Raw genomic sequence first — 144,179 nt, forward strand, 5'->3', positions numbered from 1 at the left:
TTTAGTGTTCCAGTGAACAACCCTAGGCCAGATAATTACACCAAGTGTGCTATAACAGTACAGAGCGTTTTGCCAGAGAGGAAAATGCCGGCAACCACAGTGGTGGTAGCAGTGGCCATAGCCACCATACCTGCAACAAAGAGAGTACAGGAAAAAGGTGCCAGAGGCAGCCAGCAAGTGATTCTACTCAACATCAGCAAGAACTGAAAAGGAGCAGATATCTTCATCCTGCAGATTGCAGACCAGAAACGACCCACGAACCAACACTCCAGAGGTGTGAGTAGAATCTTGACATCCCCCCTTCTTCTTAGGGAGCAGAAGAGGGATGGCCACCCATCCCCCACCCCACTACTGGAGATCTCCAGCTTTGATAGTGAAAAAGGCCTGGCTGAGCTGCTAGCACCAATTCAGACCTTGGGAATAAACAGGAGCATCAGTTAGCCGGTTACAGGAATCAGCCCAAACCTACCAGGCTCAACTCCACCCAGGAAAAAGTCAACCAGCCTAGGCAGAGGAAAAAGTGCACCCAGGAGTGGCTTTCTACTGAGTAAACAGAGGGGGCCACCCCCTAAAACAGCCTAGAAAATCAATTGAAATTCAGCAAACATAAATCCTGAGAATGGCTCCAGGCTGGACTCTGTGACACAGTAAAATATTTCTCAACTTATATTCTGGTTTTGAAGATAATTATTTGTAAGCATTTACTTTTATTCATGGCAGCTAGGCAAAACTTACTATATCACAAGTTTTACTATCTCTCAATATCTCCACATTCATCCTTCAAATCCTCCTTAACAAACTTTGAAGTAATGCCTGCTGGTATGTAAACTTTGGATAATTGATATGATAGTGGTAAAGGCTTCTTCATATGAGTACATGTCTTCAATAGGCAGTCGTGAATTTTGAGAGATCATTTAAAGAGGTTCTTCTACTGCACTATAATCACCCTGATTGAAACCTAATATATAATGTCCAAATTTATGATTTCTACTCATATGAACACTGGTATTACAAAGAATGAAAAGTTCACATGAAACGAGTGTACCAATCGAGCGTAGATGATGGGAAGGCAAGGGTAAATAGATATAAGCAGTGGGACATTTTTATATGTGAGTTAAAAAGGGTAAGAATTCCACCCAGGGTTCAATTCTAACTGAACCACAGCACAATTCTCAGGAAGTCTAAAAGGGAAAAGTTAGGGCATGCTGTGGTATCTCCGCTTATGAAATGTGTTCTTTCTGGGAGCCATCATGTGGGGTGGTTTTCAACAAATTGAGTAATGTTGACAGAGAAATTATGGTTATGGGAGTAGGAGATGGGAAGGGAAGAGATGGGGAAAAAAGGAGGTGGCAACAATGTGTGATAAGAAATATACTCATTATCTTGCCGATGTAATTGTAACCCCTATGTACGGTATTTTCACAAAAAATATTGGTATGTAAATAATAGAATAAGTAGATCCCCATCCACACTGGAAGCAAGGGACAACAACAGTAGACATACCTGCTTGATGTAAGCTTTCTTTCTTCAGAGGGTAAGGTTACTTGCTCTCCTTTGTGAGACTCATTCATATTGTCACATTTAATGATAGGTTCAGTTTATTTCAATCTTGTAGCATGTACTAGTTTATTTTCTTCATTTCTGTCTGCAATCTAAATAACATACATGGTTCTCCGATTCTCTAAAATTCAGTGGTTTGGCTTTTGACAAATTAATTTTCCTATAAACTTTGCTGTATTTATTATAACTCCAAGCAACTACATGCGTAAGTGAAGATATTTTCTACCTATGGAACTGCAGTAGAAATCTCAAAATAGGATCCTCAGTATTTTCTCACTTACCTAGTACTTTTACTTTACATCTTTCATCAGGACTTGTTAAGTCATATTCCCTAGCTGTTAATCAAGTTGCAAGACCATGGTATATTTCAGTTAATGACATAATACTGGTAAAGGAATCTTCATAGGTCTACTGGGCTACAGTGGATTATTGATAGTTTTGTGGAATAATTTTCAGTTAATTAATGCTCTTATCCATAATCTAGAAATAGTATACAAAGTTCAGTCATCAGAATATAAAATGCTCAAATGTTTGTTTTTTTTTTCTTTATGAGACATTGGTTGCATACAATCAAGCTGATCATTCTGTCCATTTGGCTGTGTGTCCTCAAAATATTCACAAATTAGTTCCATGGAATCAAACCAATAAGCATATATTAATTTTGATGGAATGAAAGTCTAATGAGGAAGTTACAGGTAAGCTTCATTTGTAGCACAAGTCCTTTAAAATGTCGGCCTTTTACTATGCTGGATGTACTATCCCTCTGATGGTGTAGTCAAGGACATGGCATTGTCCTTTCCCCTAGAATGACTGAGTTTAGTAAATAGAGCTCCTTCAGTTTTGCATTTTATCATGCATAAATCTCTCTTCAATGATGACAACTTTTTGGTTATGTTTATACACCAAATAATTTGCTCAATCCTTTCTTCCTTGCAAGTGCAAGTCCTTACAATTGTTTCCATCCTGTTTCATGAATTATTGCAATTGAACTGAAGTGAACAAAACATGTAAAAAAAGTGGCATAATTTTATTTTCTCCTTGAGGCTTTACAATCATTTGTTGTGTGTGTGTATTATTTTTTTCTAATACGCTGTTTAATGGAAATAGATTAGCGTCTTCCATATACTCTCTTATATCTTGCTCAAAGTACAATATGCTATCCTAGGACCTGAACTCAAATCTCATCTTGCACTTAAATGAGTATATGTTTCTCTCCTGGACATTATGGTTGAGAACATGTTAGCCCCAAAATTTGGGGACAAAATCAAGTACTGTCACAACAATACAGAATTGTCACAACAGAAATCCAGTTTTCATCTGGAAATCATTTACTTATTTGAAAGGAAATACAAAATATACAATGACTAAAAATCAAACTGCTTCCTTTGTAAACACAAGCAATAATTTGAATTGAATGTGACTATATAATTGCAGAAAAAAATCATACATAAGGTGATAATCTCTTCTTATTAATCAGAACGTTTTAAATGGAATCACTAAACAGCCAAAGGACAATCTTTCACAAAAGAGTTTTAGTGTAATTAGTAAACTACTATTTACAGATTCTGGTATCTATAGCAACCCCTATGATTAACCATGTTAGTTATTAGTTATATGTGTTAAGTACTTTTTCACAGAAACTATATAAATATTGTTTTGTCCTATTCCTTTGGAAAAGATGCTCCAGTCAAGAATATTCTGTATTTTGAAACACTTCTATGTAAAACTAAGTTTTAATACATAAATAGATGATGAGTAAGATCAGAAAAGTTTTATATTTCTTATCCAAGAATCTGAACAATTCTCTGAACGGGTACACTTCTTATTTTCAGGGAGTCAGACAATTGGTCTTCATAATTTCTTTAAGGCCATTTCCTCTCTGGAGAGGAAATGAGATTACTCAATAGACACTTGAAGTAATGCCCAATTTCTCTAGCCATAAAGGAATTCTAACTCAAAACAATATTAATATTTCACCCTATCCCAGTTTGAATGGCTATAATAAATAGTCTAATAATGACAGATGCTTGGGCTGGAGATGTGGCTCCAAAGGAACCCTAACATACTGTTGGTGAGATGGTAAACTTGTTCAAACATTCTGAAAAGCAGTATAAGGTTCCTCAAAATATTATGCATAGAGCTCTCCTATGATTCAGCAATCCTACTTTTGGGCACTTAACAACTTGATCACTAACAAGGCCTTTGTGAAGCTACCAGCACAACTATATTTTTTCAGTATTATTCACAATAACTAAGAAATACAACCAACCCCAATGACCTTCAATAGATGAGTTAGATGAGTGGATCAAAAAATATGGCAAATCTATACATTTGTATGTACATATGTATAGAGATAGCAATTCTATGTTTACAACAGACAGGAGGCCACCGTCCCTTTGGTTAAGAAATGGAAAGACTTGTAAAAATCATATTAAGTTGTGGAACCCAGTCCCTAAGAAATTTAGGTCCCATGGTTTCCCTTATTTGCAATAATAATATACATATAATATAATCTTATTTGATGAGATGAAAAGCTCAAAACTGATGCACATATGATCATATAAAATAATGCTAATGACATGAACTCCAAAATATGAAGACACAAGAGCTCTCTTTATAGTTATTGTTTTAAATGTGCTCGGTGATTTTATTTTATTGTTGTCTCCTTTGTTTGATCTTTTCCCTATGGCGTATCTCCTCTTGACACTGTACTAAATTTTGGTACCATACATCCTATATATATAGTTGTTTGATCTGGGGAAAGGAAGGGGTGTAATAAATGCCTGAATTAAGGAACAGGATGACATTGCAACTAGTATAACCACAAGACTGTATATTAGAAACGAACTTTACTTTTTCAGAAGGGGTATGCAGAGTAATGAAGAAGTTGAGGTGGAAAGGGATAGTGGGACATCAACAATTGAAACTGTAAAATTGACCAAAAGTACTGTACCCCTACCTTATTCATGTAACTGGAATCCATCTGTACAGAACCTTTACAGTAAAACTTAAAAAAAACTCATATGCTGAATATTTTCAGATTGTGATTTCTTAAAATCCCTCTTGGACCTAGAAGTGCATAAAATTATATCATCTGGTGAAATTTCTGAAATTCCAAATTTTTAGCAAATATTCCACAGCCTGTTTCAGATCTTGGAAAGTTTCCCCATCTAACACGCTTGCCCACCCCTTCAAAGAAATGTTGTACAAAGCAAAATTGATGAAAACTTTGTACTCATAAGTATGAATCCCACTTTCAACTATATATATCTCTAAGTTACTTGCTTTCATTTTCTTTTCCCTTGAATGAATTACACCAATATTAGTGTTGATACACTCTCCCTTCTCTTGGATGGACATTGCAATGTGATAAAAGAAAAGAATCTAATTTTGATTTTGGTTTTGGTTTGGGGCTTGCGTCTATTCTTTTTGCCTTAGGATGCTTCCAATTTAAATTTCCCTTGTATGCTTCTTATTTCCTGACGTGTGTCTTCTCATTTCAAATCAGAATGCGTTTGACAAAATTTTCAAGAGGCAATGGAGGCATTTTGGATATCAATAAATATGAAGTCAACATTAAGATTTGATTAAAGTTTACTTGCTTTTTACTTTTCTGCCTAAATCAATCGAATTCCATACTTGAGAACAGAAAAAAAAGTTGGTAGTTCTTTAACACACTGTGTTCGTTTTAGCATTGAAGAATTAGTACAATCTAACGTACAGAAGAATATTGTATATATAGACTCTTACATCATGCTCATACTTTCAATATTTTTTCAGTAAATGCTATAAAGAACTTAAAGAGATTAAGTAATTCACAGCGCAAAATTGTAATATGTGATAAAGCTACCTCTACCACATACAGATTAATCAGATATTTTGAAGATACAATCCGTTTTATGGTTATCATTCGTAAGGGACAAAACAAATAAGTCTGAACACAGAAGACATGAAGAGGATTTTGAAATTTACTATACTAGTCAAACTAACAACAGTTAAAACTGCCGTGAGAAACTTTCAGGTGATACTTCTAAGGCATAGTTACTTCTCCTAACATTATTAACTTCCCAAATACAACCATCATATAATTTGGTCGAACATTGCGAGATCATTCATCTAACGTATTTTTAGATATTTTGATATCATTTCTTTCCTGTATTTTGGGATGATTAAAACTTGAAGACCCGAACCTTTGTGTAAGTCTGTTTGGATCAAAATCAATTGACTAACAGAACCCAAATATTGTTTGATTGATTCATTGTAGTATGAGGTGATGAATGCGTGAATGTAGTAATAGGCATGATTTCAAACATAAACATCGATATTAAAAGTTCAAATACTCCTTCCCAAAGTACTTGCTAAAAATACTCCTTCCCCATGTACTTGCTATGTTTAATTTCCAGTGATAGTCATCAGGGTCATTATGTTGTGATTTCCACAAAGTATTTCCTTGAAGAAGGGATATATATATATATATATATTGCTTCTGTAATAGTAACAGTATATGCTAACAAACAAAAGGCATGAACTATTAAGAAGAAAGGAGTCAAGGAAAGAAGCTACCTTTCTGTCTTTTTCAGAGAGTGATGCACAACCTAAATATACGATATCCTTTTGTTTAAAATCAATGTAATAATTATTTTTCAAAGTTGGTCTTTTTGAGAATGTTGGAATAATTGTTTTGGTTATTTTTTTCTACCTTGAGTCAAAGATAATCTACCTTGAGTCAAAGATAAATTACAATCTTCTAATATACATTTAGGCGAAATGCTAAGAACTCTATTACCTGCATATTTTCAAAATATTCATTTGCCATAAGCAATTGCTATCCAAATTTTATGATAGCATACATTGCCATAAAATATTTAGGAATGAATTTTACAACTGGGTTAGTTAATTACTACTTGCTTTTTCCATAAAGTCTTTCATTGTTCATGAATCTGCTGTCATGTACATCTTTCTTTCTGAAATTACTTATTTTTGGATTGTATTGCACTGAAAACCTCCTTTTGGGAATTGGACTGGTTCTTAAGTATATTTTCTTTTTCTAAATCTTATTTTCTTATAAAGATCCTGTACACAGGAATTACAGATACATGAGTAAGGCAAAACTACATTATTAGCTAATCATTGTTTCCTCTTCCTTTATGGTTGTCTCACAGTCCCTCCCTTCTCCAACTCCCACTCTTTCCTGCATTCGAAGAGGTCAAATTCTTCTCCAATATACTCTCCTGTGGTACCATTGTTGCAATAGGTCATCCTACATCCTTTTTTCAGTGCTTTGTTATTTCCCCTTCTCCTTTCTAGATTAGACAAATGTATGTGCTAGATACAGCTTACAAAAATTCTTTAAAGTGCCAAAGGGGGATATATCATATGGTGAAAAACAAATAAGGGAAACAAAAAAAGCACATTATAAATTAAAAACAATAACAACAGAGAACTGTTGAGTCGATATCTTGGATTCATTTCACTAATCAACATCTTATATAGAAATATGTTCATAATCTTTGATCTTTTCAGCTAATATGAGATGATTATCCTATATGGGTACTAATTACTGCAAATAAGGAAACCATGGAACCTAAATTTATTTGGGACTACCTTACTTAATATAAATTTTTCCCCAGTTCTTTCAATTTCCTAACAAATGGGCATGTCGTTCTTTCTGTAGGAAGCATAGAATGCATATACATGCATACATACATACACACATACACACACAGATACACACACACAACATATGTTTTTGCTATCATATCTTAGTCATGGTGAAGAGTAATGCAACAAATATAGATGTGCTGGTAGCTGTCATATGGCCTTGTTTGTTTTCAACTGGATAAATGAGCCTAAGTGGGATGGCTGACGCATAGGGGATCTCTATGTGTAGTCTTTTGACAAATGTGCATACTGCTTTCCAGAGTGGTTGAATCTGTTTACACTGTCACTAATGATGGCCACATTCTCTTCCGTAACTGTTATTAATTTTATTGGTCAAGACATTCTAATGTGGTGAGGTGGAATCTCAATATTATTTTGATTTGCCATTTTTTTTTATGCCATCAAAGTTCAGTATTTCTTCCTGTATCTATTGGACATTCTTACTTCATGTTCAGAGTAGTTCCTTTTTTATTTTTTTTTTGAGGATTTTTTTTGGAGGAATTAATCTTTTGAGGTCTAAGTATAATGTAGATATGAGGCCGTTGTCTGGTTTGTAGCTACTACTAAAGATGTTCTCCTAAATTTTGGATTATCTATTGATCTTGCTAGCTATGTCCTTGGCCATGCAGAAGCTCTAGAGTTAGGTGCAATGTCATTAGTCCAAGTTCTCTTTTATTTGTTGTGTTTCTGGGCCTATATTAAGAATATTTTAGACTGTGCCAAGGAGCTGGTGTTTTCAAGGGTTCTGCTTTACCTTGGACGTCATTGTCCCATTTGTAGTTGATTCAGGTGCAAGGTGATAGATAAGGATCCAATTTTAGTTTTCTACCATGTTTATACAATTTTCCATCAATATTTACTGAAGAGAATGTCTATCTTCCATTTGATGGTTTTGGCTCCCTTATCGAAGATTAGCTGGCTATCGTTCTCTGGTTTCATTTCTGTTTCTTCGGTTCCATTCTATTGGTCTTCACATCTGTTCTTGTGGCAGTATTATGCTCCTTTGTTTCTACAGAATTGTCATAGAGTTTGGAGTCTGGTATTATGATTCCTCCAGTGCTGTTTTTTCTGTTAAAGATTATTTTTGAGACTTGGGATCTTTTCTTCTTCTATATGCATTTTTGGATGGATTCTATTCCATTTAAGAATGAGGTTGGAATGAATAGGCATTGAAGTTGTAGATAGTCTTTGGCATAATTGTCATTTTCACGATGTTAATCTTCCAAATCCAGGAGCATGGGAAGTGTTACCACTTCCTTAGTTCTCCTTTAATTTCCTTTTCAGGTTTTGAAACTTTTCATCATAAGGACCCTTCATCTCTTTCATTCCTAGATATTTGACTTTTTCTGTGGCTATTACAAGCACAGTTGTTTCCTGATTTCAGCTCTGCTGTTTTCATTATTGGCATTAAAGAAAGCCATTGATTTTTGAGGGAAAATTTGCTACTTTACCAAAGATTCTACATAGCTAGAGTAACTTGGGAGTGGAGTCAGTGTGTGCTTTAAATACAAGATCCTTTCATCTGCAGAGAGGTATAATTTTACTTCATCTTCCCTTTATATTTGCATCTTGTCAAATTGTTCTAGCAAGCCTTCTAATGCGATGTAGAAGAGGAATGGAGAAAGTGGACATATCTTTCTTCTTCCAGAGTTTAGAGGAAATAGCATTAACTTTACACCATTAAGTGTAATGCTTACTTTAGGTTTGTATGACTAACAGGTTCTCATCAGAAATCAGGTTCTCAAATCTTACTGAAATATGTGAGCATTGGTATAATTCTTTTTGTATGTTGAATAGAAGAATATATATATATATATATATATATATATATATATATATATATATATATATATATATATATATGACTACACACACACACACACACACACACACTTGGGTATTGTCCCTGCATTCTTCAGCTCAAGGAGAATCTAATGATTGAGCCACAGCACTAACTGGTTTTTGAGTGGATTATTGGAGATAACAGTCTGGCCTTCATCTGTGATTTTCAGATCTCGGCCTCCTGAGTACGTAGAATTTTTACAAGCTTGAGAAACCAGCTCCCAGTAGGAATAGATTTTCTAAGGAGGAAAAAGCTAAAAAATACAGTATTAAAAACTTTATCTGTAGAATTCCATTTAATCTCATAGAGTTTTATTCAAAATACAAGATGTGCACATTTTGTGATGTGGTTATAGGTAGTATGCCAAAATGTATTTATCCAATGGGGAATGGTAAGTAATGATAAAATGATCATACTCGTGTTGGTGTGTGAATTGTATCCTTAATTATGAACTTTTGGGTAAATGTAAGTGAATGGATTTCAGATAAAGAAGGATTTCTCTTTTTAGTATTTGAAAAAATTGTATAGAGCTTTCCAAGATGTTTGAACCTTGTTTACATTCATACATCAGGCTACTATCATTCCCACCTTGTGATATGATTTCTTTTCTTAATATGTCCCACTGAAACTGGAGTAAGTAGCAATCTAATTGGAGTTCTAATTTACATTATTTTTGGATGGAAATGGTTTGAAATTTTCAGACTCATTTGATGTTTGTGCAAGGAATTTCATTTGTTTCCTTATTAACAATCTTGTAGGTTAAGCATGATGCATTTGCTACATGTCCAATCCAATATCGAACTGTGATTATTAGCTAAATTGAACGTTTTTCCATAGGATATATTTGAATATTTCATAATCACATTCAAGGATAACAAAATGTATCAACAGAGAGCCAAATAGGCCTTTAAAGAAACTATATCTATATCAATTATGTAAAATTGAAAAGATACTTCAAATAGGAAAATGAATTTGTACTCACTAAAAAATCCACTGTGAGGGTAGAATAACTATCACACATTATATGCAAAGAACTGCATTAGAATTTTGGTTTGTACAAATATTTTACAAAATTCAAAGAGAGTTATCATGACAATTTAGATTTATCACTATACCAAATTGTCCTATAACCGTAATACAATCCCATATTTCCTTGCTATTTCTTTTATTTATAAAAATTCATGCAGATGCTAGGAAGAAATCTTTGGTGCACACTGGAGTTTTTGACATTTCTCTTTGACCATATATCTTCATGCATTTATTGGCAATTCAATGCAAACATAAAGTGGATCCAAAAAGGAAAAGTTGAAGTAAAACTCTCCCTCTTTGCAAATGACATAATCATGTATTTAAAGAATCCCATGGACTCCACTCCCAAATTACACCAGCCAATTTGAAACCTTGGCAAAGTAGTAGGTAATAAAATTAACCTTCAAAAATTAATGGCTTTTCTGTATTCCAACAATGAAAAGAGTAGAGTTGAAACCAGGAAAGCAACAATTTTGTAACAGCCCCACAAAAATCAAAATATATAAGTGTTATCTTAACTAACGAAGTGAAGGACCTCTATGATGAAAACTTTAAAAACCTGAAAAAGGAAATCAAAGCAAAATTTAGGAAGTGGAAAAAACTGCCATGTTCCTGGATTGGAAAGATCAGTGTCAAAATGGCAATACTTCCAAAAGCTATCTACAAATCCAATGAGATAACTATCAATATTTCAACCTCATTCCATAATGGCATAGAAGAAACAATCCAAAATTTTGTATGGAACAATAAGATACCCCGCATAGCATAAACGATCCTTATCAGAAAGAACAGTGCTAGAGGAATACCAATACTAAATTTCAAACTCCACTGCAAAGCCATAAATTCACACACCATGGTAATGGCACAAGAACAGGCTTGAATACAAATTGAATAGAATTCAAAACCCAGAAATGAACCCACAGACCTATGCCATCTAATCCTCGATAAGGGATCTAAAAATAGAGTGGAAGAAAGGCAGCCTCTTCAGTAAATGGTGCTGGCAAATTTGGTTAATCATCCACAGAAAACTAAAGCTAGATCCTTATATATCACCTTGCACCAGAATCAAATCTATATTGATCAAAGACCTCAGAGTCGAAGCAGACACACTGAAAACCTTACCACAAATAATAGGAGAATCCCTAGGTCTCCTTGGCACAAGCTAAAATTTTATAATAGAGACCCAAAAACTCAAAAAAATACAAATAAAGGTTCGACAAAAGAGATGGCATGAATCTGTGGGGCTTCTCTATGTCAAAAGACATAGGTAGCAAGATCAATATAAAGCCCGCAGATTGGGAGAAGACTTTTACTATCCATAAAACATATAAGGGTCTCCTATCTAAATTATACTTGGAATGCAAAAAATTAAATCCCCCAACCAATCTTCAAAGAAAACACTGCTCAATAGATAAATGAGCTAAACACTTAAAGAGAAAAATCTATGATGAGGAAATAAGAATGGCCAGTAGACACAAGAAGAAAAGCTTAACCTTTATAGCCATACAAGAAATGAAGATCCAAACAACATTGAGATTCAATCTCACTCAATTTTGAATTGTTATAATCAATAACTCTAATAATAACAGATGAGGAACGTGATGTGACCAGAAGGTTACCCTACTGTATTGTTGGTGGGAGTGAAAAGTTGTTCAACCGCTTTGGAAAACAGTATGGAGTTTCCTGAATAGAGTCCACATAGAGCTCCCAAATGATCCACAATCCCACATTTGGTCATTTCTGCAAATGATCACAAACAAGGCCATGTACATATTAGAAGCACAACTATGTTTATTGAAGCTTTATTTACCATAGCTAAGATATTGAGGCAACACAGATTCCCCTCAGTAATGAATGGATCAGGAAAATGGGGTATATACATAAACAATGGAATTCTATGCCTCCATCATAAAGAATGCCATTGTACCATTTGTTATAGAATAGAGACTTGGAAAAATTTATTGAGTAAGCCAGTCCCAAAGAAACATAGGCCCCATGGTTTCCCTTATTTGCAATAAGTAGTACATGTGTAGGACAAGCAGAAAAGGCCAAAATCTTTGTACATATGATCATATAAGATGATGTTAAGTGAAATGAACACCAAGATATGGACACAAAATATCTTTTTTCTTTCTTTCTATTGATCCTAATGTATTTATAATGTACCATGTAATTACTTTTTGTTCATTTGTATGTTCCTTGCCCATGATAGAACCCTTGTTCTCAATGTATTTGATGTGGGTGTCATGAATCTTGCATATAAACTACTATAATTCGGGGAGGGAAAGGGAAAAATCAAAACGCTTAAATAAGGATACAATTGACCAATTGTAACAATGAAATATACAAAATACAATGTTGAAAAGAAACTTTACCACATTGCATGGGGAAGGGATGAGTTGGAGAGATAGGGAGGAAAGGCATGGTAGGAAAAAATTAAGGAGGGTAAAAATGCTCGATAGGAAATGGAATCATTATCTTGCTCATGTAACTGTCACCTCTCTTTACAGTATCTTTGAAACACAGAAACGCACACTCTCTCTCACACATAGACACACATACACACACTTGAAAAGTGTGGGAAATCAATTCACAGTATTTGACTACTGAGAGCATTTCTCTTCCACAGAATTATCATCCAACAATGCATATAAGAGAAAATGAGATATTGCCTCCTGGTGTCAGGCTGACAGAGGCATTTCTATTTTCATATAGGAAAATAGGGTTGAATTTCCTCAGTTTCTTAAAAAGAGGTGAGAATTATTGGTTACATCAAAGTAACTGTGACCCACCCAGAAAAGACTACACAGAAGTATCGATTGCTGTAGAAATCCTAAGTATGCGATATTTTCCATTGTGCGAAGGAATGGATACTGAACTTATTTGGTAAATCCAGTTAACTTTAGAAGACAGGTAACAGTTCCTTGCTCTCATTTCCTTCTTCCATATCTATTTGGCTCTTGGATGTCACTGGGACATTTTCCTCTGAATGGCTTGTTTTCTTTCTACAAATGACATTGCAAGATGTACTTACAAAAGTTTCTCCAAGTGGGCACTTTTGTTCAATGGATAGAAGAATAAAAATACTTTACTTCACCACTTCAGAAAATAGCACTTTTTATTCTGGCGATCTTCAAATTTACTTCTATTCCCATGACATTTGTGTAAGTTCTGTGTTTAAATGTCTTCTGGTCTCCTTCATGTTCAACTAGACACTGTTCTACTGTAATTTACTAATTACTGAACATATTGTGGTACACATTTTCTCTAAGAAACAGTTATCTGAATAATTCTTCCTACTGATCTTATAATCCTAGCAGGAATAAAGATAGATAAAGAAGAATGGCCAATCCTCTTTCAGATGAGTGTATTTTTAACAGGTGTTTGACATTTTAAAAGGGTGTATGGAATTGATTAATTCAGACATCTATAATTTAGGAAGCCTTTTCCAAATTCGCTTAAAAGTTGTCGCCACATATTTTCACTTACTGGTTTGCCTATGATGGAGAAAACAAATACCTGAAAATTATAGGTTGTGTTGCACTCAAAAGTTATATATTTCTATTGCTTACTACAAGTGATTCTAATCTGTGAAATAGACAGAGAAATCAATGTATTTCAGTGCATGTGGGTCTAGCTACAAAAAGATTTAGAGATAATTATTCCTACCTATTTGCTTTACATTTCACTAAAGAAGTAATTTCATATATGTCATCTGATTTTGAAATATTTAGTCATGATTTTTCTCTGTATTTTTCTCCCACCGGACTTGCAGATATTTACTTACCTCTGAATAGAAGAACATACACATATTTTTCGAAATTATTTGCCTGGTCGAGTTCACCTTATTTTCTTCTTCTTTTGAATCACAGAAGTTATATTCACAGAAGCAACAGAACAGGATAGATAACATTGCTCTTTATGAACTCTGAAATTTTAGACATGATGATAAATATAACTTTGACATTATGAGATGCAAGAAAACAAGTAAATTTGGGGCTTTTTCTTCATTGAATTGTAAAAATGCAGGTAAATCATGAACCCTGCATGTTGTACACTCTCAGAACATAACTCAGGGTAACAATGCCATTAATTGTTTACCTGGAATGAATATTTTAATAAAGAAAAAAGTAAAAACTACCTATAGGGAAGTAAGGTACATCAGAAGGTAATTTCCATAAAACTTCATCATATTTTGAATCTTCATTTTCCTAATAGTGATTCCTAAGGTATTTTACAGATCTTAAAGGAATAACGACAAAAGTTTCTATTTTCCACTGTATATTTCATTTCTCCAGTACATTATTTTTTTCATTTTCAGAGAAATCTGGGGGTCCTGAGAGTTTATTGCAGTGTCCCAATGATAAAAATCAGAGTCTCAGATTGTGCAGATTCCCATACCATCTGCGGAAATGTAGAAAGTTAATGTTTCAGTAGAATATATTGGTACCACATAACGTTATCAGTTCATGAATACATTTGGGTATGTCTTTTAAGGTAAATGTTGGAAAATGTTGTGAATGACATGAGCGAGTATGCAGGAAGTAATGTTATGTAGAGACTTTTCTATTTCTTCTGAAAACTGCAGAATTTTGTGGAAACTATGATAGTTGAAGTTAAACTTGTGTGTTTCTAAAGCAGAGCATGGGAAAGATGTTTTGTGTTGGACAATAAACTGTTTTTGCCAGATTTCAATAATATTGGAGGTGGTTTCCTTTCACTCACCATTGCTTAGTGGAAAACATGTAAATTCCTGACATTCTTGCAGGTTAAATTTTAATATGTTAAGACAACCACTCTATTATCCTACAATCTGAATTCAGCTTCAATCCTTTAGATTTCAGGCCGTGGATATAAACTTATAACATGGAGAGATTCATTATTTCTCTTTCTGTATCTAGGGTATTGATTGCAAAATTGCTCTTACTTGGATGAAAAACCTCACAATATTTGAAGGTTGACACAATTGTAGGTAGAAAATTAGATTTTTCCTAATTTAACACTGCTACAGTAAGTTCTAGAGACCTAGGAGAAACAGTTTCTGCTCTTGTGTTTTGTAAACAAGTCACCTGTGATGACCCTCTATTTGGGATGTTTTCAATATCCTTTTATATCAAACTTTGTATACATTCATCATATACATATATATAAGTAAACATTATTTGCATAAACAGAGGCAGAAATTCTGAGTATATTTATGTTTCCAAAGTATAATAAAAAATTCATGGAGCCTCGCATTTTTTCCTCATATGAAATCATATCAATGCAGGAGTTTGATATCTGAATATCATTTTTTCACATAAGCCTGGACACCAGGTTCATAGAGACTGTGATATGAACTATCAAGTGAGACAAGAAGAATTACTCTGGCTAATTAACCAACCTACCAAGTCACCCACCAACCCAATAATCAACCAAATAACCCACTGCAAGGACCAGTCAACCAACTAAACTTTTCTGTGTGAAGTAAGATCTGCACCAGAGGTCATCACAAACAGAATCTTTCCTGTGACCCATCACAGGATGTTTGTGACCCAAAGCCTTGTTCCATTCCTGTGACTTCCAGGTATCTCTTCCCTCTCTACACCCACCTCCAGCTTTCTCCATCAGGTCTCACCCAGAGTATCCTAGTCGTGGCGTAGAGCTTCTTGCTGTCACTTACTGTCTTCCTATGACAGATATGACTGAACCATCGCCTATGCCTTTCCAAGATGGTAATCAAGTGGGTGTCCATGGCCACCTTCGGGTTGATGGAGGTAAAGGTTTAGAAGGAACAAGAGGATGTGGAGGAGGGGGGCAGCTGCCCCCTGTCTCTTACCCCCCCACAGACGCCCCAACTCCTATCTGGAGATCTGGGGATAAAGCAAAGGAAGCCCTGAAAACACTCTGAGGAAAATAACCGAATAATGCTGATCACTCACAGCTTCTTTTTCCCTTCCCTGTCTTCGTCATTTGTGTTAATTTATTCACGCCCACCTTGTGGAACAGAAAGTTTGTGGGGTTGGATCAAGCATTGGCTGGCTGTGAACTGGCAAAGGAGAACAGCCTAGAATCGAACATGTGATCCTTTAGCACTTAAATTTCACCACATATATAGGGCTGGATTACAGCCATTTCCCAGGCAAGGTGCCCTCAAACTCCACCCTACTCCCCCGGACACACACAAACACATCATCTGATTTCAGTCACTGGACGTCCACATGGCCACTGAAACCCAGGAAGGAAACCAATAAGTTCAGACAATCCAGGTGTGAAACAAAGAGCTTCCTCCACACTGTGCCAAGATCACAAATCCTCCCTCCTTCCTTAATTTCCTTCTTCCTTACTTCCAGCTTACTCTTCTTTTTACCTTTTTCTCCGTGCCTTTCTTTATTCTTTCTTCCTCACTCTCGTTTTTCATTCCCTCCTTCCTTTCCACTTGTCTCCCTCCCTTAATACCTTCGCTTTCTTTCTCTTCCTTTTTCCTTCCTTCCATTTTTCTTTCCTTCCTTCCTTCCTTCCTTTTTTCCTTCCTTCTTTCCTCCCTCCTTTCATTTTCTTCTTCCTTCCTGACTTCCCTCCTCCTACCCTGCCTTCTTCTCGGCATTCCTACCTTCTTTCCTTCCTCCCTCACTTCATTCCCTCCTTCTTCCATGCTTCCTTCCCTTCCTTCTTTTTTCCCTTCCTTGCGTCCTTCATTCTTTAATACTTCACATCTCCCTTCTTTCCCACAGTATAAACCCAATGATAGACAAAAAAAAATGTAAGAAAGAGAAACATTTAAAACATTTCTTTGTAATATTGAAAGTTCTAGTCTTTGTCAGAAGTGCTGCAAATTCTTACTGCTTCATGATGAGGTGCCATTTTTCGATGGAATTGTACAGACAGCTGTCCCAAATTACAAATTTCAGAATCAATATTCAAAAATTCTCCTTAAAAATTCTCAAACACATATTATACATGTGTTTCTTATGATGGAGAAGGTGTGAGATATTTCCTTTCCTATATATACCTAAATACTTATAATTGTGGTATGTACTATCAAGAGTCTTCCATGAATGACTTAATGACAGCAGATATTTATCAATGTAAAAAGGAATCTGGGAATATTGAGACACCAACAAGGAATCTGGAATTCTGTTTCTTCTCAGAACACAAACGTTATATGGCCATTTGTCCTGCAATGAAAGTGACAGGACTTACAGAGTATTTCCAAGTAAGATAGAAAGGTATCTACTTTTTTCTGATGTTATGGGGAGTCAAGAATCTTAAGTACTGTATCCAATCACAATTGTGCCTAACTGGAGGACAGTCAAGCAAACAAAATTTGGGATTGAAGGGCATGGGAGCTAAAAGCAGATCTCTCAGGGATAACTTGGATAGAGCCAAGATTTGGATGAAGAAAGTAACCTGAAGAAAGGATTTTTCCTAATTTCTAAGCATACATGGACCCCTCAAAGTAGTTACCTTTCCATGTGAATAATATGTTCCATTTCATTTATGACTGCTGTACAACATAATAAAAACATAAGTATAATGAAAATGTAACCTCATGCAAATTTCCCATCAATTTCTGTTGTACAAAGAGAAGACTGTGACTTCTTCCCAATGCCAGGGGCAGAGAGAAAGAACATACTTACAGGTGTCCATAACCTATCACCCAACTTTTATTAGTTTTGGGGGACAATGTTCACTTTAGGAAGATATCATAGTTTTATACAGAGAATGTGACATTTATCAGAAAATTATACAGGCATCATTTGAGAATTTTCCTGTATATTGCTAAAATGTTCAAAGAAGATTTATCTGTCACTTTGGATGTAATTGAAGGCTAGATTATGAGACCATATCCGATGAATCTAACTTTGTTTTTACCTTTTATATCATAAGTCCCTTATATTTAGATGACCCACCACCACAATTTTATGGATGATTTGATATTTCTGGTCCACAGCATTGCTATTGCTTGATGGAATAGCCTTTGAAGCATATTTTAGGAAGATGTACCTTGCCAAAATATTTATTAGTAGTTAGATTTTCTATGTATTCAATAGAGTTGAAGTATTTCAATACAGCAGAGGAGGTTTCACATGTGAGAAGCTTGCTCACATTTATGAAAATCTGAAGGTGTGAACATAGGAGGGTTTCCGATTTGGGGCATATTTCATCACCAGGACTTTCCTGGTTTGCAATTTCACATGAGTACTGGAATTTCTACAGAAATATTTGAGCAATTTGTTTTTTCCCTTCCGCTTCCAAAATTATAACAACATCAAATACAGAGAAAACAGGGGTTTTACACTGGGGGGAGGGACATACAAAACAACAACTGAATATCTTATAAATAAGTTAGAAACAATAGCAAGAAAGGAAAAACACATTGAGTCCTTATTTTTCTGCTCACTTCATTTAATGTCAACTTACCTGACCATTTCTGCTTGTCCCAGACATATATTAGTTATTGCAAATAAGGGAAACCATGGAGCCTATGTTTCTGTGGGCCATGCTTACAGGGATACATATAGACCTATTGAAACATTTAGATGTACAAGACGTTATGTCGAAAAATGAACTTTACAACATTGGAACGGGAATGGGGGTGGGCCAAGTTGAATGGGCAGGGGGAAGGGGAGGTTGAGGCAGGGGAAATGGGAAGGGATGGTAAGGGAGACAAAGGGAGAGGCAGCAATGCTTGATAAGTAATGTACTCATTACCTTGCCCATGTAATTGTAACACCTCTGTATGGTATTTTCACAATAAAAAATAATCAATAGGTAGTTAAAAAAATGTTTAACAAAAATGATTTCAGTATTAATTTGTAATTTGTCAATATTGGCTTGGAAGCTGGTGACTTAAGGAATCCTATGACTTTTCTATATGCTTAGGAATTGTAAAGAGAACAGAACCATTTCCACATGTCTGCATATGTAGTACAAACCCATCAATATATGTATCTATGTGGAAATTTATGAGAATTAAAAAGTGTATGTACCAATACTCTTCTTTTTAACGGAATCTTATTGTCAAGTTGATAGACAGAGGGATTAGAATTATATATGTATCACTGAGTGAGTACATTTCAGGTCATATGTTATTACCCACTGATCATTTCTCCCATACTTTTCTTTTGCCTCAAATCTCCATCCACTCCCACCAGTTGTAAATTTTATTTCCAACGTGTTGTTTTGTCATTGTTGTTTTATCTCGGTTTGCTCTTTGGCCTTTGTCTCAGATTTTGATGTTCCTCTTCCCATTTCTGATTCTCATTAACTTACATATAGTACACAGTGTACCAAAATCAAATACCATGACTACATGATAAGAAATGCACTTACCTTGCTCATGTAACTGTAACCCTTCTGAACAGTACTATCACAATAAAAAAAACTTACAAAAATGGGAAAATAAAGAAAAGCACAAATGAAAAGAAGTAGCTTCGCATAGTACATTTGAAAAAATAAGCAACAAAGATAAGCCTATGGTTTCTGTAGCTTGGAGTTCATTTTGCTTAGCCAATCCTCTATAGTCATATGTATATTGCTATTAAGTTATTGTGATACTCTTCTGAGACTAAAGTGGACATATACAAATTTTTGCAAATAAGAGAAGCCATGGATTCTTTGTTTCTTTTGTTCTGGCCCCTTCAATTCATGATTGTTTCAAAGTCTTTCCATGTACTTAACATTGGGATTATGTCCTTCTTTATTATAGAAACACAGGAATCAATTGTGAATATATAACATATTTTCTTGATACATTATTCATGCATCTGGGGTGGATCCTTGTTTTCCCTATTGTAAATAATGCTGCAATGAACATGACTTTGCCATTGTAAAGGGGTGCTGTGAAATCTCAATGGTGACATGATTTGCATTGATGTTATTGCCAGAGCTGTTGAGAATTTCTACATATGTCTTTTGGGCATTCTCAATTCCTCATCAATGAAATCTCTCTCTAAATATTTACCCTACTTTATCATATGGTGGCTTTATTGTTTGGAAGTTTTTTGGGGGAATTCAACTTTTTGAATTTTCATTATATTTCAGATAAGAATGTTTTCTGTTTCATGGCTAGTAAAGAACTACTCCCAGTCATTTGGATTTCTATTTACCTACTTAAGTAGGCCCTTGTCAAGAAGAAGCCCTGCAGGTTCAAGCATTGCCATTTGTACAACCTTTTTTTTACTTGATGCATTTAGGCATTTATATTAAGAAAGTTTCAAAGTATTCTAAGGTGGCCTAGGATTTCTCATATTCCTTCCCGTCAGAATATTTTCCTGTAACTTCAGATCTTTGATTCATTTGGAATTGTTGCTGACAGAAGGTGATATATAAGTATGAAACATTATTTTTAAGCTATTTAACCAATTTTGCCAGAATTGGTTGTAGAATATAGCTTACTACTTTTTCAGCATTTTCCCTGCTTAAGTTTGAACTTGCCAAATGAAGTTACATTTTCTTGTTACTAATGACACTTACATTCTAGGTACCAGGGTATATATCCTGTTTCAGTCTAATAAAAGATTGTAATAGTTTAACAGCTATGCACATATAAACACACAAGATTAGCTTAAGCAAAATAAACTGCAAATAATGGAAACAAGAGCTCCTACAATTTGGTACTTTTTTTTAAATACTGTAAAAAACTATCCCTCTTTTTCTTGTATTTTTAATGTTATTTTCCATATGGTTTGTTCCTTTCTGCAGTTCTATTTGATTTTGGTAGGCACATTAATCTAAATAGGTAATGGAAGGGGAACAACAAAATCTTGAGATAGAGGGCACAGAATTAACCAATGCTACAATATTCCTAATAGGGCAACATGTTGGAAGAGACATTTACAATTCGGGAAAGGGAGATTTGAGGCAAAATAATTCTGAGAAAAATGAGGGATATGGAAAAATATGACAAGAAAAGGCTTCATTGCCTTATATACATAATAATCACTTTATACATCACATTGACAATAAGATTTAACTAAAACAGAAGGGTGTTGTTACATACACGTCTCTTAATTTGCTTAAGTTTACTCATTGATATATATATATATATAGTATTATATATATATATATATATATATATATATATATAATTCCTTATACAGACATGTGTTGATAGTTTGAGTCTCTTTACTTGCCTACTGAAGTAGAAAAGGCACAAGTTTCCCTGAGTCTACAGGTTCCAAACTATCCTTCAGAAATTAATGTGGAATTCATTCTTGCTAGCTATTTCTACAGAAAACCAATATATATTTCAAATTACACAATAGGTGCACAAATGTGACCATAATCAGAAATTCTCTGATTTCAACACCAATAATTATAAGCCATATTCTCAAAATTTTAACAGCTTCACCTGTCCTCAAATAATTCAACTCCACTGATTTCATAGAAATCCTCCCAACAATTTTTTGGTCAAGGTGGATTTTCCTAAAATATACATCAAAGAGTAGTCCATTTTGCATCAGGAATATTGTGGACGACAGTGCCAAATTAACTATAAATATGTGGGGGCCATATATACATGTGGCAAGTTAAGAATGAAGACAAAGTCATTGAATATAATGTCATAAAAGTGCCTTGTTTTGTACTCGATAGTCACAGCCCACTTTTCTTCGAACATTGTAAATATATATTTTGAAATTACTAAAGATGCATATCCTCTTGCCCTATAAATACCCCATTCTATGCACAAACATGTGCTATATTCACCAAACGCATTTTGTGTACTTGTTTTTTTCCTTGCCACAGGCTTTGGAAAGAACTCACAGTGTCCTTCAGGTGAGATTATACATGGAAATTATTGAGATCGATGAGCATTTTGTATAGTAAAACGTACACTTCAGAATTTTGGTTGAAAAATCCCGTCTAAATTTTCATGCCATTCTATATGGAATTGATTTAAGATTAATATGAGGGATAATGTGTCATTAAACTTTTGTTAATGATGTATTGGGCTTTACAATTATTACCTTAAATGAAATGGAAGTAGATATTCACAGGAAAACTTGAGGAAAGTGAAAAATTAAGTACGACTTTTTCTCTTTAGGGAAGCATGCAAATGTGGAAAGTTACATGGTGAGTTGCAATAAATATAAACACCTGGGTTTAAATCTGGGTTCAAGGAAATCAATTTGTACTCTAATGAAATTTGAAAGTTTGAATAGGTATTAGAAATCAACACGAATTTATTTCATTGATTGAGCTTCACAATGTATTTATAAATTTAAAATGTAGGTAAAGTAATGAGAAATGGTTTCAACTCATGTTTTGTTCACTGACCATTAAGTAGTAAGAGAAAACAATATTATTTTTCTTTCTGTGAAAAAGACACAAAAATATATTTCTGTATTCTGCCTATAAAGAACAAGGAATTTGAGTAGTGGTTGGAGAGAAATGCAAACACTAATAACAGCAGTTATTCTCAAAAGTTTCATGCTTCTTTTCACTTTTAGTTACATTCAAACTTTGTCACTGTAAACACAAAAAGAATACATGAGGCCACACCATTATGACCAACTTATATATAAACAATTTTATACTAAGTTGAATAAGCTTGTTTTTGTTCAGTACTGACCACAAAGGAAATACTTGAAAAATCAATGTATCTAGAATCCAGTGTCTCACTTACAATATGATGAGGGCCAATATTGGCAAGCAACACAAATGACATGATTCCAAATGGAATAAATGCTTATGAAGAGTACCTGGCACGCCCAATTACTGTTCATTTTTCCTGTCTTTGCTCCATACCATATCAGTAAGAGAGAATTCTTATTTTAATATTCCATAAATTCAAAAATGCAATCTATTCTGGGACTACATAAGGACAAGTATATTCCACCAGTTACAATCCTTTAAGCAATCTCATAAATACTCTTAGTCAGAGATACAATAACTTTTGAAGTCATACATTTATTTTGATTTTCCTATCTTCAAAATATTGAATGTTTTCATATTTCATAAGGAATGTGAAATTAGAAATCCATATATGTATAGGTGGTTTAACATTCACTCTAAATTCATTTATTTAATATAGAGCTACTTAAGCAATTTCAGAATGAAGACATAGTATGAATCCACATGTGAATACATTGATTAATTACCAGTTAAACATACTCCCATTCACAATTTCAGAATTGATGAGATGAATGAATCCTGAAACCATGAAAATGGGAATAAAAATTTTTGTGTGACATATCACTGTCATCTACTCCTTATCTGATTGAAATTGATTACAATAGAACAGAAAAAATACATAAAAGAAAAAATATAAACAGAGAACAAGAATGAAGCGAACATTCAGATACAGTAATTTTTTTTTGAAGTTGTTTGGGTGATGATATTTGTTATCAGTCCCAGTGAAATTTACTCTTGAAATTTGTCACGAATCATAGAGTCAACAGATCGTGCAGAAATTCAAAACTTACACTATAGTGAGGAAAAATTATGGATTTGGAGACCAGAAAGTTTATTCATTTATCCTATTCTTAACTTTCGATTTTGACACAATAGGGTGTCCTACTAAAACCACCGGTGATTATAGAGCAGGCATGTGAATCCAGAGCACCTTGTGCCCCAGAAGGTTCACTGGCATGAACAGACACAAAGATTCCAAGATACACATTAACAGTACTAGGAGTCCTCACTATCAATGCCACAGGTGCAGTAGCAGGATCGCCAGTACTGACAGACACAAAGACCCGAGGATACACATTCACAATGCCAGGCGCCCCTTGTACAGATGAGGCACATGCCTGAACTGAACGGAGGGCTCCAGAGTTAAATTCCCAGTTCTGTACTTCAAGTTAAAGGCCCAAAGTTCAAGGCCCAGGCCCTGATTTCAATCCTCTGACACAGATTTCAAGGACGTGGGTCCCAGTTAAACTAGGAGCCCATGAGTTCATGTCCTAGGCTTTGAGTTCAAGGCCCAGGTTGTGAGTTCATGCCCAGGTTTGAGTTTCAAGGCCCAGGTTGTGAGTTTAGGTTCCAGGCCCAGTTTTATGCCCAGATATGTGTTGAAGTCCCAGGTAAACAGTTCAATGTCCAACCATCCAGTTTGAGACCTACGTTTTGAGTTCAAAGTCCAAGACTTTAGTTCAAGTCACAGGCCCCAACTTAGAGGTCCATGTTCTCAATTCAAATGACACACTGAGAGTTCATGGCTCAGTCTCTGAGTTTAATTCCTAGGTTTTAAGTTCAATGTCCAGGCCAAAATTTCAGTCTATGAGTTCAAGTAATAAGTCCAGCTAAGAGTTTATGGCCATGCCAGTAGTTCAAATCCCAAGCCAACAGTTCAAGTTGCAGGCCAGGAATTCAAATCCCAGGCTGAGAATTCAAGTACCAGACCATGAGTATAAATGCCAGGCTGAGAATCCAAGTCACAGGTGCTGAATCCAAGTCCCAGTCCTTGAATTGAAGGTCCATTGTCACTGTTTAAATCACAGGTCATAAGATCTGGGTCAAGGTCCTGAGTTTACTCCCCAGGACATAAACTCAAGTGCCAAGACTGGGTCAAGGCCCACGCTGTGAATTTAAGTTCTAGGACCCATGTTGAAGTCCCAGGTTCCCTCTTCTTCTTATAGTTCAACAATGTGGGATCAAGGCCCAAGCTGTGAGTTGAAGGCCAAGTCTTTGAGTGTAAAACCCAGACCCAGAGTTTCAGGCCCAGTCTATGAGTTCAAGTTCCAGATTCCAATTCAAGTTTGAGGTACCCAGTTCAAGGCCCAGATTACAAATTAAATGCAAAGCATTGAATTCAAGAGCCAGGCACAGACATCAAATCCTAGGCTTTCAGTTTAAGTAGAAGAACAGGAGACTAAGGCCCAGACCATGAGTTGAACGGCCAGGCCCCAAATTGAAGCAACACTATCCCCTTCATGCTGAGTTAAAGGTCCAGGACCCCAGTTCAAAAACCAGGATATAAAACCAAATCACAGACTGTCAGTTAAAGGCATTGAATTCATGGCCCAGGTTGGATGTTCAAGGCCCAGACCTAGGATTAAAGCACAGACTGTGAGATAAAGGGCCAGACTGTCACTTTAAGATCCAGGTTGTGAGTTTAAGGCCTAGGCCCAGAGTTTCAGCCCCAAATATGATTTCTATTCCTAGGCCCCAAATTCAAGGCTCAGGCACCCATTCAAAGCCTGGGTTGTGAGTTCAAAGCCCAGGCAGGATTTCAAATCCCAGGGTGCAAGTTCAAGGTCCATGCAGCATTTCAAGGACCACCACATGAGTTCAAGCCCCTGGCTGTTTGTTCAAGTTCCAGGCTCTGAAGTTAAGGATAGGCCATGAGGTGAAGTTCCAGATCCTGATTTTGCAACCCAGGTCATGTTCATGTACCAAGCTTTGTTAACATCCTGTGCCAAATGTGCAGATTGAACACTCTGAGTTCAAGGCCTGAACACTGAGTACAAGGTCCAGGCAAAGCCTTATTCAAGACCCAGATTGTGTGTTCAGGGCTCAGCAAGGGTGTTCCAGTCCCAAGCCTAAGTTCAACTACCAAACTCCAAGTTCAAGGTTCAGGACCAATTCAATTAGTACACTGGGTTAACATCCTTGGCCTCATGTTTTATTTGCATACTGCAAGTTCAAGTCTCTGACACTGTGTACACTGTCAAGGTCCAAGTCCTATTTTGTGTGTTCAAGGCCCAACATGCAAGTTCCAGTCCCAATCCTGAGTTCAATTCTCAAGGTCCAAGGCCAAATTCCAGGCCCCATGTTCAATGCCTAGGACACAAGTTAAATGCCATGGGTGTGACTTTAAGTCTCATACCCTGATTGCAAGTCCCAGGCTGACAATTCAAGTCCCATGGCCCGAGTTCATTGCTCATGGTTCAAACTCAAGTCCCAGGCACTGAGTTGAAGATGAAGTCCCTGAGTTCCAGGACTAGATCAGAATTTCAAGGCTCAGTCTGGGATTCCCGCCGAGTTTCTGAATTCAAGTCTCCATCTCTGAGTTAAAGGACCAGGTCAAAAGCTGAAGGCTAAGGGTCTGAGTTCAAGGCTTAAGCTGGTTATTCAAGTCCTGGATGCCAAGTTCAATGCTCTGGCCCTGAGTTTAGGTTCCATGCTGAAAGTTCAAGTCCTTTGCCCAAATTCAAAGCCAGGCAGAAAGCTGAATACCTAGGCCCCAACTCCAAAGCCTAGGCTGTGAATTCAATTCCCAAGTTTTGAATTCAAGTCTTAGGCCCCGAGCTCAAGATTTAGGCTAAAAGTTTAAGTAACAGGTCCTGAGTTTAAAGTTCTGGCCACAATCCAAGTCCCAGTTCCTGATTTCAAGGATCATGCATGTGTTCAAGTTTCAGGCTGGGAGTTTAAATCCCAGGTTCCCACTTCCACAAGAAGTTCAAGATGCAGGGCCCCATTCAAATAACACATTTTGTGATGAAGGCTCAAGCTGTGAGCTAAAGGTTCAGTGTGTGAATTCAATGTGCAGGCCTATAGTTTCAGGTCCACAAATAAGTTCAAATCCCAGGGCCCAGTTCAAGGCCCAGGATCCCCGTTCAAATGGGTGTTTTGAATGCCAGACCATGGCCTTGAATTTATTCCCAGGCCACGAGTTCAAGTCCAAGACCATGAGTAAAAATATCTGGTCCCAAATTAAAATTGTAGGCTCAGAGTTCAAGGTCCAGGGGCCCAGTTCAAATTCCAGGCCCTGTGTTCAGGTCCAATGCTGTAAGTTCAAGGCTGAGCCAAAGTTTCAAGCCCAAATATGAATTCAAGTCCTAGTATCCAGTTCGAGTCCTAGGCACCGTTTTCAACGTCCAGTGTTCCAGTTCAACTCCCAGACACTGACTTTAAGGCCCAAGCCAAGATTAAGTCTGTTCCAGTAATTTCAACTTCCAGGCGTTAAAGTCAAGGCCCAGGCACTACTGTCAATGCCCATCCTGAGTTCAAGGGCCAGGCCATTGTTCAAGACCCAGGCAGCAAGTTCTACTCCCAGGCCCTTAGTACAGGTCCCAAGACAAGAGTGCAAGTCCAAGGACTGCAATTCAAAGAGTAGTCCACAAGTTAAATGCCCAGACCTCATATTCAAGACCTATTTGTTAGTTCTGCCTAGACAGCAATATACTTTCTGTGGCTCATAAGCCACAATAAATCAATCTTTAACTGTCACTATTTACTTCCCTTCTTCATTTCTTTATTTTCCTACTGATAGCTAGGAAAATAATGCTATCTTTAGTAAACAAACAGGCAGCATCAATGAACATTAGGAAAATTCTCATGTTCATAAACGGTGCATGCTGAAAAATGATCATAATACATCACAAAAATAAATCTTACTGCTGCCAATTTACTAAAGCAAATTGTCTCGGGTTAAGTTTGAGTACTGTTTATACATAAAACATTCATGTTCATTCTCTGACTCCATCATTACACAAAGTTATCCATATTGTTGTAAGGGTAGAGTTTGTCTCAGAATGACAGTGTTTATTTTTATGTACAGGAATGCCAATTAGCAATATGTTATTAAAAAGTAGTTTCATAGAAAATTTTAGAATATATTTGACTTATGGCAAAAATATTCATCTTCTTTACTTCATGTGCTTCATCTTTCTGTTTGTCTCTTTAATTCATACCTTAGATACATATTCATGTAAAGTACTAGTAAAATGGGCTAAGATTTCTCAAAACAACTACTTGCAAATATAAAATAAACAGAGCAAGAAAAAGACCATATCCCAGAATGGATGTCTCATATATATAGATATGTGTATATATATATATATTTATATATGAATAAATACATACATATATACAAATATTAACGTTAGTATATAACACAAAAAACCAAAGCATTTACTCTATAAAGAAATATTACTGAATGTTTGGATTTATGTACACACATATAGTTTTATGTATTTGTGTTCCACATAATAGGAAGAATTTGCATATTTCAAAAGAATATAACTTCGTTGTAGAATTTTCAATTAAAGCCTTGGTAGACAGATCTATCCTGAAAACAAGAAATCAAATAGCCTTTCCTGAAACCATGATTTAAGAGAATATACGAGTTGATATTAGACTGCATTATTCCCAAAATGCTACGTTGAACAAACTGTATTAAAGAATGATCATCTTTTTTTTCTATTCTCAAGGATGGAATTCTATTGATTTAGCAGAAAATTGAAAAGCGATTTAACTGAAGTGAATTATAACGTTTACCTCATGTTTATTGATATTCAGAATGACTACTTCTTAAAAATTCTGTCAAATATATTCTGCTTTGAAATAAGAAGACAAGCATCATGAAATTAGAAGCATACAAATGAAAGTGTCCTAAAGAAAAAGAAGAAAAAAGAAACTACATAATAACAATAAAAACACACACTTTTATTATAGAGCAATGTCCAGCCAAAAGAAGTATAGTTTATCAATTTAATTATAAGTAGTAATTCATTAAGTAAGAAGAAAATGATGTAACTTACAGTTAGTGTTAAAACAGGGATTTGCCCCATTTGTTAGGAAATGGAAAAAATTGGAAAATTTATATTAAGTGAAGTAAGCCTGGCCCAAAGAAACATAGGTCCCATGGTTTCCCTTATTTGCAATATCTAGTATATGTATGAGTCAAGCGGAAAAGGGCAGATAATGTGATGCTAGGAAAATGAATCCTAAGATATGTATTTTAATGTTTTTTTCTGTTCATGCATTTGTTTCTAACGCATTTATTAGATTATCTCTTTGTAGCTTTATATGTCCCTCCCCCACAGGATAACCCCTGCTTTCACTATATTTGATATCAGTATAACTTGTAGAGGAGATGGGGAAAAACAAGTCCTTTAAGGATACAGGTGGACCTGTTGCAACAATGAGAAGTACAAGTTGTCATGTCGAAAACGATCTTTACAATGTTGGTGCAGGGAGGGAAATCGGGAGGATTGGGTGGGGGTTGGGGGGAGGCTGGGAAGGGATGTGAAGGTTAAACAAAGGAGGAGGCTGCAATCCTTGCTAAGAAATGTACGCATTAACCTGCCCATGTAATTGTAACCCCTCTGTTCAGTGTGTTCACAAAAAATAAAAATAAAAATAAAAAAAAAAAACAGGGATTTGTACTTGGCTAAATGTAATTCTCAGCAACGTAATTTTATGTATCATATTTTTGTTGGTTTGTGCGGGTGGAGGTATAACTTGACAACAGTTGTAACAGGATGTGGAAATTTTTTCTAAAATTTATGAATCGCACCATGTCAACACCTAATATATATTTTCATGTTTCTAGTTTGAATAGTTTTTGACAAACACATTCTTAAAATATTCAGCATGTCTTCTCTCTTTGAAGTTCCTTCAGCAATATGAGTAAATACTAAAATCTAAAACCTCACTCTACATTAACCAATTTACTCAGTGATCTGTGATAAAATGATTCTGTAAAAACCATGGCAGTAGTCCATTCTTGTCTAAAAGTTTTCTTGAATGTTCTAGTTCAAATGTCAGTGGGAATTCCTGTGTTTGGGACATATAAATCCATTTGAACTTTCTTAAAATGTAAAATTTTGTAAAGATTTATTTGGTGCCCTGATACAAAGACATTAAGACAATCCTTAACATACACCCATTCATAAATTTAACATAGAACTTAATAATAGGGGTCCATCATTGGATCCCCCATCTAATTTCAAGAAAAGGGGGGTATATAGAGCTCTACCAAGACAATCACAATTTTGTGCATAAAAGGTCCAATTTGAGACATGGCCTATTTCCAGCATATGACCTTAGGTCTCCAAAATGATCACAGATGTCCCACATGCACCCTACCTGATAAGTTCCCCTACCAACAGCCAATGAGTGAGAAGGTGGAAAGCCCCCAGAGCCCTGAGACCCCAAGTGTTGCATTGCCAGCCTATTCTTTGTGGTTTAGCTCGCTGCCCTATCTAATGAGACTGTTACAAGGCTGTTATAAAACGCTGACTAAATGTCTGCTAAAATTGGTAAAGAATAACCAATTGTACTATCCAATAAGAATGTGACAAAACTTACTAACCTTTAGCTACCCAATTGTTTGCCAATGATGTAACTGATAAATTGGGGCCCCCTGCCCTTGCTTTACTTGTGATAAATACCCTGCCATCCCATAAGTTGGGGCTCTCAACTCTGACCCGCTGCATCCGTGAAGGTTGGGAGACGAGGCTCGAGCTTGCAATAAACGATTCCACTGTGCTTACAAAACAAAAACAAAAACCGATTTATTTGGTGATAAAAAATAATTCCTGAATTGGAGCATACTATTCACTGGTAACAATACAATATTTATATATTTTCGTGCAAAAGACCTTAATATACTTTCTGTAATCAGGAAATAACTGGCACATATATTCATGAGGATTGCTATCCATCAAAAATTCTGAAAATAGCACTTGTCTGAGGCTGGAGGTTATCTCAGTTGTAGAGTGCTTGCCTTACATGTATGAGGTCATGGGTTCAATTGCGCAGCACAAAATAAGCAGAAGAAGTCAGAAGTGGTTTTGTGGCTGAAGTGATAGAGCACTAGTCTTGAAATACAGATTTGAAGGACGGTGCTCAGACCCAGAGTTCATGTCCCATAACCCCCTCCACCCAAATAAAATAAAAAAAACTCTTGCACAACACAATGTGAAGCTATCTATATTCTGTGATGAAAAAACTAAGGATTGATTCAAGAATTGTATCAACTTACAAAAAATTATGAAGTGATATGATTTAAAAAATCATCATTTACTTACTTTCTTTCTTTCTTTCTTTCTTTCTTTCTTACTTTCTTTCTTTCTTTCTTTCCTTCTTTTCTTCTTTCCTTTTTTCCTTCTTTCTTTCCTTCTTTTTTTAAATTTTATTTTATTTTATTTGAGAACATACTGTACAGAGGGGCTACAATTACATGGGCAGGATAATGCATACATTTCTTACCAAGGATTGCAGCCTCCTCCTTTGTTTACCCTTCACCTCTCTTCCCAGCCACCCCCCTCCACCCCACCCAATTATACCCCCCCCACAACGACATTGTAAAGTTGGTTTTGACATGACATTTTGTACTTCTCATTGTTGCAACAGGTCCACCTGAATCCTTAAACGACTTGTTTGTCCCCATCTCCTCCACATGTTATACTGTCATCAAATATAGTGAAAGCGGGGGTTACACTGTGGGGGAGGGACATACAAAGCAACAAAGAAATAATCTTATAAATGTGTTAGAAACACATGCATGAATGAAACGAAAACATTAAAATACATATTTAAGTGTTCATTTTCCTAACATCACATTATCTGACCTTTTCCGCTTGAAAGAAAGAAAGAAGGGAAGGAAGGAAGGAAGAAAGGAAGGAAGGAAGGAAGGAAGGAAGGAAGGAAGGAAGGAAAATCATATGATCCAGGACAGCTTTTGTCCATTTCACCCCCTTGGCAACAGTGATCAGTTCAGGAATGAGGTCGGAACATAAGGTGGTGCAATCAGAGTGAATGGGAACCTGTGCATGAAACAAGGAGACTCAGAGATGCTGGTGATCATCTCAACACCATATTTTGTTTTGGAATGCTGACTGCGCCAGAAGAATGACAAAACAGAGAGAGACTGGGTCTACATACAGCCTTTGAATCAAATGCTCTCTGAATTTTTTTTGGTAATATAAAGTAATTTCCCATTTTAAAAAAATCATCATTTAATTACAAAAGGCATGCCATGCATAATTCTGCCCTATATTTAAACTGAGAATCGCTTTGTTTCCTTTAAGAATTGTGCAATGTTTGTAAAGTAATAACAGTCAGTCACAATGTGTAGTGATAATAGGGAAAGCTATAGAATTATGTAGAATTAATTATATTTTCATAAAATTTATGAATGTTAAATTTCAATATTGCACAACAGCACAATGTGAGAAGTTTCTAAAGACTGAATCCTGTTTAAAATTAGTTTTCACATATCTGTATCTTCAGACCTGTACTGAAAAGATCATAAATATTTTTTAAATCCTGTAAATGTTAGAGAACTTAGTGGTTATCCTAAATGAGTGATGAAAGAATTTTAGGCAGGAAACATAAAAAATGTTTTATTTTATATATTATTTCAAGGTGCCATATTGTACATATTTATGCTTGGGTTAATCCTATTAAAAGCATGGGAATATCTCTGCTTCTCTAAATAATGAAGGAAAAATTTTGTTGTTGCAAATGAGGAGGCATAAGTTGAAACAAGATTGCGCCAGATCAAATAAAATACTTCAGAAACATGTATAAGATAAATTATAGGGGAGAGTTCCGGGAAGATGGCGGAGGAGAAGCTGGAATCTGAACAAGCTCTCGCATAGAAAGTAGTTTTAGAGTTCCAGTGAACAGTCCTAAGCCAGAGAATCACACCAAGTGTGCCATCACAGGACAGAGAGTTAGACAAGAGAGGGGAAGCCAAGGAAACGCATCAGCTGCCGCTCCGGCGGCGGGGTCACGGCGGCGACCACCTCTGCGGGGTCATACCTGAGACACAGAGAGTCGGGGACGAAGGAGCCAGACACAGCGGACGAGCGGATTCTACTCAACACCGACAAGAACCGACAAGGAGCGAACATTTTCATCCTGCTGTTTGCAGACCAGAGACGACCCAGGATCCAAGACTCGGCGTGAGTACAAGCCCGACATCCTCGCTCCTCAGGGAGCAGAGGAGGGAAGGCCACCCCTCCCCCCCCAGCACCGGTGATCTCCATCTTGGATACCGACAAAGCTCGGAGGAGCTGCTAGCTCCAACTCAGGCCTTGGAATAAAATGAGTCATTTAGCAGGTCACAAGAACTTAACGGCGAAGTGACCATCCAGGGAAAAGTCACCCAGCTCAGGCGCCAGCCATCGGAGTGCCTTGCCTCACTGGGTAACCAGAGCCAGAGGCTGCCCCTCCCGCTAGCAGCCACCACAATCAATTGAAAAACAGAAACCCTGAGAATGGCTCCAGGCTGGGCGCTGTGAGCTTTATCACAAAATAGCCCCAGGGAAAAGCTACTGTTTGTTGAAAGGCCTCAACTCTACCCAGAACCTAGCCTCATCACCACATCCCCCTCTTTTGTGACTCTCAAAGCAGACCACCCTCCCAGAAAACTAACCTGGGTGGGGGATCTCAAAATCTTGGGTAAAGCAGAGCATTTTTCTGCCTCTTCCAACCAACCGACTTAAGAAACCAATCAAGCCACAGGACCTCAAGCTGACCAGAGACTCCAACAAGAGACTGGTTGCAGACAAAAGGGAGATACAGGATTCTTCCCACTCCTCCCCCCCCCCAAAAAAAAATCAAAAGACTTTTTATTCTTTTTTTTTTTCTTCTTCTTCTTCTTTTCTTTTTTTTGCTTGTTTTTTGTTTTTTGTTACCTTATGTATATATATATATATATGTATAAATTTTTTTCCCTTCTAAAACTTTTATTAATCTTTAATTTTTGCCTCTTCTGAAAAAATAATTGTTTTCCAGTAACTTTTTTTTTTCTCATCTTATAATTTTTATTTTAGGAATAGGTGAATGAGATTTTTCTTTCTTTTCTTGTCTTCTTTCTCTTTTGCTTTCTTTCTTAATTATCTTTTTGTTTTTTATCTAGCTCTACTGAACTTCTGATCTTTTCTTCTCCCTTCCCCATCCTTAAAGCTTTTCACATCTCCTCTATTTCCCTCCCCTTCTCTGAACATATTCACATTCCTCTCTAAATAGACGGTCTTTTAACCTCTATAATAACATTAATTTTTACGTTTCTATTCTTTTTCTGGTCTCTCTTTATTCCCCTTTCCATCTCTTCTTTTTCTCTCTCTCTGTACTTGCATCCTACCCAACCCATTTCCTGCACTGTGATTAGGACATAGTTAACTCTCCCTGTGCCTCCCCACACCAATCTATTTCTATTTTTTACCCACATCTCTCCCTAATCCTAATAATTTCTGGTTTTCCAAATTCTTTTCTGCGGTTCGAAGTCCTTTAACATATAGTCGTTTGATGTTGAATAGATGTATCTGTTGAACTAGATTGTATCTGTAGACTACTGACTGTACAAATGCAAACTTTGGTTGATGGTTGCCTTAGATAGTGTTCTAGCACAAAACTGGTGCAATCTTTATCTCAAATGGGCTGAGTAAGCCAGAAAAACACAAGAAAAATGGCAAATTCGGGTATCTCAATTCCCAACCTTGATAATCAGGGATTAGAACAGATAAAGAATAATCCAGAGGAGAGTTCCCAAATAGCTCTACAAACACTAATAGCAAACATGATAAATGAGAAGTTTGACAATGTACAAAAGGACTCTGTATGAGCGTGATAGGGAGAGAGAGGAGGCATCCCAGAAGTTTACACAGGAATATCATAAGCGTGAGGAAGCTTTTCAAAAACTGATACAGGATTTGCGTGAACAACTTGAGAATACTCAAAGAGAAAGAGAAGAATGGCGTGAGCAGGCAGAGAACACTCAAAGAGAACTGCAGGAATCCCACAGAAGGGAGGAAACTAATGAAAGAGTAATTCACGAATTAAGAGACCAGGTAGAGAATACACAAAATCACTAAAGACATTCATGGAATCCATTAACAAAGAGCTGAAGGAAGTCAGGGAGACCACAAAGGGAATGCCGAATGGAACCCAACAGAAGGAATGGGAGTCCAAAGAAACCATAACCAATCAACTAAGTGATTTGAGAACAAATACTGAACACCAAATTAAGGAAGTAAAGAAATTCATACAAGACCTAAAACAGAGCTTCAACAAAGAACTTGAAGCCATGAAAGCTGACCAATTAGAAGGAAAAGAGATAAAAAACAAAGTAGAGAGTCTTGACAGCAGGTTAGACCATGCAGAAAATCGAATCTCAGGGATTGAAGACAGCCTAGATATTATAGAGAAAGAACATACAACCATCCAAGACAAGTCCAAGAAATATGATAGGTCTATCCAACACCTGGAAGACACCATCAGAAGGCCCAATCTAAGGATAATGGGTGTAGAGGAGCACCTAGAAACAGAAGTTAATGGTCTAGGAAATTTGTTTAACAGGATCCTATCAGAGAACTTCCCAAACATACAAAAAGATAGGCCTATTCAGATACAAGAAGCTTTTAGAACCCCAAATAGACCAGACCAGAATAGGACATCCCATGGTCACATTATAATCCACACAGGATCAACCCAGACCAAGGAAAAGATCCTTAAAGCTGTCAAGGAGAAAAGGTTAATCACCTATAAAGGGAAACCAATTAGAATTACCTCAGATTTCTCAGCAGAGACAATCAAAGCAAGAAGAGCCTGGAATGACATATGCCATGCCCTAAAAACAAACAACTATCAACCAAGAATACTGTACCCAGCTAAACTCTCCTTCATAACTGAAGGCCAAATAAAAACCTTCCATAGCAAAGAAAAATTGAAACAATACATCTCCACCAAACCAGCCCTACAAAAGATTCTTAAAGATGTCCTACACATAGAAAACCAACAAGAACGCAACAAAGGCCAAGAAACTGCACCCAAACTGAGAATCCAAGAACCTTAGGAAGAACCCAGTTTTCACAGCCCCAAAGAAGGTGGATAACATGGCAGGAACTCCCAAATACCTCTCAGTCCTATCTCTTAACGTTAACGGACTGAACTCTCCAATTAAGCGACATAGACTGTCTAGTTGGATTAAAAAACAAGACCCTTCTATCTGCTGCCTGCAGGAGTCACATCTTGCCCGTAAAAACAAACATATTTTCAAGATCAAAGGCTGGAACAAAATCTACCAAGCAAACGGCCCTCATAAACAGGCGGGAGTTACAATCCTAATATCAGATAAAATAGACTTCAAATTAAAATTCGTGAGAAGAGATAAAGAAGGTCGCTACATACTAATTAAAGGATCTCTCCTTCAGGAGGATATTACAATTCTAAATATCTATTCGCCAAACAATGGAGCACCCAAATTTATCAAAGAAACACTACTTTCCCTCAAATCCCAGATAGATCCAAAGACATTAATTGTTGGGGATTTTAACACACCACTCTCCCCACTAGATAGATCAACTCAGCAAAAACTCAACAGAGAAACCTCAGATCTAAACAGCTGCATAGATCAACTAGACTTAACAGACATTTACCGAAGATTTCACCCAGCAGCATCAGAATACACGTTCTTCTCAGCAGCACATGGAACGTTTTCTAAAATAGACCACATTTTAGGCCACAAAGCAAACTTGTCTAAATTCAGAAACATTGAAGTTATACCTTGCATTCTCTCTGACCACAAGGGAATAAAATTAGAACTCAACACCAAAAGCCACCAAAGAAAGTCCGGTATCACATGGAGGCTGAACAACACACTGCTGAATCATGAGTGGGTCATGGAAGAGATTAGAAAGGAAATTCAAATGTTCATGCTATTCAACAAAAATGAACACACAAATTACCAGCTCCTCTGGGACACAGCAAAGTCAGTACTCAGAGGCAAGTTTATAGCTCTGAGCTCCTACATCAACAAATTGGAGAGATCGGAAACTAACAATTTAATGACACATCTAAACCTCCTTGAAAAAGAGCAGCAAGATGAACCCCAATCCAGTAGACAGAAAGAAATAATCAAAATTAAATCAGAATTAAATGAATTAGAATCCAAAAAAACTATAGAAAGAATCAACAAAACAAAGAGTTGGGTCTTCGAAAAACTTAACAAAATTGACAGACCCTTAGCAAACCTTATCAGAAAAAGGAGAGAACACACCCAAATTAATAAACTCAGAGATGAGAATGGAAACATCACCACGGAAACAACCAAGATTCAGAACATTATAAGGGAATAATTCTCAAAACTTTATGCTAATAAGTTTGAGAACTTGACAGAAATGGACCTTTTCCTAGCAAATATTGACATGCCAAAACTAAACCAAGATGAGTTAAACCAGCTTAACAGGCCCATATCAAGCATTGAAATAGAAACAGCAATAAGAGACTTCCCAGCTAAGAAAAGTCCAGGACCAGATGGTTTTACAGCGGAATTTTACAAGGCCTTCAAAGCAGAGCTCACACCAATACTCCTCCAACTCTTCAATGAAATTGAAAGAGAAAGCTCACTACCGAACACATTCTATGAAGCCATCATAACCCTCATCCCAAAACCAGGCAGGGACTCATTAAAGAAAGAGAACTATAGACCCATTTCTTTGATGAACATTGATGCAAAACTTCTCAACAAAATTTTGGCCAATCGATTTCAACAATTCATCCAAAAAATCATACACTATGATCAAAAAGGATTCATTTCAGGGATGCAAAGCTGGTTCAATATACGCAAATCAATTAATATTATTCATCACATCAACAGGGGCAAGAATAAGAACCACATGGTTATCTCAGAAAAAGCAGAAAAAGCATTTGACAAGATCCAACACCCCTTTATGATGAAGGTTCTGGAAAAATTAGGAATCCATGGAACATTCCTCAATACAATAAAGGCTGTAAATGACAAACCTACAGCCAGCATTATACTCAATGGTGAAAAACTAAAGCCATTTCCTCTTAACTCAGGAACAAGACAAGGATGCCCACTCTCTCCACTTCTCTTCAATCTAGTATTAGAATGCCTAAGCTACAGCAATAAGACAAGATGCAGACATAAAGGGGATCCAAATAGGGAAAGAAGAAATAAAACTCTCCCTCTTTGCAGATGACATGATCTTGTATTTAAAGAATCCCATAGACTCCACTCCCAAATTACTCAAGCTGATTCAAAACTTTGGCAAAGTAGCAGGTTATAAAATTAACCCCCAAAAATCAATGGCTTTTCTATATGCCAACAATGAGAAAAGTGTGGCTGAAATTAGGAAAGCAACTCCATTTGTAATAGCCCCACAAAAAATAAAATACCTAGGAATTAACTTAACTAAAGAAGTGAAGGACCTCTATGATGAAAACTTTAAAATCTTGAAAAAGGAAATCAACACAGAACTTAAAAAATGGCAAACCTCCCATGCTCCTGGATTGGCAAGATTAACATCGTGAAAATGGCAATACTTCCCAGGGCTATCTACAAATTCAACGCGATACCTATCAAAATTCCACCCTCATTCTTCAAGGAAATAGAGGAGGCAATCCAAAAATTCATATGGAACAATAAAAGACCCGAATAGCAAAAACGCTCCTCAACGGAAAGAACACTGCTGGAGGAATATCAATACCAAATTTCAAACTCTACTATAAAGCCATAGTAATCAAAACAGCTTGGTATTGGCATAAGAACAGACCTCAGGACCAATGGAATAGAATGGAAAACCCAGAAATGAACCTACAGACCTATAGCAATCTAATCTTCGATAAGGAAGCTAAAACAATAGAATGGAAGAAAGACAGCCTCTTCAGTAAATGGTGCTGGCAAAATTGGTTAACTACATGTAGAAAACTAAAGCTAGATCCTTATATATCACCCTGCACCAGAATCAACTCCAAATGGATCAAAGACCTTGAACTCAAAGCAGACACTCTGAAAACATTACAGGATGGAATAGGAGAAACCCTAGGTCTCCTTGGCTCAGGTCGAAATTTTCTGAATAGAAACCCGGAAGCACAACAAATCAAAGAAAGGTTGGACAAATGGGATTGCTTAAGATTGCAGAGCTTCTGCAGGGCAAATGACATAGCTGGCAAGATCAATAGAAAGCCCACCGATTGGGAGAAGATCTTTACTAGCCATACAATGGACAAGGGTCTCATATCTAAAATATACTTGGAACTCAAAAAATTAAACCACCCAACAACAAATCCTCAAAGAAACAACTGCCCAATCAATAAGTGGGCGAAAGACTTAAAGAGAAGCTTCTCTGAAGAAGAAAGAAGGATGGCCAATAGACACATGAAGAAATGTTCAACATCCCTAGCCATAAAAGAAATGCAAATCAAAACAACATTGAGATATCACCTCACTCCAGTTAGAACAGCAAAAATCAAGAACTCTAACAACAAGAGATGCTGGAGGGGATGTGGACAGAAAGGAACCTTACTTCATTGTTGGTGGGAATGTAAACTTGTTCAACCACTTTGGAAAGCAGTATGGAGGTTCCTCAAAAGACTTCACATAGATCTCCCCTATGATCCAGCAATCCCACTTTTTGGCATTTACCCAAATGTTTACAAACAAGACCCCACTAAAGGTACCAGCACAACTATGTTTATTGCAGCATTATTTACCGTAGCTAAGACATGGAACCAATCCAGATGCCCCTCAGTAGATGAATGGATCAAGAAAATGTGGTATATATACACAATGGAATTCTATGCCTCCATCAAAAAGAATGACATTTCCCCATTTGTTAGGAAATGGAAAGGTTTGGAAAAAATTATATTAAGTGAAGTAAGCCAGGCCCAAAGAAGCATAGGTCCCATGGTTTCCCTTATTTGCAATATCTAGTATAGGTATGAGTCAAGCGGAAAAGGTCAGATAATGTGATGTTAGGAAAATGAACCCTTAAATATGTATTTTAATGTTTTCGTTTCTTTCATGCATGTGTCTCTAACGCATTTATAAGATTATTTCTTTGTTGCTTTGTATGTCCCTCCCCCACAGTGTAACCCCCGCTTTCACTATATTTGATGTCAGTATAACATGTGGAGGAGATGGGGACAAACAAGTCGTTTAAGGATTCAGGTGGACCTGTTGCAACAATGAGAAGTACAAAATGTCATGTCAAAACCAGCTTTACAATGTCGGTGTGGGGGGGGAGGGGGTATAATTGGGTGGGGCGAGGGGGGTAAAGTTGGGTGGGGGGAGGGGGGAGGCGGGGAAGGGAAGTGAAGGGTAAACAAAGGATGAGGCTGCAATGCTTGGTAAGAAATGTATGCATTATCCTGCCCATGTAATTGTAGCCCCTCTGTACAGTATGTTCTCAAATAAAATAAAATACAATAAAAAAATATAAATTATAGGAACAAACTAACAAGAACATAGCAAGTGATGAGTACACACACATTAACATAGTTCGACACAAAGAAACAAATCAATACTTTGTGGGAAAAAAATGGAAAATATTCATTTGGCCACTATATTTTCACATGTTCTCTTTACACAAATATCTAGAATATTGTATACTTCCCTCCTAAAAGAAGTATAATTTGAGCTGACAATTACTTTCAAAATGAGGGTAAAATATTTGAATTATGATTAGGTCACATTAAACCGTTTTGTTTAAATTTATAATCAGGAAATCATATTTCCTTAGCAAACTGCCTTTGGGGATTTTTTTTCCAGGAAATTCAAAGACAAAATGGAGAGTATTTCAGATTCAGCAGATGGAGTGCTATCTCAAATTGGCTAATTATTAGAAGTTTGAATAAATTTTCATAAGTAAATCACCCTTCATCTGAAAAGAAACAGAGCTTGTGATTTTATAGCCAGACATACAGTGTTGTTCTTGTTAGGTAGCTGTGCATCTGACATTAAAGTTAGAATGTGTGAGTATAATTACTATTTTAACTGCATACAATGTAGATCCTATGGAATGTCATCTGAATAGTGTGTATGTTCTCCCAGAGCACCTAAACTGGAGGACATCCACTTAATCACTATACCCTTCCAGAAAATTAATTAAATGAATAAATAACTCAATTCAAAACATAGTAAGTGTAATGTAAAATGTCACCCATTTTCCAAGTTAGTTTACACAAGATTATTTAGGGAGTTGTTTCTCAAAAGGTGTTTATTCATGAAATATGTTCCCTTTTTCAGAATTGCCAATGACTTTTGGTTATTGATGGTGAAGTTTTTTTTCTCATAAATTATTGATTGTGAGTCCTTAGTATCAACCCTGATTGATTATTCTTCATTACTATTTCCACTTTATTTTCCACATGATTTTCAGGAAATATGCTTGCCTTCTGGATTCCTCTTTCCAGAGTCGCTACAAGTTAGGTAGAACTGATTATTGCAGAATATATTCAAATACTTTCCTGTTTCCTTCAAATCAAAGGCATTGCACTGTCTCCCCTATGTCCATGTTTAGAAACTATGTTGATGTGAAAAAATAGAAAGGTTATCTCAGAAATGAAATATCAGAATAACTACTAAATTCATTTGATGTCCTCTTTTAGATGGAAAGATTTCTCAATATTTATTTAATATACATTTTGAACTTAAATGTTAGGAATGTTTCTGGAATTAATTCTGTACTACTACTTAGTGCATAACATATGGAGGATAAAGAGCCCAATTGTCAGAACTATTCAGATGAATTTAATAAAAAAAAATTTCCTTTATTTTTTTATTTTCAAAATACTGTACAGAGGGGTTACCATTACATGGGCAAGATAATGATTACATTTCTTATCAAGCATTGTAGCCTCCTGCTTTTTTTCCCCTTCCCATCCCTTTGCATCCCCCCCACTCCCCTCCACCCAATTCTCCTCCCCCTCAACTAATGTTGTAAAGTTTGTTTTCTACATAATGACTTGTACATCTCATTGTTATAATGGATCCACCTGTATCCCTATTTAAAAGATTTGTTTTCCCCTAAATTTTTAATAAAATTTTATTTTAAAAATGTATGTATTCTTTAGTGAAATTTGTAGTGCATTTCTACTTTGTTGATCACAGGTTCAATTATGAGGAAAAATTCCCAGGAAGATACTGAAAATGTATAGTCATATAGTTTCTGTGCCTGGATAATATCATTTTTTGAAACTATACTTTGATACTTATCTGTGTGCTATTATTAACTGTTAGGAAACAATTTTAAAAGTTCCTAGCAATGACAAAGTATTAAATTTGAAGACTTAATGGACTATTGGCCAGAAATTTAGAGAGCAGTTCTACAATTATGTGATAAGAACAACATTGCAATTCATTGTGCAGTGTTCTGGTATTTCCATCAAAACTAGAGAATATGACAAGAGAATGAACTTGTAGAAAGACAACTGATATTCAGAAAATCTCTGAATATGAGTAATGTTTAGAACTGAGAGTAAAAGGGAAAATCCTGAGGAAGGAGTTTCAAAGCCAGCATGGACAGAATGTCAGTGAGAATTTTGTCTCCAAATAACCACTAGAAAACCAAAAATGGCAGTCTCTTTCAAGTGGCAGAGCATAAGCTTTGAGCTGCAGTGTTCAGTGAACAAGCCCAAGCCCAGAGTACTTTGTACTTCACCGCAAACAACAAAAGGAAGAAATATTCACAATATTTCTGTGTAACATTGAAGGTCTACAAATTTAATGCTTGGCAGAATTGCTTCAAAAAATCTAACTGCCTTATGATGAGATGGCATTTTTTGAAAGAATTTTACAAAGCTTTGCAAAATTACGAAGTTCAGAATCATTCCATTCAAAATTTTCCTTCAAAAAGAATCACACATTTTACAAAGGGGGTTTCCATATAAGTAGAATGTGTGATATTAATAGCCATTTCCTACATATACCTTAATTCTTACTAGCGTGCTATGTACTCTCAACAATTTTCCATGAACGACTTACTGACAGCAGATATGAACCAATGTACAATGGAATATTTGATAATAATGAGACACCAACAAGGGATTTGGAATTATGTCCCTCCATAGAATGCAAAAGTTATATGACTGTTTTGTCCTGCAATGACAGGGACAAGAGTTACAGAAAAATTTCAAGGCAAATAGAAAAGAATCAGCTTTTTTTTCTGATTTTTGGGGAGTGAAGTATCTTGACTATTTTAAATAATGAATAACTGTGGCTAATGCCAGAACAGTCAATGAAATAAAAAGTGCAATTACAGGGCATAGAAGACAAAAGCACATCTTTCAGGGATACATTGGACATAGCGAAGTGCTCATTACTTAGCATTCCCAGGTAATTGGTTGAAGAAAGACAACTGAGGAATGTACTGTTTCCTAAATTCGCAATGTAAGTGGAACCATCACAATGTTTATGTTTTTCTTGGAATAATACGTTCCATTTCACTAGTTATTGCTGTCGAATATAATAAAAATATAATAAAAGTATACTTATATTTGGTCCCTTATAAAATTTTCAGATCAACTTCTGTGTTCCAAACACAAGAATGGGTAGGGGAAGTTTATGGGTTTGTTAAACCAACTAATTTTGCAATGTTTTTCACAAGTCACAATATTCTAAATCTTCTCAATATTTTTCATGTGTTATGTAATTTGCAGAATTCTGTGACTTCTTTCCATTGCTTTTAGCAGGGAGAAAAAGATTCTTGCAAGGGGTACATACAATATCAACCAAATTTTTTTGTTTTTGGGAGGGGCAATGTGTACTTTTTGAAGATACCATATTTTGTACAGAGAATCTGTGTTTTATCAGAAAAGAATATGTGTGTAATTTGAGAATTTTCTGATATATTCCTAATCTTTTGAAGAAAGATTAATCTGTAACTTTGGCTTATAATTCAAGACCAGTTCATAAATCCATATACAATGAACGTTTGTTTTCAACTTTTGTGTAATTTGCCCCTCATATTTATGGGCCCACCACAACCATGTTTTTGTTCATTTGGCATTCCCGGTCCACTGCATTCCTACAGATAAATGGAATAGCCTTTGAAACATATTTTAGGAAGATCTCTCTGGCCAAAATATATTTATTAGTCGTTAGGATTCCTATGTAATCAAAAAAGTTGAAATATTTGACTGCAGATGAGGAAATTTCACATGTGAGAATCTTGCTCAAATTTATGATAAATATGAAATTGTAAAGGTATCTGATCTGAGCATACTTGAGCCTCAGGATTTCTCCAGGTTTGAAATTTCAAATGAGAATTGGGATTCATACAGAAATATTTGAACAAAAATGATTGCAACATTCATTTGTCAACTTTGCCTTGCAACCTGGTGACAGGGAAACCTGTATCTTTTCTATGTTTTAGGAAAGTCAAGAGAACAAAACTATTTCCACAAGTGTGTGTATGTTCTACAAACCCATCGACTTGTTTCTATGTGTAAATTTATAAAAATTGTGGTATATATAACAATAATCTTTTGTAAATAGGATCTTGTCAAGGTGATGTACAGAGGGAATAGTTTACATATGTAAGACAGTGAATAAGTACTTTTCTCATTATATGTTCTTACTTTATTTTTCCCACACTGTTCTTCAGCATAAAATCTCTATTTTTTCCCACTAGATTGTAATGTGTATTTCCAAATATTATTTTTTGGGTATTTTTCTTAATTTGTTTCTCTTTCCTTTGTCTCATATATTGACATTCCCTTTCCCATGCCTAGTTCTGATTAACTTAAAAGTAATACACAGTTTACCAAAACCAAATACAATGACTGCATTGTATAAAACATAGGAAAGTAAAGGGAAAAAATGCAACTAAAACGAAACAGCTGCACAGATTCCCTTTTAAAAAATCAGGAAAGAAAAACCTACTTATTTTGTATCTAGAATTCATTTTGCTTAGCCTAAGCTTCTATATTCTTATGTATATTATTATTAAGCTATTGTGATCCTCATTTAGGACCAAAATGGACATATACCAGATTTTACAAATAAGAGAAACCATGGACGATACGTTTGTTTGGGTCTCCAATTCTTCAATTCACCGGTTTTTTTTTGTTGTTATTTTGTTTAACTCTTTCCATTTCGTTACAAATGGGACTGTGCCATTCTTTCTAGTGATAAATCGAATTCCATTGTGTATATATGCCACATTTTCTCGATCCATTTATCGACACTCAGGCATCTGGGGTGATTACTTATTTTCCCTATCGTAAATAATGTTGCAATTAACGTGACTTTTACATTCTAATGGATTGCGTTGCAATCTCGATGTTGACTTGATTTGCATTGTTGAGCAGTTCTTCTTAGTTCCTTTAGTCATTCTCAATTCCCCATCACTGAAATCTCTTTTTAAATATTTAGACTTCTTGCCATAGAGGGTCATTATCGATTGTATTTTTTTAGGGGACAGGGAGCTTTGCCTGGTTGAATTTTCATTATATTTCAGCTCTAAGACCATTTTCTATTTCTTGGCTTCTGAAGATCTTCTCCCAGTCTTCTGGCTTTATATACCTTTCTAGATGTCCTTGGTCATGAAGCAGCTCTGCAAGTTCAATCAATTCTGTCTGGCTTTTCTTTGACTTAATGTATTTATGCCTCTGTAATCAGAAAGTTGCAACCTCTTCTAATGAGCCCTAGTATTTCTGTATTCCTTTCATTCACAATATTTTCCATTACCTCGACATCTTTGATTCATTTGGAACTTGATCTGATGGAGGGTGATATAACTTTTAAGTTTTTATAGTCCTTTAAACAGTATTACAAAAACTTATTATCGATTATTTCTTTTTAATTTTTCTGCATTTTTCCTGCTTCCTATTGAAGGGCCATAATTTTTTCTTCAGAAGTGACAATTAAAATATAGGTGCCCTGGTTTCTCTTTTTGTATTCATTGTTATATGTCCTGTTTTATCCCAGAAGAGTACTGAAAGAGCTTAATTGCTATGACATATGAACAAGAAAATTAGGGTAAGCAAAGTGAACACCAACACACTGAAACAAGAGGTTTATCATTGTTATTTTTTTAATATACGATGAAAAACTATTTCTTTTTTCTTACTTTGTATTCTTTTCTGTAAGGATACTTCCTTGTCATTATATTTGATTTTGGTAGCCTGCAGAATGCATAAACTTTAATCTGAATACAACAAAGAAGGGGCACAACAACATGATGAGATGGAGGAAAGTGCCACAACATTCCTCACAAGATAATATCTTGGAAATGTCATTAACTTCTGGGTCCAAGGACATGTGAAGCAGAATAAAATGTAAGAAAAATGAGAGATAGGGTAACATAAGACAAGAATGTGATTCACTGGCTTGTGTACATCAATATTATAACTTTGTACATCAACTTGACAAGTTGAAATGAAGAGTAGGTATTGATACACTTATTTTAAATTTCCTAAGTTTACACATGGATATGTATACAGATTGGTTTGCAGTCTATATACAGACATGTGTTGATAGATCTGTTCTCTTCTCATTCTGAACAGTCTAGAAAAGGCACAAGTTACCCTGCGTCTACAGGTTCCAAGCCATACCTCAAAAATTAATATTGAATTCATTCCTCATCATTATTTCTTCAGGAAAACCAAGAAACATTTTAAATTACACACTAGACACACATATGCCCATAAACAGAAACTCTTCCATTTCACCACCAATAATAAAAATATTAAATTTCCTCACTGTACCCATGTAATTCAACTGTATTGATACTATATTGCATAGGAATCCAACCAACAAGTGTTCATAAGGTGGATCTTCCTAAACTATGATTCAGACTATTGCATTTTCATCAAGAATGTTGTATCAGCGAAATGAACCCTAAAATATGTATTCAAATGTTTTTTTCTTTCATGTGATTATTTCTAACACATTTATGAGATGATTTCTTTTTGCTTTGTTTGTAGGTCCCTCCACCATGATATAATCCTTGCTTACACTGTATTTGATGTAGGTATAATTTGTGGAAGCAAAGGGAAAACTCTGTTTAAATAGGGATACTGGTGGACCCAGTGCAACAATGAGATGTACAAGTCGTTTTGTTGAAAACGAACTTTACAACTTTTGTGGGGGGGAGGAGGTTTGAGTGGAGAGAATGAGGGGGGATGGGAAGGGATGGGAAGGGCACAAAAGGAAGAGGCTACAATGCTTGATAAGAAATGTGCTCATTATCTTGCCCATGTGTTTGTAACCCCTCTGTACAGTACTTTCACAATAAAAAGGTTATAGCCCAAAGTGCCAAATCAACTATAAATGTGTGAGGGCAAATATATATGGAGCAAATTACAAACAATTTGAAAATTAAGATAGTCATCAAATATGGTTCCATGAAAGTGTTCTTGTTATACTCGACAGTTACAGTCCATTCTTGAAATATATTAGAAATATATTGACACATTTCCAGAAGATAAATATCCTCTTGCCTGAAAAATATTTTTCTTCACAAAATCATACCATCTTCACAAATTGCATTTTCCCTCCTCAAAAGAATACATTTTGAATGATATTTTGTGTACACACAAGAACCTTGTTTTTCCTTGCCACAGGTTTTGGAAAGAACTTAGAATAATTGCTCAGATAAAATTACACATGGAAATTACTTACATGGATGAGACAGTATATAGTAAGAAATTTTCAGTCTTTCAGTACAAAGTAGAAAATCGTAAGTTTGTATAAGAAGTCTGATATCATTAAGGTTTTGATATGTATTTATGCTCTACAATTGTAACAATATATGTAATGGAAGATGATACCCATAAGGAAATTTAAGGACAGTGAAAAATGAAGTATGGTATGATAACAATGATTCCTGCAAGAAATTAGAGAAAAATATTATTTACTTTCTTTGGAAAAGACCCGAGTGTATATTTCTGTATTCTGCATATGAACATGAACTTCATTAGTCGTTCAATAGATATTCAAAAATTAATAAGAGCACATCAATTATTTTCAAAAAATTTCATGCTTGCTGTTCCACTTCCATTTCCCTTCAAACTTATTCTTTGTATACAAACCATTTCACAAATTATGCTTGGAAACTCCCTGACTCAACACATTCAAAGTTAGTTGAACATTTGAAGTGTAACCCTAGTCAATCCATTACTACAATTATTATGGTCAGTCCAGTTCTTCAAATCTTTCCCAATATTCCCCATTCAGGCTCAGCTATGCCTTGGCAACGGTTCTGAAATTTTTCTCTTTTAAAATATTCATGAATGTATCATGATCCAGGAAAATAAGAAGAAAGTGTTCACCTGGTTGAATAGAATAGAAAAGCCACAGTGGATTTTCTATATAATGTTATTGTGATGAATTTAAATAAACATGATATTTCTATCTCCATTTCAATATTTGTGAAGGCATGCATAAAAACGGCACATAAGATGTATCCTTTAAAAAGATATATGCTGTATGATAGGCAAGTAAAATATGATGAAAATACCTTCAGTTACAATTACAAGAAATGTAACAAAATAAAATGCTTTCCCATTATTTTGTAGAGAAAAAAATTCCCTTAAAAGTGACATTCACATTGTGAATTGGCATGTAGTAAATATATTCATCAGTCCAGAAAAATAACTAACCTTTAAGAAACATACATATGTCAATTGTCAGTGTGAAGAGTGAAATATTGGACTTTGAAATGGATATAGAAAATTTCCATTAATGAGGTTAATATTATACTTTCTCAAATATAGATGGTTATGAGAATTCCATGCCAGAAGCACACCAAGTTTTGGAATGCATGGCTGGGTTTGAGCCCAGGGTCAGATGTTTAACTATCAATAGCCCAATTATGAGTTCACTTCTCATTACCAAAGAAGACATATAAAGAAAATATTCCTGGACGACCTGTGATTAATGTTTATCATGATTGAGTAAAATCTAGAATTGAAGGTAGAAAAAATATCCTCAGTTTTCAAGCGAAAAATTGTAACACAATTTCGTTTGCACACACACACATACACACACAAATACACACATACACAAATATTTGCATCTCCAAATGGACAGGACAGGAAACAGAAATATGAGATCACACACACAAATCTACTCACATATATATAATGACAAAATAGGGTTGGATAAACCTTAAAAGACAAATGAGGAAATAACATTGTCTACATATTCACACATTCTCCCATCAATTCACAGGTTCTCAAGTATCATCCAAATTTAGAAGCCAGAAAAATTATGATTCATAAATAGGCATATTATCATAAGGGAACAGAATAGTAATACTTGGAATCATATTAAATGGTAATAACAAAAGTTGAGGAAATATCACTGCATGAAACACTACTCTGAATTGCAAAGAGAAAATGCAAGTTAGTACAAATAGGAAGTGAATAAAATATAACTGGCTCCTATCTGGATGAAAGTATTTTCGAGATTTTGGAAATACCAGCGAGTAAACCAAAATACCAGTGATGAATATTGCATTACAGTACTTTACTTGGTTCTTGCTGGTCGTTGGGCTTGAATTCTGGGCTTGTTCACAGTCCCTGAGCTCTTTAAAGTTCTAATGCTCTACCAGTTGATCTACAATGCCACTTGCAGTTATGAGGTAATGAGAGTGTGACAAAGGTTCCTGTTGGACTGACTTGAAAACTATTCCTCAGATCTCAGCCTCCTACATGTTCCTAAACGACTTGTACCAGGCTTCTTTTCTCTGTTATCCAGAGTGTTGATGATTTTTCTGTTTCATTGTTCCCGACATTCATGCACACTGCAGGTCCAAATGTGATATTCCTTAGGGATAATGCTCTATGGTATTTCATTCTGAGGGGATGAATTCCAGAAATGATTCTGAAAATACTCCTTGACTTTATTAATCCACAATAAGAGCCTCACTGTTCAAACACGAGAAATGCTAGAATTAATAACATTATCACCTGGCCCTCAAATGTGGTTTTTGACCCCAAAAATCATTTCCCATGGCATATTCTTAATTCTATTGATCAAATATTGAATTGATCCATTCAGTGTGAAAGCAGTATGAGTTTTAGTCCTCTCTCTAATATTCATGAGTTAGAACATTTTCATCTGATGCAAGGGTGAACATATCTATTCCCATTAGTCTGCCTCACTTAGCACTTTCTTCACCTGCCAAATCATCCTGCACATAACATTGTAATGTCTGACATACAGCAAGCATTTGAATACAAATTCCTAGTATGGTTATTACTTTTGCACAGGAAGCATATATGACGCCCGACTGTGATGAGAGGCTCATATAAATACAATTTAGTCTTAAGTTAAACACGCATTTGTTTTAAACAGGGATGATCAGAGAACATTTTTTTTTATATTATCAGTACATCTAGAATCCATTGTCTCACTTATAAAAAGGATAATATCTCTTATTGGCAAGCAACACAAATTACATCATTCTAGATGTAATAAATGCTTAGGAACCATTCCATGCAAGCCCGATTACTGTTTATTTGTTACTTTATTTGGCACCTTACCAGTTCAGGAAGAGGTGGTTGCTCTGATAATCTATAAAATCAACAGTACAATATATTTTGTGACCCTGGAAGGACAAGTTTATTCTAACAATTACAGCTTTTAAACAATCTCATAAATACTCAATTAGCTACAATACCTTTTTTAGTTACACATCTAATTTTGATTATCCTATCTATACTATATCCAATGTGTTTTCATACTTTATTCGGGAATGGTAAATGTGATCACCATATATGTATTGATGATTAAAAATAGCTCTAAATACATTTTATTAATACATATGTTTGCAAAGTGCAAATTATAAGTCATCTCAAGAATCTCCTCAAATAATTCAGGAAGACAATTCAAACTAGGTAGTTATTTTTACAATAATAATCAATTTCAAAATGTAGACATGATACACACATGCAATTGTATACATTCATCAATTACCAGTTGAAGTTATTTCCACTTACAATTTCATAATTGATGAGATGAGTGAATCCTGAAACCATGAAAAGAGGGAGAAAGTATTGGTTTAAAAAAAAATGCTATGGATCTATTCCCTGATTGAAATTGATTGTAAGTGAATAAGAAGATTTTTCAGATAAGGTAATTCTGATCTTCAGTAGTTTGATTGATTAAATTTCTTTTGTTTGTTTGTTTGTTTGTTTTATTGTGATAATATTTTACAGAGGAGTTACAATCACATGGGCAAGATAATGAGTACATTTCTTATCAAGCATTGTATCCTCCTCCTTTGTTTCCCCTTCCCATCCCTTCTCATCCTCTCCCTATCCCCCCAGCCAATTCTGCCCCTCCCCTCCCCCCCCCCGGAACGAAAGTTGAAAAGTTCGTTTTCGACATAAGGACTTGTAGGTCTCATTGTTGCAATTGGTCCAACTGTATCCCTATTTAAACGATTTGTTTTTCCCCTTCCACTCCAAAAATTATACTGACATCAAATACAGTAAAAGCAGGGGTTATACTGTGGGGGAGGGACATACAAAGGAACAAATAATTAATCTTATAAATGTGTTAGAAACAATCTCGTGAAAGAAAAGAAAAAAAAACATTTGAATACATATTTTAGGGTTGGTCTTAGTGAAACTATACTTCGGTTTTACCATCAAGTCACCAGGTCAGAGAGTAATCCAAAACTTCGTTTGTAGTGAGCAAAATATATGTTTATGCAGAACAGAAAGTGTGTTCTTCATTCATCCTATTTCTTTAACTTCAATTATTACAGAAAGTTATATATCATAAGAAAACCGCATTTTCTTTACTTGTTGTTGCCAGAGGTTTTGATTGTGCCCCAAACAAAACTTGGGATATGATCTTCTAATGATACTGTAAATTGCCTTTAACTTATCAATATAAAGAACAATAACAAGATTGACAGCATTATGAACCTTACAAGAAACATTTAGGTGGAATATAAACATTGAAAAGAACAAATTATTTTAGAAATATGTTAGAAGCAATAGCAAGAAAGAAAAAAAATGTGTTTGACATGGCTTTTGATCATGTAGGACTGCATATCTCCATATATGTATTGATATGAGCATACGAGACAAACCAAGTTGAACAAAGAATTTTAATTTCACACTTAAAGGAACAAATCATTCTAAGCACCACATAAGTTGAGATTCAATCAAGGAAAATTCAGAAAAATAAAATAAACTCTTTACCTTTATCCCAGACTTCCTCTGAGGAAACATACTGCCATGTATTTTCAGAACTCTTTTTTTTTGGGGGGGAGGTGGTTCTGGTCGTGGGCCTGAACTGTGGCCTGGGCGCTGTCCCTCAGCTCTTCAGTTCAAGGCTAGCGCTCTAATACTTGAGCTACAGCGCCACTTACGGCTTATTTTTCTGCTTTCGTGGTGCTGAGGAATTGAACCCATGCATGCAAGCCCAGCACTCTATCACTGAACCTCCTTCCCAGCTCAGTACTATTGCTTTGTTTCTGGTTCAAAGTTATGTTGTCTACAAGCAAAGAGAAATCTACCATCAGAGTAGATTCTGGAGCAACTGGCCTACATTGATTTGGACTGTGTTTTAGATATCAGTTTTGCCTACATCATCTCCAACAGAAGTTTTGTCTATACAAGTTGTAATCTGAGTTAATCTCACAGAACCAGGTGGCAAGTATTGAAGGGTCGAGTAGAAAATTTAGAAGCAATATGAGAATGATTCTGTGTAACAAAAGTTCAAATGTGAAAAAAAATATTCAAATTTTCTCTTTTTGGATTTCTTTGTGCACGATGCCTTCCGTGGGGCTTGACACCACGATATGAGAGCTATACTAGTTTATGCTTTGGCAGAGGGCTAGATTTCTGCAATTTTAGCCATGGCACCTCTTCTCTCTGTTGTCATTTGATAGTCAAGATAAGATTCTCAATGACTTCCCTTCCTGGGCTGGCATCAAAAAATAATACAGAGATCTCAATCTCTCAGATTGATATGATTGCAATAGAAGGAATCAATGCCAGGCTTCATGAAATTTTATTACGAACTTTAGGAACATACATTTACTCAATTTTGGCCTTTATTTACTCAAATATGGGTTACTTATGCACAATTTATAAACCCATAGAAAGTGTGATTGAAATTATATTTGAAAATATCCAAAATGGAGGCTGATCAAATGTCTTCTTTACAAACTCAACGCAGAAGCTGTGTTTCCCTTGCAGCTATGGAAATTACTGTAGTAGTATTACATTCAGAAAAAAAAAAACTATTCTGTCAAACTTCAAATATTGTGAAATTTTTGATCAAAATATAAGAAAAATTTTGTACTCAATACTATAAATATAGATAAGAGACACAATACATCTCCCATGTTAACAGTTGTTGAACACGGTCTGAAAATTAAAGTATCCAAAATGAATTATAGGCCATATGATAACACAGTGTGTGTCTTAACAAAATGATTTAGTGTTGAAGAATGACATTACTTTTCATTTTGGCAATTAGGCAATGGGAAAGAAAAGGAAACCACCTCTAAAATTTGTGAAACATGGCGTACAGAGTTTGACATAATTGCCCACACAAAATATTTTGCTTATGTTCTGCTTTGAATGGAGATCTAGAAATACAACTGGAGAAGTACAGAAGTTGGACTTCCATTGTCTTACTTTCCATTGCATACTGCGGAGATTTCAGAAGGAATACAAATATCTCTCCATGACATTTCTGCCACACACTTACTCTCACATGTTTCACAAATATTTCCAACAATTTATCTTAAAAACAATCAAATTTATCCATGAACTAAAAAATTATGGAATATCTACATGTTCCAATGAAACATTATCTTTCTACATTCCACCAGATGGTATGGGAAACTGCATGATCTGATTTTGTGATTTTTATCATAGGGACACTGCAATAACCACTCTGGATCCACAGATTCCTGTGGAAATAAAAAATACCTCAGAAAAAATCAGTATGTTGGGAGAAATACAAATCTCCATTGTTATTTCTCTTATGAATTATACCATAACTCAGAAATCAATATTTGGAGATGTAGATTCAAAACATGACGAAGAGTAATACTCTGGAATTTAATTTCTCATGTACTCAACTGTCGGATCCTATTATGTAGTACATATTTTTACTATTATGAATAATATTCACTTTAGTTAAATAAATATTGCTTTGAGTCAGATAGAACTGTTAGCTTGTGTTATCTTCTGAGAGCACACATCCATTGAGGGGTACTGATTTATTTGCATTCTTACATTTCAATGTAGTAAATACCCATAATTTACACACTGTTTTATCTTTCAATCTACCATATGAAAAGTTCAAGTTATAATTACCAGCAGGTCTAAAACTTGAGACAATATCAAGACAAATGCCACTATCATCTTCTCTCTATTCCTGTGAATAAAATTTCTGTGATTCCCTAAAATAAAATAATTTCCCAAAGTAAATGGGCACACATGTTTCCCTTCCTCTACTGTGACAGGCTGGTAAATATCAGCAAGTTCTGCAGATAGAAAAATGCTCTGAGGGAAAACATAACTAAATACTTCAAAATCACATCTCTTATGTATGGTGATTTCCCAGTTATATGACAAACAACCTGGTAGAATGGATTCATCTCTAATACTTTTTGAGGCTAAACACATCTGAAATGGAAAACATTGGTATCTCTACTTCACAGATTAGGGTCACTTATAATAGTAGAAATGCTTTTGAACTCAACAAATTGCATATTCTCCAGGCATAAATTTCTCCATCATACCAAACAATTAGAGGATGATGCATCATGACAATTTTTGAGCAATTTTGGAAGTTTTTTTTAATAATTATGGGAGTCTGAATTAACAAATTTCAAATCCTTTTTACAAATATTCAATACAGATTGAAAATATATAATGATCTTAAGGAGAATTTCCCACATATATGTCTTGCTGTGTCTTCATATGATAAGATGAGTAGGGATTATTATTCAGGAAACTGCTTTGTAGAGAAGTTGTGCATTGCAGAGGAAAGGAATCATTGAGATTTTTGAGAATCAAAGTTCAAGATTGGGGCTGTGGTTCAATAGTTATTAAATTTTAGTAGTCCAATGCCTAATGGCCATGAGGAAGAACCAGAAGATATTAAGCATATGATTGCTTTGACCAAATTAAAAGTATCTTGTACATGTCCTTGTTGCAGTAGGTCCACCTGTATCCCTATTTAAACAATTGGTTTTTTCCCTTCACTTCCACTAATTATACCAACATCACATACAGTGAAAACAGGGGATATGCCATTGAGGAGTAACATACAAAGCAAAAAGAACTCATCTTATGAATATATTAGAAACAAAAACAAGAAAAGAACAGTGGAGTCCTTATATCGGTGTCATTTCAACTAACCCTAACTTATCTGAACATTTCTACTTCTCTCAAACATATACCAGTTATTGCAAATAAGGCAAACCATGGGACCTATGTTTCTTTGGGCCTGGCTTACTTCACTTAATATAAGTGTTTCCAAGTCTTTCCATTTCCTAACAGGTGGGGCAATTTAATTCTTTCTGATGGAGACATAGAATTCCATTGTGTATATATACCACATTTTCTTGATCCGTTCATTTACTGAGGGGCATCTGGGTTGGTTCCATATCTTAGCTATGATAAATAATGCTGAAATAAACATAGTTGTGCAGGTAGATTTAGTATGGTCTTGTTTGTGATCATTTGGGTAAATGCCCAAAATTAGGATTTCTGGGTCATAGGGAAGGTCTATGTGGAGTCTTTTGAGGAACCTACATACTACTTTCCAAAGTGGTTGAACAAGTTTACATTCCCACCAACAATGCATAAGGTTCCTTTTTGTTCACACCCCCTCACGCATCTGTTGTTATCAGAGTTCTTTATTGTAGCCATTCTAAATGGAGTGAGGTGGTATCTCAATTTTTTTTTGTGGTTGTTGATTTGCATTTCTTTTATGGCTAGGGAGGTTCAACATTTCTTCCTATGCCTATTGTGCAACCTTCTTTCCTCTTCAGAGAAGTTTCTCTTTAATACTTTTTTAATTGGTAGATGTTTCTTTGAAGATTTGTTGTTGTATGCTTTAGCATTTTGAGTTCCAGGTGGAATTTAGATATGAGAACTTGTCCATTTTATGGCTAGTGAAGATCTTCTCCCAATCTGTGGGCATTCTATTGATCTTGCTAGCTATGTCCTTTGCCATGCAGAAGCTCTGCAAGTTTTTATTTGACCTTTTGTTATAGAGGAGAGTTTACTTGGGTACAGTATTCTTGGTTGATAGTTGTTTATGTTTAAGGCATGGCATATGTCATTCCAGGCTCTTCTTGCTTTAATTATCTCTGCTGAAAAATCTGAGGTGATTCCAATTGGTTTCCTTTTATAGTTGATTGATCTTTTCTCCTAGACACATTAAGAAGGATCTTTTCCTTGGTCTGAATTGATCTTGTGCATATTATACTGTGATGGTGGGAGGTCCAGTTTTGGTCTGCTCTAATTGTGGTTCTAAATGCTTCTTGTATCTGAATGGGCCTACCCTTTTGCATTTTGGGGAAGTTCTCTGCTAGGATCCTTTTAAATAAATTTCCTAGATCACTAACCTGTCTCTAGGAGCTCCTCTACAACCATTATCCACAAACTAGGCCTTCTGAGAGTGGCTTCCAAATATTGAATGGATCTATCATTTTTCTTGGATTTGTCTTGGATAGTTGTATATTTTTTCTCTACAATAGCTATGCTGTCTTCAGTCCCCGAGGGTTGATTTACTGCATGATCTAACCTACTGTCAAGGCTATGTTTTTTATTTATTTATTTATTTTCCTTCTAATTGGTGAGCTTTGATGGCTTCAAATTCTTTGTTGGATCTTTGATTTAGATCTTGTGTGAAATTCTTTACTTCCTTAATTTTGTGTTCAGTATTTATTCTGAAATCAGTTGATTCCTTCTGTTGTGCTCCATTCCGCATTCCCGTTTGGTCTCCCTGAATTTTTTCACCATCTGTTTACCCGTCCATGATTGCCTCTATTAATCTCATCTCACTCACCCAATTCCTGTAATACTCTTGTATTAGATTTCTCATGTTCACAAAATCCCTGTATTTTTCTTTAACTGTCATCAGCCTGCTCATTTCCTGTGTTTCTCTTAGACTGTTCTCAGCCTACTCATGCATTTCCTATATTTCTCTTTGACTGTTCTCAACCTGATCATGCCATTCCTGTATTAATCTTTGAGTAGCTTCCTCACAAGCATGAGATTCCTGTACTAATTTTGGGCTGTCTCCTCTCGCTCCCTATTACACTCACACTGAGTCCTTTGCAGGTTTTCAATCTTTTCATACAACATGTTTACCAATCGTGTTTGTAGAACTTTTTGGAAACTCTCCTCTGGATTATTTATAAACTGGTCGGTCACCTGATTATCAAGAATAGTAGTTGATATAAACAACTTGCAAGTTTTCTTGTGTTTCTCCAGCTTTCTCTGCCCATTTGGTAGGAAAATAACACCAATTTTGTATTAGAGCATTAGTTTAAAGCAAGCTTCAACCAGATTCCTGTAGTTGCACAGTAAAAAATGGCCGCAGATAAAATCTAGTTCAATAGACACAATCTATTCAATGTCAAACAACTATAGATTAATGGGCGAAGAAGAGGAAAGAAGGATTTAGCAAGCCAGAAATTATTAGCTTAAAGGAGAAGGGTGGAGAAAAATAGGATTAGAGGGATGTGGAGAGGTAAAAGGAGAATGAATTTAACCAACTCCTAATGCCAGAGAGAGAAATGGATTGGACATTATGATCAGAGAAAGATTTTTTTTATTTGAATTTTAATTTTTTGTAAACATATTGTACAGAGGGGTTACAATTACATGGGCAAGATAATGAGTGCATTTCTTATCAAGCATTGCAGTCTCCTCCTTTGTTTACCCTTCACATCCATTCCCAGCCTCTCTTCCCACACCCCACAACCAAACCTCACCCCCCTGCACCAAAGTTGTAAAGTTCGTTTTCGACTTGACAACTTGTACTTCTCATTGTTGCAACAGGTCCACCTGTATCCTTAAACGACTTGTTTTTCCCCACGTCCTCCACAAATTATACCGACATAAAATATAGTGAAAACACGGGTTATACTGTGGGGGAAGTATATCCAAAGCCACAAAGAATTAATATTATAAATGCGTTAGAAACAAAGAATGAAAGAAAAAAACATTAAAATACATATCTTAGGGTTCATTTCCCTAACATCACATTATCTGACCTTTTCTGCTTGACTCATACCTATACTAGATATTGCAAATAAGGGAAACCATGGGACCTATGTTACTTTGGACTTGGCTTACTTCACTTAATATAATTTTTCCAAGTCTTTCCATGTCCTAACAAATAGGGCAATGAAATTCTTTCTGATGGAGGCATAGAATTCCCTGGTGTATATATACCACATTTTCCTGATCGATTCCTCTACTGAGGGGCATCTGGGTTGGTTCCATATCTTAGCTATGGTAAATAATGCTGTAATAAACACAGTTGTGTTGGTAGCTTTAGTGTGGTCTTGTTTGTAAACATTTGGGTAACTGCCCAAAAGTGGGATTGCTGGGTCATAGGGGAGCTCTATGTGAAGTCTTTTGACGAACCTCCATACTGCTTTCCAAAGTGGTTGAACAGGTTTACACTCCCACCAACAATGAAGTACGGTTCCCTTCTGTCCACATTCCCTCCAGCATCGGTTGTTGTAAGAGATCTTGATTTTTGCCATTCTACCTGGAGTGAGGTGGTATCTCAATGTTGTTTTGATTTGCATTTCTTTTATGGCTAGGGAGGTTGAACATTTCTTCATGTGTTTATTGGCCATCCTTTTTCTTCTTCAGAGAAGTTTCTCTTTAAGTCTTTAGCCCACTTGTTTATTGGGCAGTGGTTTCTTTGAGGATTTGTTGTTGAGGGATTTAATTTTTGAGTTATTTTATATTTTAGATAAGACCCTTGTCCGTTGTATGGCTAGTGAAGAACTTCTCCCAATCCGTGCGCTTTCTATTGATCTTGCTAGCTATGTCCTTTGCCATGCAGAAGCTCTGCAACTTCCATTTGTCCAACCTTTCTTTGATTTTTTTGTGTTTCCATGTCTCTATTAAGAAAATTTTGGCCTGAGCCATGGAGACCTAGGGTGATAGGAATAAGATTTTTAAAAAAGAAAAAAAAATGGAAAAACAAAAATTTAAATTTAAAAAGTGATACTTGTAAGATAATTTAAGTCTAAAGTAATTATATTAAGGGAAGAAAACGATAGGATTAGAGGCGGGGAGGGACACTAAGGAGACATGAAAAACTAAATAATAAAATTTCTTAAAAGTAGTTATTAATTATATTAATTATTATTAATTATATGTATAAAAAGATAGATAATATTCTAAAGTAGCGAAGCCTAAGAGCTTGTGAATAAAGTAATAAATTTCTGCATTAAATATGAAAACAATGGAGGATAAGCTCTAATGTTCGAAGATGGGTGTATATCTCGAGATGAGCAAAAGAGTAATTAAGTAATCCAAAAAAGAAAGATAAAAACATGAATAGAATGTAAAGAAAGACCCAAATGTTAAAAAAATAAAAATAAAAAAGAAGTATGCAAACACTCATATATAACCTAAAATACAACTTTTGAAGGAAAAAACAGATTAATAGAAAACACTTCTTAAATTAAATTTTAAAAAGGTACAAAAGAGTTCTTTGATATATTTTTTTGCAAGGAGTGGATAGGAAGAATGTGTATCTCCCCTACGTCCATACCCAGTCTCTTGGTAGTGTCTCTGGTCTGCTTGTGGTGTTTGGTTTTCCTGTGGCTTGATGGGTTTCTTAAGTCTGTTTGTTTGAGCAGGTAGAAAAATGCTCTGATTTACCCAGGATTTTGTGATCCTCTTCCCAGGCTACTTCAGTGGTAGGGAGATCTGCATTGAGTTTCACAAAAGAGGAAGATGGCTGTTTCCTCTAGTTTGGAAATGCTGTGAAGAGGCTAGGTTCTGAGTAGAGTTGAGGCCTTTCAGGAAACAGCTTTTTCCTGAGGGGCTATTTCCTGAGACACTCACAGAGCCCATCCTGGTGTAAATCTCAGGGTTTATGTTTACTGAGTTTCAATTGTTTGTCTATGCTTCTGTAGTGAGGGGCAGTCTCTGGCTTTGAATACCCAGTGAATAAAGTCACTCCTCCAGGGGCAAAGCTGTATATTCCTGGGCAGAGTGACTTTCCCCTGTGTGGTGCTGAGCCTGGCAGGTCAAGTTTGGTTCTTGTGACCTGACTCTTTTGTTTTCTTCTAAGGCCTGAGTTGGAGCTAGATGCTCAGCTAGGCTTTTGTCAATATTAATGATGGAGTTCTCCGTGGTGGGGGAGGGGCGACTTTCCCTCCTCTGCTTCCTAAGGAGTGAGGATGTCAGGGTTCTATTCACTCCAGATTCATGGTTCCTGGGACATCTCTGATCTGTGAACGGCAGGATGAAAATATCTGCTAATCGTCAGTTCTTGCTGGTTTTGAGTAGAATCTACAACCCTGCTGTGTCTTGCACCTTTGTCCTGAACTCTCTCTGTTGTAGGTATGGAGGCTTCAGCTGCCACCACTGCCACCACTACCTCCATAGCTGGGGCTACGAGCAAGTGGTCCTATCTGTATCCTTGCCTGGATTTTCCCTCTCTGGCCAAACTCTGAACTGTGATGGCACAACCTGGTGTGATTCTTTAGCCTAGGACTGCTCACTGGAACACTACATCTTCTTTCTATGCAAGAGCTTGTTTAGCCTCCAGCTTCTCTTCTGCCATCTTCCTGTCCCTCCTAGACATTTGTTTCTTGGAGGATTTGTTCTTATAGTATTGACATTTTCAAGTTTCAAATATATTTTATATATGAGGCCGTTGTCCATTGTATAGCTAGTGAAGATCTCCCAATCTGTGGGTTCTCTTTTGATCTTGCTAACTATGTATAGTTTGCCATGCAAAAGCTCTGCAGCTTCATGCAATTCCTTTTGTCCATCTATTCTTTTATTTGTGGTATTTCTGTGTCAAGGAGACCTAGGGTTTCTCCAATTGCTTGCTGTGATGTTTTCAGGGTGTCTGCTTTGACTTTGAGGTCTTTGATCCACTTGGAGGTGATTCTGATGATTAACCAATTTTGGCAGCACCATTTATTGAAGAAGCTGTCTTTCATTCTACTCTTTTAGCTCCCTTATCAAAGATTAGCTGCTATTGGTCTTTGGTTTCATTTCTTGGATTTCTTATCCATTGGTACCTAAGTCTGTTCTTGTGCAAGTACCAAGATATTTTGTTTACTATAGGTTTGTATTAGAGTTTAAAATTTGGTATTGATGTTCCTCCAGCTCAGTTCTTTCTCTTAAGGATTGTTTTTGCTATTCAGGGTATTTTATTGTTCATATAAATTTTTGGATTGCTTCTTCTACTTCATTGAATAATGAAGTTGAATATTGATGATTTGCAATGAATTTATAGATAGCCATGGGAAGTATTGTCCCTTTCACTGTTGATCCTTCAAATCCAAGAACATGGGAGGTTTTCCACTTCCTAAGTTCACCTTTGATATGCTTTTCAATTAATTTAAGTTTTCATCGTACAGATCCTTCACTTCTTTGGTTAAGTTAACACTTAATTATATTACTTTTTGTAACGGTTTTACAAAAGGAGTAGCTTTACTGATTTCAGCAGATCTCTTCTCATTGTTGGCATACAGAAAAGCCATTGCTTTCTGAGGGTTAATTTTATGCACTGCTACTTTGCCAACATTTCAGATCAGCTTAAATAACTTGTGAGTAGAGTCCGAGAGATTCTTAAATATGAGATCATGTCATTCACAAAGAGGGAGAGTTTTACTTCATCTGTCTCTGTTGGGTTCACTTTTATATGTGCATCATCTTAATGATGTAGCAAGGCATTCTAATACTAACTTTAAGAGAGGTGAAAACAGTTGACAACTTTGACTCAATCCTGGTTTTAGAGGAAATGGCTTTAGTTTACACCATCTAGGTAAATGCTTGCTGTAGGTTTGTCTTCTATAGCCTTCATTATATTGACGAATGTTGCATGGGCTCCTAATATTTCCAAAACCTTCATCAAAAAGTGGTGTTGGACCTTGTCAAATATTAATTCTGCATCTATTGAGAAAATCATTTGGTTCTTATCCTTGCTCTTCAAAAGTGATAATTTGTAATAATTGATTTGCATATATTGAAGAGAATCCTGTTGTTGATTGTTTCTGTGATTTTTTTGGACTCTAATTCACTCAATTTTGATGTAATTTTAATTGTTTCCATCTACTGGATTGCAGTTTAGTTTGCTGTTGTTTTTCAAGTAGGTTCAGATCTCTCATTAAATTGTTGGTTTCACATCTCTCCAAATTGCTGATGAAGGAACTTGGAGCTATAAACTTGCCTCTGAGTAATGCCTTTCCTGTGTCACAGAGGAACTGGTAATTTGTGTGTTCATTTTTGTTGAATAACATGAACATTTGCATTTACTCTCCAATCTTTTACGTGGGCCACTAGTCATTCAGCCATGTGCTCTTCAGCCTCCATGTGTTAAAAGAGACTTTCTTTGCTGGGTTTTGGTATTGAATTCTAATTTTATTCCCCTAGGTATGAGAGAATGCAGGGTATAATTTCAATGGCTCTGTATATGGACAAGTATGCTTTGTGACCTAAATTGTGCTCTATTTTGGAAAATGGTTCATGTTCTGCTGAGAAGACTGTGTATTCTGATATTACTGGGTGAAATATTCTGTTAAATCTAGTCTGTTAAATGCAGTTGGTCTATGCAGTTGTTTAGATCTGTGGTTTCTCTGTTCAATTTTTGCATAGTTGAACTATCTAGAGGGGATAATGGTGTGTTAAAGTCCACAACAATTAATGTCTTTGGATCTAAGTGAGATTTGAGGAAAAGTAGGGTTTCTTGAATAAATTTGGGTTCTCTGTTGTTTGGCGAATAGATGTTTAGAATTTTAATATACTCCTGAAGGAGAAATCCCATAACCTGTATGTAGGGACCTTTTTTATCTCTTCTCATTAATTTTATTCTGAAGAATTTTTTATCTGATATTGGGATTGCAACTCCTACTGGTATATGGATACTGTTTACTCACTAGATTTTATTACAGGTTTTCAATTTAAGAATATCTTTGTTTTTATGGGCAAGTTGTGATTTTGAAAGCAGCAGATAGAAGGATCTAGCTTTTAATCCATCTAGAAAGGCTATGTCAGTTAATTGGAGAGTTTAGTCCATTACTATTGAGCGTTAGAACTGATAGATCTTTGGTAGTTCCTATCATGTAGCTCATATTCTTGGGGGATGTGACAGCTGGGTTCTTCCTATGGTTCTTTGATTCTCAGTTTGGGTGTGGTTTCTTGGCCTATATAATGCTCTTGTTGGTTTTCTATGTGTAGGACATCTTAATTATATTTTGTAGGGCTAGTGATGTTCCATATATTGTTTGAGTTTTTCTTTGCTATGGAAGGTTGCTTTTTTTTATTCCATTATAAAGGAGAGTTTAGGTGGGTACCGTATTCTTGCTTGATAGTTTGTCTTTAGAGCATGCCATATATCATTCCAGGCTCTTTTTGCTTTGCTGGACTCTGTTGAGAAATCTTCGGTTATTCTAATTGTTTTTCCTTTTTCAATGATTGATATTTCTCCCTGAAAGCTTTAAGGATTGTTTGCTTTCTCTGAATTGATTCTATGTGTATTATATTGTGTTGGTGGTAGATCCTGTTCTTGTCTGATCTATTTGGGGTTCTAAATGGCCTAGGTTTTTGCATGTTAGGTTAGTTCTCTGCCAGGATTCTGTTAAATATATTTCATAGAACATTAATTACTGTCTCTATGTGCTCTTGTACACGCATTTTCCTCAGATTAGGCTTTCTGAAGGTGTTTTCAAAACATGCAATAGACCTATCATATGTCTTGGATATGTCTTGTATAATTGTATGTTCTTTCTCTCTGTTACCTAGGCTGTCTTTAATCCTAAAGATTCAGTATTCTGCATGGTTATCTTACAGTCAAGACTTTTTATTTTGCGTTTTATTTCCTTTCCTTCTAATTAGTCTGCTTTTATTACTTCAAATTCTTTGTTGGAGCTTTGTTTTCAATTTTGAATGGATTTCATTAATTCCTTAATTTGGATTTCATGAATGACTCCATTGAAATTTATCTATCCTCATCCAGCTTGCACAATTCCTGTATTCCTCTTTGATTAGCTTCCTCATGATCAGGCAATTCCTTTCGTTCTGTTTGGCAATTCTCTGCCTGTTCAGGCAATTCCTGTATTATTCTTTGATTAGCTCCCTCAAGGTGAGGAGATTCCTGTATTAATTTTTATTAGCTTGATTATGCTCACGAAGTTACTGTGTCAATCTTTGGTTAGCCTCTTCTTGCTCCCTATCATGCTGACACAGAGTCCTTTGCAGGCATTCTATCTTATTATTCACCAATCTTATTATTCACGTTTCCCAATGTTTCTAGAACTTCTGAGCAATTCTCTGGATTATTCAGTAACTGTTCTGTCACCAGATATCATGAGTGGGAGTTGAGACACCTAGACTTGCCATTTTTCTTGTGTTTCTCTGGCTTGTTCTGCCCACTTGTTATGAACCAATTTAGTGCTAGGACTATTTTAAGGCAAGCATCAACCACAGCCCTTTAGTTGTACAGATTGATTGATGCAGTCAAAATGGCTGCATATACAATCTATTTCAACACATACAATCTAATTCAATATCAAACTACTATGGATTATTGGACTAAGAACATCAAAAAGGTATTCAGCAGACCAGAAATTAATAGGTTTAGGGTGAATCATGGGGAAAAAGAATTAGAGCAGTAAAAATAAAAAATATGTATTTAAAATTAACAAAGAAAAAATGTTACTTTTCAGAAAGAGCTAATATAAACAAATGCTCTGATTGTGAATGCCTGGGAAACAGAAAGAGCATTGGACAGCAAAACATTACAGCTAAACACACAGTTGAAAGATCTATCACAAAACTAAACTGAAGTGAAAAACAAGAAAGAAAACTAGTAAAGTCTTAACAGACTATTGGGATCCTATGGGAAAGGTAATGCAGAAGTAGCATGTCCCAGTACAAAATGTGAAGGTATGAAAATACTCTGAAAAGAAGCATTGAGAATTTCAAGGTGAAGCTGAAAAGCAAAGGTTCTGTGAAAAGGAGCAGCAGTTGGATAGCTAAAGGAACTCTCCTGTGACTCTGGAAGCACACTTGCAACTTGAGTAGTTTGAAAAGGAGATTAGGATCATGAAAGGGAGCTTTCATAAGAGAAAGGAGGAGGATCAATAGGGAGAAGTCTCCAATGTTCCAGACTGAGCTTAAGGATACTAAGCAAGTGTTAAAGGAGCTAGAGTCCCCTGATGTTCAGGGAAACCATTGAGCTAATTACATAGGTCGGTAGACCAAACAAAAACTAGTAGATAACATTGAAAGAAGCGAAAGCATTGGTAACAGGTTATAAAGGTGGAGACATACGTGTTGTTGCAGAATTTCATTGTAATAGCGTCATAGAATGGTTACAGTGTCTGGCAGTGTGATATCACAATGGTCATGATGTCACAGTGGATTTCTTATGTCACTTGTCCCACCGGAAATATGAGGTCCAGAACAGAATATGAGCTCAGAAAGATCCTAAGATATCAAATTAACAGCATATCAGAGATGATTTGAAGACAGGACAGGTTTGTGATGTCTCAGTGGGTTAGTGATGTCCCAGTAGAAATGTGATGTCAGAAGGGATTCTGATGTCACAATGTTTATGAGATCACAATGAGTTTCACAGATCAACAAACATGCCACATTTGAAAAAGAATGGAATTGCAGAATAGGCATTCACAATGTGTCTATGACCTTACAATGACATTGTGATATCCTAATTCTGATGTCATTGTGTTTTTGTGATGTCACATTGAACTGATGGTGTCATAATGACAATGGGATTTTACACTGGTGATGATGTCAAAAGGGATTTGTGACATTATAATACTATGTCATCTCAATTGTCTTTTGTTAAGGAGGACATGGGTACACGTGGTTTTTCAAAATTGCTAAGAGGTTATAGTAGGATTGAGATGTCACAATGTGATCATGATGTCAGAACAGAAATGCAATTTCACAATAGTTTTGTCACAGTGATGATGAGGTTACAATGGGTTTGTAATGCAACTAAAAGTTTGTGATACCACAATGACATGTCCAGTTCATTTTCATCAGTGTCCAGTGCAGCTGATGGGCCCCTCTGTTGTACGATCTTCCCAGTTTTCCTATGATTTGGTGTATTCCTTCTAGTTTCCCTCAGAATTGCACATATATGCCAGATATTTGGTCAGCAGAATTAGGTCATTATGTAACAATATAACAAGACGAGTGGAGGTCATTGGCTCTAGGGACCTGTTTATTTGTCATATCTCCATACATTTTGTATTTTACATTCACATATCAGGGACATTACACCATTTGTTTCTTTACTCTTTGCTTACCTCCATCAAAATAACTTTTTCTAAATTCCATGTATTTTCCTATAAATTCCATTATTTTCTCCTTTCTGATGAATGTATAATATTCTATTGTATACAAGCGAAATAATTTTGGGTCCATTCACCTGCACTGGGCCTTCTAGGGTTCTTTTTATATTTTGGCTATTGTGAACCGTGCGCCAATGAATGTGGAGATGTATGTGTCCCTGAATACTGCTTCTTATTGCTCAGGGTAGATTCTGAGGCATGGTATGACTGGGTTATAGGGGAAGTTTATATTTAGCTTTCAGAGGTATCTCCAGACTGTTTTCAAAGTGTTTGTATTAGAGTACATTCAGAAGAGCAGTGCAGTAGGGTTCCTCTTTCACTGCTTCCATTCCAGCATTTGTCATTGGCTGAATTTAGGCTGTGAACCATTCTGATAGGGTAAGGTGATATCTCAGGTTTGTTCTTATTTGCATTTCCTTTACAGACAAGAAAGATGAACGTTTACTCATGTATTTCTTTGTTATTTTTATCTCTTCTAGAAGTCTGTCTTGAGTTCCCTTGGTCATTTAGAAATTGGTTTGTTAGGTTTTGGAAGGATCATGTTCTTGAGTTCCCTGTACATACTGGATATATCATGGGTAAATTGTTTTCCCAATTAGTTGTCTGTCTTTCCAGTTTGAGTTGTATGTCTTTAGCCGTGAAGAAACTTTTTAAAGTTATCCCATTTGTGGAATCTCTTTTCAATTTGTTTTGACCCTGTGACTCTGTTCAGGAAATTCCTGCCTGTGCCTACAACTTGGTGTCTGTCCTTCTCCGTCCTGAAGTAATTTCAGAAATTCGCACGTGTTGTTAAGGTCTTCAATTCATTTTGAGTTGATGTAGGGTCCATTTTTAGCTTTCTGCATGCGGATGCCAAGTTTCTCCAGCACCAGTAGTTGATGAACCTACGGTTCTTCACTGCATGTCTTTGGCTTCTTTGTCTAATATCAATTGACTGTAAGAATGTGGTTTTATTTAGGGATCTTCTAATCCATTCCAATGGACTTGGGGCCTGTTTTTTGCCAGTACCAAGTTGCTCCCTTTATAACATGGCTCTATAGTATAGTTTGAGAATCCTATCATCATTTCTCCAGTGATGTTGGGGTTTCTGCATAGAATGGTTTTGGCTATGAATTTTTGGACTGTTTTCTCGAGTTTAATATATTACCTCATTGGGATTTTAATGGGAATTGCATTGAATTTGTATATTAATTTATGAAGAATGGTCATTTTCCTCATATTAAATCTGCCTATCTAAGAACATGGAAGATCTTTCCATTTCCTGGAGTCCTCTATGAGTTCTTTCTTTAAGTTTTTATAGTTTTCATTAAATAGTTCCTTTACATCTCTGGTTAGGTTTATTCCTAAATATTTTATTTTTTTGAGGTTATTGTGAATGGGGATCTTTCCTTGATTTCCCTTCCTGCTTGTATGTTCTTAGAGTACAGAAAGGCAAAGGATCTTGTGGGTTAATTTTGTATCCTGCTACATTGCCAAAGTGGTTACAAGTTCTAAAAGTTTGAGACTGGAGTTTTGGGGATCAATGAGGAATATTATCATGTCATCTGCAAAAAGGGATAGTTTCAATTCCTCCTTTTCTATGCAGAACTTTTAGTGTCTTTTGCTTGCTTTACTACTGTAAGGATTCCAGAACTGTAATAAAGAGAAGTGGGGAGAGTGAGCATCCTCGCCTTCTTCCTGATGTTAGGAGAATTGTTTGTTGTTTTTCCCCATTAAATATAATTTAAAAAATGGCTATTGGTCTGTCATATATAGATTTTACTGTTTCAAAGAATGTTTCAACTATACCTATGCTTTCAAGATATTTTAACATGAATTGCGGCGAACGCCTTCTCGACCAGCGAGGAAGAACGACCACCACACCAGGAGTCTTCTCAGATCACACTTTATTGGAGAGCCTTCTTACTTGTAGGAGAGCTTTAGCGCGAGAGAGAGCACACAAAAAAATGGCCGTTTATATAGGGAATAGGGACACATGTCGTTCTACTATTGGTTGTCTGCCTTTCACCGTCACCAAGTGCCACGGGATTGGCTGGGGACTCTACGTGGCTCGCGCATGCGCAAAACCCAGGACCCACCGTCCCGCCAAGCACTGCCTAATATGGAGTTGTTTACCTCAAAGCTGCAAGGAAGTGGGCAGCGCCTTGTAATGGCGTTCGCCCCGGCTCCCCGCAATGAATGAATATTGTATTTTATCCAAGGCCTTTTCTATGTCAATGGAAATAATTATGCCATTCTTGAGCTTGGATCTGTTGGTGTGATGGAATACATTTATCGATTTACATATGTTCAACCATACCATCATTTCTGGGATAAAGTCTACTTGATCATGATATATGATTTTTTTTATGTTTCTGAATTCTGTTGGCTAATGTTTTTGAGGAGATTTACATCTATGTTCATCAAGGAGATTTTTCTGTAGTTCTCTATTTTGTTGGATCTTTGCCTGGTTTTGGGATGAATGTGATATTGGCTTCATAGAATTCCTTCTGGTTTTTTTTGTTGTTGTTGTTTGTTTTTTTGTTTGTTTTCTGAAGAGTTTGAGGTGTGTGGGTATTAGTTCCTGTTTAATGGTTTTATCATATTCCTTTGATCCTTGGCTTTTACTTGTTTGAAGACTGCTGATTGTTTCCTCTATCTCATTGTAAGTTATTGGATTATTTTAATTGATGTATTTCTTCTTTGTTCATTATGGGCATTTGTATTACTGTAAAATTTCATCCATTTCTGCTCAGATTTTTCTCCTTACTGAGTTTAGATTCTGGAAATAATTCTTTAGAATTTAATGTCAGTTATTTGTTATACTTTTTCTCATGGAATCTCTGATCTTATTGATTTTGATTTCCTCTCTTCTTTTAATCTTGCCAGCGTTTTTTCAGGTGAACAGCTTTTTGTTTTTGCTAAGTTTATTTATAGTTTTCTTAGTCTCTATTTCAGTAATTTCAGCTCTTATTTTGATTTTTCTCACTCCATTTAGTAACTTTAGGTTCAATTTGTTCATCCTTTGATAAAATTTTTATTTGCAACATGACATTATTTACTTGCTCTGTCTCTACTTTTTCGATGTATGTACTGAGAGGAAGATTTTGCCCCTAAACTCTTCTTTTGCCATACCCCACAGATTTCTTAGAGAGTTGTATTCATTTTCATTGAATTTTAGAAACCTTTACTTTTTTCTTTAATTTCTCCTGTTACACAGGTGTTGCTCAGAAGTAAGTGTTCAATTTCCATGTATTTCATTTATTCTATGGTGTGCTTTGATATTGAGAACTAGCTGATTGCACTGTAGCCAAAGAGATTACAGAGGAAGATGTCCATCCACATTTACTTGCTTACAGCCTTTCTATGGACTATAATATAGTCTATTTTGGAGAAAATTCCATGGGCTGCTGAGAAGAATGTGTGCTGGATTGTTGTAGGGTGGAAAACATCATTGATGCCAATTAATTCTGCTTGCATTATGGCATCATTGAATTCAGAGGTTTCTTTGTCAATCCTGTCATTGGTAGATCTGTCCTTTGGTGAGTGGAGAATTAACATGTCCCAGCATTATTGTATTTGGATCTATTTTATTCTGTAAGTCTGAGAGTATTTAACAAATATACTTGGGTGCATCAAGGTTTAAGGAGTATAAGTCGATGTAGTTACTATCTTCTTCTTGAATTGTTCTCTGAATTAATATGTAGTGTACTTCTTTGTCTTTATTATGTTGGTTCTCAGAGTACTGCATCTAATTTTTTATGCATCTCCTTTTTGAAAGTCCTGTATATCTTTTGATAATTCATTTTTTTTCAAATTTCTGATCTGTGTCTTGCTTTAATAATTGAACATTATCTCTAAAATCTCTTGGATGTACTATTTGTCTTCCATTTCTGTTTTGCTTTCACTTGGGCTCTTTTCTGGATGTCTGTTTGTATTTGGGTTTAACTTTCTATCTTGGCTCTTGATGAATTTTGTAATTTTTTCTGTGAGTTTTGCATGAGGTTTCATGGCATTATTGGAGCACAATTGCAAACTCTGACTGCTTGTGTCAATAGCTGTCTGACTTTGCTTTGTTCTTCGTTGATTTCTGGACCAATGGAGGAAGCTCACTCTCAGCCTTGAGTTGGCTGAGTCTTTACCTGGTCTCAGTTCTGTTAGGAGAGAGGCCAACCTACAGATTATAATCTGATGCACATAGCACTCTCAGTTGTCTTCTGGCGATCACAGGCAGTTCCCATCTTCAACCAAGAACTAAGCATCCTACACTGTTCCTGCTCCCTCCTATGGGTGCTCTTGGCTCCATTTGCTGTAGTCCTCTAGGAAGTCCTGAGTGTATAATGTTCTAGTACCCTAAGTTGTCCAATCCCCGCCCATGATATATAGGCCAGGTACTGCTGAGATTTGTGCTTCTCGTTCTATCTCCCTGGATACACAGTTTTTTTGCCATCACAGGAATGGTTCCTAGGGGTGGATTTTCCCTTCTTTCCACCCTCTTCTGAGGCATGTATTCAGCTTTTCACTTCAATCATGACTGGTGGGTTGTGTGGCTCTAGAACCCTTTCCAAGTCCTGTCCCTGGCTCCTGGTCCCCAGACTACGACACACTATTTGGGCTCAGTGGGGCCTGTTATGCTGGATTTCCTGCTTTGAGTGTGTACTTTGGATTTCTTCTGGTGACTGTTGTTGCCCATAGGTGCTGTTTCTGGCTTGAGCTTTTATGCTTCGTCCCCAGGGCACCCTTGGTCAAGCTTGGAGGGCTGGTTGTACTACACAAGCTAATGGGAAGCTTGCACATTTCCCAGTTTTAATAGGGCTTGTAGTCTAGATCGTAGGCAGTGTGATGTGGATCACGTTTGGGGGTTACCACCAGCAGTGGTCTCCCTTGAGGAAAAGGTTGTCCCTGTGGTGTGCTCACTTATCCAGGAGCAGGTTGGGAGCTCTTCAGTAGTGCTGTGGTCTATCTGTTTCTGAGTGCTGTGGGACACTGGTTGCTACAGTATTCTGAGATCCATTGAGATAATTGTGAACTGGGAAAGATGGTGGTGGTGGGTCAGGGTCTGTGTTTTATACCATCTCTGCCTCTGTTTATGCTGTCCAGGTCAGTGCCATAGGCTTGTTTTGTGATAGCATGGAACACTCTAGTTCTGGGGGTTGGTGGGTTTTGGTGGGAAGGTGAGAAGCTGATCTGCTGGCAATGAGTGAGTAGGGTCTTCATGCAGGTTCTGAACTCCAACGTTTCTTTCTCTGCAATGTCTGAGTTCGCACTGGCATCATGGGAGTCTTCTGCACTGGCATTCTGTAGAGAGACCTCTGTATTTCTTGGGTTTCACCACACAGCTGTGAGGCCCAATGGCTTTGGTGGAATAGCACAGGACTGCTTCACTGATGAAGTGTGTGGGAAAGGTCTTTGTACAGGTTCTAAGCTGCAAGATTGCTCTGATTGAAATCATCAGCTCTGACACAGGCAACTTGGAAATCTGCTGCACTGGCATTCTGCAGACTACCCACTGTTGCTCTGGGGTCCCTGACACTCTAGACTGTCCATGCATGTAGTTGTGCCATCAGCAGGGAATGGAGGAAGGGTCCTGGTGCACGTGCTCTGGACCAATAATTCTGTCTCTGTTTGCACTCTCTGGGTTAGCACTGGCACCGTAGGAGTCCTCTGCACTGGTGTTCTGTGGTCAGACCCCTGTTTCTCGGGGTCTGCCAATTGACATAGTGGGATGGTCGGGAGCTGCTCTGTTAATGAGAGGTGTGCGAGGGTCTTTGTTCCGGTTCCAAACTACATTGATTCTCTGTTTATAATCACTGGGGTCACCACTTTGGGAGTCTGCTGCACTGGCATTCTGCAGATTATCCACAGTTGCTTTGGGGACTCTTGGCAAGTCCAGACTGGGCCAGGCCACAGTTTAACAAAGGTGAGGGAAGGTCTTCATGCTTTTCGTTCTGAAATATTATCCTTTTGTTTTTTACACCTCCTGTTTTTCTCTGGGTATTCATCATTTTGCTATGTAAACAGTTGGAACTTGAACTCTATTTGGTTGGAGAGAGCTGTGGTGATTCACAACTGTTCTGTTGCTATCTGGGTCCTCCTTCCATAATAATATTTTGATGTCACAATTAGTTGGTGATGCAAAATTCGTGATGAGGTCACAGTAGATTTGTGATGTTGTAATGGTTTTATGATGTCACAGACACACCAAATCTCAATTATCATTAAATCAAAATGATTATATGAGTTCACACAGGGAATAGGATGTCTCAAAACACAGAATGTGATGATGTCCTAACAGTTTTGTGAGGTCCCAATGTGACACAATGGTCATGATGTCAGGAAGAGTGATGGCACTGTGGTCATGATGTCACAGTTGATTTCTGATATCACATGCCATACCGGAAATAATTATGATCTTGAAAAGAGGCTATGAAGTCACAAAAGACCTAAGATATCATGATTATAGCATGCCACAAAGTTATGAGAAGAGGACCGGTTTATGGATATGATATCACCATGGCTATGTGAAGTCACAAATGGATTGTGATGATACAATGGTTATGAGGTCACAATAGGTTTCTGATAGCAATACATATGCCACATTGAAATAGAATGAAATCATACAAAAGACATTGTCAATGAATCTATGATATCACAAGACTATGTGATGTCATAATATTATAGCTCCATTGCTGTTTTATGATGTCACAATGAGCTGATATTGTTATCATAACAATAAGATGTAAAAGGTTACATGATGTCACAAAGTACTTGTGAGGTTACAATGGCATATGTGGGCTCACTTGTCATTATTTCACAATGAGGATATGAATAGGGATTGTGATATCACAAACCACAAAGGACATATGTTTTATTTTTTTAATTTAATTTAATTTTATTTGTGAACATACTGTACAGAGGAGTTACAATTACATGGGCAGGATAATGCGTACATTTCTTACCAAGCATTGCAGCCTCCTCCTTTGTTTACCCTTCACATCCCTTCTCAGCCTCTCCCCTCCCCCCATCCCAATCCTTCTCCTTCCCTCCCCTTCCCCCCCCCCCCCGCACCGACGTTGTAACAAAGCCACAAAGGACATACGTTTTTTAAAAGATGCTAGGATGTCATATGTTTGAGATAACATGTGATCATGATGTCACAACAGCAATCTGATGTCAGTTTGTGATCTTACAGTGGTGTTGAGGTTACAAAGCTTTTGGGATATCACTGAGTTGTTATATCACAGTGACATCTTCAATTTCAAATGTTACTATTTTACAATGAGGATATGAGTTCACAGAGGGAGCTTGAAGTCCCAAAGGCAATGAATTTCTTAAAATGTTATGAAGTCATACTATGTTTGTGAAAATATGAGACAGTCATATCATAATGGCAATGTTATGTATCAATATCATGTGATAATAATGTTTTAATCTCACAACTATTTCATGATGCCATAATGGTGAAGAGGTTATAATAGGTTTGTGATGTCACAATAAATTGGTGGTGTCACAATGGAATGCTGAAACATAAAAATCATTAAATCACAATGAGTATATGAGTTCACAGAAACTATGATGTCTACACAGATGTAACAAATTTAATGAAGTCCTGTTTTGTGATGTTACAAACCTGTGATCCAATATCATAATGTGACACAATGGTCATGAAATCTGGCAGTGGGATGTCATAGAGGTCATAATATCACAGTTCATTTATGTTTCATATTTCATATGTGAAATATTAAGAGGTACAGAACAGATTATAAGCTCACGAAAGTCCTAAGAAATCACAATGGCAGCATGCCACTAAAGTTATGAGGACAGGAGAGTGTAGTCATGTCACAGTGGGTTTGTGATATCACAATGACAATGTGACATCACAAGGGGATTGTGATGTCACAATGGTTGTGTGATCAGAATAGGTTTCTGATATACCATATAGGAAATAGAATGAAAATACATAATATCCATTCATAATGTTTCTTTGACTTCATAATGACTCTGTGATGTTATAATGTTATGATATTATTGTATTTTGGGATGTTACAATGAGGTGATGCTGTCATAATGACAATAACATGCCATCACAAGTGTTTACGATGTTACAGACATGTCTGATCTCAATTACCATAAGTTCACAATGTCCAGATGGGTACACAAAGGGATTGTGATGTCACAAAGACCATGAACTTTTTAAAGGTGCTTAGAGGTCTTAAGTTTTGGATATGCCAATGTGATCATGAAGTCATAAGGGCAATGTGATATCAAATGAGTTTGTGATGTTACAATGGTAATACAATCACAAAGGGTTAGATGTTACAACAAGTTTGTAATATAACAACTACATGTTCACTTTCAATTATACTAGTTCACAATGAGGTTGTGTGTTCTCACAACAAGCTCTAGTACTCAAAGTACGTGAATATTCCAAATTATTGTGGGGTCATAATAGGTTTGTGAAAACAAAGGAATTGAGATATCACAATATCATTATGATTTCAAAATATCACATCATACTAAGGCACTTACATTGCAATTAGGTGGTGATAATATATTGATGATAAGGTCAAAATAAATTTCTGATGTCACATTCATGGGTTTGTCAGAATGGCATTACTGATATCAAAGGTCATTCATTCACCATAAGTATATGAATTCACACAGAGACTGAGGTATTTTCTTGGACATGTGTTGTCACAAATGCAAAAATTCCTAACAAAATGCTCATGTCACAATGTGACACAGGTTCATGATGACTGACAATGGTCATGATATCACAGTGGATTTCTGATATCGCATGTTATACCTGATATATTATGAGGTCAAAAACAAATTATGAGCTCACAAATAGACTTAGATATAACTATGACAGCACATGAGAACAGGACAGATTTGTGATGTCACAGTGAATTAGTGATATTGCAATGTCCATGTGATTTCACAGAGTGATTGTAAGGTCACAATAATTATGATGTCACATGGGTTTCTGATGTCAACCCACATGCCAAATTTGATGTAAAATGAAACCAATGCATAGGCATTTATAATGTGTGTATGATATCACAATGACAATGTGAAAACATAATGCTTTCATGTCATTGTATTTGCTTGTGTCTCATGAATGGATGGTCTCACAAAGACAATTTGATGTCACATGTGATGATGCCACAACGTGTTTGGGATATTACAATGGCATGTCTGATCACAATTGTCATTAGCTCACAATGAAGATATAGGTGACATCACACAAAGAGTGTGATGACACAAAGGCCATGTGTTTTTTCAAAGGTGCTAAAAGGTCATAATAGATCCGGGAAGTGACAATGTGATAGTGTTATAACAGCAATGTCATGGCACAGAATCACATCATAATCTTGTTTTGATGCCACAATTAGTTAGTGATGCCATAATGGAGATGAGGTCACAATAGTTTTTTGATGTCAAAATGGGTTTTAACTTAACAATGGCATTCTGGATCTCAATTTTCATTTACTCACAATGACTAAATGAATTCAGAAGGGGACTGTGATATCTCCAAAGGCATGTGTTGTCACAAATATCATGACGGCCTAACACATTTATGAAGTCAAAATGTGCCACAAAGGTCATGACATCTGGCAGTTTGATAAATCAGTTGTCATGATGTCAGTGTATTTCTATGACATCTCATACCTGAAATATTATGAGGTCCAAAACTGATTATGAGTTCACAAAGGGCCTAAGATATCATAATGGCTGCATGTCAAAAAAGTTATGAGGACAGGTTTGTGATGTCTCAGGAGGTTAGTGATATCAACATGGCAATGTGATGTCACAAAGGGATTGTGACTTCACAATTGTAATGAGATCAAAATGGGCTTCTGGCATCAACCCAAATGCCACAATGGCATTTGACATCAAATCCCATGACAGATTTGATAGAATGAAATCACAGAATAGGCATGCACAATGTGTCTATGTAGTCACAATGTCAATGAGTTGTCACAATTCTATGATGCAAATATAGTTTTGTTATGCCACTTATAAGTGAATGGTGTCATAATGACAATGTGGTATCATACTGGTGATGATGTCAAAAAGTGTTTGTGATGTTATGACGTGTCTGATCTTTTTTTTTTTTAATTGTATTTTATTTTATTTGAGAACATACTGTACAGAGGGGCTACAATTACATGGGCAGGATAATGCATACATTTCTTACCAAGCATTGCAGCCTCTTCCTTTGTTTACCCTTCACTTCCCTTCCCCGCCTCCCCCCTCCCCCCACCCAATTTTACCCCCCTCCCCCCACCCAATTATACCCCCCTCCCCCCACACACCGAAATTGTAAAGCTGGTTTTGACATGACATTTTGTACTTCTCATTGTTGCAACAGGTCCACCTGAATCCTTAAACGACTTGTTTGTCCCCATCTCGTCCACATGTTATACTGACATCAAATATAGTGAAAGCGGGGGTTACACTGTGGGGGAGGGGCATACAAAGCAACAAAGAAATAATCTTATAAATGCATTAGAAACACATGCATGAAAGAAACGAAAACATTAAAATACATATTTAAGGGTTCATTTTCCTAACATCACATTATCTGGCCTTTTCCGCTTGACTCATGCCTATACTAGATATTGCAAATAAGGGAAACCATGGGACCTATGCTTCTTTGGGCCTGGCTTACTTCACTTAATATAATTTTTTCCAAACCTTTCCATTTCCTAACAAATGGAGAAATGTCATTCTTTCTGATGGAGGCATAGAATTCCATTGTGTATATATACCACATTTTCTTGATCCATTCATCTACTGAGGGGCATCTGGGTTGGTTCCATATCTTAGCTATGGTAAATAATGCTGCAATAAACATAGTTGTGCTGGTAGCTTTAGTGTGGTCTTGTTTGTAAACATTTGGGTAAATGCCCAAAAGTGGGATTGCTGGATCATAGGGGAGATCTATGTGAAGTCTTTTGAGGAACCTCCATACTGCTTTCCAAAGTGGTTGAACAAGTTTACATTCCCACCAACAATGAAGTAAGGTTCCTTTCTGTCCACATCCCCTCCAGCATCTGTTGTTATTAGAGTTCTTGATTTTTGCTGTTCTAACTGGAGTGAGGTGATATCTCAATGTTGTTTTGATTTGCATTTCTTTTATGGCTAGGGATGTTGAACATTTCTTCATGTGTCTATTGGCCATCCTTCTTTCTTCTTCAGAGAAGCTTCTCTTTAAGTCTTTCGCCCACTTATTTATTGGGCAGTTGTTTCTTTGAGGATTTGTTGTTGGGTGGTTTAATTTTTTGAGTTCCAAGTATATTTTAGATATGAGACCCTTGTCCATTGTATGGCTAGTAAAGATCTTCTCCCAATCGGTGGGCTTTCTATTGATCTTGCCAGCTATGTCATTTGCCCTGCAGAAGCTCTGCAATCTTATGCAATCCCATTTGTCCAACCTTTCTTTGATTTGTTGTGCTTCCGGGTCTCTATTCAGAAAATTTCGACCTGAGCCAAGGAGACCTAGGGTTTATCCTATTCCATCCTGTAATGTTTTCAGAGTGTCTGCTTTGAGTTCAAGGTCTTTGATCCATTTGGAGTTGATTCTGGTGCAGGGTGATATATAAGGATCTAGCTTTAGTTTTCTACATGTAGTTAACCAATTTTGCCAGCACCATTTACTGAAGAGGCTGTCTTTCTTCCATTCTATTGTTTTAGCTTCCTTATCGAAGATTAGATTGCTATAGGTCTGTAGGTTCATTTCTGGGTTTTCCATTCTATTCCATTGGTCCTGAGGTCTGTTCTTATGCCAATACCAAGCTGTTTTGATTACTATGGCTTTATAGTAGAGTTTGAAATTTGGTATTGATATTCCTCCAGCAGTGTTCTTTCCGTTGAGGACGTGTCTGATCTTAATTGTCATGAGGTTACAATGAGGATGTGGGTAATCAGAGAGATTGTGATGTAAGAAAGGCAATTTGTTTTTTGAAAGAAGCTGAAAGTTCATCAGAGTTTGATGATGTCTCAATGTGATCATGTTATCACAACAGCAATGTGATATCACAATGGGTTTGTGATAACACAGTGGTAATGATGTCCCTTGGTGTTTGTGAAATCAATTGCAATGCTTCTAGTTCAAAATGAGGATGGGAGTTCAGAGATGGAGTGTAAATCCCAAATGCCATGACTTTTCTAAAATGTTGTAACATATAAGAGGTGTGTGAAAAACAAATGGGACAGTGATATTACAATGTCAATGTGATGTCACAATATCTCCTCATGATAACCTTTTGAATACAAAGTTGGATATGGCATACCGGTGATAAGGACATTATAGTTCTGTGATATAACAATGGGCTGATGATGTCATAATGGAATTCCAGATCTTAATTCTCATTGATTCACAATGAGTATATGAGCTCAAAAGAGACTGTGATGTCTCCAAATGCAAGTGTTGTCACAAATATGATGAAGTCCTAACAGGTTTTGATGTCACAATGTGACACAATAGTCATGAAGTCTAGCAGTGTGATGCCACAGGGATCTTGAAGTCAATGTGTATTAATTATATCATATGTCCTACCTGAAATAGTTGAGGTCAAAAACAGATAATCATCTCACAAGTTGCATATCACAATGGCAGGATGTCACATAATTTATGAGGAGAGGACAGGTTGGTGATGTCACAGTGGGTTAGTGATATCACAATGTCAATGTGATGTCACAAAGGGATGGTTATGTCACAATGGTTATCCAGTCATGAAAGGTTTTGGCTAGAGACCCACAAGCCACTTTTCAAATGGAATGAAATCATAGAATAGTCATTTATAATGTGTCCATATCCCAAAGACAAGGCAATGACAATGCTATGATGACATTGAAGTTTGGGTATGTCACAATGACAGTGGAGATAATGTCACAAAGTGTTGATGATTTTTTCCATTTACTTTTTATTGTGAAAATACCATACAGATGGGTTACAATTACACGAGCAAGGTAATGAATATATTCCTCATGCAGCATTGTTGCCTCCTTTGTTTCCTCTTACCATTCCTTCCCATCTCCCGACCCCCAACTCCACCCTCATGCCTCACCCCCAGCCAAAATTGTAAAGTTCATTTTATGACATAAATACTTGTACATCTCTTTGTGGAAATGGATCCATCTGTATTCCTATTTAAACGGTTTGTTTTTCCCCTTCCCCTCCACAAATTATACCAACATCAAATACAATGAAATCAGGTGTTATACCATCAGGAAGGGACATAAAAGCAACAAAAAAAATCATCTTATAAATAGGTTAGAAAATATTTGATGTTGTTAAAATTTGTGGAGGACAAGGTAAAAAAAAAAGCAAGTGGTTTCACCAGGGATACAGGTGGACCCTTGCAACAATGAGATGTATAAGTTGTTTTGTAGAAACACAAAATTTACAACTGTGTCGGGAGGTAGGGGTTGGGAGGTGGGAGTGGAGGGGCGAGATGGGAAGAGATAGAAAGGGAAAGCAAGGGAGGAAACAACAATGCTTGACAAGAACTATACTCATTACCTAGCTCATGTAATTGAAGGGTTTTTTTTTGGGGGGGGTCCGTTTGGATGAACTCTGGGCCTGGGCACCATCCCTCAGCTCTTCATCTCAAGGCTAGTGCTCTACCACTTGAGCCACAGCGCCACTTCCTGATATTTTTCTTTTTGCTTAGTGGTCCTGAGCAATTGAACCCAGGGCCTCATGCATGCAAGGCAAGCGCTCTACCACTGAGCCACCTTCCCAGCCCTGTAATTGAAGTTTAAAAAAAAAAGACCTGGGAGGAGAGGAAGATGAGGAAAAGACAGAGGAGAAATAAAGCAACTTGACACCGGGTCAGAGCAGGTTAGGTCTGTAGAGATTACAGAGAACTGAAGCAATTATGGAAGCTGTTGAAAGGAAAAAGGGAAAGACCTGGAAAGGACAAATCTGTAGAGAAGGGAGGAAGTTTAAAGAAAAAAGTTTGTAGCTTTAGATAACATAATTTTGGGTGTGAGTGGTTTGCAGACCAATTAACATAGGGAGAGCCTGCCCATTGGAGGTCTGAGGTTTGGTGGTCCAGGCTCTGGGTATCCAGGCCAGGACAAGGTAGTTTCAGGCCCCTTTCTAGTGTAGATAGTTTTGTTCATCTTAAATGTGCCTTGATGTATTGTCCCGTGCTTTAGAGGTAATAATTTTTGGGTGCCCAGCAAGATAATCCATCTCAATGTCATTGGGACTTGGCCACAGGAAAACTCCCTATAGGTGAGGGTCTTGACTCTCAGGGTTCACAGCCTCCTTCATATCTTTGTTTTCTGAGGACAAGTGTGGACATGAATCATGTAGGATTCTTGTAGTGTTTCTAGGGCAAGCTTACCAGATTGTTTTGCGGAACCCCCTATAGGTCATCTGGGGTTTCCTTGGTTAGCCATCTTGGACCTCCTTCGGAGATCATATGGTACTTCCTTGAGAAGCCACCTGCTCTGGGGGTGACCTAGATTTTTTAAGGCCTCCAGGATGGACTTGACAGGTCATCTGAGAACACCTCTGGAGGTCATTTGGGACATTTTCTGGAGTTCATATGGGGCCTCCCCTTGAGGCCTCTTCCAAAGATCATCTGGGGCTTCCTCCATAGGTCATCTGGGACCTCTTCAAGGGGTCATCTCAGGTCTCCTCAAGAGGCCATTGGGGACCTCCTTCAGAGGTCATCTTGGGCCTCCTCATTAGGTCATCTAAAAACTCCTCCACAGTTCATCTGCAATCTCAAATGGGCACCCTTGAGAGATTTGGGAAATGTGGGTTAAGTGTCTGTGGCAATTTATCTCTGTATGTTTACTATCTATGTGTGTTTTCTATGTCCTAACAACACCTTTGTTTACTCTTTATTCTAGGATGGGAGAAAAATATCCTCAAGTTCTAGTAACTAAAAACTCTTCTTTGTGTTACAGGATCCTGCAGAGGAAGACCCAATTCTGTACTATCTTACCTATTCTGATGTTAAGTCCTCCCCACAGCAGAAATCCTCCTTTGTATCAGTCTTAGGTGCTACATGGTAGTACAGTCCCCTTATTAACCTTGAGAGATGCACATGGGGGAGATGGTTGGTAGGCCCCCTTTCTAATGTGTGTTCCCTTGTGACCTATAAAACTAGAAACAGCAAAATCTGTCCTTTTCTGAAAAAAACCAAGGGACTCATCTCTTTAGTAGAGATAGTATTTTTCACACATCAGCCCCTCTGTAATGATTGTCAGCAACTTTTTGTTTTTCTTTTTGTTTGGTTTTAGTTGGTCCTGGTGTACTCTGGACTTGGGCACTATTTCTACACTCTTCAGCTCATAGCTAGTGCTCTACTGCTTGAGCTACAATTCCACTTCTGTTTTTCTAGTGGTTTATTGGAGATGAGTCTCAGGGACATTCCTGCCTGTGCTGGCTTTGAACTGTGATCCTTAGATCTCAGCCTTCTGTGTAGCTAGGTTTACAGGTGTGAGCCATCATTTCCCGGACATTGTCAGTAACTTTAACAGCTGCTTTTCAAGAGGAAAGTGAACAAATCTGGCACAATGCCTTTAAGGTGGTCCTTGAACCATCTGGTTGTTCCAATGATTACCCAGTCCATTTGGAGCAAGTACTTTGCCAGTCTTGCCCAAGCTGGGATGACAAAACAATTGAGATAAAAGTCATGTACCAATTAACACCACACTCTGTTAGCAGGGATACAGTGATCTAGTCCTAGAGGTTCCCTCTTGCCATTTGCAAATGAATTCTACTCTCATTACTGGGGGTTTCTTGATCCATGTCCTGTGCTGCTTTCAAACTTCAAACCCCCTGCTTAGTCTGTTCTTCTTCTTGGTTATTTCTTTTATCAACCACCAACTGGGTAACCTCTACCAACTCAACAGTTTTCCCTGCATATCTTTTGTTTTGATATGTTCTTCTAATTGGGGGACTAACTGGGTAACAAAGGCCATATTTAGGACTCTTCCAATTTCCTGGGCCTCAGGATCTATAGACATATTCCTCCCACAGGCCTCTACAAGGTGTTCCAGAAAAGCATTAGGGGACTCACTGGGGAGCTGTACAGACTAACTCACCTTAGATTAATGAATTGGCTTCCTAGTCATTGCCTATATCCTGATAACAGTATCTGGTACTAATTGGTAAGTACTTCCTTACATCGATTGCTGTTATATGCCCAGCTTGTGTTAGCCAAGGGAAAGACTTATGCCAAATGGACTAGGTCATCAGTGGTGGAATCATCAGATCCAAGGACTGCCTTCAAGGCAATGTGCCAAGTTCTTTCCCTTTCCCTTTTACAGGTAAAAAGCACCTGTAAAATTTCCTGACAATCATCCCAGGTGGTCTGGCATGTGAAAAATACTATCTCTAATAAGAAGATGATCACTGGGATTTTTTACAAAAGTACACATTTTGTTGTTTCCAGTTATACAGCTCACTATTTGTAAAGCGAACATTCTTAGAAAAGGGCACTGGCCACCAACTTCAACATGAACCAGTCTCAAGGATAATAAGGAGACTGTAACACATTGTAGCACCTAAGGATGGTTCAAGGAACCACTGTTGGTTTGGGAGGTTAACATTGGAGGTGCTGATGGATTGATCAGAACAAGAGGGAGATAAAACCTGTTGGTCTTACTCTGGGAGATCCTGTAATACAGGGGGAGAAGATTTTTCAGTAAGAGAAATTTAGGACATTGTTCTCCAATCCTGGAAAAAAGGAATAAACAAGGGTGTATATGTAGGACATAGAACCATCAGCAAACACACAGAAAAAAAGCCACAAAATCTGTGTGTCCCAAATCTCTCAAAGATGACATATGGAATTCCCAGATAAGCTCTGGAGAAAGAATGACATGGCCTCGCGATGAGGCCTCTGGTGACCTCTCAATGAGGTCCGAGATGGCTTTTAAAAGAAGCCACAAATGACCACCTGAGGAGTCCCAGATGGCCTCTTGAGGAAGGCCCAGAAGACCTCTGGAGGTGCTCCCAGATGGTAATTCAAGGACACCCCGATGACCTTAGGACTATGTCCCAGATAGCTTCTCAAAAAGCACCAGATAACCTCCAGAGTAGCTATCAGATGGCTGATTGAGGAACCCCAGATGATCTCTGTGGGAGGACCCAGATGTCCCAGAGGTCCCTGGTGACTACTTAAGGGATGACTTCCAGGGTAGGTCTCACACAGCTTCCAAAGAAGGTCCCAAATAACCTCTGAAGAAGGTTCCAGAAGACCTCTCAATGAGAATCAGCTGCCCTCGAAAGGAAGACCCAGATGACTTTCACAGTAGGTCCTAAATGTCTTCTAAAAGAGGCCCAAGATGACCTCCAGAGAAGGTCCCAGATGGCCTCCTGAGGAGCCCACAGATGAGCCCTGAAAGAGGCCCCAGATGGCCTCCACAGTAAATCGAAAATACTTTTGAGGAGGTCCCAAATGACTTCTTTTGGAAGCTCTACATGACCTCCAGAAGTCCAAGATGGCTTCTCAAAACATCCCCACATGATCTCAGAAAGACATCCCACATGGCTTCCAAAGGAGGTACCAAATACAGGCTGTCAAGCTAGTCTAGGCTCACCGCAATGGAGTTCCTCTATTACTCTTTTCCAAATGGGTGCTCAGGAAACAATCACTTGAGGGAGACTCTCACCCCTGAGGGCTGAAACACTCACCTATGAGTGGGTTTTCCCAGGCTCCAAGTCCCAAAGCTATGAAGATGGATCACTTCACTGGGACATCCAAAAATTATTACCTCTAAAGCATAAGACAATCTATCAAGGCATATTTAAGATAAAAATATTTACACCAGAATGGGGCCAGTGACTCCCTTGTCTTGGGCTGGATACCCAGAGGCTAGTGCACCCTGGACCAGTATGGTATCACCAACTAATTGTGACATCAAATCATTGTTATGACATGATGTTGTGACATCACATAGCCATTGTGATATCACTGTATCATTGTGTTTTCACAAACCTATTATGACCTTATAACATTTTTAAAAGTTCATGGGCTAAGGAAGATCAATCTCTTGGCGAACTTGTAACCTCATTCTGAAGTGGTAACAACTGGAATTGGACATGTTATTGTGATATTACAAACTCTTTGTGACATATCAAACCCATCATGGCACCATCACCAACCCATTTGTAACAGTACATTGCCATTGTGACAACATGACCACATTGTGACATCCTAACCCTTCTATGACACCTTAGCAACTTTGAAAATACACATGGCCTTTGTAACATCACGTATTTTGAAGCACCCATATCCTTATTGTGAATGAAGGAAAATTTGGATTAGATATGTCATTATATCATAAACCCTTTGTGATATCATCTCCTCAGTGACATCTCATTATCCTTATGAAATCATCAGCACATGTGACATCACCAAAGGACAATGACATCATAGCATTATGACATCACATTAGCATTGTGCTATCAGAGACACATTGTGAATACCTATTCTTGTGATTTCCTTCTATTTTAAATTTGGCATGCCAGTTGACACCAGACACCCATTATCACCTCATAACCATTGTGACACCAAAATCCCCTTTTGACATAACATTGTTATTGTGATATCATAAATGTTAAATAATAATCCTGTCCTGTCTTCATAACTTTTGTGGTATGTTACCATTATGATATCTTAGGCATTTTGTGAGCTCATAATCTGTTTGTGAACAAATAATATTTCAGGTATGACATGTGATGTCAGAAATCCACTGTGACATCATGACTATTATGAGACCACAATGCCATTTGTCATGATCATCATTTCACATTGCTACATCACAAACCTGTTATGACATCGTAACATTTGTGACAATAGTTCCCTTTGGAAATGTCACAGTCTATGAACTCATATACTCACTGTGAATTAATGACTATAGAGCCCTAGATTGCTATTTTTACATCGTGAACCCATTGTGACATCACAAATGTATTGTGACATCATTAATACTAAGGCCTCACAATATAACTGAAACATATAACATTATGAAATGATTCTGTAACATCACTTTGCTATTGGGATATTACAGTCCCTCCTCATTTTCAAAAACAGTATGACTTCATAACATTTTAGAAAATTCATGGTCTTTGGAACGTCAAGCTCCTTCTTTGAACTTGTGCTCCCATTATGAACTACTAGAAATTGAAATGGGACATGTTATGATATTACAAACCTGTTGTGACAGCACAAACTCATTGTGACCCCATCACCACTGTGCTATCACTTTCTCATTGTGACTACATGATTATATTGTGACCTCCCAAACCTGTTATGACCTTTTCAGTACTTTAAAAAACATGGCCTTTATGACATCACATTCCCTTTGTGTACCCATATCCTCATTAAATACTGGCAATTGAGATCAGACATGCCATTCATTGTAACATCATAAACTTTTGTGCTATCATCAAAACTGTGATATCACATTATTGTGATAACACAACCAGCTCACTATCACACCACAGAAATGACATTACATTATTATGACATAATTCACGTGACGGCAGAGACATTGGAAATACCTATTCTGTGATTTCAATTTTTTGAATATGGCATGTGTGCAGGTACCAGAAATCAATTGTGAACTCATGACTTTTATGCTGTCATAGTCCCTTTTGATACCAATATCCACATTGTGAAAATGGACAATTGATATCACAACTTTTTGTGACATCATCCCCCAGTGTGACATCACATTGGAATTGTGACCCCATCAGCTCTTTGTGACATCACAAAACAGTAATGATATCATAGCATTATGATGTCACATTGAGATTGTGATGTCATATGCTCATTGTGTACGGATATTCTATGATTTCATCCTATTTCAAATGTGGTATGTGGGTTAATATCACACTCTGTTTGTAACATCATAAATATTTTGACATCTTAATTCCTTTGGAATATCACAATATTATTGTAATGTCGCTAACACATGCTGATATCATAAGCCTTTCCTGTCCTCATAACTTTTGTAATACTGTAATTAACATATGATAGTACCTTTGTGAACTCATAACCTGTTCCAACATGTCAGGTATGATATCAGAAATCCACTGTGACATCATGATAATGACACAATGGTACAGTGATATAACAATGCCAAAGTATCACAAAATTATATCCTAATAATGTTTGTTGTCAAAAAGTAGTTGGTAATGCCACGGTGTTGAGGAGATCACAAAAGTTTGTGTGGCCATAATGGGTTCCTGATGTCACAATGGCATGTAGTATTGTAGAATCTCAATTTTCATTACCAAAGAGTATTTCATTTCAGAGTGGAACTATGATGACTCCCAAGTCATGTGTTGGCATAAATGTGATGAAATATGTGTAGGTTTTGATATCACATTCTGACAAATTGATCATGACATCTGGCAGTGTGATGTCATATTTATGATACCATAGAGGATTTCTGATATCACATATCACAAATATTATTAGTTCAAAAACGTTATGATGTCACAAAGGACCAAACATATAACAATGGCAGCATGTCACAAAAATTATGAGGACTGGACAGATTTGTGGGTTGGTGATACCACAATGATGATATTATGTCACAAAGGGATTTTGATGACACACTGTTTATTATGTCCCAGTGGGTTTCTGATATCAATCCACATACCACATGTGAAATAGAATTAAATCACAGAATAGGCAATCACAATTACAATACTATGACATCATTATTTTTAGTGATATCACACTAATCTGATGGTGTAATATCACAATGTGACGTCATAGTGGTGATGAGGTTAAAAAGGTCCTGTGATGATTGAATGGAATGTCTGATCTCAATTGTCACTAATTCACAATGAGGATATGAATACACAAAGAGACTATGATGTCACAAAGGCCATGTGTTTATTCAAAGGTGATGAAATCATATTGTTTGGGAAATCCAGAAGTGATCCTGATTTCACAATGGCAATGTCATGTCACAATGGGTTTGTGACAATGCATTTTTGATGTCTCTACAAGTTTGTAATATCACAATGGTGTGTTCCATTTCAATTGCTATTTGTTCCCAATGAGGATAAGAGTTCACAGAAGGAGCTTGAATTCCCAAAGTTCATAAATTTTCTCAAATATTATGAGTCCTAATAGCACAATGGGATGGTATCATCACAATTGCAATATGATGTCACAATATTGTCATAATAATGTATTGATGTCACAACTTGTTGGTGATGTCATAGTAGGGATGAAGTCACAATACATTCGGGATGTCACAATGGGTTTGTGAAGTCAAACTTGCATGTCATGTCTCAATTTTCATTTAATTCACGAGGTGTTTTTGATATCACACAAGGACTGTGATATGCCAAAGTGTATGTGTTGGCACTAGTGTGATGAAGTACTAACAGATTTGTGATGTCACTGTGACATACATCTAACAGAGTAATATAATAGTTAAGATGTCACAGTGGATTTCTGCTATTGCATATCATAGCTGAAACCTGAGGTTGGAAAGAGATTCTGAGCTCACACAGTGCCTAAGGTATCACAAAAGCAGCATGCCACAAACATTATGTCAGGACTGGTTTGAGATGTTACAGTGGGTTAGTAATATCACAACAGAAATGTGAAAACACAAAGGGATTGTGAAGTCAAAATGGTTATGAGGTCACAATGGGTTTCTGATAACACATATGCCACATTTGAAATAGAATTAAATCACAGAATAGGCATTCACAATGAATCTATATTGTATCAATGAAAATGTGATGTCAAAATGCTATGATATCATAGTTTGTTGATATCCCAAATTGCTGATGGTGTCATTACGAACATGGCAAAATAATTTCATAAATGTTATGAGGTCACATGGGTTTCTGATATCAACATATCTGTCACATTTGAAATAGAATGAAATTACAAAATAGGCATTCATGATATACCTATGAATTCACAATGACAATGTGACATCATAATGCTGTGATGTCATTGTAGTTTTGGGCTGTAACATTGAGCTGATGATGTCCTAACAACAATGTGATGTCACTCTGGTGATGAGAAATTTTGAGGATGAAAACAGGTTATGACCTCATAAAAGGCTTATGATATCACAATGATAGCATTGCACAAACTTTTTGAGCACAGGACAGGATTGTGATATAACAGTGGGCTAATGATGTAACGTACCAATGTGATGTCACAATGGTTAGGAGGTGACATGTGTTTTGGATAACAACCCATATGCCACATTTGCTATACAATTAAATCACAGAATAAGCATTCACAATGTGTCTATTTCATGAAATTGCCAATGTGGTGTCATAATGCAATGATGTCATTGTAGTATGGTGATATCACAATGAGCCAATGGTTTCATGATGACAATGTGATGTCACAACAGTTGAATTGTCACAAAGTGTATGTGATTTCTCAATGGCATGTCAGGTCTCAATTATTACTTCACTATGAAGGCTGTGATGTGATAAAGGCTATGTTTTTTATCAAAGGATCTAAGAGATAATAAGACGTTTGAGATTATAGAATGTGATCATGATGTCACAAAGTCAATGTAATGTTACAAAAAGCTTTGAAATATCACAGTGTTGTTGATATCACGACATAGTTATGTCACAACAAATATCTAATATCACAAACACAATGTTCAAATTCAATTGCTACTTGTAATCAATGAAGATAGGTGTTCACAGAAGCTAGAAGTCCCACATGCCATGAATTTTCTAAAATATTATGAGGTCATAATATTTTTTATAAAAAACAATGGAACAATTATATCACAGTGGTGATATGATGTGAAAATTATGTAATATGACATATTATGACAATAATATGTAATAATGCAGTTTTGATGTCACAATTGGTTCATAGTGCCAAGATGACTATCATGTCACATCACAATATTTGCAATGTGACTAGGGACATATAATGGGTTTCTGATATCAATACATATGCCACATTTGAAATAGAATGAAATTACAAAACAGGCATTCACAATGTATCTATGACTTCATAATGAAAAGATGATGTCATAATGCTTTGACACTATGATGCTATGGTGCATTATGCAATGTGATGTCACCGAGGGTTTTGATGTAACAGGGATGAGATCACAATGGTTTCGTCATCTCATAACGAGTTTGTAATATCACAATTACAAGAACACTCTTAATTCCTACTTGTTCACAATGAGGATACTAGTTCATAAAAGGAACTTAAAGTCCAAAAGGCCATGGATTTTCTAAAAAGTTTTGAGGTCATAGTAGTGTTGTAAAAACACAATAATGTATTGATATCACAATGGAAATGTGGATGTCACAATATTATATCATAGTATTGCTTTAATGTCACAACTGGTGGGTGATGCCATAATGGTGATGTTCTCAAAATAGGTTTTTGATTTCACAATGGGTGGTGATATCAAAATGCCATGTTGTATCTTATTAATTCCCAATAAGTATATGACTTCACAAATGAAATGTGATGAATACAAAAGGCATTTTTGTAGCAATTCTTTTGAAATCCTACTAGTTTTTTGATGTCACTATTTGAAACAATGGTCATGAGTTCTGGCAGTGTGATATCACAGTGGTCATGATGTTACAGGGAATTTCTTATATCATATGTATACCAGAAAGATTATGAGGTAAAAGAAGTTTATGAGCTCAAAATGCTCCTAATTATATTTCAATGGTAATATGTCAGAAATGTTGTGACGAACATTTTGTGACATCACAGTGGGTTAGTGATATCACAATGGCAATGTGTATTCCAAAAGAGATTTTGATGTCAAAATATTTGTGAGGTGACAATGAGGGTCTGTTTTCAACCTCCGTGCCACACAATGAAATCATAGAATAGGCATTCACAAAGTGTCTGTGATGTCACAGTGACAATGTGATGTAATGATGCTAAGGTGGCATTTTATTTTGGTGATGTCACAATGAACTGATGTGGTCATAATGATAATGTGTTATCACACTGATGATGTCACAAAGTATTGGGGATGTTACAAGTGCATTCTGATCCCAATTGTTTTTTTCATCATGAGTATATGGGTACACAAAGGTATTGTAATGTCACAAAGATTCTACATGGTCATAATAGGTTTGGGGTTTCACAATGTGATCATATTGTCACAAAAGCAATGTGATACCACAATTGGTTTGTTTTGTCCAAGTGGCGATGTGGTCACAATGGGTTGGTAATTACATGAGGATCCTCTAATAACCAGCAGGTCCCAAGTAATCCTTGGGCCCCAATAATTTTTGTGTCCCTATGGACCTGCCTTCCAGTGAGAGCCAGGCATGCTTCAAAGGGGGAGGGGCATGCTGCTGGATTGGGTGGGGTATCAAGCCCCACATCGTGTGCTGTCAAGAAAGGATTGGGCAGTGTTTAGTTTGGTTAGAGATGGTTGAAAACGGCTGACAGGAAACCCTTTGGATTGAGGGACTTGTAGAGCCAATATCTAGGCCCCATGTTCAGAGTAACAGAAAGGGAAAAGGGGGAAAGACCTGGAAGTAAGTGGTGAAACAGCAGGAGGGGAAAGACTTGGTAGGAGAGGAATTTTAGGGAAAGCAGGAGAGAAGGACAGCAACTGGCCTCTGGAGGTGATCTGTGGCTTAAGTGTCCATATAGGACCTCCTCTGGAGGACTTCTTGGACATCTTTTAGAGGACATCGGGGACCTATTCTGGAGGTCATATGGGTCCTCCTTTAGAGGTCATCTGGAGCCTCATTAAGAGACCATTTAGGACTTTCTCCAGAGGTAAGCTGGGGAATTCACTAAGAAGATATCTGGGACTCTTTGAGAGGTCATCTTGGGCCTCCTTTGAGGACATCTGGGGCCTCCTACGGAGGTAATCTGTGTCTCCTCTGAAAATCATCTAGGGCTTCCTTGTGAAGTCATAAGGGTCCTCCTTTGGAGAACATCTAGGGCACCCTCACAAAACTTCTGGGACTGCTCTGGAGGTAATTTGCTGCTTTCTCAAGAGAGTATATAGGACTTACTCGAGAGTCCATTGGGACCTCACTTGGAGGTCAACTGGGGCCTCCATAAGAGGACAACTGGGACCCTTAATGAGATCATCCGGAGACCCATGGTGAGGCCATCTGAGAACTCCTATTGAGGCTATCTTGAGCTACCTTGGTAAGCAGTCTGGGGCCTCCTCTGGAGGTCAACTCGGGCTTCCTGTAGAAACAATTTGGAACCTCTTCTGGAGGTAATCTGGCCTACCTTGAGAAACAATTTGGGTCTTTCTTAAGAGGGTCATTAGGGACCTCAACAGGCCTCTGGCCAGTCCTCCAGAGGTCATCTTGGAAGCCATCGGGGACCTCATCTGGAGATCATCAGGGGCTTCCTCAAGAGGCCATCTCTGGCCTCCTTTGGAGATCATCTAGGGTTTCCACCTTGTGAGTTTATCCTTACCTCCTCTGGAAGTCATCTGGGTCTTCCTCCAGAGGTAAAATTGGGCCCCCTCAAGAGGGTATCTAGGACATCTTCTGGAGATCATCTGGGGCTTCGTTGGGAAATCATCTGGGGCCACTTTGAGAGGTCATTTGGGCATTCTCCATAGGTCTTCTAGGACATCCTTAAGAGGTCATATTTGAGAGATATGGCACATGTGAGTTAAGGGTCTGTGGCTATCCATCTGTGTGTGTTTGCTCATAACACTCCTTTATTGCAGGATGGGAGAACAATGTCCAAAAGTTCTAACTAAAGTATCTTTTCCCTTGTGTCATAGGTTCCCCCAGAGGTAGACCACTGGAGTACTCTTCCACATATTCTGTGCAATCAACACCTCTGATGTTCAGTACCTGCCATAAAGTTGTACCGACATCCTCAGATAGTTCAAGGTGATATAGTCCCCTTATTACCCTTGAAACAGGCACATGGGGGAGATGGTTGTGCAGCCCTCTTTCTAATATATGCTTCCTTTACAACTAGTGATCTGTGTGGTTGGAAAGAGAAAAATGCACCCTTTTCTGAAAAATTCCAAGGGCTCATCTCCTTATTAAAGACAGTATTTTTCACACACCAGTCTAGCTGAGATGACTGTCAGCAAGTTTTATAGGTGCTTTTCACCTGGGAGGAAATGGAGTGAACCTGGCACAGTGCTTTGAAGTTGGTCCTTGACCAGATGGTCCCCCCACTGTTGACCCAGTCCTTTTAGAACACGTCTTTTCCCAGATTAAACCAAGCTGGGACTACAATATTGATTGAGGTAAGGAGGTACTTCCCAATTATCACCTGACTCTGTTTGCAGGGATCCAGGCAGTAACTAGGAAGCAAACTCATTGATCTAAATTGAGAAGTACAGTACAACTCCCCAATTAATTCCCTGATACTTTTCTGGAACAGCTCCTGGAGGCCTATAGGACCTATAGCTTATAGATCCTGTTGCCTCAGAGATTGGAAGAGCCCTAAATATGGCCTTCATTAGTCAGCTGGCACCCAGGCAGTAGAAGGAAGCTTCAAAATTAGCTTTTGAGGAAAATATGAGTGGGTAGCTGTTGCCCAGACAGTGTTTGATAACACAGATACCCTCGAAGAAAACCTGTCTAAGAAGAGAACAGGGTTCAAGAAACCCGTGGCTAAGACAGTATAATTCATATGCAAATGGCAGTAGAGAAACTCTAGGACCAGATCAGTGTGATTATTGCAAGAAAAATGGAAAAAGGAATCTCCAAGGAGGAAAAGGAGACAATGACAGGTTAAGTAAGCATGTTAGCCTATTGGATACTGTGTTCATATCTCTGGAAAAACATGAGGAGCTTTGGCCTCTGAAATCCACCTGTATTCAACTAAAAATTTAGCTCTGAACTTCACAGCAAATGAGGAAAAGAAAAAAATTACACATTTCTGTCTGACACAGGATTTAAAAAGAGTGAATCTCCAATACCTACCACTCAAAGCAAAAGAGGTTAAAAACACATTGAACAGCATGCTGGAGAAAACCAAGAATTATGGGATGTGAATAAATGTTTTTAAGACATAAATCAGGAAGTTGTGACAGTCAAAAGTGAGAACAAAATCCTCAAAATGAACCCGAAAACATTCAAATTAATTCCAAGTACATCAACCTCGGTGAGCATTAGGCAAATATGGCCACCAGAGTTCAGAGGCTGAAGGAGGAACCCAATGCCACCACTTTCACCATGGTTTTGTGATATCAAAATACATGCCGCAAATGAAATAGAATGAAATCACAGAATAAGAATTCACAATGTGTATATGAGGTCACATGGACATTGTGATGTCCTAATGAAATATCATTTTTGTGATTTCACAATGAGCTGATGATGTCATAAGTACATTGTGATGTCACTCTGGTGATGTCACAAAGGTTTTGTGATGTTACAATGGCATGTCTGAACTCAATTGTCATTAAAACAAGGATATGGTACACAAATAACTGTGATCTCACAAAGACCATGTGTTACTTCAGAGCAACTCAGAGGTCCTAGTAGTTTTGGGAAGTCACAACATGATCATGATGTCACAGTGGCAATGTGATGTTAAAATTAGTTGCCGATGGGGCTGGGAAGGTGGCTCATTGTAGAGTGCTTACCTTGTGTGCATGAGGTCTTAGGTTCGATTCCCCAGCACCCCATAAACAAAAAGAAAAAAGATGGAAATGGCGCTGTGGCTCAAGTGGTAGAGTGCTAGCCTTGAGCTGAAGAGCTAAAGGACAGCACCCAGACCCTGAGTTCAGGTCCCATGAACGGAACCCCCCAAAAAATTAGTTGCTGATGCCAAACTGGTGATGTGGTTACAATATTTGTGATGACATAGTGTGTTAGCAATGTCAGAGCAAGTTTGTAATATCACAATGACATGTCCAATTTCAATTGCTACTAATTCTAAATGAGGATGAGTTTACAGAAGAGGATGGAAGTCCCAAAGTGCATCAATTGTCTAACATGTCATGAGATCTTACTAGTTTTGTGAAAACATGATGGGACAGTGATATAAAATGTTAGTATGGTCATGAAGCCACATTGGCCATGTTATGTCACAATGCATTGGTGATGTCACAATGGTGATGAGTTTACATGGGATGATACAGTCACAATGGGTTCGTGATGTCACAATTAGTTTGTAATATCACAATGACCTGTCCAGTTTGGATTCCTATTAATTTACAATGAGGTTACAAGTTCAAAGAAGAAGTTGAAAGTTCCAAATCCCATGAATTTTCTAAAATGTTAGGTGTTTATAATGTTTTTGTGAAAACACAATGGAACCGAGATATCACAATGGCAAAGAATTGTTAGAATATCAGGTCATAAAAAGGTTTCGTGATCACAATTAGTTGGTAACGCCATAAGGATGAAGAGGTCACAATAGATTAGTAATGTCACAATGGGTTGGTAATCTTACAATGACATGCCAGATCTCAGAATCCTGACTAGCTAGAATTAGAGGCAGGAGCCACTGGCTGCTCCTAAGTTTTGTGACAAACCCATTGCTACATCACAAACTATTGTGACCTCATCACCAATATGGAATCACCAATTAATTATGACATCAAAACATTAATATTACATGATATTTTGTTATCACATTGCCACTGTGATATCACAGTTCCATTGTGTTTTAACAAATGACCTTAGAAAATTGATGACTTTGGTAATTCAAGCTCCTTCTCTGAACTCATATCGTTTTTGTGTACTAGTAGCAATTGAAATTGAATATGTGATTGTCATATGTAGAACTTGTGAAATCACTATCCAATAATGACCTAGTCACTACAATGACATAAAAAACCCATTGTGACATCACATTGCTTTTGTGACATCGTGATCACATTATGACATCCAACTCTTGTTATGTCCTCAGTACCTGTGAAAGAACACAAGGCTTTTGTGACATCACAGTCCATTTGGGTAACCACATTATAATTGTGACCTAAATACACTTGAGAGAAGATTTGCCATTTTAACATCACAAAATATTAATGACATGACTAGTGTGACATCACATTGTCATTATGACACCATTAACTTACTATGACATTACCAAAGTACAATTATATCATTGGATTATGATATTACATTGAAATTGTGCTATTGTGGACATATCTTGAATGCCTATTCTGTGATTTCATTCCTTTTCAAATGTGCCATGTGGATGGCAGAAACTCACTGGGACCTCATACACACTGTGAAATCATATTGCCATGGTAGTAACACTAACACACTGTGACATCATAAACCTGTGCTATCCTCTTAATTTTTGTGACATGCTGCTTTTTTGATAACTTAGCCCTTTTTGAAGTCATAATGTTTTCAACCTCATAATATTTCAGGTATAACATGAGATATGGCAATCCACTGTGATACAATGAGCATTGTGACATCAAACTGCCAGATGTCATGATCATTGTGTCACTTTGTGGCATCACAAACCTGTTAGGACTTTATTACCTTTGTGACAACACATGCCTGTAGATTCATCACAGTTCCTTTGTGAACTTACATATTCATTGTGAGTTAATGAAAATTGATATCCCCATGCTATTGTAACGTCCCCAACTCATTTGATATCAGAAAGTTATTGTGAACCCAACACCAATTGTGACAATAAAATATTAGGACAATATGGCATTCTGACATCATATTGGCATTGTGATATCATATTGCCATTGAATTTTCAGAAGACTACTATTATATCATAATGTTTTAGAAAATGAATGTACATTGGGAATGGAAGCTCGTTTTGTGAATTTGTATCCACGTTGTGATCTAGTAGCTATTGAAATTGTACATGTCATTGTGTTATTACAAACTCATTTTGACATTGCAAAAACATTGTGGCATCATCAATTGTGACTTCACAAATCTATTAAAATATCACATTGCCATTGTGACATCAACATCAAAATATGACATAATAGGTTTCTATTATGAAAATAACATTGAAGTTAACATTGCCTTTGTGCCATCAGAGGCCCTTCATGTACCTGGTTAAACTCTTTATAAATTAATGGCAATTGAGATCCAGCATGCCATTGTGACATAACAAACATACTGTTTTTTCATCGCCAGCATGGCATCACCAACTAATACTGACATCATAAAATTATTATGTCACAATATTTTGGCATCACATTGCCTTTGCTATTCACAAATGTATTATGATATCATACATTTTAGACAATTCTTGATCTTTTGGACTTCAAGCTCCTTCTGTGAACGTGTATCCTCATTCTGAACTAATAGCAATTGAAATTGGATAGGTCATTGGGCTATTTCATACTCTTGTGATCTCACTCACCCATTATGACCTCATCACCACTCTGACATCACAAACCCGTTATGATATCATAATACTGATGTGACTACATGATCACATTCTAACATCCCAAAACAATCATGACTTCATTGCAACTTTGGGAAAAAATGTCTTTTGTGACATCACAGTGCCTTCTATCTGCCTATCCTCATTGTGATGAAAGGACAATTGAGATCAGACAGCCCATTGTCATGTCAAACCGTTTGTGATACCATTACCAGTGATACATCATATTGTATTTATGAACTGATCAGCATATTGTAACACACAAAACTACAATAACATCATAATACTATGGCATCACTGTGTCATTATGATGTAATAGACACCTTATGAATACCTAATCTGTGATTTCATTTTATTTCAAATCTGGCATGGGGCTTGAAACCCATTGTGACCACATAACCATTGAGACATCAAACACTCTTTGTTACATTACATTGCCATTGTGATATCACTAACACATTGTGACATCACAAGCCTATTCTGTCCTCAGAAATTTTGGGACATTCTGCCATTCTGATATCTTAGGACTTTTGTGAGCTTATAGTCTGTTTTTTATCTCATCATATTTTAGTATGGTATTTTATATCAGAAATCCTCTGTGAACTCATGACCATGGTGACATTACAGTGCCAAACATCATGAATATTGTGTCACATTGTGAATTCACAAAACTTTTATGACTTCATCTATTTTCTGACAACACATGACTGTAGACAACACAGTCCCTTTGTCAACTCATATATTGATGTTAATTTAATGACTAATGAGAACTGGCATAATATGAATGACCAACAAAATTCATTGGATGTTATCACCAATATGGTCTCACCAAATAATTGTAACATAAAAACAAGACTATGACATGATGTAGTGAAATCACATTGACATTGTGATATCACTGATCCATTGTGTTTTCACAAACCTGGAAAGACCTCATAACATTTCAGAAAACTTATGGATTTTGTGGCTTCAAGCTCCTGTGAACTCATAAATAATGTGAAATAGTAGCAATTGAGTTTGAGCATGTGTTTGTGATATTACCAACTTTTGTCCTGACAAAGAGATTTTGACTTCATTATGGTATCTATGACATCACAGTCTTGTTCGGTGTCCATATCCTCATTGTAAACTAATGACAATTGAGATCAGACCTGTCTTTATAACATCCCAAAAACTTTGTGACATCATCACCACTGTAATATTACATGGTCGTTATGATACCATCAGCTCCTTGTGACAACACAAATGACAATGACATCATAGAATTATGACATTACAATATCAGTGATGTCTTAAACACATTGTGAATGCCTACTCTGAGATTTCATTCTGTTTCAAATGTTGCACATGGGTTGGTTTCAGAAACCAACTGTGACCTCATAAATGTCATTATCAACTAATTTTGACAGCAAAACTTTATTATGACGTGATATTGTGACACACATTGCAAGTGTGATATCATTGTCCCATTCGGCTTTGAAAAACCTATAATGACCACATAACATTTTAGAAATTTCATGTCCTTTTGAACTTCAAGTTCCTTCTGTAAACTCATATCTTCATTGTAAACTAGTAATAATTGAAATACATGTATGATGTGAGATCAGAAATCCATTGTGACATCATGACCATTGTGACATCAAAATGACAGATGTCATGATCATTGTGTCCCATTGTGACATCAAAAACCTGTGAGGACTTCATCACATTTGTGCAACATATGCGTTTTGAGACATCATAGTCCCTGTGGGAACTCATACACTCATTTTGAGTTAATGATATCTGGGATCTGACATGCCATTGTGACATCAACAACTGATAGTGACATTACAAATTTATTGTGACCTCATGACCAGTATGATATGAACAAATAATTTAATCAATACAATGTATTGTAACATCACATTGCCCTCATGATATCAGAACCCCATTGTCTTTCCAGAAGCCTATTTTGACCTCATAATGTTTTAGAAAATTCAAAGTAACTGGGCACTGGTGGCTCAGGAGGTTGTAATCTTGGCTACTCAGGAGGCTGAGATCTGAGGATCATGGTTCAAAGCCAGCATGGGCAGAAATTTCAATCAAACGCTTATCTTTAATAAACCACTAGAAAACAAGAAGTGGCACTGTAGCTCAAGCAGTAGAGCACTAGCCTTCAGCTGAAGAACTGATAGTGCTGAGCCCCAAAATTCAAGCCTAATGACTAACAAAAAATAGAAAAGAAAATGCATATTCTTTGGGACTGCAAGCTTCATTTGTGAACTTGTATCATCATTGTGAACTAGAAGCAATTGAAAATAAATATGTGATTGTGATATTACAAACTCATTGTGATATCCCTAACCATTGTGACCTAATCAAAGTGACATAAGAAACTCCTCCTGACATCACATTGCTGTTTGTGACATTATGATCACATTGTTACATCCCAAACCTATTATGACCTCTTCACACCTTTGAAAAACCAACTCACATTTTGGACATCACAGTCTGCTTCTGTCTGAAAACAGGATTAATAAAGGCTCTGAGTCTTCAATAGGGGGAGTCAACATACACCAAGAGGTTAAAAGCACATTGAAGAGCAAACTGGAGCAATCTGAGAGAGAATTATCAGACATGAAAAATAGACTTCAAAAATAAAAAAGGAACATGTAAAAGTATACAAATGAAAAAAATGCTCAAAATGAACCTAGAAAACATTCAGTTTGAAATGAAATCCAAGACCCACTAGCCCGGGTGAGAATGAGGCAAAGTTTGGAGACCAATTGTCTGAGGCTGAAAGATGCACTGGATGCCAATGCACTAGATGCCAATGCTACCATCCTTGCTGAATACAAGCCAGCCCAGGAGGAGAACCCGATGCTATATGTGGAAATCAAGCCCCATTAAAATGATATGGACATGATATAAGAATGTATTAGGCTGAACTACAGACTAATTATAAGCTTTGAAGTTTGTGAGCAGAAATTCAAAGCAACAGAAAAAGAACTGATACTTTAGTTAGTGAAGCAGACACAGAAGTGTCATGTTCTAGAATAGGAGGCCAAAAAAGTAACTAGAAAAATATTAGGCTCAAGAAAGAGATTGTTCTCTTCAGAAAGAGATAAAGGACACACATACTCTGATAGGGAATGACTGTGAAAGGGAAAGAGTATTAGGCAGAAAAACAGAAGAGTTAAACAATTGAATGATCTGTCACAAAAATACACTGAAGTTTAAATCAAGAAAAAGAAGCTACTAGAGGAAAAAGACAAAGAGAGCAACACGATTCTCACCAAAAATGAAAGGAGAAGCATTGTGGAGCAATGGAACAAGTGGAGCAAGGAAACAAATCCACTCAATAACAACACTGATTACTTTAAGGAGGAGCTGCAGAGCAAGCAAAAGTGCTGTGAGAAGGAGCAGCAGTTGGACGGTAAAGGAATTCTGCTGTGACCCTTGCGGAACACTTTTAGGTTAAGGAAGACTTTGATAAGGAGCTTGGGATCATGAAAGCAAGGAGGAATATAAAATGGAAGAAGTCTCCAAGCTACAGACTGAGGTTCAGAGTACTAACCAGAAGTTAAAGAAACTAGAGACCCCAAGGATAATGGCAACAACTGAGCTGGTCAGGTAGCTCAGCAGACCTCTCTAAAATCAGTGGACTCTCTAGAGATATTAGTCATTATGATTAAAGGAAGAAGTCAAAACAGTGGTAACAAGCTTGAAAATGTTGTGACTCAACTTGTGAAAAATGGTTACAAACCTTTTGTCTGTTTATATCTAGTTATTGGGCACCCTGATAAATTGTTCTGTGTCACTTCCTAAAACTGTCTAAAAACCAGTGGGACCTCAGCCTGACAAGCTTAAGTGATGTATATAGAAAGTTGTCAACTGGTAAATGATAGAGAGCTTGAAGATGTAGTGAGGGCTTATGTGAGGAAACTCACCTGATGAGATTTGGGAAGTGGACTTCACAGAGAGAAAGTCTGGAATGTATGGTTTTAGGTATCTGTTAGTGGTAGTGGACATTTTCCTAGCTGGGCTGAGGCATTCCTGACAAAAATGAAACCAGTCAGGTAACAGCCAAAAATTTATTCCATGAACCTATGTCCTCAATTTGACTTACTGGCACAGTGGGGTCCTACAATGGCAGGACTTCACAGTGCTGGTTGCTCAATTAGCAAAGGCCATAGGGATAAATTGGAAATTACATTGTATTATTGACCTCAGAGTTCATGACTGGTAGAAATTTAAGGAAACTTTAAATTAATTACAGAGACTAGCCATGACTGGGTAAACAAGCTACCATTGCCTCTCTTTGAACAGGAATCATCCCATATTTAAAGAATTCACTCCCTTTCAAATAATTTATGGTAGATCACAGCCTTTGGCTCCTAAATTTTGGAAAGTTATAGTAACATAAATGTCTAACCACAATTTGTATAGTCTCTGCAGGTTTTGCAAAAAGTTCATTTATGTCTCTCTACTTTGGTACCTAAGGCTTATCCTGAATAAAACACCACCAACCCTTTCTTGCCTGGACAGCTGGTGTGGGTTAAAAGCTATTGTCCTCCTGATTTGGAACACATGTGTCAAAGACCTTCCTCGATTGTGGTAACTAAACCACTGCCTATTAAATATGCATGAAAACAGCATTGGATCCATCACTATCAAGTGAAACAGGCAGCAGACCAATATCCAGAGAAGACTGCAAGATGAACAGTTCAAGACACTCAGGATCTGTTAAGGATAACACTTACCAAGTGTTAATTATTCTTAGCTCATGTGTTTCTATGGTTTCCTCCATGTTATCTGTTACATTTGCATTTCAAGTCAGTTCAATGCAGGGAGAGAAGGGACAGTTAGGTTTTGGTCTAGAATGATTCAAGGATTTGATTGGACATGAAAACTGGTGGAGATTGTAATAACCAGTGGGGACCCAATAATTGATGGGACCTGAGAATCAGCATGGCCCCTTTGCAAACACATCTAAATGACATGGTATCATAATGCTATGATGCTATTGTAATTTGGAGAGTTGACAATTAGCAGATGGTGTCATAAAAAAACTATGATGACACATTAGAGATGATGGAACAAAGGGTTTGTGATGTTAAAACTGCATGTGTGATCTCATTTGACATTAGCTCAAAATAAGGATATGGGTACACAAAGGGAGTGTATGCTAAGAGTTAATGAGTTTTGGAATGTCACAATGTGATCTTGATGTCAGAACAGCAATAAAAATATTACAATTGGTTTGTCATGTTACAATGGTGATGAGGTGACAATGGGTGTGTGGTGTCACAATGAGTTTGTAATATGGCAATCTCATTGCAAATGCTACTATTTCACAATGAAGATATGAGGTCACAGGAGTTTAAAGTCCCAAAGACCATGAATTTTGTAAAATGTTATCAGGTCAAAATATGTTTGTGAAAACACAATGGTATAGTGAAATCACAGTTTAAATAAGATGTTACATCATGTCATAAGAATATTTTGAATTCACAATGAGTTGGTGATGACACACTGGTGATCAGGACACAATAGGTAGGTGATGTCACAATGTATTGGTGGTGTCACAATCACATGCCGGATCTCAATTTTCATTACCTCACAATGAGTATATGAGTTCTCAATGTGACGTTGATGTCCCAAAAGGCATATTTTGTCATAAATATGATGCAGTTTTAACAGATTTGTGCTGTCAAAATATGACACAAAGTTCAGGTGTCTGTAAGAGTATGTCACAGTGATCCTTATGTAACAGTGGATTTCTGATATTACATATCATTCCTGACATATTAGGAGGTGGAAAAGAGACTATGAGTTCAAAAAGAGTCTAAGATATCACATTGACACTATTCATTGTCTTTGGGACTTCAAGCTCCTTCTGTGAATTCATGTGATCATTGTGAAGTAGTATCTATTGAAATTGGAGATGAGATTGTGATATTACAAACTCATTGTAAAGTCACAAACCCATTGTGAACTCACTATACTTTGACATCACAAAGCCATTGCACGTCACATTGCCATTGAGACAACAGAACCACTTTATGACCTCCAATCCTATGATGGCTTCTGATTACCTTTATAAAAACATGTAGCCATTGTGGCATCACATTTATGCATTGAACCAATATCCTCATTGTGAACTAATGACAGTTGAGATCAGACATGCCATTGTAACAACACAAAACTTTTTTGATATCATTACCAGTGGGACATCACATTGTCCTTTTCACACCATCTGGCTAGCTATATTCTTTTCCCTGCAGAAACACTGCAATTTCATGCAATCCCATTTGTCCATTATTAGATTTGTTTCTGGGACTTCATTAGGAAAATTTCAGCCTGTGCTGAAAGGAGCCCTGGAGTTTCTGCAATTCCTTCCTGTAATGTCATGAAATTACATTTGTCCAAACTATATTTGATGTGTTGCATTTATGGGTCTTTATTAAGAAAATTTTATCCTGTGCCTAGGAGCCTTAGATTTTTTCTCTTATTCCTTCCTGTAATGTTTCCAAGGTGTCTGCTTTGACTTTGAAGTCTTTGATCCATTTACAGTTGAGTCTGGTGCAAGGTGATATATATGGATCAATCTTCATTTTTCTGCGTAGTTTACCAATATTGCAAGCACTCTTTACTGAAGAGGATGCCTTTCTTCCATTCTATAATTTTTGGCTCTGTTTTTGAAAATTAGTTGTTTCTAGGACTGTGGGTTTGTGGACCTTCAGTTTGATTACATTGATAATCAGGCCTGTTTTTGTGCAAGTAGCAAGTTGTATTAATTACTATGGCTTTGTAGTACAGTGTGAAGGTTTGTTTTGATATTACTCCAGTAATTTTCTCTCTGCTAAGAAGTATTATTTTGCTATTTGGGGTCTTTTGTTCCATATAAGGTTTTGGGTTGCTTCTTCTATTTCATTTTAGAATGAGGCTGGAATATTGATGGGTATTGCATTGAAATTGTAGATAGACTTTGGCATTATTGCCATTTTCATGATGTTACTCCTACCAAGACAGGATCATGGTAGATATTTCCACTTCCTCAGTTCTGCTTTAATTTCCTTTTACAGGTTTTGAAAGTTTTTTTTATCATAGAGGGCTTTCACTTCTTTAAGTTATTTTAGTTTTGTGTGGCTATTATAAAGGCAGTTGCTTTCCTGATTTCAGCCTTGTCTTTCATTTTATTGTCATGCAGAAAAGCCATTCAATTTTGAGGTTTAATTTTATATCCTCTTGTTTGCCAAAGTTATGGATCAGGTAGAGTAACTTGAGTGTGGAGTCCATGGAGTTCTCTCTAAACCAGATCATGTCATCTGCAAAGAGAGGTGAGTTTTACTTCATCTTTCCTTTGGGATCTCCTTTTCTTTCATCTTGTTTTATTGCTCTAGCGAGGCACTCTAATTCTAAATTGAAGAGAATTGGAGAGAGTGGACATTCTTGTCTCATTCCTCAATTTAGAAGAAATGGCTTTAGCTTTGCATCATTTAGTATAATGCTAGCTCTAGGTTTATCATACACATCCTTTATTATATTGATGAATGTTTCATGGATTCCTTGATTTTTAAGAGTTTTAATAATAAAGGGAAATTGTGTGTGGGTAAATGCTTTTCTATAGCTATTGAGATAATCATGTGGTTCTTATCCTGGCTATTGGTGACATGGTTAATTGTATGGATTGACTTGCAAATATTCAACCATCTTAGCATCCCTGAAATGAATCCTGTTTGATCACGGTGTGATTTTTGTTTGTTTGTTTTGTTTTGTTTTGTTGCTGTTTTTGAAGTCGATTGGTCCAAATTTTTTTGGGAAATTTTGCATCGATGTTTATCAAATAAAAGGTCTCTTTCTTTGATGAGCTCCACCTTGGTTTTGGATTAAGGGTTATTACAGCTTCAAAGAAATTCTTAGGTAGTGAAATTTCACTATCAATTTCATTGAAGAGTTGGAAAAGTATTGGGGTGAATTCTGCTTTGAATGCCTTGTGTAGTCCACATGTAAATCCATCTGGTTCTGGACTTTTCTTGGGCTGGTGGTCTCTTATTGCTCTTTCTATTTTGATGCTTGATATGATTCCGTTAGTTGCTGTAAATCATCTTGGTTTAGTTTGGGCATTAAAAAATTTGCTAAAAAATCAACCATTTCCTTCTGATTCTCAAAATTATTAGCATAAATGTTGAGAAGTATTTCCTTAGAACGGTCTGCATCTTGTTTTTTGTTGTTGTTTTCCTGTGGAGATGTTACCATTGTCATCTGTGTGTGTTTATTTGGGTGTGTTCTCTTTTTCTCTTATAAGATTGGCTAAGACTGTAAATTTTGTTATTTTTTTCCTAGAACCAACTGTTTTATGATGATACTTTCTATGTTTATTTTGGAACCTGATTCATTTAATTCTGATTTAATTTTGATTATTTTTTCTGTATACTGGATTGGGGTTTACATTGTTGCACTTTTTCAAGAAGGTTAGGTATCTCATTAAATTTTGGTTTCAGATATCTCCAATTGATGTAATTGGAACTCAGAGCTATAACTTGCCTTTCCTGTGTCCCAGAGGAGCTAGTAATTTGTGTGTTCATTTTTGTTAAATATCATGAACATCTGAGGTTCCTTCCTAATGAATTCAAAGACACACTCGTGGTTCTATTGTGTGTTGTTCTGCCTCCGTGTGATACAGGATTTCTTTTTTTTTTATTTTTTTGGGTCCTGTTGTGGGGCCTGAACTCTGGGCCTGGGCGCTGTTCCTCAGCTCTTCAGCTCATTTGAGCCTCAGTGTCACTTCCGGATTTTTTTTTCTGCTTATGTAGTGCTGAGGAATCGAACCCAGGGCCTCATGCATGCAAGGCAAGGGCTCTACCACTGAGCCACCTTCTAAGCCCTTTGATACAAGATTTCTTTGGTGGCTTTTGGCATTGAATCACACTTTTATTATGCAGGGGATAATTTCAATGTTTCTGAACTTGCATATGTGGTTTATTTTGGAGAATGTTCCATGTGCTGCTGAGAAGAGTGTATTCTGCTCCTTGTGGGAGAAATATTCAGTAGGATCTCAAGACTACATGATCTATTTAGTTGTTTAGGTGTGAGATTACTTGAGTTTTTCCTGGGTTTATCTATCTAGCAAGGATAATGTTGTGTTAAAGTGTGCAATATTTAATATCTTTGGATTTATGTTATATTTTATGGAAAGTAATGTTTCTAGAATAAATATGTGTGCTCTGTTTTTGGTGAATAGATATTTAACCTTGTAATATCCTCATGAATTAGGGATCTCTTAATTAGTATGTAATGATGTTCTTTATCTCTTCTCATTAACTTTAATTTAATGTCTACTTTATCTGATATTAGAATTCCAACTCGCAGTGGTTTTTGGGGACTGTTTGCTTGGTAGAAATTATTCCAAACTTTCAGGATGTATTTGGTTTTGGGGGGGCAAGATCTGTTTCTTGAATGCAGCAGATAGAAGGATCTTCCTTTTTTGAGCCAACTAGAATATCTATGTCCCTTAATTGAAAAATAAAATCCATTAATATTGAGAATAAAGACAGAAGATATTGGCAGCTTCTGCCATGTTACCCATGTTCCTGGGGGTTTTACCAACTGGCAACTGCCTATAATTCTTGTGTTGTTTGGGTAGGGGCTATTGCTAGGCCTTAATTTTGGTCTTGTTGGTTTTTAATGTGTAGGACATTTTTCACAATCTTTTGTAGGGCTGCTTTGATACAGATCTATTGGTTCAATTTTTCTTTGCTGTGGAAGGTTTTTATTTGGTCTGTTATGAAGAAAAGTTTAGATGGGTACAGTGTTCCTGGTTGATAATTATCTTTAGGCATGACAAACATAATTCCAGTCTCTTCTTGCTTTCATTGTTTCTGCTAAGCATGCCGAAGTTTTTCTGATATGTTTCCTTTTTTGAGTGATTGACTTTTTCTTCTTACAGCTTTAAGGATCCTTTCTTTTCTTTCAATAGATATTTTTGGGATTACAATGTGATGGTGGGTTGTCCTGTTCTGCTCTGATCTCTTTGGAGTAATAATGGCTTCTTGTGTCTCAATAGGTCTATCTTTTTGCATGTTTGGGAAGTTCTCTGCTAGGATTCTGTTAAATTTCCCAAACCTTTCACTTCTGTCTCTAGGCCCTCTTCTATAACCCTCAGCTTTAAATTAGGCTTTCTGGTGGTGTCTTATAAATGTTGAATAGATCTATCTTATTTTTTCGATTTGTCTTGATTATTTGTCTGTTTTTCCTCTCATGTCTAGGCTGTGTTTAACCACAGAGATTGGATCTTCTTCATGGGCTAACCTACAGTCAATGCTTTCAACTTTTTTTCTTTCCTTTCATTCTAATTGGTCAGATTAGATGGTGTCAAATTCCTCATTGAAGCTTTGTTTTAGGTATTCTATAGACTTCTTTAACTCCTCAATTTCTTTTCAGAGTTAATGCTCAAATCCCTGAGTTCATTGGTTATAGTTTTTTGTACTGCCTTTCCTTCAGTGGGCTTCAATTAGTATTCCATTTGTGGCCTCCATACCTTCCTGCAGCTTCCTGTTTGTGTGTTCCATGATTATCTCTATTAATTTTTGTTTTATTTCACCTCTCACTCAGGCAATTCCTTTATTAATCTATCATTGACGTTCTAATGCTCATGAAATCCTTGAATATTTTTTGGTTAGTCTCATCATACTGATGCATATCCTTATCATGCTTTTACTGAGTGCTTTGCAGGCTTTCAATCTTCACTCAGCAAGCTTACCAGTAATATTTCTAGAGAATTTGGGAACTCTCCTCTGGATTATTCATTAACTGCTCTTTTGCCTGATTACTATGTTTGGGAGTTGCCATTTTACTTGTGTTTCTCTGGCTTGTTCTGCCCATTCAGTCCTAGAGCACTATTTTAAGTCAGGCATAATACAGAGCCCTCTAGTTGCACAGATTGATGCAATCAAAATGAAAAGAGACATAATCTAATTGGACAGATACAACCTAGTTCAACAAAAAACAACTAGGGATCCATGGACTAAGAAAATAAAAGCTAAGTCATCAGACAAGAAATTAATATGTTTAGGGAGAATTGTGAGGAGAAAATATTAGAGAAATGTCGGGAGGGAAATGGAGAGAAGGAATATCTATATAATTGATGCTCTCCTCTACCTAGTTGCCAGATGTCAGAAGTAGACAGTAACATTTCTGCCAACTTCAGTACAGATTAGAATGCAGGAGATATAAAGTAGCCATTTTACACAGGTTATCCAATATTTAATTTCCTGCCCCAAACTCTTCCACTTGTATTTTGCTCTTTAGTAGTTATTTTTTTTTTTTTTTGGCTGGTCCTTCCCTGTCGCACGAGACTTGACTTCACCCAGACTTCATTGAAGGACTACAACCAATGGACAGCTGCTGCCTTCTCTCAGTGGGGACCGCATTTCAACATTTTACCCCTGAAATCAATGCCTCTAGCCAGCAGGTATTAGCCAGCAACCTTCCTCATAATTATCAAAATGTAAAGTCTGCCCAAAGCAATGCAGTCCCCTGTGCAGACATTTCCTTAACTCTTGGATAGATGTCTGTCCATTTTCTGTTACATAGGTAGCTGGAACACCTGGAAGTAGTCCACCTTGTCCTCTTTTTTGGTCACATCCTGAGTCGTCCCAGCTCATGCCTTCCATCTGACCATAAGGGTGTCCCTGTCCCTGAGGACATATCCAGCTCCAGTGTGACCACTACTTCTTGCTGCCTGGCACCCCCTCTTCCTTTAGCTGGCCAAGATAACTCCATGTCCAATAGTAGGACTCCTTTTGCTGCCATGGCTCTCCACCATGCAGGGTGCGAACAAAAGTTTGGTATTTTCCCTGACTAGCACGTTTTCTTCATCGGGTACCTAAAGAAACCTACCTACATAGTATACCTTAAAATTACAAATCCATTGTGTTCTCATGACCTCTGTGACATCAAAAACCCATTGTGACAAAACATTCCCATTATTACATCATGATCATATTGGACATGCCTTTGTGATAGCTTTGTGTACTCATACCCTCATTGTGAACTAAGGAAAATTGGGATCAGACATACCATTGTAACATCACAAACCCTTTCTGATGTAATCACCAGTATGACAGCACCTTGTCATTATGATACCCTCAGCTCATAAAGACATCACCAAACTACAATGACATAATATAATTACATCACATTATCATTGGGATGTTATAGACACATTGTGAATGCCTATTCTGTGATGTAATTCTACTTCACATGTGTCATGTGAGTTGATACCAGAATCCCATTCTGGCCTGATAACCATTATGACATCACAATCACTTTGTGACACCAACTTGCCATTGTGAAATCCCTGTCCTATTGTTTTTCATAAACCTATTGTAATTTCATAACATTTTAGAAAATTCATGGCTCTGGTACATAAAGCTCCTTCTGTCAACTCCTTTCTAAATTGTGTACTAATAAGACTTGAAATTGGACATGTGATTCCTATATTTCAAACTTGCCATGACATAACGAACCTATTTTGATCTCATAACCACTGTGACATCTCAAACACGTGAAATCACATTGCCGTTGTGACATCATATTCACATTCTAATACTCCAAATATAGCATGATCTCTTAGCACCTTTGAAAATTAATATGGTATTTGTGACATCACTATCCCCTTGTGAACTAATGTCAATTGTGATCAGACATACAATTTTAACATCACAAGGCCTTTGCAACATTATTACCAGTGTGGCATCACACTCATTTTGACACAATCAGCTCATTGTGATATCACAAATTTAACATGACATCATAGAATTATGACAACACATTGTCATCATGCTATCATAGAAACATGAATGTCTATTGTGTGAGTTCATTCTATTTCAAATGTGGCATGTTGGTTGATATATGAAGACTATGATATCCTCATAATGATAGTGATCATATTTCAAAAGTGACATCACTCAAACCCTGTGGCATCACAAACCTGTCCTGTTCTCTTAAATTTTGTGACTTGTTGCAATTTTGATACTTTAGGTCTCTGTGAGATAATAATCTGTTTTGGAACTCATAATATTTCTGGTTTGATATGTGACACTGAAATCAACTGTGACTATCAAGGAAAAAAGATCAATCTCCTCTAAAGGGAAATGAATTAGAATCACCTCAGATTTTTCAGGAGAGACAAAGCAAGAAGTGTCTGGAATGATGTATGTCATGCCCTAAAGACAAATAACTATCAACCAAGAATATTGTACCAAGCTATATTCTTCTTTATAACTAAAGGTCAAATAAAAACTGAAACAATACTATCTCCCTCAAACCAGCCCTATAAAAGATAATTAAAGATGTCCTATACAGAGAAAAGCAACAAGACCAGAATAAAGGCCAAGAAACAGCACACAAATGGAGAATCCAAGAAACATCGGAAGAACCCACTTGTCACAGCCCCCAAGAAAGTTGATATGGTAGGAACGATCAAAAACCTTTCAGTCCTAACTCTCAACATTAAGGAACTTAACTCTACGATTAAGCGACATAGACTGTCTAGTTGGATTAAAAACCAAAGTCCTCCTGTAGGCTGCCTTCAAGAGACACATATTTCCCATAAAAACAAACACATTTTAAAAGTGAATGGCTGGCATAAAATCTACCAAGAAAAGGACCCCCCACACACAAAAAAAAGAGGTGTGAGTTGCAATCCTAATATCAGATAAATAGACTTCAAATTAAAATTAGTGAGAAGAGATAAAGAAGGTCACTACATACTAATTAAGGGATCTCTCCTTCAGGAAGATATTAAAATTCTAAATGCCTATTCGCCAAGCACCCAATTTTATCCACGAAACACTGCCTTCCCTCAAATCTCACTTAGATCCAAACACATTAATTGTTGGGCACTTTAAGAAACCACTATCCCCACTAGATAAATCAACTCAGCAAAAACTCAACAGAGAAACCCTATATCTACTACATAGATCAAATAGATTTTACATACATTTATGGAAATTTCACCCAGAAGCATCAGAATAGACGTTTTTCTCAGCAGCACACGGAACATTTTCCAAAATAGACCACAATTTAGATCACAAAGCAAACATCAAAACTCAGAAACATTGAATTTATACCTTGCATTTTCTCAGACCACAAGGGAATAAAATTAGAACTCAACACCAAAAGCCACCAAAGAAAGTCCTGTAACACATGGAAGATGAACAACACACTATTGAATTACCAGTAGGTCATGGAAGAGATTAGAAATTAAATTCAAATGTTCGTGATATTCACCAAAAAGCACACACAATTTACCAGCTCCTCTGGGACATAGAAAAGGCAGTACCCAGAGGCAACTTTATAGCTCTGAGTTCCCACAACAACTTGCAGAGATCTGAACACAACAATTGAACGAGATACCTGAACCTCTTTGAAAAAGAGCAACAAGATAAACCCCAATCCAGTAGACAGAAATAATGAAAATTAAATCAGAATTAAATGAATTAGAATCCAAAAAATAAACCAGAAAGAATCAACAAAACAAGACTTGGTTCTTCATTCGCATTGTGACTTCCAAATCCTTTTGTGACATCACATTGTCGTTGTGATATAACAAACCCACTGTGACATCATAATCACTCTTTCCTCGTGACTATTATTCCATGCTGCTACTGAGATATTTTGGGCCATTTGTGAACTCATAATCTCCTTTAAACCTTATATTGTTTAAGGTATGACATGTGATATCAGAAATCCACTGGAATTTCATAAGCATTGTGACATCAAACTGCCAGAGGTCATGATCAACATGTCTCATTGCGACATTACAATGCTGTAGGGACTTCATCACATTTTTGACAATACATGCTTTGGAGACACCGCAGTCCCATTTTGAAATCATACTCTCATTGTGAACTACAGACAATTGAGAGCAGATGTGCCATTGTAACATCACAAAAGTTTTGTGATATCATCACCAGTATAATATCTCATTATCTTTATGACACCATGAGCTCATTGTAAAGTCAGCAAACTACATTGGCATTATAACACTTTGACATTACATCATCATTGTGACGTCATAGGCATATTTTGAATGCCTATGCTGTGATTTCATCTTAATTCAAATGTAAAATGTGGGTTATCAGAAACCAAATGTCACCACATAACCATTGTGATATCACATTTCCATTGTGATAAAAGTAACCCAATGTGATATCACAAGCCTGACATTTACTAATAACTGTGTGACATGTTGATATTTGGAAATAGGTCTTTTGTGAGCTCATAATCTTTCATCCTCTTAATATTGCTTATATGATGTGATATTAGAAAGCCACTGTGACTTCTTTATCATAGTGATAGCACACTGCCAGACATTTGACTATTTTGTCACAATCTGATATCAAAAACCTGTTAGGACTTCATGACATTTGTGACAACACGTGCGTTGGGAGACACAGTGTCAATGACTGAGGCATTGGGATCCCTGGGTATGGTTCATGATATCACCATGACACAGAGTATGTTGAGTGCAAAAAGCAATTGCCACTGCATGCTGTGCTTTATTCCTTGTGGGTATTTAAAGACAAGCAAGCATTATCTGTGCCAAGATTTAGTCAGGAAACATTCACACAAAAAATTTCAACAGATACAATTTTGCTTAAACTATGACACAATATCTTTGTATATTTTTATCTAAACTATTTTAGAGCAAGCTCAAACCACTTCCTCATACTCAGAAAAATGCTTGACTAGCTGTTCATCTATGTGACTAACAGTTTGTCTATGCTTAAGTAAGCAGAAGAGCTACTTTCTCAGCTCCCAGGAGTCTGTGACAAGTGCTTTGAGATAGGGAGAGGGAACATGTTCCCTCTCTAGCCCGGCATGCCAAGAGATTCCCACATACACAAACACAATCCTCAGATAATCCTGAGGCTGGAGTCTGCATCATACTGCCCCTCCAACACAGACACTGAGTCTTCACAATTTCCTTCTTTTTTTTTTATTTTAAAAGTAAAACTTTCCACAGGGTTATCATAGAAGCTTGCATTGGTTTCATAAAAATCAAATATAACAGCACAAGTATAAACAAAATAATAGCAATCATAATTCCCATACCACTAGCACTATGTGGAATGCTTTGTAGTATTTCTTTTGGTTCCAACCCTTCCAACTGTTTAATATATGCATCAGCAATAATAGAAACATCATCATTTGCAAATTGTTTACCAAAAAAAATATCATGAACATTACATTGTAACTGAGCAATCAATTGAGGAGCAGTAGAATTTCCAAATAAACACTGCTGTATTACATTCCAATCACATATAGATCCATTATATTTTACATTAGGAATGCAAAAGGTAGTACAATTCCAATCACATTTCAATAATAACTGTATTTCCCACAAGCAATAACTTTTTTTCCCTAACCATCCCACCATCTGTTTAAGAACATTAATCTGTGTTTATAACCGAGCATCAATTTCTATCAGTGAAACCCACAATTCATGTGAATCCCGGTGCCAATCTTCCACAGTGTTTAGTTTGTAAGGAAGTATGTACGGCAATTACGGACACTGCAGCAACAGTGGTAATAGCAATTAAGCTTAAAATCATAGCTACAGTAGCTCCAATCATACTCTCTGTACGTTTTAGCAGTTTGTTAAAAAATTGATTAACAACTCTATCCGGGAGATTTGGGGACCATTCTCTTCCTAATTTAACAGGCAGCCAAATATGAGTTCTTTGTTGAAAAATCCTAATACTATCACTGTCTTTAAGTTCGAGAGGAATTAATGCAAGAATACAGGCGACAATTAAAACAAGAAAGAGTAGGAGAAAATATAAAATTTACTACTGAAAATACATAAGGCAGAGGTACACGCAGTTACATCATAAGATTTGTACAAAGTAAAATTGTAAGTGGACGCAGTGTTTGCCGTTCCCGAAAACAATCCATTTAATAGAATCACGGGGTTCAGTGCTGCTGCGACCTTCCAAAAATGAGTCTAAACAGCAGTGGGTGAAGCCATGAAAGCCCACTGAGCATATGCAATGCCTCCATCTCCCCAGGCCATCAATCAAGCTCCTGTGAATGATCCATTAATGGCATCAGGCATCCTAGTAACCTTAGATAAATCACATCTAGTAATACTCCATTCTGAACATGTGTTAATAAACTGTCCAAAAGGTCCCCAATTAATAAAATTATTGAATATTTCTCCAAATGTTCATCTACACTCTTGCCACACAAAATTTTAAATCAATATAAGTAAAATCAGGGCACATAGGTAAGGATAACTCGCCATGCAAGTTGATGCTTTCCAAGCTACTATTAGTGGGCCAACTAGTTAATCGCTGCAACTGCATTGAAGAATTGGAAGTGCCTTTCCCAGGTAAGACCCAATGTTGCCAATTCATACCAAAACACAGAGGAGGCCCCAGACAAACAGGCAAGGAATGAGTATAGTAAGTAAAATTTCAAAAGCTACCATCATCCTTATTGTTTAACATCAAATTATTCCAAGGAGGAGATGAAACAGCAGGAAAGGTCTTGAAAGTTATATGCATGTCTCCCCAAACAACGGGTTCCAATAAAGGAGTGTTAGGAACAAAGGCCCAATAACTTACATTGGCATGGGCAGAGTTTGCAGAAAGAAGGGCGCACATGGCCAGGAACAAGTTCTCGGCCATGACAGGTATAGTAGTGCGTTGTAACACCTTTTGTCCTTCTCCAGTCAACTTTTTAACCTGTCCTCAGTGGGGCAGCGGGGCAGCCCACTGACACTGATGGCGATGTCATCCCAAAGCTTAGTGAGCCATGGCCTGCATGGGTCATTTCTTCTCCTCAACTGGTGGCCGATTCCTTGTAGGCTGTCCCTATTGGGCCTTATCTGTATTCATCGGGCATGAAACCAGTATTGTCTGCCATCCTCTGTAAACACAAACCATATCCTTGCCCCTTATGCAATAATGTTCCTCGTTGTCATTCAGCATTCAATGTTATCTTAATCCATACATGACCATTTAAATAAGGTTTTCCTAATATTTGTTCAAAATGGCCCTCAGCTCTAGAGAAAATATCTCCTTGTGATAAGTTTACAAAGCTAAGAACATAAAGAGCCTGATATAAAATTATTTCAGGATTTTGCATGGAAAACCACAAAATATCCATACCTTTGTCCAACAATTTCCTCCTTCTTATTTTTTTTTAATTTTTTGTTTTAGTGTGCATGAACTTGGTCATTAACAGCTTGTCCTTGGGGGCTATATTCTATTCCTGTAATACGTACCACTTCATAAACTTCACAAAATCTTTCAAATTTCATACTTTTATAGGCTGGTCCATTATCAGTCTTCATTTTGGCAGGTACTCCCTTGATGGCAAAAGCTTCCACTAAGTGTTGTATTACATGGCTAGCAGTTTCTCTCATAAGGGCAGAAGCCCAAACAAATTTGGAATAAGTATCTATTGTAACATGTACAAAGGAAAAATGGCCAAAGTCTTGTACATGGGTAATATCTATTTGCCAAAGTTCTTTAGGTTGTAATCCTCGAGGATTTACTCCAGCAGATAAAACTCTCAGATGCATTGGTCTGCAAATAGGACATTTTAAAATAATTTGTTTAGCTTGAGAATAAGGTATTTTATAATGCATATGTAAAAGGCCAGCATTTGTATATAAATGAGGTGATCCTGTTCAGCAGAAGCAAAACTAACTAATTTATTAACCTGATTATTGCCATACACAAGGTACCCATGAAATGAAGAGTGAGCCCTAATGTGAGTTACAGACATTTTGGGATTACATTGTTGTAGTAATGCTTGTAATTGTTCATTTAATTTGTTTAGCTGGGATTTAGATGAATATGTAACAGCAGTGAATCTATTAGTCACAACGCCTACAGCATAGGCAGAATCAGTAACAATATTACTATCTCCCACAAAATCGTGCAACACCTTAATACTAACAAAAAGTTCATTTTGTTGAACTGATGTTAAAGTAGTTCTTTGCACCCAATATGTATTTGTCATCCAATAAGCACTCTTTGTTTATAAGACATCTGTAAAAACGGTAAGAGCAGTGGCAATAGAGTCCTTGGTAATTATATCATTAATGACAAATTGTTGTTTACACAATCAATCCCACAATTTACCTTTGGGAAAATGATAGGAAAATTGCATAGTAAAATTTACTAATGCTATTTGTAGCATTTCAGATATGTTTAACAAATAGTCTACTTGGTCTTTAGGTAAAGGAAAAAATGATTTCAAATAAATCATACCCCAATAGAGTATATACCCGTTGCCTGGCCTGTTGAATAATAATTGCCAACTGTTGTTCATAAGGCATAATATTTTTTGTAAATCTATGCAAAGTATAAATCCACTCTAATGGTAGCTCATTTTGTCCTATAATTCTTGTTGGGTATTTCCAAAATGTATAAAATTTATGGATTGATCCAGTTTTACTAGATGTAGAAACATTTATTTCATTCTCTGTTCTACAAATTGTAATGCTTTTTCAGCCTCCTTGAAGTTCTTTTGCTATGTAAATCTAGCTCCCCTTGTAACAAAGAAAAAAATTATGTAATTGATAAGTAACGATTTCTAGGGCCAGTTGCATCCAATTAATATCTCCTCCTAAATTTTGAAAATCATTTAACGTATGTAATTGATAACTTCACAAAGATATTTTTTGAGGTGCCACTGTTTGTCTAGAAGCAACATATCCTAAATACTTTACTACTGTATCTTTTTGTATTTTTTCAGGTGCTATTATTAATCCAAAATCTTTAAATATGCAGGATACGCACTGTAATTCCATTTCTAATTCTGCCATATTTGGTCCTGCAAATAAAATGTCATCCATATAATGAGAAATATAAATGTGAGCCCATTTCTGTCTAAGAGGTTTTAAGGCCTTATCAACATATATCTGACACATGGTAGGAGAGTTCACCATTCCTTGGGGCAACACCTTCCATTAGAAGCGCTGATGAAGGCCTTGATAAATTATTTGTGGTAAAGAAAAGGCAATTCTTTTACAATCATTTACATGTACAGGAATGGTAAAAAAAAAAAAGCAATCTTGTAAATCTATTACCACTTTTTGGCAAATTTTTAGAAAGCATTACAGGCAATGGTATACCATGTTGTAAAGCCCCCTTAGGGTACATGGATGTATTAACTCCTTGTAAATCAGACAGCAATCTCCATTTCCCTTACTTCTTTTTAATTACAAATGTTGGAGAATTCCATGGTGACAGAGACGGCTCAATATGTCCTTTGGTTAACTGTTCTTCAACTAATTGTTGAGCTGCATCTAATTTCTCTTGTGATAAATCCCATTGTTCATTCCAAAGAGGTTCCTCAGATTTCCATAATATCTTTATGGGCTCTATCTAAAAATGTTAAAATTGAATATGAGCTCCCATTGTTCCTGTACATCTCCACCAATTATGTTAACTCTAATTTCCATAATATAAGGTTTAAGGACAGCTGTCTGTTCATCTTCTGAGGTTATAGTAACATACAACACCACTTGTCCTATAGAATTTATGGGAATATTGCTAACTCCTTTAATATTACATGGGATTATTTCATATAATAAATGATTAGGCCATTCTTGAGTGTTGATAATAGTAACATCTGAGCCGGTATCTATTAGTCCTGTCAATATCTTTCCATGAATATTAATTTTAATCTTAGTTTGCATTTTAGTAATAGGAATAGTCCAAAACACATTTTGTTGGTTACTATTTCCAAATCCCCCCAAACAGGGTGTAAATGACTTTCCAATAGACATATATGGTAATAACAAAACTTGAGCAATTCATTCACCCTTTTTAAAGGAAATATCTGCAGTAGCTGACATTAAAATTTTTATTTCTCCAATATAATAAGCATCGATAATTCCTAATTGTACTAAAACTCCTGCATTAAGAGTGGTCAATAGGCCAAATGTTCCTTCAGGTAAAGGCCCATAAATTATGTTAGGAAATTTTTGTGGCCTATCATCAACTTTCAAAGTAAAATCTTTTAAGGCTGGTATGTCCACTGCAGCACTGTCGGCTGTGGCAGGGACGAGGGAGAAAATGATTGACTGTCTTTGGTGATTAATCCTGGGCCCCGGGGCTGGCCCGATGGAGAGTTTCCCTGCATAAGGTAAGCATTTTTTATAGGAAATCCATTATTGTCTATTTTTGATCTACACTCTCTTGCCCAGTGCTGTCCTTTTTTAGTCAAATTACTGGTTTCTCTTGTTAACATCAGTAGCCTTTTTACAATTCTTCTTTATATGTCCCATTTGACCACATCCAAAGCATTTTAGAGGCTTTGGTTTGTAAAGCATGCCAGGTAGCATTATTAAATCATATTGTCATTGTGACATATAGACACATTCTGAATGCCTATTCTCTTATTTCATTGTATCTCAAATGTGGCATGAGTTTTGATATCAGAAATTCATTATGAGTTTAAATCACATTGTCCTTGTAAAATTACTGACCCAGTGTGACATCATAAACCTCTCCTGTCCTCCTGACTTTTGTCACATGGTGTCATTGGGCTACCTATTTTAGTTCATACTATGTTTTTGAATATAACATTTCAGGTATGACATGTGAATATAATATTTCGGTATGACATGTGACATCATGATCATTATGACATAAGTCTGTCAGATATCAAGACCATGTGTCATGTTGTGACATCACAAACAATTAATGGCCTTTGGGACTTCATGCATATTTGTTTAAATTGTGACCTCAGCCAGGCGCTGGTGGCTCACAACTGTAATTGTAGCTACTCAGGAGGCTGAGATCTGAGGATTCCGGTTCAAAGGCAGCCGGGGCAGGAGAGACCTTGAGACTCCTATCTCCCATAAACCACCATAAAACCAGAAGTGGTGCTGTACCTAAAGTGGTAGAATGCTCGCCTTGAGCTGAAGAGCTGAGGGACAGAGGCCAGGCCCAGAGTTCAAGTTCCACAGTGCTGTGGCATCACCAACCCATTGTGAAATCTCATTGCTATTGTGACACCATGATCACCTTGTGATATCCCAAATCAATGAACACCCCAACATCTTTGAAATCCAAATGGCCTCTATGATATCATAGTCCTTTTGTGTACCCATATTCCCATCGTGAACTAAATATGAGACAGGTTTTTGTTGTCACAGTGGGTTAGGGTTTTCACATTGGCAATGTGATGTCACAACCTCATTGTGATTTCCCAATAGTTATGAGGTCACACTGGGTTTCTGATAAACTATATAACACGTATAAAATACTATGAAATCATAGAATATGCTTTCATAGTGTATCTATGATATCCCAATGGCAATGAGATGTCATGATTCTATGATGCCATTATAGTTTGTGATGTAACAATGAGCTGATGGTATCATTATAAGAATGTGATGACATTCTTATGATGATGTAACATAGTGCTTTTGATATTATACTGTCATTTTTCAAATCAATTGTCATTAGTCCACAATGAGTATACGGGTATATATAGGGACTGTAATGTCACCAAGACCATGTGCTTTCAAAGAAGCTAATAGGTCATAATAGTTTTGGGATGTCAAAAGGTGATTGTGATATCACAGTAGCCTTTGACATCACAATCATTTTGTGATGTCACAATGAAGATGTGGTGACAATGGTTTTGAGATGTCACAAAAAGATTGCAATAATGGAATGGTCAGTTTCAATTGTTATCATTTCAAAATGAGAATACAAGTTCACAGAAAGAGCTTGAACACCCCAAGTCCAACAATTCTGGAAAATATTATGAGATCATTATATATCTGTGAAAACATAAATGGGCAGTGACATCACTATGGCAATGTGATGCAGAATATCACGTAATAATAATGTTTTGATGTCACAATTATTTGGTGATGCCATACTGGTGATGAGGTCAATAGGATTGAGATAGCTCAAGTGGGTTGGTGATGTCACAAGTGCATGTGGGAGTCTCAATTATTATTAATTTACAATGAGTATATGAGTACACAAAGGGACTTTGATTTCTCCAAAGGTCCATGTTGTCACAAATGTGATGAACTCCTTAGAGCTTTGTGATGTAACAATGTGACAAAATGGTCGTGACCTTTGATAGTCTGATTCACAATGGTTATGAGTTAATAGGGGCTTTCTGATATCACATTTTTTACCTTAAATATTATGAAGTGGAAAACAGATTATGAGCTCACAATGGGCCCAAGATATCACAATGGCAGCATGTCACAAACCATATGAGGATGAGAAGTATGTGATATCAGAGTGGGTAAGTGATATCACAATGGCAATGAGATCTCACAAAGTGATCATGATGTCACAATGATTATGTGGTGCCAATTCATTTCTGATATCAATCCACCTGCCACATTTGACATAGAATGGTATCACAGAATAGACATTAACATTGCGTCTATGAAATCACCATGACAATATGATTTCATAATGCTATGTTGCCATTGTAGTTTGGGATGTCACTATAAACTGATGATGTCATAACAACAATGTGAAGTCACAGTGTTGATGAGGTCCCAAAGGTTTTGTGATGTTACAATAGCATATCTGTTCTCAATTTTCCTTAGTTCACAATGAGGAGATAGTACACATAGGTAATGTAATGTCACAAATGCCAGTTTTTTTTTAAGTTGCAAAGAGGTCATAAATATTTTGATATGTCACAATATGGTCATGATGTCACAGTGGCAATTTTGTGTCACAATGGATTTGTGATGTCACCATTGTGATGAGGTCAAAATTGGTTTGTCTCGTCACAGGTTTGTAATGACTTTTACAATTTCAATTGCAACTAGTTCACAATTTTCCAAAATATTATGAGGTTATAATTGCTTTGTGAAAACACAATGGGACAGTGATATCACAATGACAATGTGATTTCACTATGGTTATGGAGTCACAGTGTGCTTCAGCTATCAACATATAGGCCACAGTTTAAATAGAATGACAGAATAGGCGATAACAATGTGTCTATTATGTCACAATGACAACGTGATGTCCTAATGTTATGATGTCCTTGTATTTGAGGATGTTACTATGAGCTGCTGGTATCATAATGACACTGTGATATCACACTGGTGATTATGTCACTAAGCTTTGTGATGTTAAAATTGTATTTCTGATCTCATTAGTTCACAATGAGGATATGGGTACACAACTGTATTGTGATGTCACAATAAACCATGTGTTTTTTCAAATGTTCTTAGAAGTCATAATAGGTTTGAGATGTCAGAATATGATTGTGGTGTCATATGGCAAAGTGATATTACAATGGCTCTGTGATGTAGCAGTCGTGATGAGATCACAATGGATTAGTGATGTCACAATGAGTTTACTATGAAGTCTCCAATTTCAATTGCTACTAATTCACAATGAAGATATAATTATAACCAGGAGGGCTCACATTATTGGTGGGATTCAATATTCATTATGGGCCCATGTGTGGGCCAGCTGGAAGAGGGGCAAATGCCATCAAAATTTGGTGTGAATGCTCCTATTGGGAGTGGGGTGACAAGCCCCACATAGTGTACTGTCAAGAAGTCTTTGGGCAGTAGGTACTTTGGGATGTGATAGTTGAAAATTGCTAGGGGTCATTGGAGTGGGGGAGGGAGGGGTCCGTCAATACATAGGCAGAATGTTTGAAGTGAAAGAAGGGGAGAGAAAGAGAGGAATGACCTGGAAAGAAGGATGTGATGAGACAGCAGGGAGGAAAGACATGGAGGAGAGGAAAATCAAAGGAAGCTAAGGATGGCAACTGGCCACCGGACTGCATCAGGGCAGGCTAGTGGAGAGTGAAGTGCCCTGACGAGAAGGAAGTAGGGGAAAGAAAAAGAGAAAGTCCTTGAAGGAAGAAACGGTTATGCAGAAGGAGGGAGGAATGAAAATGGAACAAAGGCTTGCCTTTTGACGTTTAGAGCTTTAGAGATAATAAATTTTGAGGTTGGTGGATTGCAGTCCAATTAACAAAGTGTGGGGCTGCACATTGGTAGTCTGAAGTTTGATGGTCGAGGCTGCTCTTGGATCTGGGCATCCAGCCCAGGGAAAGGTATTTGCAGGCCACTTTCTAGTATACATAAATTTGTTTATTATCTTAAATGTGTCTCAATGGATGGTCTCACACTTTAGAGTTCATAATTTTTGGATTCCCCAATGAGATAGTCCATCTGGATGGCAGCAGCACTTTTCCCCAAAAAACTTCCTCATAGGTGAGGGTCTCAGCCTTCAAGGGTTAGAGCCTCCGTGTTTGTTTGCTGAGGACCAACAAAGACAAGAGTTATTTAGAACTCTGTATGGTTAAGTCTGGGCAAGCTTTCCAGCATATTTGGGGGGCTCTTTTGGAGGTCATCTGGGATTTCCTTTGGAAGCCAATTGTACCTCCTCAAGATGTCATCTAGGACTTTCTCATATGAGATATCCTCAGAAGTCATGCAGGTCTTCCTTGAAAAGCAATCTTGAACCTCTTTGGATGTGATTTCAGAGTGATATCGGAGACCCCCTTAAGAGGTCATCTGGGATTTCCTTGAGTAGCCATCTGAAGCCTCTTTGGGAAGTCGTCTGCTACATCTGAAGAAACCATCTGGGACCCTCTCCGGGGTCATATGGAGCTTCCTTGAGAATCTATCTGGGATTGCCACTGGAGATCATCTGTTACTTTTCTGAGGGACCATCTGTGATCCCCTCCAGAGGTCATCTGGAGCTTCAATGAGAACCCATCCAGTACTCCTTGAGAAGTCATCTGGGGCCTCCTCCAAAGTCTATCTGGAACCTATTCTGGAAGTCACATGGGGCCTCCATGAGAGACTGTCTGGGAATTTCTCCTGGGGTCATCTGGCTTACCTCCAGAGGTCATTGAGGTCTTTCCTGAGAAGCCATCTGGGCCCTTCTCTGCTGGTAACCTGGGACTCTCTCAAGAGGTTCATCTTGGACCTCCTACAAAGGTCATCTGGGGTCATCTCAAGGTCATTTGGGGCTTCCACGGGAAGCCATCTGGGATCTTTTTGAGAGGCCATCTGTGTCCTCTTCAAGAGGCTATCTGGGACTTCCTCCAGAGGTCATCTGGCAGTGCTTGAGAGGGCATCTTTGATAGATGTAGGACATGTGTGTGAAGTGCCTGTGGCTATTGGTTTATATGTGATTGTTGATAGTGCTGTTTACTCCTTTTTTTGAGGATGGGAGGAAAATATCGTGTATAGTTCTCTTGAATGAAGATCATTTCCCCTGGTGTTAGCAACATTTACAGATGCTGTACATATGGGAGGAAAGGGAGAAAATCCAGAGCAGTGCCTTGAAAGGGGTCCTTGGAAGAGATGGTTCCCTGACAAAAGACCCAGTCTGGAGCAAATATTTCCCCAGAATTGCCCAGGCTGTGACTACAACAGTGATCGAGGTAAGGAGCCACTTACCAATTATTGCCAGACTCTGTTAGTAGGAATAGCAGCAGAAGCTAGGAAGCCAACCCATTTCTCATTTAACTAAGGTAAGTGAGACTGTACAGCTCCCCATGAGTCCCCGATTGCTTTTGTGGAATGGTTACTTGAGGCACATAGGAACTATATGCCTAAAGATGCTGAGGTCCCTTAGAATCGAAGAGCCTTAAATATAAAGTTCTTTTCACAGTCAAGCACACATATTTGGAGAAAGCTTCAAAAGCTAGAAAGTTTTGAGGGAAAGGTGTTATCTGAGTGGGTAGAATTTGCCCAGCAGGTATTTGATATCAGAGATAACATGGGAGACAAAAAAACAGCCTAAGAAAGGGGTTGGAGTTTTGGTAGCAACACCTGGAAATGGATCAAAAAATCATCAGCAAAGACAGCATAATTCATTTGCAAATGGCAGTAGGGAACATATAGGGCTAGATCAGTGTGATTATTGGTAGCAAACCAGACGTTGGAAAAGGGAATTCCAAAGGAAGGGAAAGATTGAAAATGAAAGGTAAATATTAGCCACCTGGAAATTGCATTCAGATCTCTTACGAATCATGGAAAGGAGCTCGGGCTCTGAAATCCAACTATGTTCAACTTAAAATTCAGCCCGCTGTATTTAAAAACAAATGTGGTGAAGAAAAATATTCACACACTTACCTGAAAAAACAGGCTTAAGAAGACTTGAAATCTCCACTATATAACAGAAAAAAAAACATGAAGAGCTTAAAACTGCATTGAACAGCATATGTAAGAGGGATTTTTTTGGATATAAAGAATAGTTTTGAAGTCATAAATCAGTAACTTCTGATAGCCAAACAGAATAAAATCTCAAAAATGAACCAAGAAAAACACTCAGAATCAAATAAAATTCAAGTATATCTGCCAGAGTGAGAATGAGGCACATATGGAGACCACAAGTCAGAACTGAAGGATAGACAGGAGTCCAACGCTGCCATCCTTGCTGACTAGAAGCTTGGCCAGGAGGAGATTCTAATTCAGGATGCAGAAATTAAAGCCCAGAAAAAGGAGCTGGACATGTTATAAGGAGGTTTTAGGGTTCAGTACATGCTGATTATGAACATTGAAGAGATTATGAGCTGAAACTCAAAGCAACAGAGAAAGAACTGAAAGAGTAGTTAGTGAAACAGGCACCAAGTGCCTTGCATTGAAGAGGAAACCAAGAAAAGTAAACAGAAATATATAAGGCTCGAGACATTGCTTTCATAGCATATTCCAGGGAAAGGGAAAGAGCATTAGGGAAAAAAACCACAAGAGCTAAACAAATAGTTAAAAAGATCTGCCACAAAAATACAATGAAGTAAAAAATAAGTAAGAGAAGATACTAGAAGAAAAGTCCAAACAGACTGTTGAGATTCTCACCATAAATGTAATGCAGAGCCAGAATGTCCCAATGGAACAGCTGGAGGTGAAAAAAAAAACCACTCAGTAGTACCATTGAGAACTTAAAGGAGAAGCTGACTAGAAAGCAAAGGTCATGTGAGAAGAAACAGCAGTTGAATAGTCAAAGGAACTCTCTTATGACCTTCGTAAAACACTTGCAGGTTGAGGAGGACATTGAGAAGGTGATTTGGATCATGAAAGTGAGCTTGAGGGAATAGGAGGAGGAAAAAATGGAAGAACTCTCCAATCTGCAGACTTAGGTTTTACTAAACAGTAGTTAAAGAATCTAAAGGCCCTGAAGTTCATGAAAGCAACCAAGCTGATCAGTTAATTCAGGAGAGCACTGTAAAACCAGTGGGATATCTAGAGCTACTAATCATTAAAATTAATGGTAGAAGCAAAAACAAGTGTGCAAATGTGGAGAATAAATTTCAGAAAATTGTTTACAGGCTTAAGCTTCTGCCTATATATATCTGCTTATTTGGAGCCCTTGTAAATTGTCCTGGGCCACTGACTAAATCTGTCTTCGCCTTACTATCTTATATAACATGTATAGAAAATTTCCAAGAAGTAAGTGCTGGAATGCTAAAACATCTGGATAGGGCACTTACACTTATGTTAGAAACCTCAATCTGTGAATTTTTCGAATTGGATTTCAATGAGGGAAAGTATGGGTATTACTGTTAGTATTATGTTAGTATTACTGTTAGTAATAATGTTCACCTTTTCAGGCAGGGTGACAGAGTCAATGGAACAATCTCCGAAGAAGGCTGCAAGATGGACTGTTCAGACACAGATGATCTACTGAGGATACAACTACCAATTGTTAATTTGTGTTAAGTAGTATATTTCTATGGTTTTCTCATTTTCTGATAATTTTGTGTATTAATTTGTGTATAAATTTGTGTACTAATTCTGTAGAATGGGTGGGGGGAGAGAAGCAATGTTTAGGATTTGTTCCAGAAGGAATCAAGGATTTGATTAGACATATAAACTAATGGGGAATATAATAACCAGGGGGCTCCAATAATCAGCAGGTCTGCTAATCAGTGTGTTCCCACGTCCAGTAAGCTGGAGTGGATAGGGTGATTGGTGCTGAATGGGGTGTGTCATGCTGCTGGAAGGGCTATCAAGAAGGTACTGGACAGTGGACAGTTTTGGAAAACTATGAGGCAGTAGACCCTTTGGAGTGGGGGAGGGATACAGAGGATGTATAAGCTGTCTGTTCGGAGCCATGGAAGAGGAGAGAACGGAGAAAATCCTGGAAGGAAAGAAGTGGGAGACAGGTGAGGGGAAACCTGGGAAAAGCGGAACTTCAGGAAGACCAGGAGGGGAAGGTCAGCAACTGGCCACTGGGACAGGCCTTTGGAGCTTAAAGAGGCCTGAAGATAAGGAAGAAGTGTGGAAGGGAAAAAGAGAAAGACCTGAAAGAAAGGGCAGATTGTAGAGAAGGAGAGAGGAAGGGAAAAGGACAAAGCCTTCCCCTTTGGACTTTGGAACTTTGGAGAACATTATTTTGGGGTTGGTGATTTACAGACCATTTAACAAAGTGTTGGGCTGCCCATTGGTTGTCTGAGGTTTAGTAGTCGAAACTGCTGTTGGCTCTTGGTATCCAGCCTTGGACAAGGAAGATGTACGCCCCTTTCTAGTGTAAATAATTTTGTTTAATATCATAAATATACCTCCATAATGTCTTGTCTTTTATGGGCTATAAGTTTACAAGTTCAACAAAGAGCTTGATGTTCCAAAGGCCATACATTTTACAAATTGTTATGAGGTCTTATTAGGTTTGTGAAAACCCAAAGGAACAGTGATATCACAATTTCAGTGTAATGTCACAATATCATGTCAGAATAATATTTATGATATCACATTTACTTAGAGACATCATACTGGCAATGAGGTGACAATAGGTTTGTGATGTCACAATGGCTTGGTGATACAACAATGGCATGGTGGATACCAATTATCATTAACTCTGAATATATGCATTCACAAAGAGACTATGATATCTCCAAAGGCTGTGTGATATCACAATGTTTACGAAGTGAAAATGGATTTCTCTTATTACATGTCATATGTGGAATATTATGAAATTTAAAACAGATTATGAGCCCACAAGGGGTACAAGATATCACAGTAGCAATATGTCACAAAAGTTATCAAGACCGGAGAGGTTTTTGATGACACAGTGAGTTAGTGATATCACTATGTAAGTGTGATGTCACAAAGCCTTTATAATGACAAAATAGTTAAGGGTCACAATGGATTACTGAAATCAACCCAAATGCTACAATATAAATAGAATGAAATCATAGAATAGGCACTCACAATGTGTCTATGATGTCACAATGACAATGTGGTTTCGTAATGCTATGAGGTCATTGTAGTTTTGTGATGTCATAATGAGCTTAATGACAATGGGATGTTACACTGGTGATGATGTCACAAAAGTTTTGTGAGGTTACAGTGGAAATATGTAATCTGAGTTTTCATTACCTCGCAATGATGGTATGTTTACACAAAGAGGTTGTAATGTCAGAAAGGCCACATTTGTTTCAAAAGGGCTAAGAGGCTATAATAGGTTTTGAATGTTATTTTATCATCGTGATGTCACTAGGGCAATGTGATGTCACAATGGTCATGATGTTACAGTGGATTGCTTTTATCACATATCATACCTGAAATAAGTCAGAAAGTGATTATGAATTCACAAAGGGACTAAGATATCACAATAGCAGGATGTCACAATACTTATGAGGATAGGACCAGTTTGTGATATCTGAGTGGGTTTAGTCATATCACAATGGCAATTATGATGTCACAAAGGTATTTCATGTCATTATGATTATTAGATCCCAATGGGTTTCTGATATAAACTCACATACCACATGTGAAATAGAATGAAACAGCAAATAGGCTTTCAGATTGTGTCTTCAAAGTCACAATGGCAATGTGATGACATAATGCTATTGTGTTATTTTAGTTTTGTTATGTCACACTGCTTTTATGGTGTCATGACAACAAAGTGATGCAGCACTGGAAACGATATCAGAAATGGCATAATTACAATGGCAGATCTGATCTCAATTTTCATTAGTTCACAATGAGGCTATGGATACAATAAGGGACTGTATTTTTTTCAAAGTTTCTAAGAGGTCATAATAGATTTGGGATATCACATGATTTCATGATGTCATAATGGCAATGTGATGTCTCAATGGGTTTTTGATGTAATAGCGGTGATGAGGTCACAATGGATTTGTATTGTCACAATGTGTTGTTATATCACAAGAACAAGTCCAATTTCAATTGCTGGTACTTCACAATGATGATACCAGTTCACAGAAGGAACGTCTTAAATGCCATGAATTATCTAAAATATAATGAGTTCATAAGAGGTTTTTGAAAACACAGAGACAATGGTATCACTATGGCATTGTGATGCCACAACTTCATGTCATTAATAATGTATTGATATCATGATTAGTTGATGAGGTCAAAATAGCATGCTAGATCTCAATTGTCAATAGCTCATAATAAGTATAAGAGGTCTCAATGGGAGTGTTTTTTTTTTCTCCAAAGGCATGTGTTAAAACAAAATTGATTAAGTCCTATCAGGTTTGTGATGCCACAATGTGATACAACTATCATGACCTCTGGCAGTGTGATCATGATCATATTTCTGATATCACAATCATGCCTGAAATATTATGAGTTTAAAAAAACATTATGAACTAACAAAGGGAGTAAGATATCTCAATGGCAGTATGTCACAAAAGTTTGTGAGGAACAGAGTAGTTTGAGATTTCACACTGGATTTTTTATATCACAATGGAAATATAATATCACATATGAATTGTGATGTTATGGTGGTAATTATGACACAATGTGTTTCTCATATCAACACACTGGCCACATTTGAAATAGAATTAAATCACCGTATACTCATTCAAAATGGAACTATGCTGTCAAATTAACAATGGGATGTCATTAATGCTCTTGTGTCATTGCAGTTTTGTGATGTCACAATAAACTGATAATGTCAAAATGAAAATGTGATGTCATATAGGTGATGATATCACAAAGGGTTTTTGATGTTACAATGGCATGTTTGATACCAATTTTCATTACTTCACAAAAAGGACATAGGTTTACAAAATGTGATGTTACAAAGACCTCGTGTGTTTTCACATGTGCTGAGAGGCCTTTAAAGGTTTGGGATGAGAGAATGTGATGGTGAAGCTGCAATTACAATGTGATTTCAAAATGGATTTGTGTTGTCACTGTGGTGATGAGGTCACATTGTGTTAGTGTTGTGAAACCAGATTGTAATATCACAATCACATATCCAGTGTATGAGCTCTAAATGGCCTAAGATATCACAATGACAGCATGTCATTAAGTTATGTGGACAGGACAAGTTTGTGATATAACAATGTTTTAGTGATATCAAATGACAATGTGATATCTCAATGTTTATGTATGGTCTTTAGGTTTGTGATATCCACACACATGCCACATTTTAAATAGAATGAAATCATGGATTAGACACTTACAAGGTGACTATGATGTCACCGTGGAAATGTGATGTCATAATGTTTTGATGTAGGTCAGTGATGTAACAATTATGGTGTCATTATGAGTATATGATGTCACACTGGAGGGTGCCATGAAGTGTATGTGATGTTACAAAGATTGTGAGGTCAAAATGTCTTCCGATATCCACATAAGCTACATTTGAAAGAGAATGCCATCACAGAACAGGTTTTCACTAAGTGTCTATGACATCACAAAGGCAATGTGATGTCATAATGCTATGAAGGTAAAGTAATTTGGTGATGCAGTAATGAGCTGTCATAATGACAATGTGATGTCACAAACGGTATGTGAAGGTAAAATGGCATGTCTGATCTTGTGTCCTTAGTTCACAAGGGTGATATGGTTACACAATGGGACTGTGACATCACAAAGCCCATGTGTTTTTTCATTGGTGCTAAGTGGTCATTTAATGTTTCAGATGTCACAATGTGGTCCTGATGTCATAAAGTCAATGTGATGTTAAAGTGGGCTAGTGATGTCACAGTGGTCACAAATGTTTTGTGACTTCACAATGAGTCTGTAATACCACAATTACATGTACAATTTCAATTCATTCTAGTTCACAATGAGGATAGTTCATAGATGGAGCTTGAATTCCAAAAGGCCATGAATTTCCTAAAATGTTATCAGATCATAATAGGTTTGTGAAAAAGAAAACAATGGAACAGTGAAAGCACAATTGCAATGTGATGTCCAAATAATAGGTCATAATAGAGTTTTGCTGTCACAATTAATTGGTGATGCCATTCTGGTGAGGAGGTAATAGGCTTGAGATGGGTTGGTGATGGCAAAATGGTCTGCCAGACCACAAATATCATTAATTCACTGTGAGTATATGACTTCAAATAAGGACTGTGATTTATCCAAAGGCATGTGTTCTCACAAACGTGATGAAGTCTTAAAAGAATTGTAATCACAACAAAACACAATGGTCATGATGCCTGGCAGTGTGATGTTACAGTGGTCATTTCTGATATCACATATCTGAAATCTTATGGGGCCAAAAACACATTATGAATTTTTAAAAGCCCTAAGTTATCACAATGGCAGCATGATACAAATGTTATGAGTGCATGACAGGACTGTAATGTCACAATGTGTAGATGATATCACAATAGCAATGTTATATCACAAAGGTATTGAAATGACACAATTGTTTCATTGTAAGTCAATGATGATTGAGATCTGGCATGTCATTGTATAATCTCCAATGTACTGTGACATCACAAACCTATTGAGACCTCATCACCAGTATGGACTTATCAACTAATTGTGACACCAAATCATTATGATATGATATTGTGACATCACATTGCCATTGTGATATCACTAACCTGCTGTGACATTGAAAAACATTCCTGTCCTCAAAACATTTGTGACATGCTTATAATCTGTTTTAGATCTCATATTTTAGGTTTGATATGTGCTGTGGAAATACACTGTGAACTTATAATTGTGACCTCACACTCAAGATATCATGAACATTGTGTCACATTGTGAAATCACGAAACTTTTAGGACTTCATATATGTGCCAGCACATGACTATGGAGATCTCAAAATCCTTTTCCGAACTCATATCCTTGTGAGGAATTAAAGGTGGAGGTCTGACATACCACTCTGACATTGCCAACCAATTGTGACATCACAAAAATATTGTGACCTCAGCACCCTTATAACACCAACTTATTGTTACAACCAAACATTATTATGACATAGTATTGTGGCTTCACATTTTCATTATGATATCACTGTCCCATTGGTTTTTCACAAACCTATCATGAGCTAATGACATTTTAGATAATTCATGGCCTTTGGGACTTCTAGCTCCTTCTGTAAACATATATACTTATGACCTACGAAGCAGAAGACAATCCATTGAGACTTATTTAAGACAATAAACAAAATTATTTACTAGCAAGGGTCCTTCAAATAACTTGTTCTGGGCTGGATTCCCAGAGTGAGCCAAGACCTGCACTGACCACCAAACTTCAGAGCTGCCATGGGTGGCCTCAACCTTAGTTAATTTATCTGCAAACCACCAACCCAAAATTTTTGAACTTCCAAGGCAAGGCTTTGTCCTTTTCCCTTCCTCCGTCCTTCTTTACAGACATGTCCTTCTTTCCAGGTTTTCCCTTTTTCCCTTCAACCACTTCCTTCTTCTCTTCAGGCCTCTCCACTCTTCACAGGCCTATCCTGTTTTATCCTGGTGGCCAGTTACCTTCTTTGCTCTCCTGTTCCCCCTCAAATTCCTCTTTCCCTAAGTTTTTTTTCCCCTTCTGCTGTCTCTGCAATTCCTTCTCGGTGTTTCTCCTCTTTCCCCTTCTGTTGCTCTGAATATGAAGGCTATATATAGACTGTACTCCTCCATCACTTCAAAGGGTCTCCTGCCTAACAGTTTTCAACCATCATGTCCCAAACTTCCCACTGCTCAATCATGTCTTGACAGCTCACATATGGGGCATGATACCTCAACCCCTCCATCAGCATGTCCAGCCCCCTTCAGTGGCTTGCCCCATGCTCTCCAGGGCCATGGGGTCATGGTAATTATTGGGCCCCTGCTTGTTATTACATTCACCACTGATTTTCATATCCAATAAAATCCTTTATCCCTTCTTGGCCAAACAGTAAATGCTCCCTTGTCATCCCTGTATTGGACAGGCTTGAAATGCAAATTTAAGATATAACAAGGAGGAAACCATAGAAAGACACTAGTTAACACCAATTAACCCTTGATAATTCTTATCTTTAACAGTTCCTCTCAGTGTGTCTGAACATTCCATCTTGCAGCCTTTCCTGGATAATGTTCCACTGTTGCTTCCATTTGAGAGTGATGGACTCAAAGCTGTTTTCCTGCAACATTAATAGCCAATGATGTACTTAGCATCACTGAGTAAATTCCTTGCCACTTGTTTTCCAGTTCAGAAGCATGTTGCTTTTTTAACCACAGCAGTTGTGCAGACAAAATAGAATTGGTGGAGTTTTTCTCAGTAGGCTAGTGGGCCTCAGCTACCAAAGGAGAGACACCACCAAGAACATGTTGCAAAGCCTTCAGGGACTGTATAAGATTGTGGTTAAACATTTTTGTTAATGTAGTTTACCAAGTTTAGGAACCAAAGAGGGTGTTCTATAATAAATTATCTTGAAAGGAGTGAATCCTTTAACATAAAGTGTGTATCTTCCTTGAAAAAGAGCAATAGGATGGAGGCTTAGCCAGTCATGGCCAGTCTCTGTAAATAATTTAAGTTTCTTTAAGGTTCTATTCATTTTCTCTATCTGCCATGAACTCTGAGATCAATAAATACAATGGAACTTCCAATTTATTCCTAGTATCTTAGCTAATAATTGAATAATTGGGCTATGAATGCTGGGCCATTGCTAATGGTAAACCAAATCGAGGATTTATTTCATGGAGAAATTTTATAACTGTTACCTGAGTGGTTTTGGTTTTTGTGTGGAATGCCTCAGCCCAGCCTGAAAATGTGTCCACTAAAACTCACAGATACTTATACCTCTGCTCTCCATGCTTTAACTCTGTGAAGTCCACTTCCCAAAATTCATCAGGTGAGGATCCTTGCATGGGAGACTTCTCCACCTATTCCAGCTTTCCAGTATTTACCTATTGGCAACTTTCTACATACATTACATAGACTTGTCAGGCTGAGGCCCCACTGGTTTTAAACACAGATTTAGGCAGTGGTCCAGGGCAATTTTCCCAGAGTGCCAAATATCCGTTTATAAACAGACAGAAGGCTTGAGCCTGTATCCATTTTTCACAAGTTTAGTCTCCACATTTGCACACTTATTAACACTGTTTTGCCTTCTTCCTTTAATCTTAATGACTAGCAGCTCTAGAGACCCCAATGCTTTTAGAGTGGTTTCCCCTGCTAGTTGATCAGTTTGGTTTTGTCCTGACCTTCAAGGTCTTTAGTTTCTTTAAGTCCTGAACCTCAGTCTTAAGCTTGGAGAAATCTTCTGTTTTATCCTCCTCCTTTAATCTCATGCTCAATTTCATAATTCCAAGCTTCTTCAAATAATGCCTATTCTGTGATTACATTTTATTGCACATTTTGCACGTGGGTTGATATAAGAAACCCATTCTGACCTCAAAACAAATGTGGCATCACAGTGACTTTTTGTACATAATCCTCATCCTAATGACAATTGAGGTCAGACATGCCACTGGAACATCACAGACTATTCGTTATCTAATCTCCAGTGTGATATCACATTTCTGTTATGACACTGTCAGCCCACCCTGACATTACAATTCCTGTGTGACATCACATTGCCATAGAGATATCAATAATCACAAACCTCTCCTGTCGTAAACTTATTTTTTTTATTGTGCAAATATCATACAGATGGGCTACATTGCATGGGCAAGATGATAAGTACATTTCTTATCAAATATTGTTGCCTCCTCCTTTTTTCCTCTTCCTATCACTTTTCATCACATTCCATCCCCCATCCTACCCTTTATGTCCCCCAACCCCACCCTGACCAAGTCCCATGGTTTCCCTTATTTGCAATAACTAGTATATGTCTAAGACAAGCAGAAAAGTTCGGATAAGTTGATGTTAGGTTAAATGAACCCCAAGATAAGTAATCAAATGTTTTTTTTTTCCTTTCATGTGATTGTTTCTAACATATATATATATAGATGATTTCTTTGTTGTTTGTATGTCCCTCCCCCACGGTATAACCCCTGCTTTCACTGTATATGAAGTTGGTATAATTTGTGGAGGGGAAGGGAAAAATATAAATTGTTTAAATTAGGATACATGTGGACCCATTGCAACAATGAGATGTACAAGTCATTATGTCTTAAGAAATTTTGTGAAATATAATCATTGCAATAGTTTAGGTCCTTTGTGAGCTCATAATTTGTTTTCAACCTCATAGTATTTCAGATATGACATGTGATACAAGAAAAACATTGGGATAGCAAGACCATGGTGATAGCACTGCCAGACATTGTGACCATTGTTTCACATTGTGACATCACTTACGCATTGGGACATCATAAACCTATTGTCACCTCCTCACCTTGATGGAATCATCAAATATTTGTGACACCAATACATTATTATGACAAGATATTGTGAAATCACATTGCCATTGTGTTAGCACTGTTCATAGTGTTTTCACACACCTACTATGACCTCATAATGCTTAAGAAAATTCCTAGCCTTTTAAGCTCTCTCTGTGAATATTTATCCTCACTGTGAATTAGTAGTGATTGAAATTGGACATTACCATGATAATACAAACTCGTTGTCCCATCACTAACCTTTTGTTTCCTCATCACCCTGTGACAGCACAAACATAATGAGACTTCACATTGCTGTTTTGACATCATGATCACATTGTGACATCCCAGACCTATTTTTAAATATCATGGTCTTTGTGACATCACAATTGTGAGCCCTATCCTCATTGTAACTAATCACAATTGAGATCAGCCATGACATTGTAACATCACAAACACCTTGTGACTTTGTCACCAGTGTGACAACACATTGTCATTATGACACCATCAGATCACTGTGACATCACAAATCTGCAATGACATCAAAATATTATGACATCAAATTATTATTGTAACATCACTGACACATTGTGAAAGGCATATCCTGTGATTTCAATATATTTCAAATATGCCATGTGGGTTCATATCAGATGTCACATTGCTATTGTGGTATTTCTAACCCACTGTGATATCCAAAGTATCCTGTCATAAATTTTATGATATGATGCATTCTGATATATTAGGTCCCTTCTGAGCTCATATTCCAGATGAGGCATGTGATATTAAAAATGCACTGTGACATCATGACCACTCTGGCATCACACTTCCAGATATTATGAAAATTTGCACTCATATGACATCACAAGCCTGTTAGAAGTTCATCACATTTGTGACAATACATGCATTTGGAACCATCACATTGCCTTTGTGAACACATCCTCTCATTGTGAATAAATGATATTTGAAATCTGGCATGCAACTGTAACATCACCAATCTATTATCAGATCACAACCCTATTGTGATCTCATCACCAGTATATTATCACCAACTAATTTTGACATCAAACATTATTAGGATATGATATTGTGACATTATGTTGCCCTTGTAATATCACTGTTACTTTATGTTTTCATGAACTTAATGCAACCTCATAACATTTTAGATAATTCATGGACTGGGGAGTCACATTCCTTTTGTGAACCTCTATCCTCATTGAGAAATACTAGCAATTGAATTTTGACCCATGGCTTTGGTATTGCAAGTTCCTTGTAACATCATACACTCATTATGACTTCAGTACCACTGTGACATCACAAACCCATTGTGATATCATATTTCCATTGACACATCATGATCACATTGTGACATTCAAAACATACTATATACACTTAGCACCTTTGAAATATCACATGGCCTTTGTAATACCACACTTTGTGTGCCCATATCATTTTGAACTGACAGCTGAGATTAGACATGTCATTGACTATCACAATTTTTGTGTCAATTTCACCAGTGTGATATCACATTGTTGTTATGACATCAGCTCATTGTGACATCACAAAACTACAATGACAACATACCCTTATAGCATAACATTGTAATTATGACATCATAGATGCATTGTCAGTGCATATTTTGTGATTCTATTCTATTTCAAAGCTGGTATGTGTTTTGAATCAGAAAACCATGTGTACTCATTACCCTTGTAGCGTCAAAAACCATTTGGGACATCAGCAACAGTGTGACATCACATTGTTTCTATAGTACCGCAGTTCACTGTGACATCAGAAAATGACAATAACATCATAGCATTATGATATCACATTGTCATTGTGACACCATAGACACATTGTGAATTCTTTTATGGGAATGCACTCTATTTTAAATATGATATCAGAAACAAATTATGACTTCATAACCATTATTATGTTACAATCACATTGTTACATTACTTCATATCGCTACCACACTGCAACATCATAAATTTATCCTGTATGTTTTGTGATATCTAAGGCCCTGTGTGAGCTCAGAATCTCTTTTCAAAATCATTATTTTTCAAGTATGACATACTGTATAAGATATTCAGTGGAACATCAGTACCATGGTGACATCAGACTGGCAGATGTCATGACCATTGTGTCACATGTTAACATCACAAACTTGTTAGGAATGCAGAAATTTATGACAACACATGCCTTTGAAAACATCACAATCCCATTGTGAACTCATAACTCATTCTGAGTTAATGACAATTGAGATCCGTTGTGACATGCCATTGTGACATCACATACCCATTGTGACTTCATCACCATTATGGCATCACCAACAAATTGTGACATCACAACATTATTAAGACATGATAATTTGACATCACACTGTGATTTCACTGTGCCACTGTGTTTTCAGAAACCTAGAAAAATTCATGGCCTATAGGAATTGAAGGTCCTTCTGTGGAATTGTAAATCACTATGAATGAATATTTTTTGAAATTGGACATGTGATTGTGACATTACATAATCTTGACATCATAAACTCTGTGATCTCATTACCTGTGACATCACAAACCATTGTGTCATAACATTGCCATTGAGACATCATGATAACATCATGACATTCCAAAGCTATTATGATCTCATAATACATTTGAAAAAACATGGCCCTTTTGAGCTTACAGTCCCTTGGTTTACCCATATCCTCATTGTGAACAAATGACAATTGATATCAGACATGCCATTCAATATCACAAAAGCTCTGTGATATAAACACCAGTGTGACATCACAATGTCATATCATTGTGACATCAAAGAGACATTGTGAATGTGTATTTCATCATTTGGTTCTATTTCAAATGTGGCCTGTGTCCACACAAGCATTGTTACATCACAATGCATTTATGACCCAATATTCCCATTGTAATATCACTAACACACTGTGACATCACAAACGTCCTACCCTTAGTTCATAATGAGAATATTGGTACACAAAAGAAGTGTGATGTCACAGAGGTCATGTGTTTTTTCAAAGGAGCTAAAGTGATCATAATCATTGTGAGATGTCACAATGGTTTTGTGATGTCACAGATGTGATGAGGTCAAAACTGGTTAGTGATGTTACGTGTTTGTAATATCACATGACATATCCAATGAGAAGTGCTACTAGTTCACAATGAGTATACAAGTTTAGAGAATTTTGAAGTCCCAAAGGCCATGAATTCTCTCAAATGATTTCTGGTCATATTAGGTTTGTGAATACACAATAGAACAATGATATCATAATGGCAATATGATGTCACTATATCAAATCATAATAATATTTTGATGTCACATGTAATTGTTGGTGCCAGTTTGCAATATCGTAATGGATTGAAAATATCAAAAATGGCATGTTAGATTTCAATTTTAATTAATACATAATGAGTAGATGAGCTCACAAAGAGACTGTGTTGTCTCTGAAGGCATAAGTTATAACAAGCATGAAGATTGCAAACAGGTTTCTGATGTAACAATGTGAAAATATGGTCATGGTATTTGAAAAGCTGATGTCACAGTGGTCATGAGTTCACAGTGTATTTCTTATGTCAGATATTATATGTGAAATATGATGAATTCAAAAACAGATTATGAGCTCACAAAGGGCCTAATATACCACAATGGCAGCATATCACAAAGGTTATGAGGAGAGGACAGGTTTGTGATAGCACAGTTGGTTTATATCAAAATGACAATGTGATTTCACAATTGTTATGAGGTTGCAACGGGTTTCTAATATGAACCTACATGCCTTATTGAAATAGAATGAAATCACCGAATAGGCATTCAGAAAGTGTCTATGACTTCACAATGACAATGTGTTGTCATAATGATATGATGCCATTGCAGATTTGTGATATCACATTGAGTTGATGATGCCGTAAGGACAATGGGATATCACACTTCGGAGGATGTTAAAAATAATTTGTTATGTTACAATTGCGTATCTGATCTGCAGTGTCATTTGGTCACAATAAGGAATGGGAAGGAGCTGGATACCATTGCTTTACACCTGTAATCCTAGCTACACAAGAGGCTAAGATCTGGGCATCCCGGCTCAAAGCCAGCCTGGGCAGCAAAGTCCGTGAGTCTCTTATCTCCAATCAGCCACCAGAAAAGTGGAATTGGTGCTGTAGCTCAAGTGGTAGAGCACTTGCATTGAGCGGAAGATTTCAAGGACATCACCCAGGCCCAGAGTTCAAACCCCCTGACCAGAAAAAAAAAAGATACGGATGAACAAAATTTCTGTGATGTCAGAAAAGCCAAGTGTATTGTCAAATGGGATAATAGATCAAAGCAGGTTTGGGATGGTACAATATGATGGTGATAGCACAATAGGTTTTTGAGGTCACAATGGTAATGAGGCCACAATGGGTTTGTAATGTCAGTACAAGTTTGCAATATCACAATAACATGTCCATGTTCTATTGCGGCTAGTGTACAGTGAGGATATAAGTTCACAGGAAGAGACTGGAATCCCAAAGACCATGAATTTTCTAAAATATTATGAGATAATGCCACATTTGTGATAACACAATGGAACAGTGTTATCACAATGGCCATGTGATGCCACCATATCATGTATATAATTTTGATTAAAATATTTATTGTGATTGACCTAAATTTCACAAATTTCATAGAATTGTGACGTAGTGATAGTTAAATTCTCAAGCACATTCTAACATTCATGAAGCAAAATGTGGTCCATAGTTTGGGAATTATATCAGCTTAGAAAATAAAGCTATGTCTTTCATAACAAGTGATATGTACATTTTTTTCCTTTTGCTTACTGGCAGCTTTTCCCACTATCTCCCACATTTCCTCGCTCCCATCACTGCCCTTGAGTTGCTTAGTTCATTTTCATTAATGTCCAATGCAGCTTCTTCATACTTCTGGTGTTTTTTCCTCTGTCTATCTCTGATTCTGTGTCCTCTTCTTAGTTTCCCTCAGATGTGTGCATATATACCTTAAATGTGTTCAGTAACTTTGGTTTATTTTGTAACGAAACAAGATGCCTGGATGTGCTTCGTTTGTCAAGTCCTGTTTACTTTGTTGTATGTGTTTACATGTTGTATTTAATATCCACATATCATGGAGATCATTTTCCATTTATCTCTTTTGGCTTACCACACTCAAAATTATTTTTCTAGTTCCATCCATATCCTTGCAAATGCATTTATTTTGTCCTTCCTAATGGCTGCATACTATTCCATTGTATATTGGTACCACCATTTTTGGATCTATTTATCTATTAGGATCATTCAGTAGGGCATCTGGGTTGTTTGCATATTTTGACTATTGTGAACAGTGCTGCAATAAACATGGAAGTGTATGTGTACTTGTATCCTGGTTCCTGTTGTTCAGCATAGATGCCTAGGAGTGGTATGGCTGGGTCATTGGGAAGGCCTACGCTGAGTTTTCTGAGGTAAGTCCAGACTGCTTTCAAAAGTGATTTTGTCAGTGTCCATTCCCAGCAGGATTGCAATAGAGTTCCTTTCTCTGCATTTGTCAATGGCTCCCTCCAGCCTTTGTTTTGTTTTTTTTTTTAAATTTTATTTTATTTTATTTGTGAACATACTGTAGAGAGGAGTTACAATTACATGGGCAGGATAATGCGTACATTTCTTACAAAGCATTGCAGCCTCCTCCTTTGTTTACCCTTCACATCCTTTCCCAGCCTCCCCCCTCCCCCAATCCCAATCTTTCTCCTTCACCCCCTTCTCCCCCTTTCTCCCCCCCTTCCCCCCACCCTGCACTGACGTTGTAAAGCTCGTTTTGGACATGACAACTTGTACTTCTCATTGTTGCAACAGGCCCACCTGTATCCTTAAACAACTGGTTTATCTCCATCTCCTCCACAAGTTATACTGACATCAAATATAGTGAAAGCAGGGGTTATACTGTGGGGGAGGGACATACAAAGCAACAAAGAGATAATCTTACAAATGCGTTAGAAACACATGCATAAAAGAAAAAACATAAATATTCATATCTAAGGGTTCATTTTTCTGACATCACATTATCTGACCTTTTCCACTTGACTCATACATCTACTAGATATTACAAATAAGGGAAACCATGGGACCTTTGTTTCTTTGGGCCGCGCTTACTTCACTTAATATAATTTTTTCCCAGTTTTTTCATTTCCTAACAAATAGGGCAATGTCATTCTTTCTGATGGAGGCATAGAATTCCATTGTGTATACATACCACATTTTCCTGATCCATTCATCTACTGAGGGGCATCTGGGTTGGTTCCATATCTTAGCTATGGTAAATAATGCTACAATAAACATAGTTGTGCTGGTATCTTTAGTGTCGTCTTGTTTGTAAACATTTGGGTAAATGCCCAAAAGTGGGATTGCTGGGTCATAAGGGAGTTGTAGGTGAAGCCTTTGAGGAACCTCCATGCTGCTTTCCAAAGTGGTTGAACAAGTTTACATTCCCAACAACAATGAAGTAAGGTTCCTTTCTGTCCACATCCCCTCCAGCATCTGTTGTTGTTAGAGTTCTTGGTTTTTGCCGTTCTAACTGGAGTGAGGTGGTATCTCAATGTTGTTTTGATTTGCATTTCTTTTAGGGCTAGGGATGTTGAACATTTATTCATGTGTCTATTGGACATCTTTCTTTCTTCTTCAGAGAAGTTTCTCTTTAAGTCCTTCACCCACTTAATTATTGGGCAGTTGTTTCTTTGAGGATTTGTTGTTGGGGTGTTTAATTTTTTGCGTTCAAAATATATTTTAGATATGAGACCCTTGTCCGTTGTATGGTTAGTAAAGATCTTCTCCCAATCCGTGGGTTTCTATTGATCTTGCTAGCTATGTCCTTTGCCCTGCAGAAGCTCTGCAATCTTATGCAATCCCATTTGTCCATCCTTTCTTTGATTTGTTGTGTTTCCGGGTCGCTATTCAGAAAATTTCGGCCTGAGCCAAGGAGACCTAGAGTTTCTCCTATTCCATCCTGTAATGTTTTCAGAGTGTCTGCTTTGAGTTCAAGGTCTTTGATCCATTTGGAGTTGATTCTGGTGCAGGGTGATATATAAGGATCTAGATTAAGTTTTCTACATGTAGTTAACCAATTTTGCCAGCACCATTTACTAAAGAGGTTGTCTTTCTTCCATTCTATTGTTTTAGCTCCCTTATCGAAGATTAGATGGCTATAGGTCTGTAGTTTCATTTCTGGGATTTCAATTCTATTCCATTGGTCCTGAGGTCTGTTCTTATGCCAATACCAAGCTGTTTTGATTACTATGGCTTTATAGTAGAGTTTGAAGTTTGGTATTGATATTCCTCCAGCATTGTCCTTTCAATTGAGGAGCATTTTTGCTATTCGGGGTCTTTTATTGTTCCCTATGAATTTTTGGATTGCCTCTTCTATTTCCTTGAAGAATGAGGGTGGAATTTTGATAGGTATCGCGTTGAATTTGTAGATAGCCTTGGGAAGTATTGCCATTTTCACGATGTTAATCTTTCCAATCCAGGAGCATGGGAGGTTTTGCCATTTTTTAAGTTCTGTGTTGATTTCCTTTTTTAAGATTTTAAAGTTTTCATCATAGAGGTCCACTTCTTTAGTTACGTTAATTCGTAGGTATTTTATTTTTTGTGGAGCTATTACAATGAAGTTGCTTTCCTAATTTCAGCCACACTTTTCTCATTGTTGGCATACAGAAAAGCCATTGATTTTGGGGGGTTAGTTGAATAACCTGCTACTTTGCCAAAGTTTTGAATCAGCTTGAGTAATTTGGGAGTGGAGTCTATGGGATTCTTTAAATACAAGATCATGTCATCTGCAAAGAGGGAGAGTTTTATTTCTTCTTTCCCTATTTGGATCCCCTTTATGTCTGCATCTTGTCTTATTGCTGTAGCTAGGCATTCTCATACTAGATTGAAGAGAATTGGAGAGAGTGGGTATCCTTGTCTTGGTCCTGAGTTAAGAGGAAATGGCTTCAGTTTTTCACCATTGAGTATAATGCTGGCTGTAGGTTTGTCATATACATCCTTTATTGTATTGAGGAATGTTCCATGGATTCCTAGTTTTTCCAAAACCTTCATCATAAAGGGGTGTTGGATCTTGTCGAATGCTTTTTCTGCATCTATTGAGATAACCATGTGGTTCTTATTCTTGCTCCTGTTGATGTGATGAATAATATTAATTGATTTGCGTATATTGAACAAGCTTTGCATCCCTGAAATGAATCCTGTTTGATCATGGTGTATGATTTTTTGGATGAATTGTTGAAGTCGATTGACCAAAATTTTGTTGAGAAGTTTTGCATCAATGTTCATCAAAGAAATGGGTCTATATTTCTCTTTCTTTGATGAGTCCCTGCCTGGTTTTGGGATGAGGGTTATGATGGCTTCATAGAATGTGTTCGGTAGTAAGCTTTCTCTTTCAATTTCATTGAAGAGTTGGAGGAATATTGGTGTGAGCTCAGCTTTGAAGGCCTTGTAAAACCATCTGGTCCTGAACTTTTCTTAGCTGGGAGGTCTCTTATTGCTGTTTCTATTTCAATGCTTGATATGGACCTGTTAAGCTGGTTTAACTCATCTTGGTTTAGTTTTGGCATGTCAATATTTGCTAGGAAAAGGTCCATTTCTTTCAAGTTCTCAAACTTACTAGCATAAAGTTTTGAGAAGTATTCCCTTATAATGTTCTGAATCTTGGTTGTTTCCCTGGTGATGTTTCCATTCTCATCTCTGAGTTTATTAATTTGGGTGTGTTCTCTTCTTTTTCTGATAAGATTTGCTAAGGGTCTGTCAATTTTGTTAAGTTTTTGGAAGACCCAACTCTTTGTTTTGTTGATTCTTTCTATAGTTTTTTTGGATTCTAATTCATTTAATTCTGATTTAATTTTGATTATTTCTTTCTGTCTACTGGATTGGGGTTCATCTTGCTGCTCTTTTTCAAGGAGGTTTAGATGTGTCATTAAATTGCTAGTTTCAGATCTCTCCAATTTGTTGATGTAGAAGCTCAGAGCTATAAACTTGCCTCTGAGTACTGCCTTTGCTGCGTCCCATAGGAGCTGGTAATTTGTGTGTTCATTTTTGTTGAATAGCATTAATATTTGAATTTCCTTTCTAATCTCTTCCATGACCCACTCTTGATTCAGCAGTGGGTTGTTCAGCCTCCATGTCATAACGGACTTTCTTTGGTGGCTTTGGGTGTTGAGTCCTAATTTTATTCCCTTGTGATCAGAGAGAATGCAAGGTATAACTTCAATGTTTCTGAATTTAGACAAGTTTGCTTTGTGGCCTAAAATGTGGTCTATTTTAGAAAACTTTCCTTGTGCTGCTTTGAAAAACGTGGATTCTGATGCTGCTGGGTGAAATGTTTGGTAGATGTCTGTTAAGTCTAGTTGATCTATGCAGCTGTTTAGATCTGCAGTTTCTCTGTTGAGTTTTTGCCGAGTTGATCTATCTAATGGGGAGAGTGGTGTGTTAAAATCCCCAACAATTAATGTCTTTGGATCTATATGGGATGTGAGGGAAAGTAGTGTTTCTTTGATAAATTTGGGTGCTCCATTGTTTGGCGAATAGATATTTAGAATTGTAATATCCTCCTGAAGGAGAGATCCTTTAATTAGTATATAGCGACCTTCACTATCTCTTCTCACGAATTTTAAGTTGAAGTCTATTTTATCCGATATTAGGATTGGGACTCCCGCCTGTTTATGGGGGCTGTTTGTTGGTAGATTTTGTTCAAGCCTTTAACATTGAAAATGTGTTTGTTTTTACCGGCAAGATGTGACTCCTGCAGGCAGCAGATTGTAGGGTCTTGTTTTTTAATCCAACTAGACAGTCTATGTCTCTTAATTGGAGAGTTCAGTCCGTTAACGTTAAGAGATAAGACTGAGAGGTATTTGGGAGTTCCTGCCATGTTATCCACCTTCTTGGGGGCTGCGAAAACTGGATTCTTCCTATGATTCTTGGATTCTCAGTTTGGGTGCAGTTTCTTGGCCTTTGTTGCGGTCTTGTTGGTTTTCTATGTGTAGGACGTCTTTAAGAATCTTTTGTAGGGCTGGTTTGGTGGAGATAAATTGTTTCAATTTTTCTTTGCTATGGAAGGTTTTATTTGGCCTTCAGTTATGAAGGAGAGTTTAGCTGGGTACAGTATTCTTGGTTGATAGTTGTTTGATTTTACGGCATGGCATACATCATTCAAGGCTCTTCTTGCTTTCATTGTCTCTGCTGAGAAATCTGAGGTGATTCTAATTGGTTTTGCTTTGTAGGTGATTAATCTTTTCTCCTTGACAGCTTTAAGGATCTTTTCCTTGGTCTGAGTTGATCTTGTGTGGGTTATAATGTGACCATGGGATGTCCTATTCTGGTCTGTTCTATTTGGGGTTCTAAAAGC

The sequence above is a fragment of the Dipodomys merriami genome, unplaced genomic scaffold (assembly GCF_024711535.1).
Source record: "Dipodomys merriami isolate MVZ:Mamm:240054 unplaced genomic scaffold, mDipMer1.0.p SCAF_18, whole genome shotgun sequence".
Classification (NCBI taxonomy): domain Eukaryota; kingdom Metazoa; phylum Chordata; class Mammalia; order Rodentia; family Heteromyidae; genus Dipodomys; species Dipodomys merriami.